This window comes from Macaca mulatta, chromosome 3, assembly GCF_049350105.2.
Source record: "Macaca mulatta isolate MMU2019108-1 chromosome 3, T2T-MMU8v2.0, whole genome shotgun sequence".
Lineage (NCBI taxonomy): Eukaryota > Metazoa > Chordata > Mammalia > Primates > Cercopithecidae > Macaca > Macaca mulatta.
The window spans coordinates 72,896,085-73,040,263 of NC_133408.1; the positions used below are offsets into that span (position 1 = coordinate 72,896,085).

At 46.1% G+C, this 144,179-nt stretch overlaps 1 protein-coding gene across 2 annotated transcripts; it reads left to right on the top strand.

The window, feature by feature from the left end:
* The first annotated feature begins 4,080 nt into the window (after nt 1-4,080).
* Nucleotides 4,081-108,343, top strand: VOPP1 (VOPP1 WW domain binding protein). Of its 2 annotated transcripts, XM_015133438.3 has the most exons (5): nt 4,081-4,424; nt 54,901-54,959; nt 83,343-83,420; nt 88,740-88,876; nt 105,895-108,343. In XM_015133438.3, the coding sequence occupies exons 1-5, from the start codon at nt 4,371-4,373 to the stop codon at nt 106,083-106,085; spliced, it is 519 nt and encodes a 172-aa protein (XP_014988924.1). In that variant the 5' UTR covers nt 4,081-4,370; the 3' UTR covers nt 106,086-108,343. The 2 variants fall into 2 exon arrangements, with proteins under 2 accessions (XP_014988924.1, XP_077852844.1); XM_077996718.1 differs by lacking the exons at nt 4,081-4,424; nt 88,740-88,876 and adding an exon at nt 51,041-51,682.
* The last annotated feature ends 35,836 nt before the right edge of the window (nt 108,344-144,179 follow it).

The following is a 144,179-nucleotide window of genomic DNA, read 5'->3' on the forward strand; positions in this document are numbered from 1 at the left end:
ATTTATAGGGAACTTAGTAAGAGTGGAAAGCTTTCCCAGCTTACTGCTCTCAAGGGAACTTTTCTATCTGTGTAAGAAGGATGGATGGGCTTTGGAGCTTCATTTCCTGCTAGTTAACAGGTTTGGGAAGGTTACTTCTTGCTCTGAATAGTAGTGACAAATGTGTGAAAAAGTCATAATAGTGCTGAATGATTCTATTATATTCAAAGGGTTCTTATAGTATGTGACCTAGTACTGAAAATTCCCTCCCTTGCCACTAGTATTTAATAAATTATGTTTTTTTAATAAAAAATAACATTAAAAGCATAAGTAGACCTGTGATTTGTTTAAATTTAGTGGAAGAAAAAATTTAAGACTCTTGTTTTTTAATTGGCTTGGCTAGACTTGCAATGCCCATCTATGGAGTGTTAAAGCTACCACCACTGTTTCGATTATTCATATCTTAGAAGCATCATTAACTAAATCATTATCTCAAAACCTCCCCATGCCTCACTCAATCTTTCTAGTTTTTCATTCATCAATTCTTACACCTGATTGATCAGGAAAGAAAATCTTTTTCTCTATCCTTTTAGGTTCATTCTGTGGGGGACTGTAGATTAAAATGACAAAAGACAAATTAATGTAAGAATTCAGCTCTCTAATTGTTTAAAGTTTGAGGCTTATACAGTATACCTAACTTAGTAGAGGAAAGGGAGGGGGAAGAAATTTGTCCTAAGAGAGGAGCAAATAGGTTTCTTTTTTTTTTTTTTTTGATACGGAGTCTTGCTCTGTCACCCAGGCTGAAGTGCAGTGGCGTGATCTTGGCCCACTGTAACCTTCACCTCTTGGGTTCAAGCGATTCTCCTGCCTCAGCCTCCAAAGTACCTGGGATTACAGGCACGTGCCACCACGCCCGGCTAATTTTTGTATTTTTTAGTGGAGAAGGGATTTCACCATGTTGCCCAGGCTAGCCTTGAACTTCTGACCTCAAATGATCTGCCTGTGTCAGCCTCCCAAATTGCTGGGATTATAGGTGTGAGCCACCGGACCTGACTGCAAATAGATTTCTTTAGGGAAGAAGAATAAGTGGATTTTTAGGAGAATAAAAAGAAGATACAAAATTTCATAATAATATATGTCGATGCAAGTGCAGTGTTCTTTCCCTCTTCTTCATGGCCATGAAACTATACCAGAGAGGGGATTTATAACAGGTGTATTCTTTCTTTTCTTTCTGGGAGTAGACCTGCCAAAAGAGAATTTATGGCAGCCTCATTTCTCAGCAGTTGCTGCTTTTAATCACATAAGGGAAGCTCTGAGGCTTCTTTCTGCATCTCTTGAAATTGGAAATAATGCTTGGCTGGTTCCTTCCACTGCCCCATCCTCCCGCCCCAGCCTCCATACACACACACAAACATACACACACACACACTTTAAAAAAGTTATTTCAGATGATCCTCACAAATCCTGTCCAGACAGGCATTACTTATTAAACAATTTTTTTTAGGCCAGGCGCTGTGGCTCACGCCTTTAATCCCAGCAGTTTGGAGGCTGAGGCAGGCGGATTGCCCCAGGTCAAGAGTTTGACACCAGCCTGGCCAACATGGTGAAACCCATCTCTACTAAAAATACAAAAAAATTAGCCGGGCGTGGCGGTGGGCACCTGTAATCCCAGCTACTCAGGAGGCTGAGGCAGGAGAATTGCTTGAACCCAGGAGGCAGAGGTTACAGTGAGCAGAAATTGTGCTGCTGCACTCTAGCCTGGGTGACTGAGTGAAACTCTCTTTCAGAAAAATACATACATATATATATATATTTAAAGTAGAGATGGGCCAAGCCCAGTCTCTCTCTTATTTGTTTCATTTGGCAACACACATGCCCCAGGCTCTGGGTCCTTACTCCTCAGGGGCAGCTGAGCAGACCAGGACATGTCCAGTCCTGCCCCAAACAACTCATCAAGAACCTTCTTCTAACCCTAAGTCACACTCTAACAGTTGTTATAGTGAATGTAGCTTTATCTTGTAACTTTTTCAGTGATATCTGATGCCCTTTTTTTTTTGAGACAGAGTCTGGCTCTGTCCCCCAGGCTGGAGTGCAGTGGCCGGATCTCAGCTCACTGCAAGCTCCGCCTCCCGGGTTTTCGCCATTCTCCTGCCTCAGCCTCCCAAGTAGCTGGGACTACAGGCGTCCGCCAGCTCACCCGGCTAGTTTTTTGTATTTTTTAGTAGAGATGGGGTTTCACCGTGTTAGCCAGGATGGTCTCGATCTCCTGACTTCTTGATCCGCCCGTCTCGGCCTCCCAAAGTGCTGGGATTACAGGCTTGAGCCACCGCGCCCGGCCCTGATGCCCTTATAATTTGTGCTTAAGGAAACAGCCTGGCTGGTTAGCCTACGCCCCATCCTCCAACCACGCCAAGCAACCACCACATCATTCAGGACCAGAGAGCACACAGGAGAGGTATCAGACTGAGGGGAAAGCAGAGTCACAGTTCTAATTTTATACTTGGAAAAAAATTTGCACAAATTACAGGAAGTCGAGCTCAGCAAAACAATCTTCTAGGCAGAGATAGAGATGCAGGAGGGAGGTTATGTCAGACACTAGTAGGTTGCTCACAATGCAACAGAACCACAATTTTCACACGAATACATCGTGGACACATGTCAAAGTTCCATTTTAACCCATTAATGAGGGAAAACAGTGGGATGACAAAGGTGCTTCAAAGGAGAACGCAGGCAACTGACCTACACACGCAGTCAAAAGCGGGGAGAAAAGAGAAAGGAAACGCTGGGAATGAAGTGGCTAAATCAGATAGGAAGCTGGTTATGATTCTTACCCCAAGCCGGGGTGATTTGCCTTACACACACACACACACCACACGCATTTTAATGGAGATAGGGTCTTGCTATGTTGCCCAGGCTGGTGTTGGCGGACTCCCGAGCAATTCTCACACCTCAGCTTCCCAGACTGCTGGGATGATAGGCAAGAGCTACTCTGCCCGGTCCATTTGCATTTTTACAGGACTAAATCACTTCTATCGCCACTGGAAAAACATTTGTCTTGCTAACACACAAGCTTTCAGCTTAGTTTTCTACAAGTTAACTTTTCCATTAAAAAGAGTTGTAAAATGTTCTCATTGTAAACAGTAAATCAAAACTACTAGAGTTCAATGGCCTTTGGCAGGCTTGTCAGACAGGTGCCTTAGCATGACTGAAGGCCATCATAGGCATCGTTTCTGGCTCTGACAGGTATAGTCAGGTGGTGCATGCTCTATATTAATCAAATGAGGCTTTGAAAGCTGGGAAAGAGTTGGGGACTTGCCTCGGGTGACATCTGTTTGTGTGACCCCCTCCTTCCACCTCCTGTGCTGCGCAGTTCATATCCTTTATGCCCCTCTATGATGCACCCACCTCCTGGTCTCCGCACTCAGCATTCTGCATCAGGTGGTTTAAGCGACTCTCCCTCCCTCTAAGCTACGGGAGCAGTTTTCTTGTTCTCCTGTCAAACTGCAGCTCAGGATCTGGTACATCTCACAAGTTCAATAGTGTTCCTTGAATAACCTCATGAATGAGGTGGGATCTGAGCTGTGTTGTGAAAATAGTGTCTGCGAGGACATGGAGGTGGGGTCAGCAGAGGCGAGGACAGCGCGAGCTCGGCACAGTTCTCTGCTGCGGGAGGGTGGCCTGCAAGGCGGGGCCGGTTGCAGTCAAGTTCATGTAGGGTCAGCACAGGACACTGGCATAAAAAATAGCCACATCCAAGGGAGCAGTGAGGTGTGGGGACCATCTATTTAGGTGGTCCTTCCCACCCCCAGGCCGGCCTTCCCATCACGCGTGGGTGTGGGGGCACTGCCCCCGCGGCGCGCAGGAACAGCGGGAGAGCCAGGAGCGCAGCGGCTTCGGGATGCCAGACTGAGCAGTGGGTTCGTCTGCGGCCACCTTTCAGGGAACAAGCTTCCACTCGCGGAGACTCTGCTTCTTTTAAAAGCCTTCCTGGGTGTAGTCAAGGGCGACAGGACGACCTCCCTCGAGGAGGGAGAGCCTGGCAGTCCCCCTCCCATTCGCCGGGCGGTGCAGCGCCTCCTCCCTCCCCGGGCGCGCGCACTTCAGCGCCGCGGGCCTCGCGCCCCGCAGCCGCGCCCCAGGCCCGGCCTCGGGTTCCGGGAGCCCGCGGGCGCGCGCCCGGTCGGGCGTGTCGGGAGCGCGCGGCGGCCGGGGGCGGAGCGCGGCGAGGGCTGCGCGGCGTTCCCCGGCTCCCGCCTGCTCCCCGCCGGGCCCCCCAGCGCTCGCCGGCTCCCGGCTCGAGTCCGCCCGCCCGCGCGCCCCGCGCGGGGGCCAAGTCGCGAACCGCGCCTGCGACCCGGCGTCCGGGCGCGCCGGAGAGGACGCGAGGAGCCATGAGGCGCCAGCCTGCGAAGGTGGCGGCGCTGCTGCTCGGGCTGCTCTTGGAGGTAGGGGCTGGGGACTGGGCGCTGCCGGAGGCGCGGCTCCCACCATGCTGGCGGCTGGGGGCGCGCAGTTCCGAGGCGCCCGGGAGGACCTTGCCGGAGAGCGCAGACGGTGGAGCCACGGGGAGCCGCAGCCCTGCGCGCCTCCCGGAGCTGGGAGGTGCGGGACCCTGATGGCAGGGAGGCTCCCGGCTCCGGTCCGCGCCTTCGTCGTTCCTAAGGTTTTCGCACCCCGCCCCCACCCTGCGGGTGAGCGCGTTTCCCGCGCCGGCGGTATCCGTTAGCTCGGGGTGACCTTTGTGCACCGTCCGCCCCCTTTCCCAGCCTCGAAGGGCCGAGGGTCGGATGGACCCCGGGTAGCGGGGTGGGGGTGGTCCTCGGGCGCGGCGCAGGCGCCGAGAGTCCGGGGCCCGGGCAGTTCGGGGTTAGGAAAGGATGGGTGCCGAGCCGGGGTAAGGGGAGCGGGCGGAGGGGACTGTGGGGAAGTGTCGCTGGAGCTGTGGAGGTGAGCAGCGGGAGGAGGCGTTCCCGCGTGTGAAAAGGAAGCGCAGCCTTCAGGTGCGGGGAGGAAATTCCGCGGAGAGCCTGGCTGGGTGGGGGTGCGGAGCCGAAGCCGGCGGGGAACTTGTTGAGCGGCTCCCGGTTGCGAGCGTCCGTGACCGCAGCCTTGGCTGGGACGGCGGCTGCTCCTGGCTGTGAAATTGCATCCTCGGATGGGGCCACCCACTTGTCACTAAAGCAGGTTCCTTAAAATGCGAACTAGAGGAATTCTGGGGTGTCCAGTCTGACACCCCAGACTGGGGTGTTCAACTTTCACCTCAGCTTTGCTATTCTGAAGGAAATTTGCATTAAATTAATGAAGTCAAAGTAAATAGGTAATGAGTCCGAGTCCCATGCCTCTGTTTTCGGAAGTTGTGAAGCTGTCTTCCTTAATCGTTGGAGATTGGTGCTGGAAATTGCTAGTTTGTCTTCGCCCTTTATTTAAAAGTAATTATTACAAAATGTTGGAGGAAAAGTGTTTTCCTGAAAGGAAGGCTGGTGGACAAATTTCTCCTTGCTCCAGGCTCCGCCATAGCCGAGACTTCCTGTTTCTGTTCGGAAATATTTCCCTAGCTTGGTATTTAATGTTTTCGCGGAGTGCTCTGCTTGCATTCTTTCCATTTGTTCAGAATTTTACAACCTTAGGAATCACATTCTCTGAGTGACTCACCATAGAGAACAAAGAAGTGCATCAGAGACCACTAATCACATGACAGCAGATGTGTATGTACCTTAATGTGTGTACCTACACTTGCAATCTTTATTTTTTATTTTATTTTTATTTATTTATTTATTTAAATATTTATTTTTGGGACGGAGTCTCCTCCTGTGGCCCAGGCTGGCGTGCTATTGCGTGATCTTGGCTCACTGCAGCCTCCGCCTCCTGGGTTCAAGCTATTCTCCTGCTTCAGCGTCCCCGGTCGCGGGGACTACAGGCGCCCACCACCATGCCGGGCTAATTTTTGTATTTTTAGTAGAGATGGGATTTCGTCATGTTGGTCAGGCTGGTCTCAAACTCCTGACCTCAGGTGATCCACCCGCCTCGGCCTCCCAAAGTGCTGGGATTACAGGGTGAGCCACTGCGCCCGGCCCTGCAATCTTTTTTAATCAGCACTTGATTAAATTATTTAGCATTTCTTTCATTCTAGTTTGTGCCACCCATGTCTCCCAAACCTTCTGTCTCAGTGGTTCTGTGCCCTATGTGTAGCCTAGACTGCCTCAGTGACTCCATTCTTTCTAAAATAGCTGTTTCGTTGCATAGGAATGTATCATCTTAATAGGAGTTCAGATCATGTCTGCAAAGTTGAAACGACCTTAAAGGCAGAAGTGTAATGTAAAACTGAAACCTAAATGCTTAAGATGATACTTTCACAGTCAAATATTATTTGATTGGCCAGTTTTGTTTCAGAGGGGACAGTGTGATGTCACCCACTTTGACATGATTATCCTAAGTACCACCACTTTGTGCTGGAGAGGCGTCTCTCTGAGGAGTTAAGGAGATTTCTTCATCATTCATCACATGAAGTTTCATGTATGAGATTTATATTTGAGATTTTTTCATCTCCGATGGGGTGCTCTGATGAGTACCTGTGATGCTTCTGAAGTTCTGAATCACATACGTGGATGTGCAGTCGCAGGTGTGGAGCATGTGCCATGGCAAATGGCTGTCTTCAGGTTGAGTGCATAAAAGCAACCCAGGGAGCTCTTTGGTGGCTTCTGGCTTCTGACTGCTGGCTGCAACCTGGGACATTTGTCTTTGTTTCTTTGTTCTGCCTGAGCTGGTTTCAGTGTATAAATTTGCCATGTGGTTGATCATAAACTACTTGAAATTAAGGGGTGGACTTGTGGCAGTGGTGACTCTGTTCCCACCCCCAGCACCCTGTCCCTAGCTAGCACCATCCAGAATCTCACATGCACCGGGGTTTGTGTTAGTGAGGGGTGCTTGAGTAGGAAGGGCAATCCAAAGACTGTTTTGATAAGGGCTTTCCTTGCCTGCCTCACCATCCGTTTATAGAAATTTACTTACCTGTTAGGCATAGAACTGCATATTTATTTTTGCTTAGCAAACATTCATAAGAGTGCTCCAGGGTAACTGCCAGGCACTGTTCTATAAATGTTACACATGTTATCTCATTAATTCTCCTAGCAATTACTTTTATCTTCATTTTTGTTTCAAATGGGAAGTGAACACTTAACACTGCTGTTAAGTGTGAGAGCTTAAGATGCTAACCCGGGCAGTGTGGTTCCAGTGTGTACCCTGCTGCGATGCTCTGCTTCCTCTGCCATCTGCGCATACAGGAACATGTTAGGAATTTGCATGCTCTACATCCCGAGGGCAGTGGTGGCCCTGGAAAGTGTATTCCCCTTAGAAACTCAGTCACCCTTCCTTAGAAAGACAATGTGATTCAGCCTACGAACGGTGACACTTTGAAGAGTGAAATCAGATGTTGTTAAGAACTGTGCCTGGACAGTGGCCATCACCAGGACTCTCCTGAGAAACTCTGGTTGTGTTCCCCTCCTGAAGCCCAGGCAGGGCTTCAGGGAGGAACCGGCAGCAGCTGACAGCACCATTCCTCCCCTAGGGAGGCTTCTTGGAAGCTCATTACTGGACTGACCTTTCTTTTCTATTAACTCAGAGTTTCCTATGAATTATATGTACAGCCAGTAAGGGCCCTGATTTTATCTCCCTTCTCCCCTGTTGCTCTGTGCCAGCTGGTTATAATCCAGGGACCCAGGCCACGAATGTGGCAGATTGTCAAGGGTGACTAAGATTAGGGAACCTCAGAGGCCTTTTTGGTTCATAAAATGCTAAGGTTCTATGCTTCTGTTTTGCCAGCTGGCTGAAGTGAGGTCCTGCAAATGGTCCTTATAAGAAGAGTGAAAGTACTAAGCTGTCTCCTAGTAGCCCTGCTGAAGTAATTCCTAGTGGCCTTAGGCAGTAACTCCTTAGAAACTAAAAGGAAAAAAAAAGGTTTTAAAACTGACTACACTTCAGTTGAATCCTGGGAGTAATGAGGCCCTGAGCATGTGCACCTCCCCAGGGCTTTTTGTTATGTGCTTTGTTTTCTAGATATTGTCACTGCATTCTCTTTCTAGAGGTTTGGTTGTTGACACTTTTGAAATCTACTTAGTATTTGTTTGAAGGGCTCTGTTCTTATTGAAGTAAGCCCAGAAATGTGTAGTATACTACTTAGTGTAAAATTCACCAATACCAGTGCCCCAGTGCCTCTGCTTCCAAGGAGATAGACTCATTTTAGTGAAGGGACTGATCTCATTATCTTTCTGATCTTTCCCAGGAACCAAGAACTGGAAACGCTTAAGCCAGGTTGCCTTGTGCTTCAATACTGTTAGGCAAAAGAACAGTTCTTGGACTAGAAAAAGGAACAGTTGTCAGGCCGGGCACGGTGGCTCAGGCCTGTAATCCCAGCACTTTGGGAGGCTGAGGTGGGCAGATCATGAGGTCAGGAGATCGAGACCATCCTGGCTAACATGGTGAAACCCCGTCTCGACTAAAAATACAAAAAATTAGCTAGGCATGGTGGTGGGCACCAGTAGTCCCAGCTGCTCAGGAGGCTGAGGCAGGAGAATGGCGAGAACCTGGGAGGTGGAGCTTGCAGTGAGCTGAGATGGCGCCACTGCACTCCAGCCTGAGTGACAGAGCGAGACTCTGTCTCAAAAAAAAAAAAAAAGGAACATTTGTTTCTTAGAAAGGGTTGCAAAGTGGACATTATCTTTGAACTAGGGAAAAATAATAAGATTACTGAGTATTTTTCTGAAGTTCTGTGTATTTTGATGCCTGGGAGTCTGGAAATTAGAACCGAGTTATGTTTAAGAGTATTTTTTGTCTCTTGCCAAATGTCTTTTGTGCCCTGGAATTCCAACAAATGTGGCAGTCCCTGGCTGCCAATTTCCTGAAATAAACCTTTCAGCCCACCCACTCTTAGAGTTTTTAGAAACCGAGCAACATGCAATTTGAATGGAAAAGAATCCTGCAGGGAGTTTACTGTCTCTGGAAGCTCCACTGGAGGCCAGGTGGTCATGGGTGAGAAGTGGCAGCAATAAATGAACTGGCTGGCAAGAGCTCTGCTCGGAAGTGGGGAAAGCCTGGGTCCAGGTGTCTGAGGAGAGCTGTGGGCATGGGGCCCAGACCTGGGCTTTCCTTGGTCTTTGCTTTCTTTTACTTTGGGCACAGCTATAAAGGCTAACTGGGGGGTAAATGACTTAGAAATATATGGCAAGGATAGGATTAGGCTAGTGCTCACTTGATTAGCTCCGCAGGGCAAGGACATTTCCTAGAACTCACTCTATCATGTCCTCTTGATGAAGCTTCTCAGATGTCAGCTTCTCAGTGAGGTCTGTCTTGACCACCCTATTGAATATTTCTTCTCAGTTCTCTTCCTAGTCTACCTTACTCTGACCAGTATCCTCCTTTTCCCACAACTATCTTTAAAATATGACAGAATTTACTTTCTACCATGTAAGCAACTTAGGGGCAAAGGTTTTGCTCTGAATTATTGTTTGACGATATATCCTTAGCTCCTGGAACCATTCCTGGCACAGAGCAGGGACTCGATGGAGACTTGAATGAGTAAAGCGGTCAGTGGTCAGGGCGCTGTGGGCAGGAGCGGAGTAGATGGGCAGTGGGAAAAGAGGAGGCAGTTGATTAGGGGCTGGAGGGCAGCAGAGCACCTCTAGTGATGGATACTCACTGTGTCTTAAGACAAAGTATCAACTTTTGGGGGCAACTTAAGTTGTTCAAGTTTTCTGTAATATTGAGGGGAAATGACAGTATTTTCAGCCTGGTCCTAGGTCTGCACTCATGGGCTTTTCAGAAATATCACAATGACAGGCCCTTAGTCTTCTAACATAGCTGTGTGGTCCCCTTTTGTGTGTGTGTTCTTCTCCAGGCCTCACCTTCTGTTGTTTCAAAACGTGTTTTTGAATAATCTCATCATCCTCGTAGCTGCAGTTTGAAAATTTTGGACTAGATGGTTATGAGGATGTCCTCAATATCTGAAAATGATTGGTCCTAGAAAAAGGCCACTTAGCCATTAATCCATGTGAATCAGGGATCAACATTTCCTAGTGAAAGTGGAAAAAAAGTTTGGTTGGGATTTTATTTTGAAAAAAAAAAAGATCAAATTATAAACATAAAAGTTAATTTCATCCTGAGTCTTTATTTTATTTTATTTCAAATCTATTTATTTATTTAGAGACATGGTCTCCCTCTGTCGCCCAGGCTGGCGTGCAGTGGCGCAATCTCGGCTCACTGCAACCTCTGCCTTCTGGGTTCAAGCGATTCTCCTGCCTCAACCTCCTGAGTAGCTGGAATTACAGGTGCACAGTATCACAGCCCAGCTAATTTTTGTATTTTTTTTTTCTCTTTGGTAGAGATGGGGTTTCACTGTATTGGTCAGGTGCTGAGTACTCATTTTAGAATGATGAGTCCATTTTGGGGGGATGGTGTAATTTTCCTGACAAAATTCTTTGATGCACGTAGGACAGTCTTCACTTGATGTTGGACTTCAGTGGCATAATCATAGCGAAAAATTTTTTCCCCAGAATTAGTTGCGCTAGTCTGGAAACTCCCACCACCCCCATCTCCAGCTTCTCTTTGTCCTTTTTATTCATATCATTCTCCTTTGGGCACCTTTTGGTTCATATTAAATGGCTTGACTGCCAGATCTTTTGTCACTTTCACTGGCTTCATGAGCTGCTGCACCTTTGTGAGGTCTACAGGGCCTGTTTGCTGTCTGTGTCTGCTATTTGGGTTGCACTCTCCTGTGATCTTGGGATCGGAGATTGGTTATGCTGCCACTGTTAAGTGGGCTGGGGTGAATCCAGTGTTGCTTGTGGTTTGTCCTGAAACCTTTGGTTTCCCTCCAGTTCCTCCCTGTTGGCACTTACTTGAACAATAGGAAGTTCTGTTCTGTGGGTGTGGTCTGACTGGCAGCATCAGAACCTTTGGCCCTTGACATTAAGCAGATAAAATGATACTAGTGCGTCCTCCCACCTCCACCCCTGCAGCCAAGAGATTCACCCTGAGTTTGCAGTGAGACCAAAATCTTTTTAACATGTGCTGCTTGCTAACCCACCACATCTCATAATGGTTGTAGAGCTGTTTATTATTTTTTTAAAACCTAAATTGAGGACTTTACATTGGTTCCAATTTCACATTACTTCATTCATCTCATCTACTTAAGTTTGTCAACATCTGTCTGAACACTATTTTTTAAAATCCAGTGTTCTGTATTGTTTTGTGCCATGGACTGATTTGATTATTGTACTCCTGTTGGTTTTATCCAACTGATACAAACATGTTGAACAAAGCAGAGTCAAGTACAGAAATCTTTTCTGAGTGGAGAAGGATGACTGAGATTTTGACTTGGAGAGGAATGATATCCTTACTTTTAAAAAGTCAGAGTTTAATTTTAAATGCTGATTTTGAAGTGCTTGATGATCTGTCCTTGGTGAAAAGAGATCCAACAAATGAGAGTCTAGAATGTGGGAGCAGGGTGTCTAAATGCAAAGGTGATCTGCACTCAGATACTGTGGAGCAGTAGAGAAGAGACCTTGCAGAAGGCCATCAGATTCGATAATTGGCAAACAGTGACTTTCCCTTGTCAGGGTTCAAGAATCAAATGGTCAGTGAAGACAGGGAGGCAGTGACTAATACATATATATATACAATTTCAGGAAGTGTAGCTATATCCTTCAAAACTGTCAACAAGAGAACAATGTCCTCAGACCAGAACAAAGAGATATTATCCTGTAAATCAGGTTTGAAATCGATCAGTTGCTTGCCTCAAGTATAGGGCATATCTGGTGGTTATTAAGAGTCACGGTTGGATAGTGCCATGACTGTGTATTACAGAATCTCAACTCCTTCTGAGTTGCCTGGGAGTCTTTGAAAAACTAACCTCCCACTGATGTTCACCTGTAAAGAGAAATCCCTCAGTGTTGCTGGAGGCCTTTTGGACGATTCCCTACTTGGTCTGGAACTCGTGGCCCAGAGTGGATTAACAGAATACTTAGGTTGTCAGTCATTCCCACGCAAGTTTCCTGTGCCCAGGTGGCTGCACACCTGCGGACAGGAGGGAGGGTTTCCTTATCCTGTCGATTAAAAAGTGTGTTTGCTTGTTAGTATCTGTGACTAGATTAAGAAGAAACTTTGTCATAAGCGTCTACAACAAGGGAAAGCGAGATTGTGATTATGATCATAGTTGGCTCTTAATTTCTGCCCTAAGTAAGATTAAAAAAAAAAAAGGGGGGTCCATAACCATCTCTTCTCCTAGGATGGTTGAGCAGCTACTCAGGTGACAGCTTGACTTTTTTTTTTTTTTTTTTTTTTTATGGGACGGAGTCTCGCTAGCTTGACTTTTAATACTGGGAGGAAAGATGAGTGAAACTCTTTAGCTCTTTAGTTGGCCTCATTCTCTTGTTTTGTGAGCTGAATGTCATCAAGGGCCAAAACGTGGTATTCTGGAGCGGGTGGGGACAGATCCTAAACCCTTATGGGGAGCAGGGAGAAGAGGAGAGCGAGAGTGAGAGAGAGAGAGAGAGGAAGAGAGAGAGAGAGAGAGAGTTGATGAGATTATTATTGAAGAATGTACTAGTTCCTAGTTCCTCCTGCTTCCCTTTAGTTGAAGAGAAAAGAAGCCAGGCCTGCGGAAGCTGTGAAGCCAGGTCCCTATGGCCTAAGGGCAGCTGTGTAAAACAACATTGGGTTCCCTTAGATTAAATCTCTGCAATCTCTGTTCTCTGCTGCTCTCAGAATAACTTCCAAACACTGTTTTTCCACCTTAGAATTTCTTCAGGAATTCTCCTTTCTTTCCTCTCAAATTGAGCAGCTTTCTCTAGCTCAAAAGTTGTCAAAATTTTGGCTCTTATACTCTCTTATGCAATTTTCAAAAACTATATACCTTCTCATACAATTTTAAGTGGAACATACAGGTTAAGCAACCCTAATCTGAAGTTCCAAAATCCTAAGTGTTGCAAAATCTGAAACTTTTTGAGCGCCAATGTGACGCTACAGGTGGGAAATTTCACACCTGACCTTATGTGACAGATCACACCCAAAACATTGTTTCATGCACACAGTTATTAAAAATATTGTATAGAATTATCTTCAGGCTATATGTGTAAGGTATATATGAACATAAATGAATTTCATCTTTAGACTTGGGTCCCGTCCCCAAGGTATTTCTCTGTGTATTTGCAAATGTTCCAAAATCCAAAGAAATGCAAAATCCAAAACACTTCTGGTCCCAGACATCTCAGGTAAGGGATACTCAACCTGTGTGATCTTGTTTATCGTAGATTTTAAATGGTTACAATAGATTTGATTTCTCATGTATTGTAAACATTGTTAAAAATTAAACTATAACATCACTTTTTTAATGTGTTCAGTGGAATCTAAATACCATTAGCAATTTGATGCTGATTATCATTCTTTTAAAAATATGCAAATAATCTTCTCTAATGGTCGCAAATATAGCATTCCTTTTTTGATTTTCTATTTTCCCTATAGAATTTTCTTCTAATGAAATATATTTATGCTTGAAAGTCTATTTTTGTAACAAAATGTGTATCCAAATTAATTTTCAAAATATTTCCTCAGATATACCTCCAAAAAATTTAAAAATGACTAATTGATTTATCATTTTTATTGCACATTTGATTGACACTGTTCATGTATTACCAATTGAATATTATTAAACATAAACAGTAAAATTTACTGGAAATAAATTTCCGAGTGAGATGGACGAGGATATTTCAAGTTAGGGCATGTATAACTGATGGAAATGGAAAAAGTTTCATGTTGAACTTCCGAGTGATGTGCCCAAAGCGCATAGTAATCTACAATTAGGTCATCTTTCAATTTAGTTGAAAGCAAAGAATTTGAAACCAGTTGAGATGCAAGGCATGCGTTGACAAAAATTCTCCCCTTGACCAGGCTTTGGTTAGGATCCTCTGAGCCCTCTTCTCACTAGGTCTCCACCTTGCCCTCTGTGTCTGTCCTCAGTGGAGCTCAGTTTCAGCAAGAGTCCTGCCAAGTCATCCCGTCACCCTTAATATGTCATCACCTTAGGCTGTCTTCAGCAAGAATTCCTCCTTACTTCTACCCATCATGCCTCTCCTCTCGGCAATTTTGTATCCATTGACCCCTCACTCTGCTCCTTGGCTGTGAATTCACACTCATTTTGGTTGTATTTGGAGTTGAGCTCAGTTTCGCTTCTGTGTTGTGATAGGTTAACCCCTATTGCAATAGTCTTGAATAAAGCCTTACCATTTTGATAAGTGTCAGAACAATTTCTCTTTAATAATGTCACTGCCGGTATTTTCAGTGGCCTTAGATTGGTACCTTAGAGAGTTTTTAGTTCTGGACCAGCACATCCCAGTAAGACGAGAAATGGGAGGGAGGTGTGCCTTTCTTTGTAAAAGGGGAGAAGGGTGACTGTAAATAGGGAATTAGCGCTGTCACTTGACCAGCATCTGGACCAGGGCCTGTGTCTCAGGCAGTCAGCTTTAGGAAAGCAGACCCGTGGAGGTTGAAGGTTTGGAATTCGAATCCTTTAGCAGTATGGAGGAGTGCCCTTGGAAAGCTTTCAGTGTCTACAGAGACTTCCTTGCCATTCCCAGCTTTGGCTGTACATTAGAATGAGGTAGGGAGTTTTGAACAATTACCTGCACCTGGAGCCTAGGCATCTTTATTTTTTAACAGATGAACATTGCTTCTGATGCATAGATGAGGATCAGAAATCTTCATCCAGCCCAGCAGACTGAACTGACGGCTGTGGGTCCTGAAGGCACCATACTTTCACTTCCTGTTTTCCCATCCCTTTGGCCTTGCCGTTTCAACCCCCACCATAATTGAAGACCCTCAGGTGGTATCATGGAAGGCTATTCTGATTGTGCACTCAGGTATGAGTTAAGTGCCTGACTTGGGCAAGCTGTTCCCTGGGCAAGCACTCCCACGTGCTCTGAGCTCAGACACTGTAATTGCCTGTCTTTTTTTTTTTTTTGGGCGGTGGGGTGGGGGCCGGTCTGTGAATTCTTTTTTTTTTTTTTTTTTTTGAGACAGTTTTGCTCTGTCACCCAGGCTGGAGTGCAGTGGCGCGATCTTGGCTCACTGCAACCTCCGCCTCCCGGGTTCAAGTGATTCTCCTGCCTCAGCCTCCCGAGTAGCTGGAACTACAGGTGCCCACCACCACACCCGGTTAATTTTTGTATTTTTAGTAGAGACGGGGTTTCACTATATTGGCCAGACTGGTCTTGAACTCCTGACCTTGTGATCCGCTTGCCTCGGCCTCCCAAAGTGCTGGGATTACAGACGTGAGCCACCATGCCCGTCCTGGTCTGTGAATTCTTTAGACCTTAAGCTCCTAGAGGACCTGTCTGTTCCAGAAGGGTTTGACACAGTGAGGGGGATGGGATTGGGAGCTTGGGTGTAGAGGTTAGCCTTAGGAAGGGGAGTGGGCGTGTGAGGAAGGAGGTAAGGAGGTCATCAAGAGGGAAGGTGCATATAGACTTGAAGTTCAGTGGGGAAAGGTTGGTGACCCAGGTGCGATGTCAGGAACTTTGCATTGAAGTAAGCCACAGAGGTAAGCTGGGAAGGACCTGGGCCTCCAGGTCATAGTGAAGGTCGCACAGCGATTGTGGTGAGGGCCCTGGGAAGCAGCGATTCTGCATCTTCTAATTTCTCTCATGCTTCTGTCTCTCTCTGTCACTGTGAAGACTCTTGAGATTACATTGGGCCCACCTGAATTACCCAGCATAATCTCCTCATTGTAAGATCCTTAACTTAATCACGTCTGCAAAGCCCCTTTTGCCACCTAAGGTGACGTTCCCAGGTTTGGTGGATTAGGATGATGACATCTTTGTGGGCAGGAGGGGGCATTAGTTTGCTTGCCACGAGGTTGGAAAAAATATTACTTAAAATGGATATTATAGTGAAATCACTTGTAAAGGTTTTTTTGTTTTCGTTTGAGACAGAGTCTCACTCTTTTGCCCAGGCCGGAGTGCAGTGGCATGATCTCGGCTCACTACAACCTCTGCCTCCCAGGTTCAAGCGATTCTCCCACCTCAGCCTTCCAAGTAGCGGGGACTACAGGCATGTGCCATTATCCCCAACTAATTTTTGTATTTTTAGTGGAGACAGAGTTTCACCATGTTGGTCAGGCTGGTCTGGAACTCCTGACCTCAGGTGATCCGCCCGCTGTGCCCTCGTGCAATGTTGGGATTACAGGCGTAAACCACTGTGCCTGGCCAGTAAAGGTTTTTATACTCCATTGCCACATTCTGAGGTTCTTCTGTGGGGCTGATATGGGTGTTGGAATGAGTGAGAACTTGCCGGTTCCACTGCATGTGCCCTGGGTTGGGATGGAGTCATTAACATAGGTTGCAGGTCTGTTTTATGCTTTGAGTTCTTGATAGAATGACACAGGAAAAATATGTGTTGGTTTTATTAATAGCTGGGCACCCCAGTGGAAGCTGAGATTCACCTCTGACTTTCTGAATTGCACGAGAAGATAAATTGCAGATAGGGAGAAGGCTTTCTCTCATAATGAGAGCCTTGGACAGATTGAGATCACAGGTTACTTGATACAATTGATGCTTTTATCACTTCCTGGCAGAAAAGGAGCAGGACTTCAAAATCACGACATCTGGGCCCTGGTGAGCTGAGCCAGGCATTAGACGGTCAGTGGTGGTGGCCTGTTGGTCGGCCCAATGGCAAACGGTCAGCTCTGGGGCAGCGGCTGCTCTCAGGGGCTCGCTAATGGGCAGTGCTCACGTTCCTCCATAAGATGGGAAGGGTAGGCATCCTAATTAGGAGTCTCTGGTCCCTTTCTGAGTGTCAGCATGACCGAGTGATGTATTCAGAGAAGCTGCCAAGAGTGGAAGTAGATTTATTTAGTGATGATTGTCACCACTAGAATCAGTACCGTTTTTAACTCCCACCCTGTTTATCAGAATTTAGTTGTGTGTATGGTTGTTCTTTTGATGGATGGCTCAGGATCCCATTGAAGCCATCAGTCCAGAGGATGAGGGACCAGACTAAAACGCCCTGGACACTTAGTGACTTACATATAGCTAAGTTCTTTGCAAAGCTTTGGGCACAAATAAAATTAGTACAATTATGTCTTCAGAAGGAAATGCAGGATGGTATTAAACTTCTCAGTGAGGCTATCTTGTCACTAACCTTGAACACTGACCTTTCCTTTGCTTTCTTCTTTGGTTTTTAGCAACTATGCATTATTATTGCTGAAAAGGTCTCAGAACACTAAACTAGCTCTTTGTCAGTCAGCTTTACTAATGATGCCAGGGTTTGGTGTTCACTCTGTAGCCATGCTGTGTTTGAGGCTGTATGTGGTCTGAAGTTTTTACTATGTCTTTTGGGTCTTTGTCTGCAAGGAGCCTGGGGTGGGACATGGATGGATGGGTGGGTGGATCTGGGAGGTGAAGAGACTTCACAGTACCTGACACAGCACGGTAGCCTCTGGACAGGGATGCCTGGGCTCTCTGGAGGCTGAGCAGAGATGGTTGGAATGCATTAGCAGGGTGTTTCTGGGGTGGCAGGTCCTCTCCCTGATTAAATCATCATCTGTCACCCTTGCAGGTGTGCACACCCGAACACGTAAGCAGGTGAGAAACACATTATTTGTATGAGTTTTCATTTAGTTGTCTGAGGGAAGTTTAAAGAACATATTAAAAATATGAAGGATATTCTTTTTCTTAAAATTCAGCATTCTTTTGTATTTAATTTTTTTGACATACAACAAGCTGCACATAATTAATGTATACAACTTGATGAGTTTGGAGATAAGTATGTACCCATGAAACCACCTCCACAAGTTATGCATAAGCCTCTAAAAGTTTCTGCCTGCCCTCTGGTTATTATTATTATTGTGTGTGATAAGGTCTACCCCTTAGCAGATTTCTAAGTACACAGTAGAGTAGTGTTAACTGCAGGACCTTTGTGGCACAGCAGCCCTCTAGGACTCACTGATTTGCATAACTGAAACTTTGTACTTTTTTGACAAACACCTCATTTCCCCTCCTCCCAACCCCACGCAACCCATTCCACTCTCTATTGAAGGATTTTCTTGTCTGTCTCTACTTACAGCGCCCCACAGAGCACTTATTAAACTGCATATTGATTAGAACGTCTTTGACCCTCAGTGATAGGAAACCTGATTCAAATAGTGCACACTTGGAGGAAGTTTATTGTTTGGCATGGTTAGGAGTCCTCCTGTTGGAGTCCCCGGACCTGGGTTGTTCAGAGGCTCTGCACACCCTCGCATTTGCACCTTCCATTCTGCCATTCTCTGGGGTTGGTCCTGCCCTTGTGGTCACATGTGGGTTGCAGCAGCTCCTCATAAAATGCAAATCAGTCAGCATTCCGCATGTCTTTCTTATGTATGTGTTTTATTCTCTCGTGGCTGGTCAGTGCTACTTGGCCCCTTCCTTTTCCCATCCCCACAATATTCCAATATTTTCTAATGGGGCACTCATTTTGGGTGGGGTTGGTGTTAGATGGGTCCTGAAGAATCGGTATTTTCAGGTTATGAAGCCAGTGATTGAAATATGAACAGACATAGGAGCCTTCTTGCTAGCATATGGGTTTTTTTAAGTCCTTTTTTTTTTTAAACATCTTATGTTTGACTATTTTTTTAAACTTTCCAACCTTATTTTATTTCTCTAGATGATGGTGGCAGTGTGATAAGCAGCACTTAGCAGGTGCTTGCCGTATGACAGCATTGTTTTAAGCACATGGCGTTTAATCTGTGAAGCCGTCCCACCCCTGCCCCAGGCTCCGTGCTGCCCTCCTGTCCATTTTGCAGATGAGTGGACTGTGGCTCAGGAGACTGGGGCTTTCTCAAGATTTTCTGTAGTGGGACCTAGCATTCAAACCTCAGCAGATTGACTTGCCAACCTACAATAATGAAAGGGGTCAGAATCTGATTTGAAGAGCATTTAAATAAGTGCAAAGTGTGAGGTAGGCCACTCAGAAACACCAACTCCAAAGAAATGGAGTCAGTTTTCTGAAGTAGGAAGTGAAGGCTTCATTTATGTGGGCGGAGACGGGAGTTTTTAGCAGGATTACATTATTCATACAAGGTTGGTATGTAGGTTATAGCAATTTAATTGACTATAGGTGGTGTTTCTTTTTGGGGAGGGGATGTTTAACATTTTCTTAACAGAAGGTGTAATAGTCCTGGGTTTTTTTTCATCTGGTCTAAGTGAAGCAGGGCAATGGAGGGGGAGTTAATCTATAGCAGGGGTCATTAATTCAGAGGGCAGGAGGCTTTTGACCCTGACATGGTTTAATTCTCTTTAGCCAATGTACAGAACAAGAAAAAGAAGAAAATGAGTTAATCTATAATCTGAGAAACATAAATTGTAACCGTATGGGACTCAGATCACAGTCGCATTTCTCTCAAAGCTTGAAGTGTTTTGGGGGGGTTCCAACAGCTTTTAGATTTGTTTGTTTTCACAGACTTCAGAGTGTGTTCTTAAGGGCCCCAATGTGTAAAGTTTATATAATCATAGCATTTTCCTCTTTGAGGTTGCATCATGGCCTGTGCCGGAGGGAGTTCCTGTTGCTGTTCATGTTATGCATTTTGGTTATTAAGAGACTGAGAAACTCAATCATGTTATCCTAAGTAATGTGTCTTTATTACAAATAGGATGTGGAAATTTGGAAGATGAGAATTTTGGCTCATGGAATCCAGAAGCGGATGAACAGGTCTATGAACTGGAGGGTGGCTTAGGAAGGAACTGGCAAGGCTCACTTTGTGGCCTTGAGACCTGGTGGAGTGAGTCAGGGTCATTGTCCTGCTGGGCTGAGCTCCTGCCTCTCCCACCTCCTCCTCCCTTGCTAGGTAGCCTGCACTCGCCCAGCCCTTTGTGGCAGGCTGGACTCAGGAGGTCTCAGAGGAAGCTCAGCAGGTGGCTGGGAGAGAGCAGAGGCTGCCATTAGGGGCAGTAGGTGAGTGCAGCAGCTTTCTGCTTCATACACTGAGTGCTTGGGGCCCCACATAGGTAAGCAGCAGAGGGGCTTCCAGCACACACCCATGTTCTTATTATCATATACAGGTTATTAGAGAGGGGAAATCTACGGGGAAGCAACACATGGAAAAGAAAACAAGTGAGTTTTGCTGATGGCTATTGGGGTTATTCATTAGTTTATATTTATTTGCTCTGTGCTGCGTTCAGCAGAGCTCACTGAAGGGAGTCCAGCATAAGCAGTCTCTGTGATACTGCAGTCCCCGAAAGGCTTTTGTAAGCAGGAACTATGTAAGCAAAATTTAGTTTATTGTTTCAAAATTCTTGTAAAGAATTATGTTCCCAGCAGAGCCTCCTGCTGTGTGGTAATTGATGACTACTACCATATTTAATAATAATGAGGTGTACACTAGTGAAATGAAGAGAAGCCTATGCCTGAGGAGCTCTGATACTTAGGAAAAGGAGAAGAGCTGCTTAGAACAATACCGTGGACCCAAATGGCACGACTACTAAGAGCTGGATCTTACCTGGCACCTAAAATGTGCCGTGTGCAGTGTCCTAGGGGTTACCCCCACTGTGTCCCTCACAGTAGCCCTGGAAGCTACGTGTTGCCGCTCATTTTACAGATGCGCAAAGTGAGGTTGAGAAGTTAAGGGATTTAACAAAGGTCATCTGTGCAGTGAAAACAGGCAGTAGTTGTTCTTTCCAGCTTTCACATGTGAGGAAACAGTAGTGCTAAAAGTGAGCATTTGTCATGCAGTCTGCTTCCCTGGGGCCAACGATTGAGCTGGGGGTGGTCGGGAGGCACAGGAGGGCAAGCTGTCCATGCAGAGCACCCTCCCTCCCCTGTCCCTTCCCCCTTCACGCTTGGGTCCCGGTCCTGTGCTTTGCTTCCGTCTCTCCTTTTCCCTCCACTACTTCTCCAAGTTCTACAGGTGGATTGGAAATTTTTTTTAAGACTGGTTCCTTTTTAAAAGTATATTTCTGTATGTAACTTAAGTTTCTGATGGATTTTTCTTTTGGCCTAGAGGCATGATTCAGTGTAGTGGTTTAATTTGTAAACAGCATCTTTCACCTGATTTTCTCCTTCTTGAGATGCAGCAAAAAGCAGCCACCTCCGTAGCTTTCCTTCTCTGTTCCCAGACCCTCATCTCAGCCTCAGATGCTGATGTCTCCTGGGCTTGGGTGAGGTCTTCCTTCTCTCCTTATTCTGTGAAAAATCCTGGGGAATCTCATCTACATCTAAATCTTCAGTGACAGTTGTTTATATGAATGTCTCCAAAATCTATGTTTCTGGCCCAAGAATTCCCTGCTGAGCTCCAGCCCCTGTCGACCCAGTTGTCTAACAGAGACCTCCTCCAGGGTGGCCTGGAGGCCTCAGACACTGAAGCAGAGCTCACCTTTTCCCCAAAGCTCTGCCCGTTGGTTCTATGTCAGTCTGTGGCTCCACCACCCATCCAGGACAGTGCTCCAGAAACCCCACCATGCCTGCATCCTCTGCAACCCAAGTTCTGTGATTTTATTTTACTCCTTAAAGTTTCTAGAATGTGCCTCTCCCAGGCCCCGTTTTCTGTATTCCTGACTCAGTTCAGGCCATTTTCCTCATGGATAGTCCTTGAGATGTTTCTCCTCCATTCTGCCCATGTGAGCTTTCGAAACCTTTGTCTGATCTGTTACTTTTCTTCTTGAAATCCACTAATGGTGCCCTATTGGCCTATGGAAAAATTCCAGTCACCGTCAAGTTAGTTCCCCGTGCTCTTTAGTGCCTTGTGAGATCCTGAAGGGAACGAGATAGAGCTGCCCTCTCCCGACCTTGGCAACTCCACAGCCCTTGCCCTGAACCAGGTGCTATATTAGAAAAGGAGGCAGCAGGCATCACACATGTGTAACCTTGTTTCATTTTAGGATTGACCAGCCACTTGAAAAGTGTTAGAGCCTATCTCTCAACAAGAGATAAAACTCTTATTGGCATACCTCTCTGTCTCTCTTCTTTACCAGTAATCACAATTTTGGATAAGCTTTTGCATTTTTGCAACCATGAAGGATGGTAAGGAAAGAGGTCTAATATGGTGAGTCTTGAGCAGGGCAGGTAACAGCTGCAGTTGCCAAGATGGATCCCTCCAGGACGTGCCTTCCTCAGCGTGGTCTTTGTCGATGTGTCCCCTGAGTTGTGCAGTGCAAGCCTGTGCGGCTGAACAGGAGATACTTGGGAGCAGCCCTGCTGTGCGGCTGCAGTCTGAAAGGAAATGATGCCTGGTTGCTAAGCCTAGGAAGAGGGTGAGTGTGTGTGTGTGTGTGTGTGTGTGTGTGTGTGTGTGTGTATAGAGTGGAGGGGAAGGGAGCACAGAGATATCAGGGGAACTAGGGCTTGAAGATGGAGCTCTTTTTCTGAGATGTGATGGAAGGAAGCAGTCGTGGTGTGTGTGTGGTGGGGGTGGGGTGGGGTTGCAGGGATTGAGGCCAGGGAGTGGCGGCTTCTGGAAGGGTTGAGAAAAGTATTTACTTTTGACCCCCAATTTGTATCATTGGTTTCGTTAAGGGATATAGTTAAACCAAAACCAGAACTGTTAGGCCTAGATCTATAATCTAAATACTATTTATTTTATGGTAAATGGGTTGGAGTTTACAGTCAAGCCTAGTGACCTTTGGGTCTTATAGGAAAACAGCCCGTTGCTCCCCAGACTAGTCTTTTTATTTTCCTCACTGTGGGAAGCAGGCCCCTTAAAGAGGTTTTTACTGGTGACTCCTCCCAAGTGCTGCAAAAGTGGAAATGAAACTGTATCCCCAATAAAATCCTGTTAGGTGTTGAAACTGTTAGGAGCTACATTAAAAACTGTCTCCCACAAATTCCCTTTTTGAAAAACCAAATTCATGAATCTAAATATAAAAATAGCCTGTATAACAGATGAACTGCAGCTCCTTTCCAACAATGCCTCCTGCTAGGGCAACACATATATTAGAAATGAGATTATGAGATATAATTAACTCATCTGCCTATGCTGTTGCTCTTTGAATGTTTCCAAGTTTATTTTAGGAAGATTGACAGTCATAATTATATTGTCAAGCATTTGTCATTTTTGCTGTAGCAACAACACTGAAACCCAGACAAAAAGCTCCCACCTGACTTTGATTGGAATGGTGCAGCAGACAGATTTCAGTTGCATGTCTTTTCCTAAAGTGCCTTAGCATTTGTCAGCAATTTGCAGCTAGCAGCGTGTATAATTTTTTCTTTGGGTTCAAGAGTTTAGTCTAGGAGGAAATCCTGTCATGTTGCCATAGTGCTTCGTCACCTTTCTGGGTTGAGCACAGCTGAGCGACTCAGCCCCTGGGAGGTCTCCTAGGAGAACAGGCTCCACTTGCTGCTTCCTCACTAGCTTCTGCGTGAACTCTGTGCCGGCAACCTGGCGAAGAGACTCCTGCCTTGGAGGGGCTGGGGCTTCAGGACCTGAGTGCCCCCCATTGTTGGAAGGCGGTGTCATGTGGTAGGAAAAGGGCAACTTTGGAGCCACACAGACCTGGTTCCAGCACTTTCTTTTGAGGCATCAGTCACTTGGCATTTTCCTAGACTTCATTTGTCATCCTGGGAAAATCATGCTTGTGTTGCTGGGCATGTGTAAGCATGGAGATCCTGTGTGAGTGTATAGGTCTGAAAAATAATGAGTGTCTAATAAGGGGTAGCTGGCATCCTTAGTATGTGTCATCTGCTTTCTGATAGAGGCAGCCATTTGATTTAAGACAAAAATGGGAAACTATTTCCCACCCCATTCCTATGAAGAGAACCGCATTTTATGATAGTCTGAGCTTCTTGAGAGATGAGGCATTTTGTACAGAGGTTTTAAAATCAGCTAAATTACCTTCTTTTTGTCATTGCTGTTTCTGAATCCAAAAGGTGCTTATATTTGTCCGTCTTACCCAGTCCCTCAGTGGACTGTCTTGCCCTGCAGTGCATGTTAATAACTAGCAGAGGCACAGACCTCGACCCTTGTAGGTCCACCGCTTCCTTTTCCACGGGGTCACTGGTCCCTGACCTGGCTAACCTGTCTCCGAGGGCTTTCCCTGCACCTCTACACCTTGTCAACACCTTTTTTTTTTTTTTTTTTTTTTTTGACACAGTCTCACTCTTGTTGCCCAGACTGGAGGCTCACTGCAACCTATGCCTCCCGAGTTCAAGCGATTCTCATGCCTCAGCACCCCAGGTAGCTGCGACTGTAGGCGTGCGCCACCATGCCTGGCTAATTCCTGGATAATTTTTGTATTTTTAGTAGAGACGGGGATTCACCGTGTTGGCCAGGCTGGTCTCGAACTCCTGACCTCAAGTGATTGGTCCGCCTGGGCCTCCCAAAGTGCTGGGATTACAGGCGTGAGCCACCCCACCCAGCCTTCAGCATGTATTTTGTATTTGATAATTTCCTCCTTCAGAGTTTTTCTGCTTTTCCTCCCATGGCATGTGAGATGAAAGAGAGGCCCTCTTCCTCCACCTCAGCCCTGACGGGTCACCGTGTTGAACCCTTCCCCACTTGGAGTTTCTTTTCCTTTTTCCTAAGGAAAGGGGGAAAAACAAGGTGACCTATTCCATTTCTAGAAATGGAATAACTAGACCAGAGCTTATTGACAGAGTTCCTGAGGGAAAGAAACACCAAGTGTTTGTGCATTTAATCCTTTGCATCTGATGGGAGAATTGACTTTCAAGGCATGCTTTGGGGAGCTCTCAGAACCCGATTTTGAAGGGAAAGCATTTTGTGCTGTTTCAGCCCCGTGGGACGTATTTGCCAGCACAGGTGTGTGGTGTGCACATGGAGTTCTGGTGCTCCATGTTCTAACATTCCAGGACATTACTTTGATGTCAGTGAAAACTTCCATTGACTCTAGGAGCGATGAAACAGCAGCAAGCATGGCAAATAGGTTTATTTCACGTGAAGCCTTGCTCGTCTTATTGGTAGCGACAGCCCGGAGTGCCTTGCTGTAGAGAAGTCTGGAAAAATGCAGTGGCTGATGAGGGAAGTTATGTCTGGGTGGATGGTAGGGCTCATGGTTCATTGTTTTCTCTGCATAACAGGAAGATAATTTGCCAACCCAACTGGAGTACTCAGCATCTTCATGCTGTCATGTGTCCCTTTGCCTGTCACCATGCCCTTCCGTCTTCTAGGGCTGTCCTCACTGCCTGTCTCTCAGTTCTCATTTTAGATACAGCCTTCTCCAGGAAGCCTGCCCTGATTCATTCAAGCCAATGTAGTCTCTGACTCTAAAATTTCATTATTTTATTATGAAAATAAGCCGAATGCATTCTAATTGTGGAATAATTGAAAAGTAGAAAAATATATAGACACGAAAACAGATCATGTTTTCTTTCCTTCCAGCCATTTTCTGTGCAGTTTTCATACACTGGTTGTTAACATATACCCAATCATGTATCCTGCTGTCATGAGCACTTCCATTCCATTAAAAATTACCCATCAGCCCGTTAGCGGCTGAAACTTCACGATAGGGCTAATGATGGACTCGCGAGTGCTCCTGACATTGAATATTTAACTTGTTCCCATTTTTGTATGTTGTAAGAATGCTGAAATGAACGTCTTTGTACATTTTGGACTTTTTTAAAGGATGGATTTCTAGAAATGGAATGACTAGACCAGAGCTTACTGACAGATTTAAAGACACCTGATATATCTTTCCAGACAGTAAACTTTCAGAAAGCTTTTTTTCAAACCAAATTTATATTCCCTCCAGTAGTGTACGAGACCATGGGGTTAAACATTCTATCATTGCTTCTTAGGGCAAAAATAAGTGTTCCCTGTGTTACCAGGTTTGGATCTTCGCCCTTATTTATGTGCACTTAGGTACATTTGTTTACAATCTGTGTTGGCAGATTTTCTCTCCAGAGGGTGGCACCTGCCAGACTGCAGCATCTAGTGGCTGCTGTTGGGCTGGTGTCGCACCCTTGGCTTTTACGGCAGCCTTATTGCTATGCCAGGAAGTGGATTCTGCCAGGAGTCCTTGGACTGATGCAGTGAAGAAAATGCTGTTCCCTCTCCCAGGCGCTGGCATTGCCAGGGCGCTCTCTTGTTCTGGGGAGTAGCACCTGTGCACAGCTCTGCAGTTCCCTTGGCCTGGCCCGTGGTGGCACTCAGGCTATCATGCTGAGGAGAGGCCTGGCTCATGATGTGGATGACCAGGGACTGTTGGTTTTCCTGGTCACTGTAGGCAGTCTCTGCAGTGACCATGATGGGGGTGGGGGTGGGGGTGGGAAAAAGTCTTTTTCCAAGCAAGATCTGAGAGCACCGCTCATGGAGGAGGGGAGCAATGGCATTTTAATATGTGGGATTTTTGTAAAGGGGGATATCTTGCAGAATGTGTGCATACTTTCTTGTCTGGAAAGAAGGAGGTATTCTTTGTGTAAGTGGATGTGTGCCTGGAGTGTACTGTTTGGGGAAAGGAAGTAGATGAGCTTCTGCTCATTGCAGGTGCTTCTTCCGCTTGTTTCTATTCCCAGGGTAACTGCCCAGGTCCCAAGGTACACGACTGGTCGCACTGCAGAGTGTCTGCCAGTGTGTCCCGCCCCTGCCGACCACCTGCAGCAGACGGCTGGATGTGGAGCAGAGCCTTTTTTTGAGAGTGGAGAAAGGGAAAAGGTCTCTGTAGAAGACTGAGGTCTGGTTTAGTCCCATTTGCAGAAGCAATGTTTTAGGGTCACTTGGTTCTTCAGCTTTTGTCCAGACTCCAGACTGGCTACGGATTTGGGGATCTTAAGAGAAATTAAGCCATGGGCCTGTGCATGTGCCATCAGTCTGCCTGGTCCAAGGGAGTCTGTATGCCTGATTGTGAGGGCCACTTGCCCTGAGTGAAGGGCAGATTATTAGGTGGCTTAGACCCCTTGTTCATCTTTTTGCCCATGACTGTCTATGTAAATGGCCCTTGGATTTGGGAGCTTCGATGCTTTCAGTGTTTTGAAGTGGTTTGTGATAAACTGGTCCTATCTCCCCTGTCAAACCTTTAGGTAATTTAGGGTGCATTTGGAGTACCTGGTCTCTAGCTGCCTGGACTGCCCATTGTCTGTTGGCAAACCTCTTGGAAGTGGTGTTTTCACTTCTAGGCACGCTCCTACCCCTGTGTTTAAATCTCCCAACTTCCATGCCTCATAGGTAGGTCTGCCCTCAGGCCCCATGCCTCCAGATGACCAGTCTCACTGTGGTCACCCTGGGCTCTTCCTAGATACAAATGATGATAAAACAACATCTCCCCAGGGTTGTGGATTTTGTTGGGTTTGGGAAATGCTGGGATCTCACGATCCTGCAGTGCCTATTATAGAACCCAGTTGCTTGCCAGTTTTCTTTCATCTTTCATCTACTTATAATCTACAGAGCAAGAATGCTGGTGATTATGGACTATATTTGCCAGATTTCTGAATGTAGTATTAGGCCAAAAGGAATGTGGTAAACCCAAGCACAAGGCTAATAAAAGTAAAGATGGTTAGAGTCCGTTAGAAAGTGTGCATGAAAGAGAGCTTTGTACTCCCCAGTAGCAGACCTGTTCACCCACACCCATGCATCTTGCTGGGGATGGCCTGCACAGAGCAGACAGCATGTTTGGGAGTGTGGGACTCATCTGAATGCTAAGTAAGTAGTAGGTTTGGAACGAATGCAGGTCCCTGTAAGTGAGGACAGATACACGTCCCAGCTGTAATGTGAGAAGATAAACAGGGAGGCAAGCCAAGGATCCCCCAAGGTGTCCCCAAGTCCTGAAGGGCAGAGGGCGGAGCCTCTGAGGACCAGGCAGTCGGCCGCTGCTCTTCTCAAATTAGTCATTGCAGTGTGCTGGGAGGAGGGGAAGACACAGGCAGCATAAACCTGGCAGATCTTCCTGGAGCCTCCATTTTACTTGAAATGTTTTGGGGTGGGGGGTTAAAGGCAACCTTTTGATTGATCAATAATTGAAAACATTATGTATGAAATTTAATGCAAATATATAATGGTGTAGAATACAACATGTGTAAATGAAATGGAATGCAAGGACGTGAACTTCTAAGGTAAAGCTTTGGGTGCCAAAGAAATTTTTCATCCCACTGAATGTCATTTAAGACCACATCTCCGTTGACCTGGCTCGCATTCCCAGAATCTGCAGTCACGCTCTTAGGTGACTGTCGGGTATTTTGGAGGACATTTTTAGAAAGCCGTTGGAGGGGAATCAGACAGGTAACTGAGACTGCTGGTGTGCTTTTAAGAGAAGTTGGAAGAAGAGACATCGTTTGTGCAGAGGGTGGTAAATGCATATGCCTGCAGGCTCAGGGCACAGCCTACCCAGCCACATCTAGTAGGGAGTGATGGGAAGTGTGGTAAGATGGAAAAGATCTTGCCATGTGAAAGGTATGATGGGGAAGAAGGAACCAGGCACCACTCAGGTCTAGCTGATTGTTAATGAGTGTTTGGATTTTTCAGGAAAAATTGAATATCTAGATTTTGTGTAAAGTTTCTTTATCTTAAAGCTATCATGGGCCAAGCAAAACACGTCTATTGGTAGCTAGTAGGAGACGATCATTCCCAACTCGACTGATTTGTCAGTCAAGTAAAGGGTTGCATGATGAGCATGCTTAGTTCTGTGCTCCAGAGCTCTCTGTAAATGTGTATTCCTGTTGTTAAGTTTACATGAGATTCTGTAACTCCCAAAAAGTTGGCAAGGTTTATTGGTACGCAGAGGCTTATGTTTAAAGATTCCTGTACTTACATGTCAGAGAAGACTAGGGTTTCACTGTACATTAGCCCAGATTTCACTCCCAGCCTCGGTGTGTGTGTGGCATCAACCTTAGAAAGCCTTGGAGTTCACCTTGCCTGCCACTGCTTCTATTCATTTTGCCCCAGGGGGAAGGTAGCCTCAGTCCTGTTGGGGTCCTGTTATCTGTGGAACCCCTGGAGCCTCTTTGTCCCCCATCCCCAGCCTTAGAGGGAGGACAGGGTTGGATCTGGGTGTTAGCTGACATTAGGTGAGAACTGTGGAATCAATACCCAACCCACCACTCCCTCCTACAGCTCTGTCGGCTTCTCCCAAGTCTTAACAGCTGACTTGGGGCTGCTAAAATCCAGGTCAGAGGGATTACAATTTGCATGGCCTTCTGCCAGTCTGGGCGGTTGGCAGAATGTGGGTCGAGAGAGCTGCGTTGCTGAGTCATCTCTGCTCTAGCTTGCTCATGAGTGAAATGAAGGCTGTCCTTCTCCATGTTCAGGGGCACTGGGGACAAGGCCTGCAGCTCCCATTTGTGGAGGTGCTTCCCGTTGGTTTTAGGATGCAGGCCTGATCCCATGGCGTAGCCTCCCAGGGTCTGCGTGGCCTGAGTTCTCAGCCTGCTGGCCTCCGCTCCATCACCCCTCCCTTTGGGCTCTGTGCTTCAAAACTGGGGCCTTATTTCAGGGGTGGTGGTGGTGGTGCTGGTATCACTTATTTCTTAGCAGGGGAGCACAATATATTTGTATATTTTTAAAATCAACTTTTAATTTTGGAATAATTTTAGATTTACAGAAAATTTGCAAAGGACATTTGCAAAGCAAATACAGAGTTGCTGTATAACTCAGTTTCCACTAATTTAACAACTTACATTGCCATGCTGCATTTGCCTAAAAAGGAAACCAACATTGGTATATTGCTATTAATTAAAATTGCTTTATTTGGATCTCTCCAATTTTTCCATTAATGTCCCTTTTTCTGTTGCAGGATTCAGTCCAGCATGGCATATTGATTTAGGCTTTTTTCGGTTTTGCCAAAACTTCTTGCATCCTACCACCTCATGGTCCATAGAGCATATAATTCTGCCTTTCCCTTAAGTGTTCTCTTTTTACAACTCTTCTCAACTTAGTGAACTACCTGGGAATTATACCTTCATTCATGGGCCAGATCCTGTCTACATCTCCCTTGACTGTCTTGTAACTCAGGAGATGGCATCACCTCTGCCCTGCTCATGACTGAGTCCTTGGCTTCTAGCACAGGCCAGAGCTGTGGAGTCTGAGTGAGTATCTGTGAGCTGATTGAACAGCTGGGCTCAATAAATCCTTCCTTTTTTTCACTTTTTCTTTTCTTTATTATTATTATTTTTAATTTAGACAGGGTCTCATTCTGTCACCTAGACTGGAGGGCAGTGGTGCAATCACAGCTCACTGCAGCCTTAACCTCTCAGGCTCAGGTGATCCTCCTACCTCAGCCTCCTGAATAGCTGGTATTACAGGCATGTGCCACCACGCCTGGCTCATTTTTGTGTTTTATTTATTTATTTTTTTTGTAGAGTTGGGGTTTGCTGTGTTGCCCAGGCTGGTCTCAAACTCCTGGGCTCAAGGGATCCGCCCACCTCAGCCTCCCAAAGTGCTGGTGTGAGCCACTGCACCCAGCCAAATCATTCGTTTTTAAACACAAGAGCTGCAACTCTCCACAAATGATAGATCTGTGAGCTTCCGTGGGGCTTGCCAGACAGGGAGCCTTAGGCACAGAGCACGAGCAGGTGGTGTTCAGCTCAGTGGATCCCTCTTGAGTCCCGGTGGATGTGTAACCAGTGTGGCCCACAAGCTGTGATTCCAACTGCAGTCACGCCTGTGTTATTTTTCTAGTCACACTGGAGTGTAGTCATACCTGTTTTTATCCTAAGTAAATTCAGCCATACATACTGGGCCAGAAAGAGGGAGGGGGAGAGCAAGCTTCTTCCCTCCTGACTCTGCCTCTGAGTGCCTGCCTCCTGCCACGGGTCAGGTGTGTGCTGCTTTGTCTGGGGTTGGTGGGATCCTGACATCAAGACAGGCCTCCGAGGGGAGAGCACCACGTTCTTGGACCTCACAGAACTGGGGGCTTCAGTGACCCAGTGGGATGCCCCTCCTGTTGAAAGAGTTTTCTTCTCCTAGTGTGGTCTTACCTGTGCCCCTTTGAAGAAATAGTGATCACAGGCAACATTGACCGTAAGTGACTTTTCCTGTATTCAAAAAGTTTATTTCATTTTTAAATAAACTAATATATGCATATAAATGGAAAGTTTAATAATGTCAGAGCTTAACACAGTCTTCCCCATGCCCCACCGTTGTGGTCTGCTTCTCAGAAGAACTACTTTCAACTCTTACTTAGCTGGTTCTTTTACTATTTGCCTCCGAATTTTAAAATAATACGCATACCTTCTAGCTCTTGATTTAACAGTGCTAGACATTATTTAATCTCTCTTCCTCTATCGTCTCAGTATATCTGTTAATATCAGTACCAGAAAAATGTATATAAAATATCTGGTTAAATTCACATTTAGTATTGTCATTATTGTGACTCCGTTTTGCTGACTGTTGAGCTGTGTAGAACACTAAAATTGCGCTTTTATTGGACAACTTTTTTATTTTCCTTGAGTTCAAAATGGCCTCATGGTTTCATTAGCTTAGTTTATTTCAAATGTTGGCTTGAGTTCTGTGGTCTCCACCAACTCTGCGGAAGCCTTCCACAACGCTTTCCAGAGTTAAATGTCAGATTACATTCGTCAGTTTCAGTTTCCCCTCTGGTGAGGTCTTCCCTGAAACCCCCACTCTTCCACGCCAGTTGGAGCTGCGTTCTTTTTGGGAAGACCCAGAAAGAAGTTTTCAGCACATTCCAGTATCAGAAAGACTGTTTTCTTAAGAAAGACTATCTCTTCTCACAAGTTTTTTCATCTGGTGCACACTGTGATGTTGTGACTAACAGCGTTCCCCATTCTGCCTTGGCCCAGAGCCTAGAGCTTAGTGTGGGGCCATCTCCTTCCCCCACCAGCCCTACTGCCCCAAACCATGAAAACCATGCCATTGTGTGCATTTATTTTGTTCCAATTTCATCATATTTTCTTCTTCTTGTGTCGCTTTTGGTCAGCTAAAATCTTTGAAAGAATATGTTTTACAAATTAACACAGAAGAATGCTGGGTCACACATTTACAGCCAGTTGATTTTTGACAAAGGGGCTGAGAACATCCACTAGGGAAAGGACATTGTCTCTTCAATAAATGGTGCTGGGGAAACTGTATATCCATATGCAGAAGAATGAAAATAGACTTCTATTTCTCGCCATATACAAAAATCAACTGAAAATCAAACAAAGACTTAAATGTAAGATCTGCAGCTATGAAAGTAGTATACTAAAATAAAACTTTGGGGAGATGCTTCAGGACATTGTTTTGGGCAAAGATTTCTTGGGTAAGGCCTCAAAAGCACAGGCAACCAAAACAAAAATTGACAAATACGATTACATCAAGCTGAAAAGTTTCTGCACAGCAACGAAAACAATCAGCAGTGAAAAGACAACTCACAGAATGAGAGAATATATTTGTAGGCTATTCATCTGACATGGGATTAATAACCAGAATATATAAAGAGCTCAAACAACTCAATAGCAAAAAACCAAATAATCTGATTTAAAAATGGACAAATTATTTGAATAGACATTTCTCCAAAAAAAAAAAAAAAAAAAAACCTTACAAATGGCCAACAGGTATATGAAAAAATACTCAACACTACTAATCATTAGGGAAATGCAAGTCAAAACCGTGCAATATCACCTCATCTCAGTTAAAATGGCGATTATCAAAAAGACTGAAAATAAATGTTGGTGAGGATATGGAGAAACGGGACCTCTTGAACACTGGTGGTGGGAATGTAAGTTAGTACTATGGAGGCTCTTCAGAAAACTAAGAATATGGAACTACCTTATGATCTAGCAATCCCATTGCCAGGTATTTTAAATGGGCAAAGGATTTGGACACACATTTGTCCAAGGAAGGACATGAGCATATTGAAGCGATATTTGTACTCCCATGTTTGTTACAGCACTGTTAATAGCCAAGAAAAGGAATCCACCTAAATGCCATCAATAGATGAATTGATAAGGAAAACGTGGTTTTATATACACAATGAAATATTATAAAGCCATAATAAAGAATGAAATCCTGATAGTTGCAGTAATGTGGATCAACATGGAGAACATTAAGTGATTTGCCAGGCACAGAAAAACAAATATTGCCTGTTCCTTTTTTTTTTTTTTTTTTTTGAGATGGAGTCTTGCTCTGTCTCCCAGGCTGGAGTGCAATGGCATGATCTCAGCTCACTGCAACCTCTGCCTTTGGGGTTCAAGTGATTCTCCTGCCTCAGCTTCCCAAGTAGCTGGGATTGTAGGCATGCACCACCACAACTGGCTAACTTTGTATTTTTAGTAGAGATGGGCTTTCACCATGTTGGCCAGGCTGGTCGTGGACTCCTGACCTCAAGTAATCTGCCCGCCTCGGCCCCCCAAAGTGCTGGGGTCACAGGCATGAGCCACCATGCCAGCCTGTCTGTTCTTAATCATATGTGGGAGCTAAAATATTAGATCTCATGAAGGTAATGAAAAGAATAGTGGTTACCAGAGGCTGGGAAGGGTAGTGGGGAGAGGGGGATGGAGAGGGGTTACTTGATGGGCATGAAAATACAGTTAGAAGGAATAAGATGTGGTGTTCGGTAGCACACTAGAGCAACTATAGTTAACAAAAATTATATATTTCAAAATAGCTGGAAGAGAAAATTTGGAATGTTCCCAACACAGGAAGTGATAAATATTTGAGGTGGTAGATATTTCTGTTACTCTGATTCGGTCATTACACATTGTATGCTTGGATCAAAATATCATGTGTAATCCATGAATATGTACCGCTATTAGGAATCCATGCAAATTTGTTAAAAAAATACATGCTGGATTTTTCTTATTTTTTTAAACAGCTTTATTGAGATGTCGTTCCCATGCCATTGTCTCACCCATCTACATTGTATGATTCAGTTTTTGATACAGTTGCAGGGTTTTTCATCCATCATCACAATCCAATTTTGGAATATTTTGCTCCTAGAAGAAAACTTGTACCATTAGCAGTCACTCCTCATTCTGCCCCACCCTACCCCAGCCCTGAGGAACCGTTAATCTACTCTCTGTCTCTGTAAATTTACTCTTTCTGGGCATGTCATATAAATGGAATCATATAACATGTGGTCCCTTAGGATGGGCTTCTCTTGTGTTATAGCATGAATCAGTACTTCATTTTCATTGCTAAATAACCAGATACACCACATTTGTTTATCCATTCAGCAGTTGATGGACATTTGGATTGTCTCCACTTTTTGGCTATTGTGAATAATGCTGCTGTGAACATTTGTGTAGAGGTCTTTGTGGACATATGTTTTCATTTCTCTTGGATAAATATCTACAAGTGGAATTGCTAGGTTATGTGATGACTGTTTAGCCTTTTGAGGAACTGCTAGACTGATTTTCAAAGCTGCTGCACCATTCTGTTCCCAACGGCAATGTATGAGGGGTCAAATTGTTCCACATTTCACCAATACTTGTTATTGTCTGTCTTTTTTTTTTATCTTTTATTTTATTTATTATTATTATACTTTAAGTTCTAGGGTACATGTGCATAACATGCAGGTTTGTTACATATGTATACTTGTGCCATGTTGGTGTGCTGCACCCATCAACTCATCAGCACCCATCAACTCGTCATTTACACCAGGTATAACTCCCAATGCCATCCCTCCCCCCTCCCCCTTCCCCATGATAGGCCCCGGTGTGTGATGTTCCCCAGTGGGTGTGAAGTGGTATTTCACAGTGATTTTTTACTTGTAATTCCCTAATGACTAACGTTATTGAGCTTCTTTTCATTTATTTATTGGCTATTTGCATTATCTTCCTTGGAGAAATGTGTGTCCAAATCCTTTGCCCTTTTAAAAAATGTTTATTAAGATAGAATTTAAATATCATATAATTTATCCACTTTAAGTGTACAATTCTGAGATTTTTCATATATTTACAAAGTTATGCAAGTGTTACCACAATCAAGAATATTTTCATCACCAACAAAGAAACCCTGTACCCACCAGCAGTCACTCCTTTGCCCATGTTTAATGGCTTCTGTTTTTTATATTGAGCGGTAAGACTTTAAACACATTCCTTATCAGCTAGATAATGGGCAAATTTTTTTTTTTCCCCCATTTCTGTGGGTTGTCTTTTTACTTTCTTTATGGTATTGTTTGCAGCCCAAGAGTTTTAAATTTCATTGTAGTCCACTTTATGTATTTTTTTCTCATTACTTTTGCTTTTGGTATTGCCTTTTTCCTTGTATTTTAAAATGGTATTTATTTCTGTAAGCCTTCTCAGACCCTTTTTGAGATCTAAGCCAAACATAAAAATAAACAATGCTGTAAAATGGTGGCATCGACTCTGTCTCAGTGTCGTCTTGGCAGCGAATTCAGTAGTAAATTCCCTAAATTGAGGCCGCAGTGGAGGTGAAGACCTGACACTTAGGAGAAGCAGCCTGCAGGTGAATGGCTCTGTGAGGGCAGTGCCCGTGGTGTCTGGAGAAGCCCTGAGTTCATATACATGGAACTTCTGCTCCTTGTGTGTACTGGGCTGGGCACCAGGTGGAGGTCATCCCTTGAAGCTGCTGAGCATAGAAGCACAGCAGTGTTGGTGAAGTTCAGGGGTCTAACCAGGAGGCCTCCCTGAGGGCACGCGGGGTCTCCTCGGCAGACAGTCTGGGCCAATCAAACACAAGGACGGAATGGGAGTTCATTTATTTTTATTTATTTATTTATTTTTGAGACGGAGTCTTGCTCTGTTGCCAGGCTAGAGTGCAGTGGCGAGATCTCGACTCATTGCAACCTCCGCCTCCAGGGTTAAAGTGATTCTTCTGCCTCAGTCTCCCAAGTAGCTGGGATTACAGGCACACACCGCCACACCCAGCTAATTTTTGTATTTTTAGTAGAGTCGGGGTTTCACCATGTTGGCCAGGATGGTCTCGATCTCTTGACCTCGTGATCCGCCCTCCTCGGCCTCCCAAAGTGCTGAGATTATAGGCACGAGCCACCGCGCTTGACTGGGAGTTCATTTATTTTATGAGCTAAACAGACATAAGTTAGCTAGCCAGGAAAGTTCGCCAACATTTATACCATCATTTCTGCGAGAAAATGAGCCCTAAATTTTAAACCATCCCTAGGTTGGGGATTGTCTGTCTTAATTCATGAGTGTTCTTCTTGCTGTTTCCTTATTTGGGAGGCTGTGTGTGTGTGTGCACTTTTATGTTGTGTGCAAATATGCGTGTATGTGTGTATACATAACATGTTTATCCATTGAGCCCTGGTTCCTGTCCATATAGTTGGTTCAGCAGCCACTTACTGAGCCTGCCTGTGGCCACCTCTGTCCCAGGTCCACACAGGAAGGCAGTCTCCCTTCAGCACACCACCTCCAGAGGGACTCAGCTCCATCGTGTCAGGGGCTGTTGAGCTCACAGCGGGGCTGATGATCCCGTTGTGAATTATTCACATCATTTATTTGCTTCCCTTTCAGTCTCACATGTGTCCCTTTAACAGCTCATTAGTTTTGTTTTAAGGACAGGCAGGGAGAGAGGAATGGGGAGAAGCTGAATTCAGTTTGGTTGAATCTTTGTGATAAAGGGGTGAATACCAACTGGAATGGAATTCTTAAATCATCTGGGGATTTCATGTGTTGATCTTGTTCCTGATTCTCATAGATAATTGATTTGGTGGTTTTAAGTTTTTAAATACAATGAGTGCACGTACATTTTTTTGGAGGGGGATGGAGTTTCGCTCTTGTTGCCCAGGCTGGAGTGCAGTGGCACGATCTTGGCTTACTGCAACCTCCGCCTCCCGGGTTCAAGCGATTCTCCTGCCTCAGCCTCCTGTGTAGCTGGGATTACAGGGGTGTGCCACCATGCCCGGCTAATTTTTATATTTTTAGTAGAGGCGGGGGTTTCACCATGTTGGCCAGGCTGGTCTTGAACTCCTGACCTCAGGTATCTGCCTGCCTTGGCCTCACAACGTGCTGGGATTACAGGTGTGAGCCACCGTGCCCACCCCTCCCCCCTTTTTAAAGGAATGAAACAAAAAGGAATGAAACCTTTCCCTCCGCAATACCTTCTCAACCCTAGACCCTCAGCAGAGAAAGAGGCTTACCTCTCTGATAAGTTTCTTGTGTAACTCTTACTTTATTTTTTGTTTGTATACCCAAATAGTGGGTTAAAAATACACAGATGGGATCATATTATACACAGTGTTCTGCATCTTGTTTCTCCTTTTTTCTTAAGAAATGTTGCTTGGAGATGTTTCCTCAGCGGCAGCTCAAACCCACAGCATTCCCCTTGGAGTTACAAAGTGTTCCTTTATAGGAATGGCCATGACTCATTTTAATCCACCCTCTCTTGATGAACAGCTAAGTAGTTTGTAGCTGTTTCTGCCGTTACACACAATGCTCGGTAAAACTCTTGGGTGTCTGTCTTCTGTGCTCTTGCAAGTTTGTATAGATGGACTATTATGTTTGTCATTAAACCATGTAAAGCAGTTTACAGTGATCCTCAGCTGGACTGTGGAATCCTCAGTCTTCGGACCATAGGGTTGTTCTTTTGTGTGGTTTGTGTAGCCTGGCAGGAAGGGCTTGTGTTTAGATTTTGAGAGGACATTTGAGCATCAAGTTAGCAAAGAATGTAAACATTGTTCATTTCAGGAATAAGTCTGAGTAAGATGTTGGATTTATTCTTTGCAGCTTCATAATGCTTTGCATACTGGAAGGACTATGGCTGCATCTTCACCTGGGCCTAGAGAAGGACCAGAGAGTGTAGCTCAGTTGCAGAAGAGAGTTCCCAAGTGCGGACTGATCAGGGATAGCGTTTGCAAATTGCTTCTCAGGGTGGTTTGTAGCAAAATAGACTGACTTTCAACACTTCATATTCCAGAAACACTTCTGCAATGAGAGCAGTCTCTAGAGGGGATTAGCAGGAGAAGTTCTCCACTACTTCAGCTGGTGAAAGAGGTGTCTTGAAGCCATAAGGTGGGAGAGGCAGAGGGCAGCTTAGTGTGGTCGGGCCAGGCTGGACAGGCAGTGTTTGGGTCTGGGCCTGTGAGCCTAGTGGGGGCTCCCGGGGCCTCCTCGCCAGCTGGTGGAGAGGAATGGCAGGTGGGCAGGAAAAGGCCCAGATTCACACTGGCCTCTGTCTCTGCCTGGCAGGGCCACTTGGCACTTAGTAAGTGGTTTGGGGGAGAATGAACTTCTGTGGGCAGTTCCCCCTTTCATGGGTTTGGAGTAGTGGAAGTTGGAGGGGAAGTGGGGCCTGTGGGAAGTGCATGCTCCTTGGTGGCCTGGGCCTGGAGGCCAGACCCGCTTTTCACACTGTCACAAATGCTGGCTTCTTGAATCCTTGTAGTGTCCTCCATGGTAGATGTTCTCACCACTCAACAGAGGAGGATACTGTGGGCTCTGCGGGCACCAGAGTTTATTTATGTGTGCTCCGTATTGGAGGGCTGCGTGTGACCCAGCAGTGACAGGACTGTGGGCTACTGGCTGGAGAGGAGGTGCGCTGCCTGCATCCTTCTGCCTAGCGGAGCACGAAGGACAGGCTCACACGCTCAGGTGCTTGCTTGGTTGGTGGTTCAGTTTGCTGTGAAGCCTGGCCCTGAGTTTGGGCTTCAGTTCTGGGAAAGAAGAGCATGGGGGGCAGTCATGTGTTACCTCCAGAAGGCTGGAGCACAAAGTTAGTTGTCTGACTTGTCAGCCTCTACTTGCTCCAGAGCCAGAGGTTGGGGCAGAGTGCCAGCTGAGGTGTGTGAGAGATGCCAGTGAGATGCCTGCTTGGCTTCCCAGATGTTGCTGCACGCCCTGGGTGTTTGGGGTACAAAATAGGTGTGTTCAGCTGAAGAAAGTGGACACAGGCCTGGCTGGGACAGGACAGGGTCAGTGCTGGCGGGACGAAGGGCAGAGCCTTCCACTCAGGCACAGCCCAGGGTCAGGGAATTAGATGAGTCAGGTCGAGAGATCCTGGAGTCGCCATCTGCATTGCGTTCTCATCAGAAAATGTCTGGCCCCTTCCCAAAGCCCCTTCCTTAATCCTCTCAACCTCTCAGACATGACATGAAGTCTCAGGTTTTGTGGTGAGGCAGGCCCCACCTTCCCCTGGTGGTGCCTCAAGAGCTCTGCATTTCATGCCGTCTGGCTGCCGTTCTGTTCACTGTCTCTTGCATTCCTGGGCACTTACATTGAATGCCCTACTGAGTGAGGCTGGGTGCCTGCCTCAACCAGACTGGGTACAGTACGCCCTTCCGTGCGGCAGATGCGCTGTCTGAGCCAATATCAGCATGCTGCCCCTGTGGTCACACTCCGTGCCTGGGCCGTGCTCCTTGGTGTGAACACGAGTTGTTTTTATATCAGTGTCATTTTTCATTCCCGCCGCGTGCCATGTGCTCTGCCCTCATTCTATCCCATCTTCCTCCGGGAAAATGTTTTGAGAGACACAATGAAGTTCTCTTTGTCTCCCTCAGCATGTTGTGCTCCTAAGTTCTCTATCCTCCAGGTGGTAAATCTGAGGTTTTTTGTTTTGTTTTGTTTTGTTTTGAGATGGAGTCTCACTCTCACCCAGGCTGCAGTGCAGTGGCGCAATCTTGGCTCACTGCAACCTCTGCCTCCAGGGTTTAAGCAATTCCCCTGCCTCAGCCTCCTGCGTAGCTGGGATTACAGGGTGCATGCCACCACGCCCGGCTCCTTTTTGTATTTTTAGTAGAGACGGAGTTTCACGATGTTGGCCAGGTTGGTCTGGAACTCCTGACCTCAGGTGATCTGCCCGCCTCGGCCTCACAAAGTGCTGGGATTACAGGCATGAGCCATCACGCCCAGCCTTGCCTGAGTTTTAATCAGCCTATGTAAGGCAGTCAGGGCCAGTCTCCACACTTCAGGGTGTGTAGTCAAATTCAAGTACAACTCTTTTTTTTTTTTTTTTTTTTTTTGAGACGGAGTCTCGCTCTGTCGCCCAGGCTGGAGTGCAGTGGCCGGATCTCAGCTCACTGCAAACTCCGCCTCCCAGGTTTACGCCATTCTCCTGCCTCAGCCTCCCGAGCCTCTGGGACTACAGGTGCCCGCCACCTCACCCGGCTAGTTTTTTGTATTTTTTAGTAGAGATGAGGTTTCACCGTGTTAGCCAGAATGGTCTCAATCTCCTGACCTCGTGATCCGCCCGTCTCAGCCTCCCAAAGTGCTGGGATTACAGGCTTGAGCCTCAAGTACAACTCTTGAACAGGCAGAGCAGGAAATGGATATATGAGCATTTCCACCAGAGGTTTCCTGAACACTTGGCCTGGGTTAGACACTGGGGCCAACAGGGTGGCCGAGGCAGGGCCCTTACTCCTCAGGAGCTCCTGAAGACCCAGCCCTGCAGGAGGAGGCAGGGCCCTGAGTGCATGATCCTAGCTTGGCACAGAGTGTGGGGCAGGTGTGGGAAAGAGTCGGTCGTCATCAGGGAAAGAACATGGCCTTTGGAAATAGCCTCAGACCTGCCGTGGGTTGGTGTCTGCCTGCCCATTCTCTGCACAGAGGGACAGTGCCCCTGACCACATGCTGGGATGGCAGACACAGGGCTAAGCATGTCTGCTGGCTGAGGGCAGCCCGCTCCCTCCCATGGTCTCATTAGAACCAAATAAGTTCATGGAAGGGAAGATTCCTTGTAAGCTGAGGTGCTGAGAGTTAAATTTAATCAGAGCCCCAAGGGGAAAACTAACAACTCACCTTCTGGAAGTCTCAAAAATTTTCATCCAAGGGACACTGAGGCTGAGGCTTCATTAGTGGAAACCGTGAAGAAGTGTATTCCAGATGGAAGCGAATAGACTAGGCTTTTCTGGAGGCGCACGGATGGAAATGGCTGTGGGGTGAGGGACTGGGAGGAGCGGCAGAGACAGGAAGAGCTGATGGCATGGGGGGCGGCCAAGCCAGAAGGACACTCCCTGGGGTCTGTATTTCACCCTCGGTGAGGCGGCAGGGTTTCCAGGGGGAGCCTGCCCCAGTGCCCTCGAGCTCTCTGAGCTTTGCCCTGCTCAATCAGCCCCACTCTTTTCCTTGTTTGTGTAATGAAGCCCACTGAAGATAAAATTGCATTCAGAAGAAAGGAACTTGTGACGTCAAGGGGAAGCAAAGAGAAACCCACAGTGAATGGGGAGCCCCTGGAGATTTTCTAGCAGGAATTGGTGTGCTGTGTGCCCTCCTTTCCTATTCTCTTTGACAGGGCACTGCATAGCCACCTGAGCTTTGTCAGGTCTGCTGAGAAGTTTAGGGGCAGGTACAGTGTCAGGAGCCCCCCAGCCAGGCCCTGGCACTAGAGGCCATGCGGCCAGGCTTGGATGTGGCAGTGGTCTTGGGACAGGTGCTGCACGCTCTACCACTCTTCAACTGTGTCTTCCTGTTCTCCTCTTCTCCCATCAGCAAGCTCACCCCCTGGCTTTTGATGCCAGCAAAGCTGGCCTTCTTGATGGCGTGGCAGGAATGTCCTGGGGAGAGACAAGGCTTGATGACCAGGTGGAGGGAGTGGGAAGACAGGAGGCACTGGGGACAGCATGTGGCTGGGGTGAGCTAATGGGTGGTGGTACTTTCCCCAAAGTCCAGAGCACTGGGTGGGAGCAGCGCTCAGCTCTAGAGATGTCTGGTGTGAGGTTCTTCTGGGCATCTGGCAGAGATCCCAGGTGGCAGCTGGCAGAGGGCCCCCAGCTCAGGGTGGACCCTGCATGGCGTTGTATGCTGGTGGTCTTTTGTGGGCAGAACACCTGCAAGAGGGCTACAGCTGGAGAAATGGGTGAGGAAGAGTGGCTGTTGACAGCTCCCTGGGCCCAGACAGAATTGAGTCAGAATTAGGCAAATTGCAGAGCGAGCTCAAAAGCAGAAACCCAGTTGGGGGAAAGTACTGAGCCCAGGGCTTTAAATGACTAATGCAGAAATGATGTTAAGTTTACCTCCAATCAGAGTGAAACTTTGGGCGGCCCCGCTCCCTCCACTCAGCTGCCCTCCAGGGGAAGTGAGAATTGGCCCGAGCCACAGGTGACCATGACAGGACCTTGCACTAGCTGAGAGACCCCAGGGTTTAGGAAATACGAGAATTGAAGCAAGAGATGGATTATCTTTTGACAGCCAGTTCCCCCAATGAAATTTAGATATTTTAACTAAGCCTAAGGAATGTCTGTCTATTAAGTGTTTGTAGAAATTTCTGTCATCTGCTTGCACTTGCTGTTTTACTCTGCTACATTCTTTTGTCTCTCCATCTCCTTAAAAAAAAAAAAAAGCTGCATGAAATGATTTCTTTCACGGATTTTAACAAGCCAGGACACAGTGACAGCTATTAGAAATTATAGCTGACAGGGCTGGGAGACAGCTATACAGTTTGCTGGTAACCTTGCACAAATGAGTTGTTTTGGGTGGAAAAACTGTTGCTTATTTACAACACTGAGGCAGAGTTGTTACTTTTGGACCTGAGTTTTGTCATCCTCCTTCCTGTGGGTGTTTTCACTCATCTACCTCCCTAACCACCCACCACACCCTGGGTACGAGAAAAGGTAAGAAGAAAAGACTGGGAGCATCAGAGGATATGAAAGGACTGAAGATTTTCTAATACACAGATGCTGCTGTGGGGCATCACGTGGAACTGACTCTCTTTCTCCTCAGATTTGCTGTAACAGCTTAGTCCCTTAACATTTATAATAAATCAGTTCATGACAAGAAATAGAAAGTCAGCCCCCCTTGCTGGTCTCCCTGATGGGGACTTTCCTTTGGTGGGTAGCATGGGGGGTTATTTGAGTTAGCAGAGGCCCTCCCATCTGAAGAAACTGAGACTCAGGGGAGTTTCCAGGCAGTGAGACCCTAGGTCCGGAAGGTACCCTGATGTGGTATCCCACATAGCTGCTTCCTCTTCCGTGGTTAAAAGCAGATGGCAGACAGCACAGTCAACCACGGTCATCTCTGAGGCTGACTCACAGCAGGCAGATTTTTGTTTGTTTGTTTGTTTTCTTGGCACCGGGAAATCTGAATGAGAGAAGAAATACATTATGAGTGATGGCTCTGGAAGCTGCTTGTGGGTGGACAGTGGTGCCCTTCCTGAGTGGGGAAGGCAGGGGCATCTCTGCTGCTGTCCTTGGGCACTGCCTTTCAAGAGCACCACACTGCCCCTTGGATGCACCCACAGACAACACTGAGTGACCGACCTCCATCCTCACTGGTCTGACCTGGAGGCAGCTGACTGAACCAGCTTTTAGGAGGCACTCATGTGAGTTTGTGTTAAACAGAAATGATTGAGTTGATTGGGTTCAGGAGAGAGACAGAACTGGCATCGAAATCACCTTCCTGGCACATATGTTCTCAGTCCTCCTGGTTTTAGCTTAGGCCTCCACACCACCAGAGACTCCCTGAAGATTTTCTAATACACAGATGCTGCTGTGGGGCATCACGTGGAACTGACTCTCTTTCTCCCTAAATTTGCTGTAACAGCTTAGTTCCTTAACATTTATAATAAATCAATTCATGACAAGAAATAGAAAGTCTTCTAAGCACAAGAAATTGCTTTTTGACTCCAGGTTAGATATTACCAGATTTAATGAAAATGCGCATTACGAGAATTGAGGGGGTGTGAAATTTGGTAGTAGTGAAAAGGAATGACAGAAGTACACGTGGCAGTGCTTCCTAGTACCTTCCTGGGAAGAGAATGCTGACAGGGTGTGCCATAAGGCATGAAAAGTTCCATGGAAAGGGGAGGAAGCTCCCTCAGATTGCTTTGAGCTGTATTTTTCCACACCAGAGTATCATTTCCAAGCTGGTGGTTGTAACTAGTGTAGTTTCTAAACTTCTGGGGTATTTTTTTTTTTCCTGATTCATTTTGGATCACAGGTTCCATATTCTCACTCTTCATAGAGACATAAAAGTGGGTTGTAGAGAATGTTAACTGCATCTTTAGGTTGAGCTTTACTTGACCATGATTCTCAAGAATAAACCCACACAGCACACAATGTAACGACTTAGCAGGGGCCTCCTAGAATAGTGGGCATGTGCCAGGTGGTTCGCATGTGCTGTTTCATGTAAACCTCAAGGCAAGACAGAAATACCTCTCTGCATTCTGTAGACAAAGAACCAAAGCTTAGAGACCTTTGGTGACCTGACCATGGTTAGATCACTGTTCAGGCCCGGAAGCAGGCATGCAGCAGGTGCTGTGTGTGTTTATTTTAGTAAGTCACATTGTCTTTAAATGTGGGTAATACCATCATTTATTCAGCCTTTAGTCAGATTTTAGTCACATCTCAGCTTTTCAATTTCTTGTGCTCTTTACAGTTAGAATCTAGACTTACAGAAATATATGTCATCAGAGAATCCAACACATTTTTGTTCTGAAAAAGAAGTCAAATAGGTAGGGTAGTACACAACCTGAGTGCGAAAATCCTTATGCATTTTTTGGCATTTTGCTTTTGAAGCTGCTCCACTTATTAATCTTTCTGGGCATTTCTGTCAGCAAAAGGTAAGAAGTTGATATTTTCTCTTAAGTGTGGTGGTTGAGTTTTGGATCTGCTGGCCAAGATTTAGGCCCAACTGGAGGAGAGTAGTCTTTTGGTACTTATCTCAGCTATTTCATTTTGGGGGCACAGTAGTTGGAAACAATAAGCCTGTTACTCTTCTCAGTCATGTATGAGATTGTCAAAGCCGGGTGCCCAAATCATAGATTAGGAGGTAGCAGAGCTGATCTGTTGACTTTTTTTTCATAATGTTATTCTTGCACTCTGCAATTACATCAAAAAAAGACAGCTTTTTCTGGGTGCAGTGACTCATGCCTGTAATCATAGCACTTTGGGAAGCTGAGGCGGGCGGATCCCCTGAGGTCAGGAGTTCAAGACCAGCCTGGCCAACAGGGCACAACCCCGTCTCTACTAAAAATACAAAAAAATTAGTCAGGTGTGGTGGCGCGTGCCTGTAATCCCAGCTACTCAGGAGACTGGGGCAAGAGAATCACTTGAACCCAGGAGGCAGAGGTTGCTGTGAGCCAAGATTGCACCACTGCCCTCTAGCGTGGGTGACAGAGCGAGACTCCCTCTCAAGATAAGATAAAATAAAACAAATAAAATACCTTTCTGGATTAGGCCTTTAAGGAGAGCATTCAAAGGTTTGGTCCTGTTCATAGATTTTGTTGGAATTGAGCCCATAACAAAGGATGATCATATTCATTTATTGCCAGCAGATAACAGTAGCACTGATATTTCCATCTGTTATCGCTGCTTTCAAGCCATTCTAATGAAGTCTCCCAGTCATCAGTTTTTTGAATGAATGATGTTTTTTGGCATTTGGAAAATTTGTCACGTGAACCCTTTTGGCTGCAGGCCTTACATTCATTTTATATAGTTCTGTGCCTAAAATGGCACCTGTAAGTATTTTTGGCAGCTAAAAAGTCATTTCTGAGAGTGAAAGGATGCTTCATGGTTTGCACCCTGGTGGGCTTTGGGCTCCTTGATTTTGCTCCTTTCCTTTCTCTTGTGGTTTGTTCGTGGTGGGCTGGCCATGCTGATTGCAGAGACAGTCTCCTTAGCAAAGCTGCTGGGCACACTTGTGTTTGATTTCTGCTCCTGGAGATGTCGTAATTGACAGTGTTGAGAGTTGAGGAACGCTGAAAGATAGAATTCCTAACAACTCATAAAAGGTTATTTTGGGGGCATGGAGATAGGGTCTTTCATGTGGATTCAGTCATTTTAGTTTTCTTCTATACAGCAAAATAATGCCTACAATAAATCTTATTCCAGTTCCATGCGCATGATGTGACAGACATTCCAAAGGGTGGATCGTGGATTATGATGACACAGAAAACTGCAGCTTCTAGACATTACCACAGAAAGCACACAGACTTTGGAAACCAACAGACCTGAAGTCAAATACCGACTTTCAGCTTGCTCCTGTGTCACCTTTGCAAGTCAGTTCACCTCTCTGAGACCTTAGTTTCCTCATTTGTAAACCACCTAATTCTCAGGGTAGTTACGATGTTACGTGAGATTTCACATGAAAAACACCTGTTGGATCACAGGCATTCCATGTATGGCAGCTACTGGTTTTTGCCTTCTCATTGAGCTGGAATAAAAAGAGTCTCTACATCATTGGTCATTAGGGAAATACCAATTAAAATCACGATGAGATACCAGTACAGTACCAGATGGCTAATACCAAAAAACAGATAATAAGTGTTAGTGACGATGTGGAGAGACTGGAGCCCTCTTAGATTGTTGATGGGAATGTAAAGTAGTGCAGCTGCTTTCAAAATAGTTTGACGATCTCTCAACAAGTTATGTAAGGAGTTACCGTGTGACCTGACAGTTCCACTCCAGGTCTTGGAGTGGAATGTATGTACCCATTCCACTTTTCTTGGTGTGTACCCAAGAAATTAAGACATCTGTCCATGCAAGGACCTGTATACAAGTGGATATAGCAGCATTATTGATAGCAGCCAAAATGCAGTATCAACCCAGATATCCATGAGCTGGTGAATGGATAAACAAAATGTGGTGCCTTCATAGAATGGAATATTGTTCAACACTAGAAAGGAATGAATTGCTGGTATATGCAGCAACATGCAATCCAGACATAAGAGACTGTAAGTTGTATGATTTTCTTTAATTGAACCGTATAGCAAAGGCAAGACTATGGATAAAGATAGAAAGCAGATCAGTATTGCCTGGGGGCTGGGATAGGAGTTGGAATTGACTACAGAACAACATGAGGGAACTCTCTGAAGTGAAGGAAAGGTTCTGAAGCTGGATTGGGGTGGTGGAGGCACAGCTGTATACCTTTCCTAAAACTCATCAAACTGTATCTTGAAAATGAGTGATTTTATAGTGTATAAACTAAAGCTAAGTAAATTGAGCTAGAACTTGGATCACCTGATCCAAGCATCATAAAATGTGATTTATATTGATAATTATGTTTTAAAAGATAGCATAGTTTTCAGAATGCTTGTGTTCAGTGGACATGAGTGGGAGCTCCTGGGTGCACATGTGTGTTGGGTCTTGCAGTGAATCCAGTCCTTTGCACTCATTGAGGACTTTTTTTTTTTTTTTTTTTTTTTTTTTGAGATGGAATGTCTCTCTGTCACCCAGGCCAGAGTACAGTGGCCCCATCTCAGCTCACTGCAACCTCTGCCTCCCAGGTTCAAGCGATTCTCCTGCCTCAGCCTCCCAAGTAGCTGAGACTACAGGCAAGCAACACCACGCCCGGCTAATTTTTTGTATTTCTAGTAGAGAATGGGGTTTCACTGTGTTAGCCAAGATGGTCTCGATCTCCTGACCTTGTGATCTGCCAGCCTTGGCCTCCCAAAGTGTTGGGATTATAGGCATAAGCCACTGCGTCCGGCCCATTGAGGACTCTTATGTGTCCCTTGTCTCTTGCCACAACAGCCTCTATCATCAGAATTGAAGGCTTCTTTAAAAGAAATCGCACCATCCAAATATAACACTGTGAATTTAGGCTTATGCTGTTACATTCTTTCTTCTATGAATATGTTTATTTTTACATTGTTGAAATTAAATATATATAATGTGTTTAAATTAACTATATGAAATGAACATTTTCCATGATAAACTTTCTATGAATACAGCTTTAATTGCTGACTCTGTATTTGAGTACACCCTTTCTAGCCTTGTATATTATTTCACAAACTTTATCTGTTAATTTTTATTTCATTCCTAGCTGGAGAATGTTCTTTCTTGTTAACAGTTATATTTTCTTATTTTAAATATTTTTCTTTTCTTTTTTTTTTTTTTTTTTTTTTTTTTTTTGAGACAGAGCTTGCTCTATTGCCTGGGCCGGAGTGCAGTGGTGCGAGCTCAGCTCACTGCAACCTCCGCTTCCCGGGTTCAAGTGATTTTTCCTGCCTCAGCCTCCCGAGCAGCTGGGATTACAGGCATGCGCCACCATGCCCAGCTAATTTTTGTATTTTTAGTACAGATGGGGTTTTACCATGTTGGCCAGGCTGGTTTAAATGTCTTTTCATATCCAGTTTTCACTTCTTTTTTGGGTACTAAGTAGTCTGCATTTTAAAGTAAAATTTAATAGAGATTTAAAAATAAAATGTACAAGTTCTGTACAGAAAACTTGGAGACTAACAGAATGTATAGTGGAAAACAATCATCTCTAGTACCAAGTAAAACATAATTAGTTGTCAGTATTTCGGTACATGGCTTTCCATATTATTTTCTGTTTCCCAAAAAATCATCTCTAGTACCAAGTAAAACATAATTAGTTGTCAGTATTTTGGTACATGGCTTTCCATATTATTTTCTGTTTCCTATAATGTATAACAAAAAATAGAATTCTAGATGTACTACTTTATTGATCTTTTTATCTTAGCAAAATATTCCTAATTATGTTTGTCTACATTCTGATAGTAAATACCTACAAATACATCTTTTGGATGTCTTATAATTTTGTTAGGAAAACCCATTTTGAAAATGTTGGTTATTTCTAGTTTTTTAAATAACATTTGTTCTCAGTTGTTTAAACTTGCTGAAATTACGTACATTTTAAAGATTTTTTATATATATTGAAAAACTGTCTTCTTGAGACATTTTATTTTCCCAACAGAATTATGTGATTTTTTTTTTCCCCTCATGCCCTTGTCTACAAAGGGTACTATGGGATTTTTTTTATTACCAATTTGATGGGTTAAAAACCATACTATGGTGATTTATATTTGGTTATTAATGAATATTGTCTGTTAAAATAGGTTTATTGGCCTTTTGTGTTTCTTTGAAAAATTCCCATATCACTTTTATTTTTTTTCCTGTTGGAATTTTTCTTTTTCTCATTGAATCATGTGAAGTCTTTATTGTTTAAAGATATCAGCCCTATTATATTTAGATAGTTTCCTTTGCCTCTACCTTTTAAGTTTGATTACTGATTAATTTTCACCTGCTGAGGATGAGGCTTTTTACCTACAGGAATGAGGGGCCGTGAGGAGGTCTCCTCCCCTGTCCTTCTGTTGAACACAAAAGCAGGTAAAGCAGACCAGCTGTTCAGAGTCTAGGATAGTTGACAGAATTTCCCCCGGGATCTGTGGTTGGGATTCATTTAAGGTTTACAGCCTGCATCCCCGGAATCTCCACGATAATGCCTCATCTCTGATTGTTATTTGCTGGCCGTGTATGAATTTCAGGTGTGGTTTCTTCTATAGGACAGGGGATCTTTTATTTCTGTTATTTTCTTAAGAGTTTATCTGCTTTCTTCCCTCTAAGAAATGGTGCTTGTGAGAAACCTCATACTCTCATCTCTAAAAAATCAAGTTTTCTTGGAGATAAGACATTCCTGAGAAACAGAATGTCCATAAACCTGGGGATTAAGTAATTAGCATTAAGGGAACTGATTGAAATTCCAGTACAGGAATTTAAAGCATGGTCGGTCCTATTTATTAATTGAAATTCAGAGACCTTGAGATAATTGCCTGTCATTGCCTGCATAGATTTTTCTCTGTGCATTGAGCAGGCTACCCCCTGCCCTCTGCTTCTGTCCCTGGTCCTGAGCATCAAGCCTGCCAGCACCCGCGAGGCTCCCTTTGTTCTCAGCCTGTGCAGAGTGTAACGAGCCCACTCTAATTGGGCTTGAGCTGAAAGCAGCTGGGATCTCATTGCCTGTGTGTCAAGTTCAGCTTTTGATGAATGCAAAAGCAGTGCGAGGCACAGCAGGGGGCCCCTCCCTTTTGAAAAAGACGGAATCCTTGGGCTGATCTTCCTTGGGGCCATCCCACCATCCTGAAGCAAACCCTGGACTTCTGGCCCGGGACAGACTGTTGACCAAAGCTGTTGCCGCGATAAGTAACGTAAGGATCCTTACTTTCCAGAGGTCAGTGAGACGAGTCCTGTCAGTGAGCTGCTGGTTTGCAAGTTTGTCTGCTATTTATCTAAGGATCTCACCTTATCCCCTGAACTTAACAAAAGCAGAACAGGTGGAATTTAGGTAAAATCCATGTTGTTTTGGATCCTTGACCCTGCTCTCCACTCCCTCATGTCCCAGAGTCATAAGCTTCAGTTCCTACCAAGTCAGCTGTACCTGCCTACGGTGTGGCTCTGTTTTAGCCTGGGATAGAAAAGGGAGAAGCACTCATCATCAGTGGTGTCCTGCGTCCTTCCTCACTCGGTGCACAGGGAGGAGTAATTTATGTTACTATGAGGATTACTAGTGGAGATCAGCAAGGGTTTATTCTCTGGGGCTTATTTAGATCCTGCCTAAATAGGGATAACTATATTTGGGATGGCTGAACTACATCTATAGATACCCTAGTCCTTGAACCACAGGCGTCCAGAGTCCATCCTGAGCAGAGACGTCTTTTAGGCCTCTCCAGTGTGAAACGTAGATGCCGTCAAGGGAGTTGCTGCTGAAGGTTTCCTCGTGAGCCCACACCTTCTGCTGTGTTCATAGTTTGTAAGTTGTATGTTACTGTTTTCATGAGCTCTTCAAGAAGCATGCGGCTCTATGTATTGTCTCTGCTGTGCATATGGAGGGAGTATCCCACAGGCACTCAGGCAGGGCTGCTGTTTTCCCAGAGCCCAGGACAGCTTCCTGAACACTGAGGATGCCTGCTAGGTAACAGAAAGCAGTCGACCTCTCCTCACACACACAATTTCTGTTTCCAGAGATGGTTGATCCTTAAGAAATCATGGTGAAGTATCTTCGCAAAATGGGTAGACTGACTTTTCCAGAGTGGGCATAAAACCTGGAAATTCACTTTTTCCCCCGTTAGTTTCCATACATTTTTAAGGTTTTTTTTTTTTTTTTTTTTAGAGAGGTTTGTTCCTTTTAGGGAGATTTTGGAAAACTAAATACTGTACACATGTAAGGCATTACATATTTAGAATCTTTGTTCTCAAGAGGTTTGGAAGCATTGCTTCTGCTTAGATGATAGAAGACCACGTAAGATGAGCCTTGGAAGTTGTTTGTTCCAGAGAAGACACAGTTAGGGACAGAGGTGCTAGCTGGTGTGGGATGAGGAAACGATGCCCTAGTCTGGCCAGGCATTTCAATGCATTCAATCTCAGTTTCTTCATAAAGCAGAGAAGAGAGTCCATACTCTTACAAATGAGGAGACTGAGACCCAGACTGGCTGGTGGCGTGACTGGCAGGTTGCAGTCAGGTTCAGAACCCAGAGCTCTGGTTCTTTAGCTCCTCCTTTCCCTGTGGCTTCCCCTTTGCCCGATGACTCTGGTGCTTCCGTGTGACCCAACACGGGGCCTTCTTTCTGCCTCCTCCCACTTGCTTGTGAGGCCACATCTGCGTGCCTGCTGGTGGTTCGGAGTACTCTGAAGATACCTCTTACTTGTCCCTGGCAAACTCCCCTTTGACCACAGTTCCAGCTGTCTGGCTTTGTCCTGAGTCCTGGTGCTGATGCTGGATTTGGAGTTTGGACTTGGTAGGCGGAGACTGCCTTTCTCATCAGACTTCGACTTGGCAGCACCCGTCTCAACCGTGGGCTCCTCGGGCAGGCGTGTGCCTCTCCACCTCCTGGTCTCCATTCCCATCACAAGGCTGCGTCCTCCTGGATTGGACAGGCTGACTCTGACACCTGGTGTTCAGTTAGCAAGCATTTGTTGAAGGAAAGGCTCAACTACAACTTATCAGGACTTCTGAGTCCTCATTTTGGCATTTTTCAGTTGAATAATGAGACCAGTGACTTTGCGTTCTTCATATTATCTGACCATCAAATGGAATCATGCCCTGCATTAACTGTAGTGAGATAGTGTATGTCTGTATTTTTACAATGTTGGTATTCCTCAGGAGAAAGCTACTACAAAAGTCCAGCTACCAAAAACAGTGAAGCAGTTTCCAGGATATTAGCAAATTTCAAACACAATAATTTCAACAGCAACAAAATGGAACTACAGCTTAATGCAAGGTAACTCTGTTTAAAGGTACTTTATGTTTCAAGATTTGTAGCCTTAATATTTTCTTAAGAACAGTTTTTGTAAAGGAACAAACTGGGGTTAAATTTTTCAAAATGTTTTTTTTGTGTAGCTTAATGAGAGACGATAAAAGGTTATTAGCAAGTAACTGAGCAAGAGTAGCCAACAAGTAGGCAGCTGTGAAGTTAGGGAATATCCCAGAAAAACGTGGGAAGAAGAGTAGGATGGAAATGGTGCCCTTCACCCAGAAGGGCCCCCAGAAGAGTGCGTGTCTGTGCGAGTCTCCTGTGAACACTGACCTCACAGGCTCTACCCTGCTTAGTTGTCCCTGTTGTCCCTGCCCTAAAGGGAACATGTGTGATCATGTCACGATAGTCTTTTATAAATCTTTTCAGCTGAGAAGTGATTTTAAAAAATACTTTCTACTTTATTATGTGAATATGAAGAAACAATTTCAAAAGTCAAACTATGTAAAAAGATATACTCAGATGAATTTGGCTCTTGTCCCTGTCTTTTCCACTCCACTCCGCCCACCCCCCACAGGTAAGCATTTTCATTAGTTTTTACAGAGACAGATCTCTAAATTTAAAACATTTTGTTTAAGAAGTGAGCATTGCAGTCTGGGCCATATATTGCGTGGTCTTCAGTATGTCTGAAGAACAAAGAGAAGTTTAGAAGTTTTAGAAAAAGGAGAAATGTAAGGGATTTTTTGAAAGAGAGTTGTTCATTGGCACTAAGTAAAGTTTTGGGGAGCTGACAAGCCCTCTCTGGTGTGTGATGGGGCTGGGTAAGCTAGTCTGAGAGTCAGGGCAGGCAGTTTCAGCAGCCAAGCTTGCCGAGAATGACTTTTTGGAGCAGTGCTATGTGCCCTGAGTGCTTTGCCCCTCTGGCCTTGACTCTGTTAGTTGGGTATGACAAGAATGACCCAGTTGTTGTGATCAATTTTGACACTATCCTTCCTGTGATTTTTTTGAAAAAAAATTTATTGGTATATAATAATTGTACATATTTATGGGATACATGTGATGTTTTGATGTGTGCAAACTATGATTCTTTTTGTATAAAGCAGGCCAAATGTACACGTTTCCTTTTGCATCAAGGATGGCATACTGGACGTATGTTTTTGTTTTTGCGTATGCTTTTTCACTAACACCATATCTTGGGGATCATCTCACACCAGTTCTCAGAGGCCTTTGTTCTTGCTGGAGGTGGGCAGAGTGGGTTCCTCAGGGGAGCTCTCTTGAGTGCAGAAGACACTGTGCTGGGGGCTATTTTGCTACCACAAAGAAGCTGTGTGACCCAGAAGAAGACACCCACCAAGGGCTCTGGTGCCTTAATTTGTAAAGTGGTATTCCTCATATTGCTGTATCCCAGAGACAGTGTGCATTCAGATGTGTGGCATTATTTTGTCTGGTTGGAAGAAAAAGTCCTTTCTGAAATGCAATGCATTAGTGATGGAGGTGTGCTGCCAGAGTATCAAGTGACTGCTTCGGATCTGGAAACGCTGTAGACCAAGAGGAATTGCAGAAAAGGCCACTGCAGAGGCCAGAGCCTGTCCTTGTTTCCAGTGCCAGCTGTGTGCCCGGCTCTCGCTGCGTGGCTGTGGCCTGTCTCTGAGGAGAAGCCGTGGAGCAGCCAGGCCCCAGGCAGGGAGGGCTCTTCAGGCTTGCGTTCTGATGTTCCCTGGCCTCACTTCTTGGTTGTGTGAAACTTAAGTGTCAGGTTCCAGAAATGTTTGACTGTCGGTGGCGGTGATGGAGAATAAGGGAGACCCGTTTAAAGTGACACATGGAAGGCAGGCCTGGTTTCTCCGTTTATCACAGAAGACTCTAGTGAAATGAATTGTAATTTGGGGCAGAGACCTGAAATTGCTCTTCCTTGCCAAAATAAATTGATTTCGTCAGCTGTCTGAGCTTCATTTCTTAAACTGGACAGGACCTAACCTAGTCTAAATAAAACTCATTTTCCGTTAATAAAACTAGGTCACTCCAGGCTGCCAGAGTATGCTTCTGAGTGTCTTAAAGCACATACTCCAAAATTCAGGGGTTCACGTCATTTTCATAACCCATCAAATGTCGCCAGCGTGACAATGGCACTCACCTCTCCCATGGCATGCCACTGTAGGTGTGGGGCCTGTCTCTAACTCCATTCCAGCTGCAGGGCAATTGTGGCAGGAGGGGATTGCTGTCCACCTGCTGGGGCTGCGGATGGGCTAAGAGGGAGCTGATCCAGCCACCCTCCTATCGGAGGAGGGGCTTTGGGCAGGACAGCCCAGCCTTGCCCAAAGAAAGCTTTGTTTGCCGTGCCTTTGCCAGTGTTCCTGCTGCTGGGAGCTTTGCACCATAATGTTTTGAAGGTTTTATTTACACATGGGGGCCCATAAACTAGATCATGGAGGTAGGAAGTTGTGAATTTAAAACAAAAATGACAGCACGAATGGAATAATTTTAGAAAAGCCTTGTTCAGATAGGAAGAGCATCTCTGCATAGAGAGCTCCCTGAGCAGTGGGGATGCTGGCCTGCCTCACTTGCTGGAGGTTTGTGAGAGCCTCCAGGTGGCATCTGGCCCCTGCTCCGATGCCTGTGCACACTCACCTGCCCTGCCCTGCCCTGTGGGGCTGGGCCCTGCCTCTGGGATGTTAGGAGCTGGACTTAACCTGGAAGGCCCAGGAGAGGCTCCCATTGTCTTTCCTTGTTCCTCCCTTCTCTTCCTGCACTCTCGTGAGAGGGCCAGGAGTGAACCGTAACTGATAGCATCTGGCAGACATAGGTCGGAGTGCGGCTTTAGCATATTCTGAAATATACAGCTCTGGAAATGCTAAATCTATTGGAGATGTCTTTCTAAAACAGAAATTGGGGGGCAGTGGCAATCTTTGCACTGCTTTATATCTAGCATTCTTGTGTAATCTGAAGTATCATACCAAGTACATTTTAAACAGTGGATTGTCTTTACCTTTTTAATAAAATGCTGACACTCAGTGTATATAGAGATATGAAAGCCTACGAAAAAATAGAAAAACAGATGTTTTAAAGAAATAGAAAGTCATGAGAAAGGGGGCGGCTCTCCCTGTAATGCATTGTCTGCCCCGATATCCCAGCTTTTCATGGGTTAAGCTGTATCCTCTCATCCTTCTTTGCTGCCTTTGTGAGAACTACTCAGCAACATGCAGATTCCTGAGTGCTGATAAACTTTTTCTTGCTTCTATTTGCAGTGCACGGAAGCCAAAAAGCATTGCTGGTATTTTGAAGGACTCTATCCAACCTATTATATGTAAGTATTTGCACCTTTCTGTGGTTTCATTCTATGGCCGTACCTTTCTCTGGGAATTGTCTTGCTAAAGGTCTGGGTGTGGGATGGGGAAAGCCTGACGTGGCCCAGCCTCTGCTGCGGTGCCAGGCCTGCCTCGCTGGGGGATCAGCAGGTGACCTCACCGTGGTGTACGGCCCACTCAGACCAGTTGCACTGAGGACAGCCTGAAATCCTGTGCCCTGTTCTGTGATGCAGGTGAGCTCACTTGTGAGTGTTTAAAGGGGGTGAGATGTCTGTGGAAGGCAAATATTATATTGGTGTGTACACATTTTCTTAGGCAAAGAGAGCAAGAATCATAGGAGCAGACTTACGACCTTGAGCAGGACAGGAAACAGTCCTCAGCGGAGCCACTGTGACAGTGTGTGTGTGTCTGTGCATGTGTGTAGGAAATCACAATAATCGCCTGTCTCTGAGGCCTCCTCCCCAGAGAGCTGTCATCACAGCCTCTTGTGGCTCTTGGCTCAGAGGGGGTTATAATCCTTCTGGTGCCCCCTCGGTGTCTGCCAGTCTTTCTGTAATGAGGACATTGCTGCATTTTCTTCGTGCGGCTTTTGTATGTTTGTAATATCTGCTGTGGTAACCACCAGCCCTGTGGAGCCACCTGCCTTGGTGACCATATTAACTCTCCAGGTTATCAGTCACTGTTTTTGATTCTGTTTTGAAGTTCCTTAGGTATTGAGTGGAATGCCCTAACCAAAATTTCCCAAAAGCTCTATTATTTTTAGTATTGAATTTTGTAAAACCTGAGATTCTTCAGGCATATATATTGTAGTCTAGCAGAAGTACTATATATTCTAGCATATAGGGTAATTGGATAGGAGATATATAATAGGAAAAAGGGTTATTTTTTAATCTGCCAAAACATACATTTTTCTTACCTATCATTATTATTATTATTTGAGTTGGAGTCCTACTCTGTCACCAGGCTGGAGTGCAGTGGCACAATCTCAGCTCACTGCAGCCCCTGCCTCTTTGAGTTCAAGCGATTCTCGTGCCTCAACCTCCCTAGTAGCTTAGATTACAGGCGTGTGCCATCACGCCCAGCTAATTTTTCTTTTTTTTAGTAGAGACGGGGTTTCACCCTGTTGGCCAGGCTGGTCTCGAACTCCTGTCCTCAAGCAGTCTGCACGCCTTGGCCTCCCAAAGTGCTGGGATTAGAGGCGTGAGCCACCTCGCTCAGGCTCTTACCTGTCATTCTTGAGGAGCCCAGTGTATGAGGGAAGGGCTGTGTATCTGTGAGTGGGGGGTGAAGCACAAGGAAGCTGGCCATGTTCCTCATCTTGGTTTCATACTGACAGGCAGGAGTCAATGTGCCCTATGGTGTGGGGGCCCTGGAAGGAAGCCTCTGCAGCTGCAGAAAGACAGACCCCACTTGGAAAATAAAGCAGCAGCGTAAGGACTTGGGCTCTAATTACAGAGTTGTCAGGTTGAAGAGAAGTGGTTGTGGGATAACAGGAAGAGAAAATATTTTGGTTCTTCTCAGCGTAATGAATTTTCATCAGTATGGTTTATTTCCTCGTTCAGCTTCTTGCGCAAATGTGGACCTTTCGCCTCCTCCTGTGTGCTCTTCCTTAAAAACCTGTTTCTCCAATTGTTTTATAGGTCAGCTTTGTCAGAGCTTGGGCATCAGAGGTCATTGCTGTTCTTGTATTGACTTGTTCATTTGTTCTTTATTCATTCACTTGTTCCCTGCATATTTTGAAAGTGTTTTGCATTGCATTGAACTGGAGACAGGGAATACAAAGACAAGCCCTGCTTTTGTCACTCAGGCCTGTGGCCCAGTTTCCTTTCGTGCTTTTCTCTTCCAATGGTGGGGAGAAGGATCCAGAGCTCCCTAGGTGCACTGTCCAGAAAAATGGAAAAGTGAAGTCACCATGAGAACATGAAGCTCAGTGTGAGAATAACAGCAGGTAACAGTTATTAAGTACTTACTCCAGGCCCCGGCATTGTCCTGTGCCCTGTACATGAATTAAGGTCTTCTGATCTCATGATGCCAGGAAACCCCAGCCCCACCCACTAGTCTTCTCTGTTCTGCCTCTAGTCTTTCTGTTTCTCCCCTCTCTTCCCAGTGTCCTCACCCAAATCCAGATCTGCGAATGTCCCTCAACCATTGCTGAAACTTTCTAACTAGTCTCCTTTCAACCTCTTCTCCCATCCAGTTCTCACGTGTTTCTAAATTTCCATGTCACTTTTTTGCTTAAACCATCAGGAACAATGTCCTTTTAACAGTAGACTTTCAAGAGAGTGTCTGGCTTTATCTTCCTTCTTTCTTGTGAGTCTCATGAGGGCAACAAGTTATAAATACTTGGCTTCCCAACAAGGCGTAGGATAGTGCCCGGCACACAGCGGCCATCCTCGATGTTGAGCGGATACATTTCCTTGCAGTTCCCACCATGCAGTCAGCAGCGCTGACCCACGTAGGGGACCTTTGATCATTCCCCAGTTCTCTGAGCCTCTTCTGACTCAGTTCCCTGTCCCCATAAGAGTTTGTTCCTCCCCTGCTGTTTTGGCTGTGAGAGAGTGCTGATAACACCAGCAAACTGCACCACGCGGCGAGTGCTTCAGGATGGGGCCATGGCCTGTGCATTCTGTAACCCTGCTGCCTGGCCCAGTGCGTGGCACCTGATGTTTGTCATCATGTTCGTGCATATTTGCTCTGTTACTTTTTTATATAATTGAGGTGAAATTCAAAGAACAGAATTAACCATTTTAAGGTGACACGTGCAGTAGCATGGAGCACTTTCCCCACGTGATGCGGTCCCCACCTCTGTCTAGTACCAGCCTTCCCATCCCGCCACTCTGTTGTTTACCAGCTCTGTGACCTTATCAGCTGCTTCCTCTATGAGATGTGACTGCAAATTCTGACCTGCCAGGTTTGAGGCACAGGGCTTGCACATGACCAGTGCAGAAGTCCTATAAGAACATAACCTACCCAAGGCCAGCTCACCTCTGTGTTACATATGCTCATGAGATGAGTGCTACAGACTCAGTGTGCCATTTCCCTGCACATGCGAGGGACCACAGTGTCTTGACACAGAGGTGAACCCAGTGTGGTGTCAAGGAGAAAGTTGTTTTTTGGGGGCCAGCCAGCACACATGGGGTGGCTTGTCCAATATCCTAACCAGTCCGGATATTTAATACTCAAAAACTGTCTTCTCCAAAGCTGTCTTCTCTGCTGTCCATCAAGTTGGGGTCATGAAGCATTTTTCTTAAAGGGGAATGAATAGAAATTGCTTAGCTGTATTCTACTCATTCCAAGCTTGTCTCGCTCAAGGAGAGATCTGCTACAGGCAAGAGACGGTAGCTACACCCCCACTGGAAGTGCTTGACCTGCAGGAGGCACAGCTGCCCTAGAGTTAACCTTGAGGGCTACGTTATTGTTGATCTCTGAAGCCCACTGTGGTCTCTGCTGCCTTGGTGCAGAAGGCAGTACAGGTACAGGAGACTCACATCTAGCCCAGGCTCGCCCTGCTGCCGGGTGCCTCGGCCAAGGGGGATGCAGGGAGGGAGGCGGGCTGCCATTGCACACTGCTGCCAGCCTGGCCTCTGAACACATGGCCGGCGTGCAGGGTGCTGTCCTGGGGATGGTGACGGCTTCCCTTTCATCCACAGGTGTCTGTGGAGGGCCCACGACGTGTCAGTTGTGTTGCGTTGTGGTGTGCAGGACAGGGAAGGTACCTGTGCCTCAGGCAGCAGTGGTATAGTCACGTGAGAGTGACTAGTCATTTTTGAAGCATCTTCAACAGTACATTAAAAAAAACTTAAATTAGGCCAGGCACGGTGTCTCATGCCTGTAATCCCAGCACTCTGGGAGGCCGAGTGGGGCTGATCTCCTGAGCTCAGGAGTTCAAGACCACCCTGGGCAACATGGTGAAACCCTGTCTCTACTAAAATCCCCCCCAAAAAAATATTAACTGGGCATGGTAGCACAAGCCTGTAGTCCCAGCTACTTGGGAGGCTGAGGCGTGAGAATCGCTTGAGCCCCAGAGGCAGAGGTTGCAGTGAGCCACACCACTGTACTCCAGCTTGGGCTACAGAGTGAGACTCCATCTCAAAACAAAACGAAACAAACTAACAAACAAAACCTTAAATTATAACAGATCTCATCTAAAAAGTACATTTCCAGTATATTCTATGTTTCATTTCATCTGGGTAAAGTGCTAAGATTCTCCGAAATAGATATTCCTTACAAATATGTTTACTCGAAGTGACATCCTGTTTTGTTAGAGGTTGTTTTTTTTCCTTCCCCTGCAGAAAATATATATTTCAAACAACACCTCTGTTTTGTGAGTGTAACTCACCATGCAGAATGCATTGAGGAGGGAACATCTAGGTTGCAAACTTGTTTTAGGGATTTTATTCCTATATTTGATAATCTGATTTCATTTTGTCTCACCGGAAATGCCAGGTGGCAGCCGCCTTCTCCCTACTCTGCCTGTCCCTGCATTTCATTCCAGTGTGCTAGTTAGTAAGCTAACAGAGACTGATCTCTTTTAATGAAATGTAGGTTTGCTACTGTAGCTACCTAGACATAAAAAATTACTCTCACCTGTTCTGATTTCTTTGTGCTAAATGATCTCTCTCTTTCTACCCTATCCCTGCGTGAAGGTTTGTTTCATTTCCTTAATTTGATATTTTTCCATTGTTGGTCTGGGAGACTGTGTATTACATGTATAAACAAGATATACTTATTGTTGAAGAAAAAGACCCTTCGGGATCTGAACAGAAAAGCAACACATTCCTGTTCCCTCCAATAATGTTTCCCCCTTTACTTCCCTTCACTACCTGCCTTTCCTGTTGCAAGCTGCCCTTCCAAGAGCTCTGAATTAAAATGTGCCTTTCTGTGCTTTGGTTCAGGGCTTACTAGGTGTCTCCTCTTAGTAACGTGGTTTAAAAACAGCAAGTGGCTGTGTGGCCTCAGCAGCTTCCACCCCTTGGCTTGCATTCTATCCTCGAGTCAAGCTTCTCCTCAGGCCTCGCTCCCTCAGCTCCTTTGCCAGCACGGCCTGAAACAGGGGCCACTGTGTGAGCTTCCTGGAGCCCAGAGATGAGAAGATAAAGGTGGGAACTGACCGAGGAGCATGTCCTGCAGGATCCAAAGCAGCAAACAGCACACTTCCCTCTCAGTCCAGAAAAGTGCTGCCGACTAAGGTGGCATTTGTCAGAGAAGAGCCTAGACGCAAGTCCACGTCCGGGAGCTCAGTCTGATGTCCAGGTGTCTGTGGGCAGCACTGAATCCTCCTCATCAGGTGACAGGGAGCTCCTGCCTGTCACAGAGTCTGTGCCTGCTGCTTCTGTGGCGCAGAGGGGAAGTGGAGTGGTTTGGGAGGAGGTAGCTCCAGGTGCTATTCAGCCTATGGCTTCAGTTCTCTTTAAAAAGGCGGGGTTGTGGTGCCTGCTGCACTGGGTTGCTGTGCAGTATGAATACTGCTGTGCATGTGAGATACAGAGTAAGGACTCAGTCACTATTTGGGATGCCTGTATTCTCTGTGATATTTGCAGTTTCGTTTGGCAGATTTTAACACTGAGCTTGGAGAAAATTGGGAGTTCTGTGTCCAGAGGTGGCTGATGGGTCCCCTGATTTTACCTGGGGACCTCTGCCCCAGGGCACAAACTCACCTCGTTGCCGGGCATGCTGTTCCTGACGCTCTGGGAGGCAGCCTGTCCCAGCCCGTCTTCGATATCTGCCAGTGGTTACCTGGGCCTTCCTCGGTGCCTGAGTTGACACCACCACCCCTTTGTGGGTAGTGGGAGGCCTCTTGGGTCAGGAGCAGTGACTATAAGAAACGTCACCCTCTCCACTAAGATTTCCAGCCCAGGTGCTCCTCAGCCCCCCAGAGGCCACCTGGCTCACAGCCGCCACCCCTAAGAGGACTTGGTGCACTGAAGAGCAGAGAGAGGGCGGTGGCTTGGGAGGCAGCAGCAGGCTGGAGGTGACAGGGCGTGCCTGTATACCAGGGTGTGGACAGGGACCTCGGGAGGCTCTTCCACAGCTGACAGGTGCAAGTATGTCACACAGGGTCCAGGGCTTATCCCACAGGAGGCAGAGCCCATTCCAGTAGCACTGCACAGCCGCAGCTCACCACAAGGACAGCTGAGACCTGCCCACTTCTTTGCATCTGCCTTTGCAGCAGGACAGAGCAGAGGACGGCCCCGAGTTGTCCCAGACTAGCTGAGACACAGAGTCTGCCAGATACACAGCCTGGGAATGCAATGGCTGACATTTGTGGAGTGCTTGCCTAAGCACGCTACGGTGTCATCTCCAGAGAGCTGGGGATGAGGGTCCCTCTCTGCAACCCATACCCCTCTTTGGTGCATGGGTACCATACTCCTTCACGGCACTGCTGTTGCTGAAATAAAACATCTGTGTGTCTCCTCCCTAGACTGGGAGCCTGTCTTGCTGATTTTTATACCTTCTGTGCTAACACAGGTCCTGGCCCATAGAAGGCCCTCAGTATACCTTTAGTAACAGAGACAAATGGTGGCCTAAGGAGGGTTGGAGACAGAAGGAGTGATTCTGAAAACTGTCTTTGGGGATGGAAAATATTTAAGGGACTGGAATTCAAGAGATCATCTGTAGACCAGCTGTGCCATCAGGTTGCTGTGGGATCTTGGGCAAATGTCCAACCTCTCTGGGCCCCAGTTTCCTGTGCTAGATCACCTTCAAGGTCTCATCCCGCTTATTCCACAGCACTCTGGCTGGCTGCTCGGAATAATTTATAGCTTAGAAAATAAAAGATGAATGGCTGAGCAGGCATGTGTGTTGTAGCAGAGACAAGTGACAAATGGGAGATGGATTTTAGCTCATGAAGGGCCCAGCCTGCCTGCCAAGTACAAAGCGACCACCTCATGTCTCCTTCCAAGCCAGTGAGTCTTCTTTCTCCTGCAGGTCTTGGTACTGACATGATGTTGTGAGAAAGGGCGCTGCTTCCAGTCAGGCACTGGGGTGGATCTGGGAGCCTGGCCTCACTGGACCAGATCTCGTGGCTCCTTAGACATATCAGGTGCTTTCTGACAGTTACCCGGACTTCAGACGATGACTTTTTCATGTGACTTTAATAAGCCAGAGAGAGCTGACGATTTAGATGTGCAAATTTCTTGTTACTGTATATTGAAATGAATCTCTGTCCCCCAGAAAATTGAGGATGGGTTCGAAATGATTGAGTATTCTTGACTGGACACCAATGATTTAAAAGTGAAAATAGCCCTGTGGCCCTTTGAAGAGCTGGGAGGAGGAAAAGATTTGGCTCTGAAGTTTTACTTTACTTACCTCCGTTCTTGTAGAATACCAGGAAACCCTAAGACCATCCTCTTCTAGTTTTACCGACATGGCAGCTGACACCAGGAGATGCGGTCTCCCTGGGCCTGCAGCATCTTTAGAGGTCTTTTGCATGACTGGGTCACATCTCTGGCTGCCACATGGATGGGGCAGAGCTTCAGGGTATTTGGGTTCGGGGTGTTCTGTCTGCTCACTTATTTTAGTTTTTCGTTCAGATCTAAGTACCATTGAAGGAAAGAATGTGGGGAAGCTTCTCAGAAGTCAACTCCACTAAGACGATAGGGAATTCACACACCGCCAAGCTCAAAGGAGAGCATGGAAGGGAAAAAATGGACGGTTGCATGTTGTCAAACCGCTGGATAAAGGGAAGATAGGATCCATGAAACAGAATTAAGGAATATTATCGTCAGTGTCATGCCTTACTGAGTACCTGTAATTTCCAGAGTGCTACTAAAGTGGGAGGGAGCTGGTGTGTAGGGATGATGGGAAGTTAGGGATGAGGGAGGCAGGGCCTGTGCTGGAGGAGCCCAGGGTCCAGGGCTTGTCCAGCAGGAGGCAGAGCCCATTCCTGCCAACGCTATCGATTTTGACCAGGCTGCTTTCAGGCCCTATTCCCAAGTCTCCTATTGGAGTGTGAAGCTTCTTTTAAAGTGCTTACATTACCCTGTGTTGTTGGCTGCTTCTGGGTTCATTTCTCTGCTGTGAATAATTAATGCTGTGAGTGGATGAAGTGCTGTTCACAGGTGTCAAATCGAGATCCAGAGACAAGGTTGGCAGAGCCAGCACCGCTGGGCTGCTTTACCTTCCTGCTAGGAGCGCAGGTGCCAGAGTCAGTCCCAGGCTCCCTGGACACAGGGTCACCTCTGGCCAGCAGGCACCCTTTATGGCTCTGCAAGCAGACTCTGAGCCTGATGGGGAGATCCGTCTGTGCAGAAGTCAGCTGGACTCCTTTGCTGAGCTCTCCTCCCACAGCACTGGGGCCTTCCAGGATGCATGGAAGATGGCAGTGGGGGTGGGGGCGCTTCCCTGGCTGAGTGCTCCATATGCCTGCTGCAGACCCTCACTGTTCTGCCATCAGGAGATGGAGCACAGTTTTCGGGTTGCAACCTGGAGGGGGCAGATATTCAAGAGCAGAATTTCTTTTCTCTCAGTTCTTAGATTTATCAATGAAGATTCCTGGTGTAAGTTGAAGACACCTTCTCTATAACAGGGAGAAATTTTCACTGATGATCTTCTGCTTAAGCGCTTTAGACCCCTAAAATGTGACCTTGATTTCTCTCTCTCTTTTTTTTTTTTTTTGGAAATGGAGTCTCACTCTTGCCCAGGCTGGAGTACAGTGGCACGATCTCGGCTCACTGCAACCTCCGCCTTCCAGGTTCAAGTGATTCTCCTGCCTCAGCCTCCTGGGTAGCTGGGATTACAGGCACGTGCCACGACGCCTGGCTAATTTTTGTATTTTTAGTAGAGACAGGGCTTCACCGTGTTGGCCAGGCTGGTCTCGAACTCCTGACCTCAAGTGATCCGCCTGCCTTGGCCTCCCAAAGTGCTGCGATTACAGGTGTGAGCCACTGCGCCCAGCTGAACTTGATTCCTTTTAACTATACATTGTGAGTATGCTTCTAAATCAGTATACAGAGCCCCTCATTCTTTTTGATAGTAGCAGAATATTTCCTGGGGATGCCTCATCATTCATTTATACAGGTAGTGCCTATATTTTGGAGTTTTTGTTTTGTTTAACTGTTGGAAGGTTCTCAGTTCCTTGTCTGTAATTCTTGTAAACCCAGAAAATCTGAGACAGGTCTCAGTTAATTTAGAAAGTTTATTTTACTAAGGTTGAAGACGTGCACCCATGTCACAGCCCCAGGAAGTCCTGACAACACGTGCCCAAGGCAGTCAGGGCACAGCCTGGTTTTATATATTTTAGGGAGACATGAAGTATCATCAATATATGTAAGAAGTACATTGGTTTATCCAGAAAGGCAGGGACAAAGATATTTTTCTTTCACATTCTAAAATTTTAAGCTGTGCTCATAAACAAATTTTTAATAATTCACTTGGTAGCAAGAACATATTTGAACAGACAGGCTATTTATAGTCTTTAAAAATTCCATTTGGTACGATGTTTCATATATTTTAATGCTGGCCATATTATATGGGGTAAATTTGCAGAAATTGAATTGCTGAATCAAAGCTTATGCTTATTTTATATTCTACTAAATACTGTCCAGCTGCTCTGCCTGAGGGTCATCGTGATAATAGGCTGTCATTGCCTGGGAGCACCTGTTTCAAACTGTCGCCACCGGCACTATGTTAACATTTTAATCAATATCCTTTGTATGCTTTGAGTTCCTACTAATTAATGTATTGTTCCCAGCTTTGCTGAGTTGCCTTTCTGCTGCAACATCTCTTCTGTTTAAGTCAAAACCTTTACAAGGTTCCGAAACCAAGGTGGATACCTGGGCTCTGCATAGAGGAATGAGATGGGGTTGCTCTCAAGCTCGCGTCTGGTGTAGAAGATAGAGGCCTCTAACAGTTAACCACAATATTGCACATGGTGAGAACTGTAGAAATGGGGGTCCTGCCAAGGGAGGAGCAGGACAGATCGGGGAGAGCAGGGGATGGTGTTGGGAGAGACCTCACAGGGCTGATCTTTGAAGCAGCACGGAGCAGTCAGAGAATTTGGGAAGAGTGCAGGCATGGGAGCATGAAGGTGCAGGGTACAGTGGGGACCACGGGGCTGGAGTCCAGGGTGCCTGGTAGATGGCAGGAGATGAGATGGGAAAAGGAGGGAGAAGCCTAGCGAGAAGAGTCTCAAATGCCGTCTGAGGGGCTGAGACTCCCTCCTGCGTGCAGCATTGTGGCAGGCCAGGTCTCACCAACACAGGCCTCCATAACAAGTGTTTCAGTACGGACTGAGTGGTTAAGTTAAATATTAAAAGCTAAAAAAAGCCAGTGCCCTTATATAAAGGCTGGGATGTAACAAAAGCCCACCGGGAGTTTTGCCTAGGCCTTTCCTGGGCCTTAAAGCATGACAAAATAACGAAGGAATTCTTAACATGACCCATTTAGGATTAAATAATTTTTTTTTTTTGGTGTCTGAAGAAAGTCTCCAGGCCTCCACAAATAAGTTTTTTGGGGGTCTGAAGGAACTCCCCAAACCTCTGTGATTTAGCAGGAGACAAGATAAGGATAATCACCCCAGCACCTGGACCCATTTAGATTATGTGAATTTACTGAGGCTCCAGTTATAGTTGTAGTTTAAAAGAAGTTAACCACTTATGTCTCTAGATGAATGCACACTTACAGGTAGACATATAGCTTAGAAAGTATGTAAGCTCTGGAAAACTTTGTAATTTTGAGTTGGTCTGGCCATAATTTCCAGGCCTTCTACCAGTAATTGGTTGCAGAAATAAAAATTCTCTTCCTCCCCAGTTCATCTGCATCTCATTATTGGGCCACAAGAAATAGCAGCCTGACCCTCAGTTTGGTCTAGGAACAGTATGACGACACAGTCCTCTGGTCTAAAGGGGAGGAGCTTGTGGTTGTAGTAAAGGCAAGACAGTCTGAATCCTGTAGAAACAGGGCTGAGGAACAGGCGGTGGTCATGAAAAGCGTCTCACAGGAGAGTCGATATAGAGGTAAATAAAGGGAGTCAAATAAATCACAGGTTTCTGGTTGGGAAGACAGTGAGAGGGAGACCATGGAAAGAATAGGTTCCGGGAAAGATTCAGTAGAAGACTGAGTAGAGAATGTCACGTATACATGTGGAGTTTGGAGTTCTTGGAGAATACCCAGGAAATTGAGCCAGTGAGGAATTCACTTTTGCAGCAGAGGTGGAAGAGGGCAGGATGTAGTCCAGAGCTGGAATGCAGACTTAAGAGTTCTGAGCATTTGCATATAACAGCTAACCAGCTGCTATAGTCTGAATATGTGTGTCCTTACAAAATTCATCTGTTGGAACCTAACACCCAGTGTATGAGTAGTAAGAGGTGGGGCCTTTGGGGGAAGTGACCAAGTCATGAGGGCTCTGTCCTCATGAATGGGATTACAACAGAGGTTGCAGGGAGCTCCCCTGCTCTCTTTTGCCCTGTGAGAACACAGCAGCAAGACATCATTTATGAAGCAAGGAGCCCTGACTGGATATCGAATCTGCTGGGCCTTGATCCTGGGCGTCCCAGCCTCCAGAACTATGAGCAATCAATTTCTGTTGTTTATAAATTACCCAAGCTCTGGTATTTTGTTATAACAGCCTGAATGGACTAAGACCAACTCAAGTAAAAATAGAGCTGAGAAAGTAAGCCAGGTGTGAACCTCAGTGTAAGTTTCCAGAGTTTTTAGGTACTAGAATCTATCTCCCTTCCTGATCTCATTGCCAAACTCAGCTAATTCCGTTAGTATTTATCATGCCTGTGTGATTTCAATGATAGGAAATTTATTATGAAATTAAAATGGATAATAAATTTGGGGCAGGGTCTTGCTCTATCACCCAGGCTGGAACACAGTGGTGCAGTACTAGCTCACTGCAGCCTCAAACCCCTTGGCTCAAGTGATCCTCTCACCTCAGGCTCTGAGTCACTAGGACTGTAGGTATGTGCTACTACGTCTGGCTAATTTTAAAGATTTTTTATAGCGACAAGATCTCACTGTGAGCTCATAGGCAGACTTCTGTTTTTCACTTTTGTATGGAAAATGAAAAACACCTTCCAGAGAAGGTGGTTTCTGGTAATAACTGTGTCTCTGAAAGAGACATATGGCCAGGATTTATTTTTTTAACCTTATATTTAGTCAGCCAGAAACTAGGAGGATTGTTTTTCTGGATAGGATTGAATAGAACTAATTTTAAATGATCAGCAGTTTACTGGAAGGAGAAAGAGGGAAAACCTCTACCGCAGAAACACAGGGTGGAGTTTCAAAAACTCTGGGCCAGGTGCAGTGGTTCACATCTGTAATCCCAACACTTTTGGGCCAAGGCAAGTAGATCACTGTGGCCAGGAGTTGGAGACCAGCCTGGGCAACATAGTGAAACCTCATCTCTACAAAAAATTTTTTAAATTAGCTGGGCATGGTGGTGTGCACCTGTAGTTTTAGCTACTTGGGAGGCTGGTGTGAAGGGATCACTTAAGCCAAGGAATTTGAGGCTGCAGTGAGCTATGATTGCACCACTGCACTCCAGCCTGGGTGACACAGTGAGACCTTGGGTCAAAACAAACAAACAAAACAAAGAACTCCATAGTTACCAAAGTTCAGCAGTAATTTAAGAGCTTCTTGGCCCATCTTACCTCCTCACTTTAACTCTGGGTGCATCTGGGCTCCAAGGCAGCAGCTACTGAAGGGTTAAAATGACCAGGAAATGAGCACTCTCTGCCCCATTTTGTCTGCTAATATTAGTGATTTTGGTAAGCATTTGTAATGCTTTCTCCCGTGGTAGAAATACAAGTAAAATTGCCCTAGGTAAATCCTGAATGCAAGTAGTTTGGGTTTATACAAGTCAGAGAAGGTGTTTTCTGGTGATAACTCTGTCTCTGAAGGAATGATTGACAGGGCAGCCGTCTTCCCACCCTCAACTCGGGCTCAGGCCTCATCAAAGCAGCGATGGCCCCCTCCTTACAACCCAGAGATGTTTGACTTTGCCGTGGGATGTGTTGGCCAAATCAAAGTTGAAACATCATCAAAATGGGACCATACGTCTCAACACACAGGCACCTCCCTGCCTGTCAGGGAAACCGTGTCAGGCCGGGAGGACGATACTGACATCACATGGATTACCAACTGAGGTTGACAGGAAATAAAGAACCATGAGTTCATAGTCAGGTCTGTGAAGTTTTTGACTTGAAAGCAAGACAGATAAAGTGGTCTAAAATCTTGTGTTTGGAAAGATGAAAGTTCTATTAAAAATGCTGGTTTCTTACAGACATACAATATTACAAGTAATCAGATTATGCCTAGACTTTCGTTGCGGTGATATCTTGGGTGTTTGCATAGGACCAAACTCATCAGATTGTACACAGCTCTTTGTATATCAAGGATACATCAATAAAGCTGTTAAAACAAAAAACACCTGCCCAGAAAAGCCAGAACAACACCCCCCCCCGCCCCCCCCCCCCCCCCCCCCCGCCCCCTGCCCGGCTCACCTACCACGTGCTCCTTCCCAGCGCTAAGAAAAGAGTCACAGGCAAGAGGGCTCCAGATTTAGGTCCTTGGTTCTCAGCCCTGCCGTGTACGGAAATCTCCAGAGGAGTGCATCCCAGCCAGCAGGCACAGGTGTTTTTAAAGCTGCTGGACAGTTTTGACGTGAGCCGGTGCTGACAGCCATTGCTTTCCACAGCACTCCTCACAGGTGTGTCTTGAGGCTGCTGGAATTCTGCCTGAACCACCTCCTCCTGGTTTGAGTTTTGTCCACATGTATGGGCCAGGACTTCTGCTGCCTCATTCAAATGAGAGAGCTTTCCTGGTGGAGGATGGACTCCTAAAGGCAAAGCCAGGATATGACCCAGAAGGTTATGCCATATTAAGGCTGGAAATGCACAAGTGTATTAAGTAATGTTATAAAGAAGCTTTATAAAGAACATTGGGGCTGGGCGCAGTGGCTCAAAGTGCCTGTAATCCCAGCACTTTGAGAGGCTGAGGCGGGCGGATCACCTGAGTTTGGGAGTTTGAGACCAGCCTGACCAACATGGGTAAAACCCCGTCTCTACTGAAAATATAAAAATTAGCCAGGCATGGTGGCGCATACCTGTAATCCCAGCTACTTGGGAGGCCAAGGCAGGAGAATTGCTCGAACCTGGGAGGGGGAGGTTGCTGTGAACCCAGATCGCACCATTGAACTTCAGCCTGGGCAATAAGAGTGAAGCTCTATCTCAAAAAAAAAAAAAAAAAAAAAAAAAAAAAAAAAAAAAAAAGCTTGTGGCTGGGTGCAGTGGCTCATGCCTGTAATCCCAGCACTTTGGGAGGCTGAGACAGGCAGATCACCTGAGGTCAGGAGTTTGAGACCAGCCTGGCCAACATGGCGAAACCCCATCTCTACCAAAAATATAAAAAATTAGCCGGGCGTGGGAATGCACACCTGTAATCCCAGCTACTCGGGAGGCTGAGGCAGGAGAATCACTTGAACCTAGGAGGTGGAGGTTGCAGTGAGGTGAGATCGTGCCACTGCACTCCAGTCTGGGCCACAAGAGCAAAACTCCGTCTCAAAAAATGGTGATGAGTAATACATTTTCTCGTAATAGACTTATAGTTGGGAGAGATGAGTGTGAGGCAGTGATGTCATCTGAAAGGGAAGCGAGCTTGCAAGAGTTAGTGGACAGTGTCCTGATGATCACAGATGACTTGTCTAGGAGGGAAGAGGCAGGAATGCCCAGGGCACCAGTGTGCCCAAAGACAGCCCACCAGGCTGAGATTTTAGAAGGACATGGGCGAGAGATGGGAGGTGGGCTCATCAGGGCAGTCGCCAGAGCAGTGGGGACCTCTTGAAGGCATCAGGAAATTATTAAAAGGGTGTTTTGTGCTCGATTAAAATTAATTTGGGTTTGCCTTTGTAAGGTCATATTGGGTTGGTCTTTTATGGGACCGTGAGACCAGGACATCAGTGATCTGACACTGCTGAGGAGATCAGTAATAAATAGACCAGTTAGGTGGATTTGTAACTGGTATAATAGCTGTATTTATAAAATTATGATTAGTAAAATCTCAACATAGAAGGAACGTCTGTAATGGAATTCACCATTGACTTCAATATTTTAGCATTGACTTGAATGAAAATAGGGAAGGCATGCCATGTTGATCATATGTACAAGTTGTAGGTAGAGGAGGCCTTCCTTCCTTCCTTCCTTCCTTCCTTCCTTCCTTCCTTCCTTCCTTCCTTCCTTCCTTCCTTCCTTCCTTTCTTCCCTCCCTCCCTCCCTCCCTCCCTCCCCCCTCTCTCTTTCTAAATTAAGGTATAATTCACATACTATAAAATTCACGTGCCCATTTTTTAAATCCTGATGCTGAAACTGATCTCCATCTGAGTAGAGAGCATCTGGCTGTGAGTTGGGCTGAGCTCATGCATGGGCTGTCACCTTTCCATATTCCCACCTCACGCTCCCTTTCTGCACACTCCTGGACTCCTTGCAGCTAAGCCAGGACTCACTTCGTGGTACAGCCTTCTTTCTCTCCCTTTGGTTTTCTTTCTGCAGGCAGCCTGCTGGACTTTGGTAAGATCTCAGGTTTTGAATTTCAGTTTCAGGGCATGGAAAGATTCCTCTTCATTTTCAGGCCCCAGTCTCATCTCTTCCTGACCCAACTGTGGATTTTTGGATGTGGGCATTCTAAGTCATGTTTGTGATCATTGCAGAGAGGAGGAGCAGAGTTGGTCGGGTGGCCTGAAATTCAGCAGTCCTGGGTCCCAGGAAAACTTGACTCATATCCTTCATGTCAGTGACAGAAAACTGGAAGAAATAGTGAATGCCTTGGGTGACAGAATGAGGATCCAAAGGCTCTTGACAGGATAAAAGTAAAGGGCCAGATTGCATAAGTTTACCCTTTTTATGGATAAGCATGAAGTCCTATATTTGGGTCCCAGACTGTACTGCACCTGTACAGCATGGAAAGACAGAACCTACTGAGAAGAACTTGGAAGTTTAGATGGAAGGTTTATTAGGATTTGACTGTGTCACAGTTGTTAAAAAGGTTAATCCTGCCTGAAGCTCCAGTAAGTGTGGAAATGAGAGTAAACTGGGATTCTTCCCAATAAAGAGAAACCATAGTTTTGCCCAAGATAGATACTGTTTCCTGGAGAAGACAAGGCTTGGGAGAATATGTGAGTCCCTTTGGACACTGGAAAGAAAGACTGTGTGAATCATGAATCAACCTAGCGGGGCCTGCCTTGGATTCTGCACAAGGAACAGTGCCCATGGTCATGGGAGGCACGTGCCCTGGGGCCTTGCTGCAGGGAGTGGCAGCCTCTGCCTGGGCAGGTTGGAGGGGAAGGTCAGTCACTAAACGGTCAGGTGGATTCCTTGATCCAGGTGAGGCACAGAGCTCTGCAGTCCTTACAAGGAGATTTGCCGGGGCACTGGGTGGCTAAGGACGGAGCTCTCCTCTGCTCCCCTAGAGGCTCACATGTCCTTTGGAGTTTTCTACTGAAACTTGTATAGGCCTCTGTGTTTAGATTACTGGAGAGCCCAGTTTCTCATAGGTAGCTAATCAAAGGCCACTGATAAGCCTGGATGTACTTCCTGCTTCTAACTCGGGAAGCCTCCTTCAAGTATGTGCTGCGGGCTCGGCTCTGTGGAGAATGCAGATGATAATGAGTAGTGTGAAAAGCAGGGTTAGCTTTTAGGGGCAGTGTGATTGAGGAGAACAGACCAGCTGTCAAACTGAGAGACTGGGACTGGATGGGAGAAAGGAGGTGTTGTGCCAGCAAGTGCTTAGTGAAGAGAAATGTTTGCTGAGGGTTAATCCTGCAGGCAGGAGAAAGGATTGGATTCTCGAACTCCCCCAAAAAAGTTACAGTCCCCACCAACTCTGTCTCCAGACCAGCACCCTGAATATTTTACTCAGACTTTAGCTGCTCCACCAGATGCAGAGACGATTTTCTGTAAATCCTTTTAACTGTGATTACCGCTAAAGTGGTGCTTAAGTTCAGGCTGACGTAACAGCAATACCAGAGGCTGTGGGGCTTAAACAGTGTGTGTTTATTTCTCACAGCGCTGGAGGCTGGAAGTCCCAGACCAAGGTGCCGTCAGCTCTGGTGTCTGATGAGGCTCTGTCCGTGGTTCGTAGGCGCCATCTTGTTCTATCCTCACATGGTGAGGAGCGGAGCAAGCAGCAAGCCCTCTTCATGACTCTTCTTACAGAGACCCCAACCCTGTCACAAGGGCTTCAGCTTGGTGACCAGATCACCTTCCGAAAGCCCCACCTTTTAACACCATCCCATTGCAGGGTAGCCTTTCAGCAACCATCTGGGGGAGACACTTTCCATCCATAGCAACAACACATGGAAAAGTTTACAAACTGACATTTGGCTTTTTTCTTTTTTACGTAGAAAGATTCTGTGACTTCACTAACACTGAACATTCCTTGACCTAGTATGTTATCCTTTCCTACTTTTGAGGTTTATGTAACCCAAAGGCTAAGAATTAAATGTGTCCAGTGGCCATACCCTCTTTCCTCCTGTACAGGACTAAGCATAACACATGCTTCCGTCTTAGGCTCCAAAAACTCCCACAGTGGCCACCTGTTGTTTGCATTTGTTTGTTGCTCTGACACATGTCTAAATCGTGGCCCATAGACTCTCAGACATACATTTCCTTTTACATGAGGAATCCCAGGGACTGCAGGTCCTATCATTGACTAGGGGAGAAAAGCCAGACACCCTGATTTTATCTGTATAATATACCTAGTTACCTGTCAGCAGCTGCTCAGAGTGGACTACCCATTCTCTGACCTCAGCAGAAATCTACCTTTGTATCCAGGGGTACAGTAAGGAATACTTGGCTAACAGCAGTAAGTCAAGTCCAGGGGCCCATGTCTGCTGCTATACGTGATCTTTTCATTCTTTTGAAGTATCGTGTATTTCAGAGTCTCAGGACTATAATTAGATATGCTGTGGAGCGAATGTAGTTAAGAGTAATGTTTCTTCTTTTCCATGGCAAGTCTGAGAATTTATACATCTGGCACACAGAGAAGAATGAGATGAAAAAGCCCTTGCTATTTTCTCCATTCTGATCTGTTCTGCAAAGGTGTAGTCTTGTGACGTCCTTGGGAGCAGCGTTGCCATTCTGAGGCTGAGGGCACTAGGAGTATTTGACTTGATGCATCCATGATGGGTGTCTGCAGTGTGCTCGACTGCCTGGTAATGTTTACTACTTTAATTAAGCTCAGTGTTGCAGTGAATACCTCTTTGTAATTGCAGCTTTTTGGAACATCAGCAGGTGTGTGTGCTTAGGGCCCCAATTTACCAGCAGCTTCAAAAGGAAGAAAGCAGCAGAGAGAAAAGGGGTAACAGTGTCAGCACCTAGGTAATTGTGTGCTCCTTTGAGTAGCTGGGGCCTGCCAGCATCCACACTGGGAGCCGGGCCAGGGCCGCAGATGAGCCGCAAGAATGTGGAGAGTGAATGGGTCTTCAGCTCATGGAAGGAGCATAAAGCGTCCCTGTGTTTTGAGAGAAGAAAGTGATAATCAGTTGACAGCGTGTATTTGCTGCTGGTGTTCCAAATTTGGATTCTGAAAAGTGAGCTAGAGCACATAGATGTTGTATCTTGCCAACAAAGAGGAACTTGTAATCCGTTATACTCCAGATATTCTAGGACAGATATGTTCTCAGGCTGAGGGGTGTATGTGTGTTAATTCTGGACGAGGGCTCTACATATGTCTGAAAGCTGGTAGTCTGCTCTCTCCAGCATGGGAGATAGAATGCCATAGGGCTTAGGTTTCCAGGCAGCAAATGCTTCCTTGTAAGTGTAAAGCTGAAAGGGAAGCATTTTAGCAAATTTAGCTCACGAAAAACAATTCAGTCCCTAAATTTATTAGTATGTACCTGTTTTCCTCTTTCATATCAAGTGCATGGCTGTCAGTATTGGAGGGACCCAGGTATTAATACCTCGTAAGCTTTGGCTGTGCTTGGAGCTGGAGCAGCTGCCGTTATAGTTGGGGTAAAACCTCAGAAGGAGAGACACAGGAGCATCATGGTGGCAGAGGGTGGTGGATCTATGGGAGGCAACTAGCAGGAGCTCAGAGGATCACGGCCAGTTCCCCCTAAGCTGCGGGTGTCTGTCGTCTCTGTTCTGCATCTCCCTCTCCCCGCTCCCTCACCGTCAGCACCTGCAGAGGATGCTGTTCATGGCTAGGCAGTGAGCTGGGGTGTCTGATTTGAGAGGGTCTTCATGAGAGTTGTATCTCCTAGAATTTGATCACTTGAGGACAAAATATAGTAGAATTAGGAGTAAAAATGGCAATAGCCATTTGACTAAAGCCGGTTTCACCTAGACAGAAGACAAGGACTGAAAGACCTTAGCCCAGCACTGTTAACGGCAGAAAGTGACCTCACAGGGCGACCTGAGCCTGAAGGCCACCCAGAATCTCCCAAGAGGTTGAATGGGGCCAGTCCTGGACACACCAGAAACTTGAGCCTGTCCACTTTTAACTTGGGGCTTCCCTGGCAGCAGCTGTGAAGAGATGTGCCTTATGTCACAGCCTGGCACACATAGATTTTTGTGCATGTGTCTGGATGTCTGCTGAAAACAGCTAATGTTGCGGGAGCATCCACCATTCACTACAAATCGACACCATCCTTTCACCTAATATCGCATCTTACTTTATTATTTGTCTCTATGATTAATTGTATATGCTAATTGTAGAGCATTACTGACATCAAATGATACAGGCTTTTCTGGGAATCTTTCTGGTCAATATGCAGTTCCAAACTGAACAAAGAACCGTGCAAGCACTATTTTTTTTTAAATTATACTTTAAGTTCTAGGGTACATGTGCATAACGTGCAGGTTTGTTACATATGTATACTTGTGCCATGTTGCTGTGCTGCACCCATCAACTCGTCAGCACCCATCAACTCGTCATTTACATCAGGTATAACTCCCAATGCCATCCCTCCCCCCTCCCCCCTCCCCATAATAGGCCCCGGTGTGTGATGTTCCCCTTCCCGAGTCCAAGTGATCTCATTGTTCAGTTCCCACCTATGAGTGAGAACATGCAGTGTTTGGTTTTCTGTTCTTGCGATAGTTTGCTGAGAATGATGGTTTCCAGCTGCATCCACGTCCCTACAAAGGACACAAACTCATCCTTTTTTATGGCTGCATAGTATTCCATGGTGTATATGTGCCACATTTTCTTAATCCAGTCTGTCACTGATGGACATTTGGGTTGATTCCAAGTCTTTGCTATTGTGAATAGTGCCACAATAAACATACGTGTGCATGTGTCTTTATAGCAGCATGATTTATAATCCTTTGGGTATATACCCAGTAATGGGATGGCTGGGTCATATGGTACTTCAAGTTCTAGATCCTTGAGGAATCGCCATACTGTTTTCCATAATGGTTGAACTAGTTTACAATCCCACCAACAGTGTAAAAGTGTTCTTATTTCTCCACATCCTCTCCAGCACCTGTTGTTTCCTGACTTTTTAATGATTGCCATTCTAACTGGTGTGAGATGGTATCTCATTGTGGTTTTGATTTGCATTTCTCTGATGGCCAGTGATGATGAGCATTTTTTCATGTGTCTGTTGGCTGTATGAATGTCCTCTTTTGAGAAATGTCCATTCATATCCTTTGCCCACTTTTTGATGGGGTTGTTTGTTTTTTCTTATAAATTTGTTTGAGTTCTTTGTAGGTTCTGGATATTAGCCCTTTGTCTGATGAGTAGATTGCAGAAATTTTCTCCCATTCTGTAGGTTGCCTGTTCACTCAGATGGTAGTTTCTTTTGCTGTGCAGAAGCTCTTTAGTTTAATTAGGTCCCATTTGTCTATTTTGGCTTTTGTTGCCATTGCTTGTGGTGTTTTAGACATGAAGTCCTTGCCCATGCCTATGTGCTGAATGATATTACCTAGGTTTTCTTCTAGGGTTTTTATGGTATTAGGTCTAACATTTAAGTCTCTAATCCATCTTGAATTAATTTTCGTATAAGGAATAAGGAAAGGATCCAGTTTCAGCTTTCTACTTATGGCTAGCCAATTATCCCAGCACCATTTATTAAATAGGGAATCCTTTCCCCATTTCTTGTTTCTCAGGTTTATCAAAGGTCAGATGGCTGTAGATGTGTGGTATTATTTCGGAGGACTCTGTTCTATTCCATTGGTCTATATCTCTGTTTTGGTACCAGTACCATGCTGTTTTGGTTACTGTAGCCTTGTAGTATAGTTTGAAGACAGGTAGCGTAATGCCTCCAGCTTTGTTCTTTTGACTTAGGATTGTCTTGGAGATGCGGGCTCTTTTTTGGTTCCATATGAACTTTAAGCAGTTTTTTCCAATTCAGTGAAGAAACTCATTGGTAGCTTAATGGGGATGGCATTGAATCTATAAATTACCTTGGACAGTATGGTCATTTTCACCATATTGATTCTTCCTATCCATGAGCATGGTGTGTTCTTCCATTTGTTTATGTCCTCTTTTATTTCACTGAGCAGTGGTTTGTAGTTCTCCTTGAAGAGGTCCTTTACATCCCTTGTAAGTTGGATTCCTAGGTATTTCATTCTCTTTGAAGCAATTGTGAATGGAAGTTCATTCATGATTTGGCTCTCTGTTTGTCTGTTACTGGTGTATAAGAATGCTTGTGATTTTTGCACATTAATTTTGTATCCTGAGACTTTGCTGAAGTTGCTTATCAGCTTAAGGAGATTTTGGGCTGAGACAATGGGGTTTTCTAAATATACGGTCATGTCATCTGCAAACAGGGACAATTTGACTTCTTCTTTTCCTAACTGAATATGCTTTATTTCTTTCTCTTGCCTGATTGCCCTAGCCAGAACTTCCAACACTATGTTGAATAGGAGTGGTGAGAGAGGGCATCCCTGTCTTGTGCCAGTTTTCAAAGGGAATTTTTCCAGTTTTCGCCCATTCAGTATGATATTGGCTGTGGGTGTGTCATAAATAGCTCTTAATATTTTGAGATACGTTCCATCAATACCGAATTTATTGAGACTTTTTAGCATGAAGGGCTGTTGAATTTTGTCAAAGGCCTTTTCTGCATCTATTGAGATACTCATGTGGTTCTTGTCTTTGGTTCTGTTTATAGGCTGGATTATGTTTATTGATTTGCGTATGTTGAACCAGCCTTACATCCCAGGGATGAAGCCCACTTGATCATGGTGGATAAGCTTTTTGATGTGCTGCTGGATCCAGTTTGCCAGTATTTTATTGAGGATTTTTGCATTGATGTTCATCAGGGATATTGGTCTAAAATTCTCTTTTTTTGTTGTGTCTCTGCCAGGCTTTGGTATCAGGATGATGTTGGCCTCATAAAATGAGTTAGGGAGGATTCTCTCTTTTTCTATTGACTGGAATAGTTTCAGAAGGAATGGTACCAGCTCCTCCTTGTACCTCTGGTAGAATTCAGCTGTGAATCCTATCTGGTCCTGGACTTTTTTTGGTTGGTAGGCTATTAATTATTGCCTCAATTTCAGAGCCTGCTATTGGTCTATTCAGGGATTCAGCTTCTTCCTGGTTCAGTCTTGGGAGAGTGTAAGTGTCCAGGAAATTATCCATTTCTTCTAGATTTTCTAGTTTATTTGCATAGAGGTGTTTATAGTATTCTCTGATGGTAGTTTGTATTTCTGTGGGGTCGGTGGTGATATCACCTGTGTCATTTTTTATTGTGTCTATTTGATTCTTCTCTCTTTTCCTCTTTATTAGTCTTGCTAGCGGTCTATCAATTTTGTTGATCTTTTCAAAAAACCAACTCCTGGATTCATTGATTTTTTTGGAGGGTTTCTTGTGTCTCTATCTCCTTTAGTTCTGCTCTGATCTTAGTTATTTCTTGCCTTCTGCTAGCTTTTGAATGTGTTTGCTCTTGCTTCTCTAGTTCTTTTAATTGTGATGTTAGAGTGTCAATATTAGATCTTTCCAGCTTTCTCTTGTGGGCATTTAGTGCTATAAATTTCCCTCTACACACTGCTTTAAATGTGTCCTAGAGATTCTGGTATGTTGTATCTTTGTTCTCATTGGTTTCAAAGAACATCTTTATTTCTGCCTTCATTTCGTTGTGTACCCAGTAGTCATTCAGGAGCAGGTTATTCAGTTTCCATGTAGTTGAGCGGTTTTGATTGAGTTTCTTAGTCCTGAGTTCTAGTTTGATTGCACTGTGGTCTGAGAGACAGTTTGTTATAATTTCTGTTCTTTTACAATTGCTGAGGAGTGCTTTACTTCCAAGTATGTGGTCAATTTTGGAATAAGTGTGATGTGGTGCTGAGAAGAATGTATATTCTGTTGATTTGGGGTGGAGAGTTCTGTAGATGTCTATTAGGTCTGCTTGCTGCAGAGATGAGTTCAATTCCTGGATATCCTTGTTAACTTTCTGTCTCGTTGATCTGTCTAATGTTGACAGTGGAGTGTTGAAGTCTCCCATTATTATTGTATGGGAGTCTAAGTCTCTTTGTAAGTCTCTAAGGACTTGCTTTATGAATCTTGGTGCTCCTGTATTGGGTGCATATATATTTAGGATAGTTAGCTCTTCCTGTTGAATTGATCCCTTTACCATTATGTAATGGCCTTCTTTGTCTCTTTTGATCTTTGTTGGTTTAAAGTCTGTTTTATCAGAGACTAGTATCGCAACCCCTGCTTTTTTTTGTTCTCCATTTGCTTGGTAGATCTTCCTCCATCCCTTTATTTTGAGCCTATGTATGTCTCTGCATGTGAGATGGGTCTCCTGAATACAGCAGACTGATGGGTCTTGACTCTTTATCCATTTTGCCAGTCCGTGTCTTTTAATTGGAGCATTTAGTCCATTTACATTTAAGGTTAATATTGTTATGTGTGAACTTGATCCTGCTATTATGATATTAACTGGTTATTTTGCTCGTTAGTTGATGCAGTTTCTTCCTAGCCTCGATGGTCTTTACATTTTGGCATGTTTTTGCAATGGCTGGTACCGGTTGTTCCTTTCCATGTTTAGTGCTTCCTTCAGGGTCTCTTGTAAGGCAGGCCTGGTGGTGACAGAATCTCTAAGCATTTGCTTATCTGTAAAGGATTTTGTTTCTCCTTCACTTATGAAACTTAGTTTGGCTGGATATGAAATTCTGGGTTTAAAATTCTTTTCTTCAAGAATGTTGAATATTGGCCCCCACTCTCTTCTGGCTTGTAGAGTTTCTGCCGAGAGATCTGCTGTTAGTCTGTTGGGCTTCCCTTTGTGGGTAACCCGACCTTTCTCTCTGGCTGCCCTTAAGATTTTTTCCTTCATTTCAGCTTTGGTGAATCTGGCAATTATGTGTCTTGGAGTTGCTCTTCTCGAGGAGTATCTTTGTGGCGTTCTCTGTATTTCCTGGATTTGAATGTTGGCCTGCCCTACTAGGTTGGGGAAGTTCTCCTGGATGATATCCTGAAGAGTGTTTTCCAACTTGGTTCCATTTTCCCCCTCACTTTCAGGCACCCCAGTCAGACGTAGATTTGGTCTTTTTACATAATCCCATACTTCTTGCAGGCTTTGTTCATTTTTCTTCTTTTTTCTTTAGATTTCTCTTCTCCCTTCATTTCATTCATTTGATCCTCAATCGCTGATACTCTTTCTTCCAGTTGATCAAGTCGGTTACTGAAGCTTGTGCATTTGTCACGTATTTCTCGTGTCATGGTTTTCATCTCTGTCCGTTCGTTTATGGCCTTCTCTGGCGTGGGACCCTCCCGGCCAGGTGTGGGATATAATCTCCTGGTGTGCCCGTTTGCTTAAAGCGCAGTATTGGGGTGGGAGTTACCCAATTTTCCAGGTGTTGTGTGTCTCAGTTCCCCTGGCTAGGAAAAGGGATTCCCTTCCCCCTTGCGCTTCCCAGGTGAGGCGATGCCTTGCCCTGCTTCAGCTCTCGCTGGTCGGGCTGCAACAGCTGACCAGCACTGATTGTCCGCCACTCCCCAGTGAGATGAACCCAGTACCTCAGTTGATAATGCAGAAATCACCTGTCTTCTGTGTCGCTCGCGCTGGGAGCTGGAGACTGGAGCTGTTCCTATTCGGCCATCTTGCTCTGCCTGTGCAAACACTATTAAAGAGTGGTTGCTGAGTTCCTGTCTCTAGGTCCTGTGTCAGGGACCTCCTGACATTTGCCCAAGGGTCTGTTTTTTTCACATTGTCTCTGTTACCATGGTCTTTGAAATTTCTTTGGCAGGGCCAAAGAAGAATAGGAAAATCAAGTGGGGATAGAGAAGGTGACCCTTTGGTCATGAAAGGCTCCATGTTACCAGAGAGGCAGCATCTGTGCAAAATGCTTTCCTGAAGTGCTAGCCAAGTCCACTCTTGGCTTCTGCAGACAGTGGCCTGGGCTGGAGGTGCAACATCCCTAATGTCTTGCTTCTAAGCTAATTTCATACATGGCACTAGTAATACTTTACCTCGTATGTGGATGTTTTGAAAATTAACGAAACGTTTGTGAAGCACTTAACCTGGTGTAAGGTAAGAAGTGCTCGTAACCTGTAAGCTGTGTTCTCCTTGACTCTGTGGCTGTGTAGTAAATCACTATAAACGTAGCAGACTGAAACAGCATACCCTTATTACTGCACAGCTCTGTAGATCTCAAGTCTGGGAAAGCTCATTTGGGTTCTGGGATCAGGGTCACTTCATGAGGCTGAGATTAAGCAGTGGGCTGGACTGTGTTCTCACCTGGAGCTTGGAGTCCTCCTCCAAATTGATTTGGGTTGTTGGCAGAATTCGGTTTCTTGTGGTTGTAGGACTGAGGTCCTGCTGGGATTGCTCTTTGTGCCTGCAGACCACGCTCAGTGCTGGTCACATGGTCCTCTCATGTGGCTGCTATTAATACTATTTCAAAGCCAGCAGGAGAATCTCCAGTCTGCAAGGGCAGAGCCTTAGATAACACACCATCTTGATGAATGTTCTGTGATCGTGGGAGGGGTCATCCGATATTCACAGGGTCCTGCCCACTGGAGAGGAGGGGATTATGCAGGGTGTGTTTTCTGAGGGGTGCAATTCTCAGGGCCATGGTTGCGTTCTGCCTTCCACACTCCCAAACTCACCATGAACCTCACCAGAGTGCTGAGGACGCCTGTCTTTGCACACTCATGAGAGGAAACAGTCCCACCTCTTCTAGTTTACTGTTAATTGTCTGAACTCCATCCACCCTAAAAACAAGAAGTCCTTCATCTCCCTCGACTGCTCCCTTCTCTTCCACACACATAGGCACACACACATTGATCAACCGAGACCAGTGAGATTGTAGGGGAAGGCCTGGGGGAACTGCAGAAGGTACCGTCTGTGCAGGGCTCTGGCTTGCAGAGCTCCCATACTCATCTCCAGCATGCAGCTGTGGACCAGGGGCACTAGGATGGAGTGGCCAGCATTCCCCCGTCCCGAGTGCTGAGACCCTGTGCCAGCTTCCTTCATTGGCAGACTGGATTCCTGCGTGCTCTCTGTTCAGACATCATGTCCTCCCTGAGCATCCTGCTGCCTTGTGCTCTCAACCTGCCAGTGCCGGCTCCATTTTTCACCACAGAAGAACTTATTACCATCTAACACAGTTTATGTTTTCTTGTTTACTATTTTCTCTCCCTTCTAGAGAGAAAGCTCCTCCCCAGAAGGATTTTCCTCTGGGTTTTCCCTGCTCCATCCTCAGGAAAGCACAGAACAGGCTCCTAGTAGCCCTTGGTGGCTGCTTGTTGGATGCATGAAGTGTCAGGAGTGCAAGTGGCATGATCGTGGCTCACTGCAACCTCTGCCTCCCAGGTTCAAGCAGTTCTCCTGCCTCAGCTCCCCGAGCAGCTGGGACTACAGGTGCACACACTATGTCCAGCTAATTTTTGTATTTTTAGTCGAGGCAGGGTTTCACCATGTTGGCCAGGCTGGTCTCAAACTCCTGACCTCAGGTGATCCACCCGCCTTGGCCTCCCAAAGTGCTGAGATGACAGGTGTGAGCCACTGCACCCGGCCAGGACCAGCAGCATTCTTGAGCACTCATTTAGGTAACTCTCAGTGGGAGCCACTGGGAGCATCTTGTGGAAATCACAACACTTTGGGTACCGGGTAGCAATTCACGTTCATGGGCCAGGGGAAGACTGGACATGAATGCTGCCATGTTGTCTGTGGAATGGCGTGGGGGTGGAGTGGGGAGGGAGTGTCTCTCAGACCAGTTTGTCCTTGAAACGATAGAGGATTTAGCGCCGTTGGGTGCAGGGTGTTTACAGAGAGGCAGCACTACATCCAGGAGCCTTGGGCCTACTGCGTGCACAACCAGGGAAGAGCAGCTTAGGAGCTTGGTTCTGCTGAGTTCCAGGCTGTCGTTATCTCACTTCGCATCTTAACTAGTTTTCTACACATACTTCTCCACATAAAACAAACCTATTTGTACTGCAGTAATCTACACATTCAGTGCCCAAGACCTTGGACTGAATTGTGTATCTCTCCCAGCTACTTTTTGTTTAAAGGAAAAAAAAACTGGCAGGAACCTAGATCACAATTAGGTAAAGGTTTAATATTATAGGGAAGTGGTCCTCACCACATCCCTGCCAATCCATTGCCGCTGGGCTCGAAACGCTCCAGTGAAAACGTCTCTGTAAAACGGAAGGTTTGCACTTTCATGGCATCTTCTCTCTTCAAGGAGGACTTGGGGTTGGGGAAGGGCAGGGAAGTCGAGGGCACGGAGTGCCTCACCCAAGATCTGCGCAAGGGTCCATGCTCAGGCAGCAATCTGGGAACAGCTTCTGAGAACAGCCCCGAGAGCTATGCCCTGCCAGGGGCCCGGAAACCTCAGACACATTGGGGGATGAGGGGAGGGAGGCAGCATGAGCAGTAATAGAACCATCAGCACTTTATGTGGTGATAAAGGCCTTAAAACTTAAATCAGTGCTGTGCAGGGCCCCTACGGTTCCATCTGCTTTGCTGATGGAGAAACTGAGGCTCGCCAGAAGTCCCACAGCTAGTAAGTGGCAGGACCAGGACCACACCTGCAATTTATCTAACTCCACAACCTCTGCTTTTAGCCTCAGTGGGTGTGGTGGGATATTTCCATCTTTTCCCCATAGTCAGGGACTGAAGACAGCAGAGATGAGCACCACATGGGTGCTGGGCTCCTGCGGAGCCTCCCCTCCCAGCAGCATTCCTGGTAGGCTTAATGCCCGTCTTTGGTTGTGCCACCACCCAGAAGGAATCCATTGGGATTTGGCACACAGGATGCTTGGTAAATGCAGGGCTTTACATCACACTGACTGTGCCCACCTCAGCACCTTGCTTTGGGCCACGGGCTGATGTCAGTCTGTTCTGCTGGTTGTGTGAAATGCAGTGGAGGCAGTTCTGTCCTTTTTGCTCTTAATGATTTGTTCCTTCAAGAATGATTACATTGAAGCCCAGCCTGGGCCACACGGCTGGTCCGGTGGCTGCTTCCAACTCAGTGCTGACTAGCCTGTGCCTCTCTCCACAGATGCCGCTCCTACGAGGACTGCTGTGGCTCCAGGTGCTGTGTGCGGGCCCTCTCCATACAGAGGCTATGGTACTTCTGGTAGGTCACAACTCCTCCTTGCTCCCTCTTTGCTCCCCACCCCGAGGGCTCTGCCTGCCTGTCAGTATTGTCACAGCCTTGGGTGCGACACCTTCGCTTGGGTGGTGGCCTCAAGGACACCCTTGGTCAGGAAAATGGGTATGTTTGGGTTGGCTTCATAACCGGCAATTGCACACACGGAGTTTGTGGGAAGTCTGTTTTCGTTTCCAAGGATTTGGGGGTGGGAAGAAGAGCTCTGCTCCTGGGAAGGTGGCTGGACAACAGCCTCATCCTTCAGCAGTTCCTTGGCCAGTTTCTGAAATGGAGCCAAGGCTGGTTGTCTTGAAGGATCAGAGAATCGCCCAACTGAGACTGGCGGGCAATCAAGTTTTCGTTGCCCTGACGCTTCCCCATCCATCTTGTGTTGGCTGACTCTTCACTTTCAAGATAGGCAGCGTGCATCCGTGTGCCTCCTCCAGCTCCTCTGGGGCGCATAGGGAGCAGTCCAAAGTCTGCTCCTTCAGCAGGAACTGAAGCGATGCCTGCAGCATCCTGGAAGGGTGGGAACGCACTCCATCGGGGGAGCCTCCTGTGGGCGGGAACCTCGGGATGCCTGCTGGAGTGCCCTAAGCATCTGTTGGACTCGAGATGACAGGTATTGCTTCAGATGCCAGGGTGGCAGAGCACATGTGGGAAAGGATTTATTAACCAAAGCAGCATTTCTTGCACCCACCTGCTCCTCTTCTCCCATGCAGTGGTGATGCCCTTCAGTAAACTTCGAAAAGGGTTAGAGTTTGTTCGCTGCATGACGCCAGCCTTTTTATGATGTTAAGATTTTGACTGTACTGACCTTTTGAGGCTTTAAGACCCTTACTGAGCGTGTGACAGCAGCCATCTGAATTTTTGTGCGGTTTTGTCTTTCTCCCTTAACACCTGTGCCCATGGTTTGATTAGGGAAGCCTGTAGGGAGTGGGGACTCCACCTGTTATGTGACCAGGATGTTCTTTAATAGTGATGCCTTCTTTCATGATCACGTCACCACCTCCTTGGCCTCACCTGACCTTACAGCCGCTGGCCAGGCCTCCCTTAGGAACAGCCCGGTAAGCCCCACCTAGGTGTACCCCCATTAACAAGGGAGCTGGTATCAGGTCCCCACACTGCAGAGGTGCAAATACCTAAAACTGTAACAGAAGAAGAATTGTTGTAGCCTAAGACTGTCCAAAGGTTGATGGCTCTGTGTGGATCTCCAGATGGAGGGGGCCAGTACCAGAGATGGGGAGGGCCCAGTGTCGGGGGCTAAGGCCCAGCTTCAGGGCAGGCCTTCCCTCCAGATCCTCCTCCCGGGAGCTTGGGGTGGAAGAAAGCGAACCGTCTGGAGCGTGAAACCCTGAACTGTGAACGGGCTTATGAGGATGTTGGCTTGGTCTAAAGCACCAGATGCATGATGATGAGGGCATGAGAATGCTTGTGAAGCTTGTCAGTGTTCAGGCATTGTATGATCAAAAAGAAGAGAAATTTGAGAAAGTCCAGCTGAATTGTTAGGGCCTGGCAGCTTCTGTCGGGCTGCCTAGAAGCTGTACCTGCACTGGCAGCCAGGTGCTTCCTAGCTGCTGGCCAGGGTCACCTGTCAGAGGCAGGGCACCTTGGCGAGGCAGCACACGACGACTTAGTGGGCCCCATTTGGAGAAACTCCCACAAGTCGCATCGCACATGGTCAGGCTGTTGCAAGGTCTGAGTGCCAGATGCCAGAAGATGGGGCTGAGTCATTAACGTTGAGATTGACACAGGGTTCCAAGCTGGCGATGTAGCCAGGGAGCACCTGGGGGTGTGAGCGTGCAGTGCCTCACCCGAAATACAAAGGGCACCTGGGTTCCACCCCATGAATTTTCTGTCTCAATTAACGTCGGGCCTGATAAGCACCAGGCATTGTGCTGGGGTTTTATGGAGAGGGCCTTAGGCAGGCAGACTCCTGAAGAAGATGATATCTAAGCAGATAATGAGGTGTGGATACTTTAAAGCCAGAACGCAGAACTTCTGAAGCTAGAAAAGTTGGAGAAAGCTACAAAGCTTTTGACTGGGTCTTCGGAGAGGGCATTTGGGGCAGAGGGACAGCACCTTGCAGGGCCAGAGCGTAAGGAGAGTGAATGTGTGAAAGGTGATGGGAAGCTTCTGTGGTGAGGATGGGCATTTGGTGGAGAGGAGGAAGGGGCAGGATGGGAGGGAGGGGCTGTTCTGCCGCCTGGGCCCCACGACATTTGAAGGTGTCTCCTGACCATAAAAAAAAAGGTTTTGAAGGAGAATGCCTTCAGGGTTCCTGCCAACTCTGAGATCTTGAGGATCTTTTCACCAAGGAGGTCTGGATGGAATCATCAAGAATAGAGAAGGTGGACTGATGGCACCGTTGAGTGGACTCAGGAAGCACAGTGGGCCTGAGTGAGAACTGGCCTAGGTGGCACTGTGGGTGAGTCCACAGCAGGGTCCTGTGCGGAGTCCTGAGTGGGTCTGGGCAGGAATTGCACAGTAGCTGCACCAGTCCTTGGGACTGCAGAATTGAGAACTGCTACACTTGGGTCTGGGGGGTCGGGGGAAGGAATCAAAAAACAAATTGAATTAAAGTAACCAGGTAACTTCTAATGTTTAAAAAAAAGGCACAAACTTCCTCTCTTAATCCCTTTGAAAGCTTCCAAAACCTGTTGAGCAACCAAAGAGGACATCTAGGGAACAGCCAGCCTGCACCCCCAGCACTGCAAGAACTGCCTTTCTTACTCCTGCTCCTCTCCCCCAGCCAACACCTGCCGCGTCTTTTTCCTTGTTTTTAGAAACACTTTCTCCTGCCCCTTTGTTAGTTTCTCTCTTTTAAAATAAGTTCTTGGCCTTGTGCAATGGTGCACTTTGGGTGTACCGCCAGCACTTTGGGAGACCAAGGTGGGGGGATCACTGAAGCCAGGAATTTGAGATCACTGGGCAACATAGTGAGACCTCATCTCTACCAGAAATTATTTTAAATAAATTTTTAACATAAACATAAATGAACAGAAAAAGTTATCAGACTATGATTTCAGTAAGGGGTGAGGTGGATCCCGTGTGACTCTGTCCCGGCCTTGCCTTATGCCTGCTCTCCAGCAGACTGTGATTTCTGTAAGGGGTGAGGTGGATCCCGTGTAACTCCATTCCAGCCTCGCCTCATGCTTGTTCTCCATCAGTCTAAGGTGGGAGCTGCAATGTCATTTTCTTTTGTCTAGAAAAACAAAATGTTCCTACTACTGTTGGCAGTGGAACCGACATTTTAGCTTATCTTTTAGACAAGACCAAGATCTCAGGTACCTTCTGCATTTTTCAATCCAGGGAGCCCGGTCTCTTGGAAGTGGCCAGTGGCGCTGAGAAAGTAAACTTGTACACATCCAGCCTCTCTGTGCTTTGTATATTTCTACCCAGATACTAACAGCAGGACTCAGTGCTGAGTGTAAGATTGTCACTGAGTCCACCTGAGGGAAATCAGTTTTAGGAGAGGAAGCGGTTCCCTTTGGGAACTTAGTGAGTTTTCTTGATGCCAAGCACATTAAGCCTTACGTTGCCACACTCCTGAATGGTTTGGATCTCCTGGCTCCCCATGGCTGCTCTCTCCACCCATGATGGGGATTGAGCCTCCAGGCCCTCCTGCTCCAGGCTTCTCCGGCCCCAGCACCTGCACTGTGTTCTTTCCACCCAGAATGCCCCTTCCTCCCCTTCAGCTTATCTCTTCTCATTCTTCAGAGCCCAGCCCAGCTGTCACTAAAAGAAATGCGTGTTCCCAGTCTTGCTCACCACCACAGATACCCTTGTTCAAACCTCTCAGTGCACTGAATTATACACTTAAAAATGATTAAAACAGTAAATTATATTTATGTGTATTTTACCCATACACACACAAAATTCTTCTTGCATCTCTCGTTTTTCCTTTTTAGCACTTACCAGGTTATAGATAAATAATTGTATAGGTTGGTATCTGTCTCCTTCCTCTGTAAGCTCAGTGTCGGCAGGGGGCGTGGGGGGCCCTCACCTGCCTACTCTCTGCCATGATCAATGTGGTGATAGGGCATAGCAGGCATCTGAAGATGACTTGCTGAATGAATAATGAATTAGACAGCAGATGACAAGGCCACAGTTTCAGTCTTTCCTGAGTCATTCCTGTCTCGTGCCTCTGGCGTTTCTCCCTGCTCAGCCTTCCAAGGTTATCCGGTAAATACTTTTGGACTGGCTGAAGACCTTGCACTTAATATCACGTTAATATTCTCAAAGGCTTTATTGTACACTCTTAAGGTTCTTTTATATGTGGACTGGTGCCACTGACTGCGACCCACTCTGCTGCGTGCCCATCCTCACAGGGCAGCAGGTGCCCTCATCGTGTGGGTGTCTGCATGGTTTCTGGATGGTTCCAGGGGTCCCTTCATAATTTCAGTTCAGAGATGGGCAAGAGTTTGCCAGTTTGCCAGCTTTGTCTATTACTAGTTCTTCTCAAAGTGACTCTTCTCTTTTTCTAGAAACAAAAAGTATAGTGCAAATGAGGAATGGAAGGAAGCCATTCATTGGTTCATTCTGCCGTCATTTACTGAATGCTGATGAAGTGATAGTCAGTGAGAATTCAGATGGGTTGGACAGAGGTGCTACCCTTAAAGCGCTCAGCTCTGCTTCTGTTATTGATTGTATTTTATTTCTATTGATTGTATTTCTATTGATTCTATTTTTATTGATTGTATTTCTGTTCCCATAGTTTCTCTATAATTAAGGTGTGCTCCAGGAAGGGTACTTCTGTTTCCTTGTGGGTGTTCATGTGATCATGGAGACATGGTTTGGAAGGGTAAATGTGCTCTGCCTTGCTGTTTTGACAGTGAAGAATGGAAAACAGGGAGACAGACAGCGAGGCCACGGCTGGATAGGCCATGGCGTTCAGACAGGATTTAGATGGCATCTCCTGTTCTAACTAAAATGTTGAGCTGAGGTCAGAGCCGTGGACAGGAAAGTGACTGCATGAGCTTTTTGAAACTGGCTGGCCATTTGAGCTGAGACAGAGCTCACTTACGGTGCTTCTGTGTGGGTGGCCTCACGGGGGGCTGTCCCAGAGGCCGCAGGTCAAGCGTCTACTTGGTGCCTTCCACTAGAGGAATGTCCCTGGGTAAAATGGGCCCAAGAGGACCAAGTCTGAGGTGCGAGCCTTGTGGCTATGCCTCTGCCCTCTGATCTGTGCATTTGGGAGTCATCGGTCCTAGACCCCCGAGAAGTGCGTGAGGCCTTTGAGCTGCAGGGCCGAGTCCTCAGGGCCCCCACCTGCCAGCACCACCCTCACGTCTGTCCTCTCCTCAGGTTCCTCCTGATGATGGGCGTGCTCTTCTGCTGCGGAGCCGGCTTCTTCATCCGGAGGCGCATGTACCCCCCGCCGCTGATTGAGGAGCCAGCCTTCAATGTGTCCTACACCAGGCAGCCCCCAAATCTCGGCCCAGGTCAGCCAGCCCTGTCCTTGTCTCTCCTCCCCGCAGTGTGTGTCCTCTGCCAACATTTATAAAGTGTACTGCTGCAGAATGTGCCAGAAGAGAGAGCTCAGGTGTGTTATTCATTTTTTTAGTTCTGATGACCAGCTCCATTGTGCATTTGTGCAGATAACAAACGTAAGGTATATCGCACACCCGTCGCCTCATATTCTTACAGTTATCAGTGTGCCACATATGCACGTGATATGATGCAGTTTGTATAAGCATATTATTTGCTCTCTGCCTTTTTCCTTAAACATTATTTCACATATAAATTTCTGTGTAGGAGCGGTAATACCCCTGCCATTCTTAATGCTTGTGGACTAGACATTATGTTATAAACGGTAATTTGCTTATTTTATTATTGCTGATAATTTGTTTTGTTTTCTCATGTTTTGCCTTTTATTCATGCATTCAACAAGTATTCATTGTGCGGTTACTAGTATTCCAGATACTTACAAAGACTGTAGCAATAGATGTTTTTGTATAGGTCACATTTTAGTCTGTTTAGTGCATATCACCCAAAGTGACATCCCAGGGTCAAAATGAATTAGCTGTTTCTTAATTCTTGTAAAACATTGCCTTAGCCATCTAAAACTCCTACATACTGTGGTGGGTGGTGTGGACTCCCTCAGGACACAGGCCAGGGAGCTCTCTGATGACAGCGGGGAGCCAAGGGTCCTGGAGGGCTGGGCTGGCTCCACTCATCAGAGCACTGGTCTTCTGGCCAGGTGTAGATTGAGGCTGGGCAGAGGGGCGTTGCTGGTGTCTGTGCCACCCTGCTCCCAGCCACAGTTTCCACCTGGGAGCCTGGGGATGGGACTCTCTATTGATTGCACACTGTGGATAGGTGGTCAGTTCTAGGAGCAGTGGTTGCCTTCGCGTTTACAAAGTTTCAATTAAGAAAAATAAGTCCTAGAGATCTGTTGTACAGTGTAGGACCTACAATTAATACAACTATAATGTATAATTAAAATTTTGCTAAGAGGGTAGGTCTTATGCTAAATGTTCTTATCACACAAAAATAACAAGAAGAGCAGAGAAAGCTTTTGTAGGTGATAGAATGTTTATGGAATAAAGTGCGGTGATGGTTTTCTGGATGTGCCCCTGTCTTTAAACTCATCAGGTTGTAGTCTTAAACATGCACAACTTTTTGTCTGTCAGTCAGACATCAATAAAGTGGTTTTTAAATGGGAGAGAAGTAGACGGATTGAATATAAAAGGAGAAAATTATCTTCTCTCTTGTTTTCCTGAGAGAACAGGCTGTTAATCAAGATGCAAAGTCATTTGCGTATTTGTTCTTTTACAGCTTTCTTCCACCAGACACTCCACGGGGTTTTCCTTTCAGAAAGAATTTTCTTTATTTTAAAAAATGTTGCTCAGAAAAATAGAAAATGTATTTTCCACAACAGTTCACTGGGAGCTGTGCCTTAAACTTTCAGCCAGGTTCGTACCATTTTGAATCCATAAGTGGATTTTAGTCTTTGATATTTGGAAATATTTGAATCGTTTCAGATTTGTGCTGTATCAGAGGGCAAAGTGCAAATTTCTGTTAAAATGAGAGACGTAAGCCGTCACTCACTGGGTCTCATCTGGATCAGTCAGAGAGGTTTTAGTGCAGGGAGGAGCAGCCCCTGCCCCACTTGGCATAGGAGGCCCCATAGCCCCCAGTGCAGAAGGCTACATGTCCCTGGTCTGTGGTCCTCAGAGTCTACCGCTCATGTGAACTGGGGCTCTTGTGAGTAGGTGAGGTGCTGAGACTGTGCCTGCAGCTGCATAATTCTTTTGAACCCTGGCATGCCAGGGTTTCGAGAGGAGAATGCATCCCTATGTGCACTCCTTTCTGGCCCCATCCTTCTGTTCTGCAGAACCCTGCACCCCGTCTACCCCCACCCCATCTGTCTGGGAGAATCTCCAACAACCAGGCCATTAGATCTGCCACATCCCTTATCTCACCCTGGTGCAGTGCCTGCTGGCCACTGGTCTCCGCCAGCTCCTCTGTCTTCCACTTGGCTATCAGAAGGGTCTTAAAAAACAAAAAACAGAAGCACATCGGCCGTGCTGTTTTTCTGCGGCAGGGTCTCTGCCAGCTCACCTGGCTCACAGTGTTAAGTCCAGAGTCCCTAGCTGAGGACCGAGGACGCGTTCACAGCTTCCTCAGACCCATCCCCGCTACTCTGTGTCCAGTTTGAGTGACCTCCTCTCTCTAGTCCTGCATCGCACTGAGGCCTGCACACACCCTCTATCTGCCTGGAAAATGCCTTCCTCCAAGGTGCACCTTCCTCCAAGGTGCCGCTGTGTGTTGCGCCCATAGTGAAGTTGTCTCTGGCTGCTTCACATCCTCCACTTTCTCCCTGGGTGCCCTGCCAGGGGCTTTACCAGCTTTAATCCTCCACGTTTACACTGGGCTCCCCACAGGGCTGTGTACAGGACTCATGGTCTCAGGCACCAAGTAGATGCCTGTCCGGCCCTCGTCCTCAGGCCGGGTGAACTGCAGGAGCTCCCAGGTTTGCAGCCTGATAAACCAGGGTCGCGATGCATCACAACCACAGTCACAGCCTGGAGCACAGACCTGCCTGAATTGCTGTCTTGGTCCATATTTACTGCACACCTGCTGAGGCGCCTGCAGGAGCTCAGAACACCGCACAGCCTGGACGCCCACCCTCAGTCACCGCTGCACGCATAGCTCCAGCACCCGTGTGAGCTTTGGCACAAACAGCTCTATAGTGAGTGACCATCATGAGTGCAAGGGAGAGAAAGTCGAGAATGCTAGGAAACCGTGTAGGTAGGAGACTCCATCTGGTGCACAACTCCAGGAAGGCTTCCCACAGAAGAGCCATTTGGATTAAGAATAATTAAGCCCCCAGCTCCCTAGAGTGAGCGGCTGCTGGTCCCAGCGCATCTTCTCTGACCAAAATGTAGACTTGGTTTGCCATCGCTTTTTCATTTTATACTTCTTGCAGGCCTGCAGTGGTGTGGCTGATCCCAGGATATCCAGACTGTCATATGAAAGTAGGCTCCCAGGGCTCCCGGGAGTGTACAGTTTCCGTCATTTCCCTGCCAGGTCCAGGGCCGGATCATTTGTTAACAGTGCTGAGCTTGGGAAGAATTCAGCTGCTTCCTAGACAGAGTAATAGTGAACACAAGAATGGGGTCAGCAGGGTCCTGCCTGCTGTTGGTCTGGACACCCACCTCCCCTGAGGGTGGCTTCTGCTGCAGCTGTCTGCTCAGATCCCATACTATCTGTGGCGTGGGCCCTGGGAGCGTGGGGACTGAGGAGGGCCACACAGAGGTTGGCAGTCCAGGGAGAGAGAGGAGCCAAGGGATCCCAATGTCCCATGTGGTCCACAGGGTAAATGTCATGCCCGAGGCTGCCCGGGCAGTGCCAAGGTGTGCAGGCATCTGCACAAAGCAGGGTGGGTGTTAGTGAATTTTCGGCAGAGCCTCATTTCTCCTCTGCTGGTCTGAGAGGGGAAGTGGGTTTAGGCGTGGGATGCCTGTTAACGAAGATGAAAAAGCAGAGGGATTTAGAGGACCCAGACTCATCCACTGTGTTAGGGGAGGGCAGTGGCTCACACTCTGGGGTGCAGGGGGGCTCGCATGGCACTCCTGCTGGGACAAGCATCACTGATGAGCATGGGAAAGCAGAGAATCTGTGCGTTGCAGAGGCTCCTGGTCGGGGAGGGGAGGAAATTGGCAGCATCGTGGTCCTGGGGGTTGGTGTGGGTTGGGGCAGGACTCTGAACGTGGTGGAAAGGGGCTGGCAAAGTCAGCATGAGGCTGAGGTTCAGAGGTGGGGCTCCGAGGCCAGCCCAGGAACCAGGACCCAAAGGCTGCAGCTGCTGGCCGCAGGGCTCAGGGCCTGGCCGGATTGTGCAGAGGCTGATAAGTGGGAGGAGTGTGGAGTAGCTGTGTTTTGAGGAAGAGGCCCTGGTCAGGGAGTTAAGAGGCCTGAGGTCTGTGAGACCCAGTGTAGGCCACGGTCCCTTCTAAACCTCAGCACCTTAACCAAAATGAAATGGATTGCAGAAAAGCACTTCTCATTCTATGTAATCTATGCATATAGTATCAGCCAAGATGCAGCAGCAGCAGAAAGTCAGAGCTCCTTAAATGCCCAACCCCAAATCCTTCCCCATCAGGATGCTGGCAGGGTCCCACCTACATGTTCTCCTAGGTAGAGAGGAAAAATTGTCTTCATTCGTTTATTCACTTCATTCGTTCATTCACTCTGAAAACGTGAGCTAATTAGCTCCAGCCACTGTGTTCACACAGGTGGAGGGTGTGGGTGAGAATCCTCCCTGCTCTTTAGGAACTGTAGGGTGGAGAAAATGGAAAAGCCTAGGCTGAGGCAGCACTGTAGGCCTGGGGGAAGGAGGGGCTGGCTGGCAGGAGGTGGCCTCAGCTGAGTGTGGTGCCCCTGTGATTGAATGTGGCAAGTGGATAGTTAAGGGAGCTCCAAAGGAAACAATGATTGAATTATGGTCCATCTTCTTTGTGGAATATTATGTGGCCACTAAAGATCATAGTCAAGATGACAGTTTGCTGGTACGGCAAGACCATCAAGGTGCAGTTAGGGAAGAGAGCATTGGATAATGTTTTTTGTGAAATAGTCATGAGGCTAGCCAGGCCCAGTGACAAACACCTGTAGTCCCAGCCACTCAGGTGAGGTGAGAGGATGGGCTGAGGCCAAGAGCTCAAGACTGTAGTGATTATGCCTGTGAGTAGCCACTGTCCTCCAGCCTGGGCAACATAGCTTGACTCTGCCTCTAAAAAATGGTCCTGAGTTCCACTAGAGAATCCCACAGATGCATAGAGATTGCAGAGGACAGTCAACAATGAAATCTGTGGTGGTAATGTGATTTAAGTTTTCTTTTAAAATGATTTCCTTAATGTGACTGAAGTAGATGCAGTTTTCCCATCGACAGATAGTTTTCTTCCTTTCCAGCAGCCATTTGTGGTGAGTTCATTTATGGGTTTCTGACTATTCGTTTTCATGTCTCAATCCTGTAATAAGTCTGTCAGCCTGCAGTGACTAAATGACACCAACTGAGAGAAAATGGAAATAGTAGGGAGGGTGTTTTGACAGTTTAATTACCCTCGAGTCATAGCCCAAGCACAAATAGGGCTGCTTCGGTTGTGAGGACATCTGGCTTCAGAACTAGTGGAATGCGTGTCATTCTTTTCCAGTGCGACGGTGCTTCTGAGGGTGCTTCTGAGGTGCGGGGATGATGATGGGACAGCCCTGCAGGCCACCTCTCCCTGTTCTTCAGCCCCTGGGGCTCCGACATTTTCGTTCTGGGTTTTTTCCTGAAGAAACAGGAGGGCAGAGAGAGGGATCCAGGGTGTGTGGCCGTGGGGGTTTTTTAAGGGTCTGTTGCGTTGTGGGGTCTCACACTCATTGCCTGCCTTGTGCTGCCCTGGGCAGCAGCCTTCAGGATAGAGATTTTTGAGTTTATGGTTTTGCTGAAAGAAATAACTGGGAATACTTTTCTGTTTACAAATCACAAATGCCAGTCTGTTCATACATTCTCATAGCTACCAGAATATTCGTTACCCGTTCATCCCTGATCGCAGAAGGAAACTGGCTGTTCAGGGTCAGGATGAGGGGGTGTGGGTGTGGGAACTGTCTTCCTTGGTGAGGGCCTCCCAATATGGCGGGCCTCCTCACCAGCGGGAATGTGTTTCCACAAAGTCCTCCAGCTCTGTCCATCTGACATTCCATCTCTGTCTCCGTTATTCTTACTCAGCACTTCTCTTTCCAGCCCCCGTGCTGCCCCTCCCCTCCCTGTGACCTCTGCCTTGCTGTTACGGTTTGCACAGCCCAGTTTGTGTAAAGTGGATACATCTAGAATGTTCTGCCATACAAAAGTGGCAGCTGTTTTTTTTTTCCATGTGAAAGCATTTAATGTCCTTAGCCACTATAAATAATGATAGATAACGCACTTTGCACAGACTGTATTTCAAAAAGAATTTTTTACAGCCTGCCCTGTTGGTAGGCAATTTCTGTTGTTACATTACTCAAAACAAAGCTTGCACATCTGTGATCTTTGATCAGTGGGAGCAGAAACTTACAGCAAATTTAAGTCCCTTGCCCGCTGTCCTCTGCTTCGCCAGTGGTGAGGCTGAGGTGGAGCCCGAGCTCCTGGCCCATCCTCGTCCACTTATGGGTGCCTGCATCTGGAGGGGCGCACTGCACGCACCAGGGGTCTCCCTCATGTTTGCTCACATGGGCCTCTGCCTCCGACAGGCCCCCCCAGCCTTGCTGGCTTCGTTCCTCTGGGAAGCAGAGCCTCCTTCAGAGCCTCCTTCAGATCCCTCAGCTCCCAAGTCTACCATTGCACTTTTCTCCCTAAATGTATTAATATTTGAAATGGCTGCTTCCGGCCCTTCCGAGGGGCAGATGAGGGAAAATGTGGGCCAAACAAGACCAGAGGCTCCTTGTTGCGACGAGGCCTGCAGCCCCACGTGAAGTCCCTGTGCCTACACATCCAACCTGCCGTCTGTCACTAAGTGCTCTGTGAGCATACCGTGTGCATGTCCCGTGTGCGGGCGCCCTGTGTGGGGGCACGGTGCAGCCACAGGACAGCCGGGGTGATGAGGCAGCTGTCCCTGGGATGAGGACAGGATGACAGTGACTTCTGACCTCCTCTCATAGAAAAACGTGGATGCCGCACCACCCAAAGTGAAAGGCTAAAGTTGGAAGTCCCTTTTATCATACACGTTCAAATTGCCTGTGGAAATTCAGCAAAAATATGACATGCATTTCCATTCTATCTGCCTTTTACCCTCTCAACCTTAAATCCACTTTTAGTTCTCTGAAGACTTCTAATGACTTGGGAAAATACTTTTAAAGGATGTGAAGTGGTGTTTTTCTGTCTGCTGTTTGTTGAGTATCAGTATTTTAAGCCTTGGTTCCCTGTGGAGGAGAAGTTGGCGGGTGGGGAGGTGGGCTGGCTGCTTAGATGAGGCCTGCACACGTGATGATGATTACTGAAAACAAAGCGCGGCGCTTAACTGGGCATGTGGCCACGGGGATTTGTTATTAATTACCTTTGATCTAACTTAGGCGAAAGGGAGAACAAAATTATAGGGTCACAGAATCCCAGGTCTAGTCGTAAACAAACAAACAAACAAAAATAAGCCCTGCACAGTTTTAAAATGTTTCCACTAATTATGCTTCTGGGAGCAGTGCTGGTTTTCTTGTGCTGAGACTGCCTCGCGTGCTATGGGCTGACGTGGGCTTGTGCTGTTGACAGCGGGAGAAGGTGCATACTGGATTCATGTCCCGGGGCTGTCCTCACAAAGTGCTACACAGACTGATGGCTTAAAGCAGCAGGAATGTGTCTTCCCCCAGTTCTAGAGGCCAGAAGTCGGCGTGTCAGTGGGGGTAGGTTGCTTCCGGAGACTCTGAGGGAGAATGAACGCATACTTGTTTACAGTATTCTAAACATCTTTTACAGTAACCGTTGTCTTTGTAGTTTTTTCCCTCTCTTCATTCTGTTTCTGGGGTGCCTCTTCTCCTTTTTCTTAATTAGTTTTGCTACATGTTCATTGTATTATTTCAGGGAAAAAATGTCAAAAGAATCTCAAGGCTGGATGGAATTTTCAAGGGCACCCATCCTAAGCTCACTCCATGCCAATAATCTCCTTACTCCACACCCGGCTGGCCGGCACAGAGACCATCCCACTGAGGTCGTGGTGCTATCCTCAGCAGCTCTAGCCTGCACTTCTACCCACCCCCAGCGCCTGTGCTTCTCCAGGTTCAGTGAAGAAAGACTGGTGAGGGGTTGGAAGGAGGCTCACGAGGCTGAATCTCCACAAAGTCATGTCTGATGTGTTTGACAGCCCCTGGGATGTCTCTACAGTAGCTCCTCTTGAAATCTAAAGCAACGTGTCCACATTCTAAACCACTGTCAAAGATAGTAACGAAAGTTAAAAAGTGGGGAGAGGGCAGGGAAACAGACTAGATAAGAAACAGCAAGGAAACAAAAAACGTGACAGAGGAAGATCATCCACAGTCTATGGCAGTGAAGAGGAATGTGTTAGCACTCCTCTGTAAGAAGAAAAAGACGGCCGGGCGTGGTGGCTCACGCCTGTAATCCCAGCACTTTGGGGAGGCTGAGGCAGGGGAATCACCTGAGGTCAGGAGTTTGAGACCAGCCTGACCAATATGATGAAACCCCATCTCTACTAAAAATACAAAAATTAGCCGAGCATGGTGGCAGGCACCTCTAATCCCAGCTACTCAGGAGGCTGAGACAGGAGAATTGCTTGAACCCAGGAGGCGGAGGTTGCAATGATCTGATTGCGCCATTGCACTCCAACCTAGGCAACAAGAGCGAAATTCCATCTCAAAAAAAAGAAAAAAGAAAAGAAAAAAGGATATGTTGTGTTAAAATCAAAATTCAAGTATGTTCTGCTTTAACGAGAGAGGCTAAAGAGCATGCATGACACGGGGAACTAGCAGGAATTCACCAGGAAGGATTAGCAAAGAAGGGGCGAGATCAAAGGTGACTTGAGAGCCACACAGGAGAACTTTCGGAGAGAATCATAAACCTAAGCAAAGGAACCTGAGAGAGAGCTGTAAGAGGCACTGTCCTACTTGACCAGGGTGGGGCATTGGGGAGGTGAGGACAGAGCACGTATGGGGTCCTTCCTGGGCCCAGAGCTCATGGAACTTACTGAAGGGTTGAGTGAAGGGAGGCACCTATCCTTCATGACTCAGATTCCCCCTCTGTAAGGAAGGATGGTAATCATAACATGTTACGAGGATCCATAGACACTTATCAAGGGCCTCGCACATGCTACTCAAATTACAGCCTGAAGACATGCGTGCTCCCTGGAGCCTGTTAGAAATGCAGGCTCTCCCTCACCCCAGCCCCACTCAGAGCCACTGAGTCAAGGTCTGTATTTCAGCAAGGTCCCCAGGTGATGCAGGATGCCCCCTGCACTGAGAAGTGCTACAGGTTTGATGAAGACACGAACATTGAAGGATGGACTGTGCTGGCCACAGTCCTGTAAGTTCAGCATTAAGAATAGTGTGAGCACCTGTGAACTCTGCAAGGCCGGAGTGAAAGTTAGTGTTCATCTCTTGGAATAACATGACTGCTTTTGCTCTAATTTTTGGCAGATGCTCGAGGATCTGCTCTGTGGGATGCACTGGAATTCTCTTTATTAACACAGTTATTTTTGCTTTTGTTTAAAAAAAAGCAGCAGCAAGCAAAACTATTGTCTTCACTCAACTTCTGGTTTATACAGCTAGGAAAGAAAAAGTGAAAACTTTTAGTGTGGGGGTTTCATTTTCTACTTAATCTTGCTCACCAAATTTGTGCCTTTTCTTGTGGGACATCAGGGCCCCGATGCCCTAAAGCAATGTTAACATGCATCTCAGCTGTGTTTCAAGTGTGTGGTCTCTGTAAACCCTAACAGGTCGGCCTGAAGGCTGGGTACCTAATACCCACGTCTTTTAACTCCCTTCCTCCTCTCTTCCCCAGAAGGCAGTAGCAGGAGGTTCTTTTTTGTAATGGATAATGTATGTACCTCAAGAGGAAATGTACAGTGTATACAGTGGAAGAAGAAATATGCAGTCTGTAGTCCAGTTCCCTTCTTCCCACTTACCAGTTTTTTGTGTGTATTTGAGAAATACTCCATAGATTTAGTAATATATGCATATGAAAAGGAAGTCCTTTTAATATGGATAAAAATCACCTTTTATAAAAGGTGAAGATTTAATAGTCATGTCTTAAATTAATTTTCAAAGTATATAAAACAAAAATGTAAAAATAAGAGGACACAGTGATGGAAGCTGTAGGAGTGTCAGTGCATTGCTATTAAAGTGATCAAAATATAAAAATAAATGGAACATTTGAAAGAAGCTCTTAGATTTCGCACTGCAAAGGTGTCTGAATACGTTTATAGAAGTAGAAGCTGCATACCTCCGGATACTAGGGGCTTTGTTTTAAACTGCGTGCCTCTCTGGCGATTTTGGGAAAGTTGCTCAGTTCTCTGAGCCTCACGCCCCTGAAGCTGGGACCCTAAGAGTACTTCCTTCATGTCCCCTGCTGAGCATAGGCCCGAGAGTCAGCACTCAGTGAGGGGCAGCAGTTACCACTCCCAGTAGGATACCTGAAGTTTGTAGATGTCTGTAAATGAACAGATGTGTGCTCTGCACCCACTTGGAAATGAAAGACTACTCCCATAAATTATGTATTGAGTCAAAAAAGTGGGAGTGGAGGACCCTGCAGGGCTGATTCTTTCCTCCACCCTCTTTCTAGGCTCCACCTCTGTTCTTCCAGGGCTCCGGCCAGGAGCCTCGGGGCCAGTTGGCGTTTTCTCTCGACACCACCCTGGCTGCCACCACCCTGGCTGCCACCACCCTTTGTTGAGAGCCTCCCTGCTGGTTCTCTTGCTGCCCCTTATTTCCAGCAAGGCAGCCAGTGTCACAACAGGAGCCAGGGCTTGTGCTCCCAGCACTCCCATGGACCCACTGTGCCCACAGAAGCACTTTGAGAGGCCAAGGAGGCCCTCTCTTCTCTCAGCACCCCTCCTGGCTGCCCAGTGGGCTCTGACCTCTTCTGCGGCCACTCCTGGCTCACTCCCCTCCTGCCACTCACTGGCCTGTGGCTTGTCCTTTGACCCTCCAGACAGCCATTCAACCATCAGGAAGGAGAAGCAAAACTATTACTATTTGTAAACAGTTTATCAGTACTTACCTAAAAATCCTGGAGAATGAGCTCAGAAATATTTTTAAGGGTTGAGACAGTTTAGCAAAATGAACAGATACAACCTCAAACCAAACCAAACTAGAAAGCTCAGAGGACACAGAAATGCCAGTACTGAGCTGGCAACATGTCTGTTGTTTGTGAAAATGTTCTCTGGAAGAGGTAGTTCAAGGCTTTTGGCTACAAGTAACCACATACCCCAATTCAGCCAGCTTCAAAAATAAGAAAGAATTATCTCTTAGGATAGAAAGTCACATAGAGGAAGGGCCGTGGTTTAACTGCATGGCTCAGCAACATCCTGGGGCCCGGGCTCCTTCCATGGGCCCCTGCTGCGCCCCTCAGCTCCTCGCCCTCCAGCTCCTCCCCCTCCACCTCCTCCCCCTCCACCTCCTCCCCCTCCAGCTCTCCTTCCTGGCAGAGAGGTCTGCCTGGGTCCTCACAGATGCAACAGTGAACACTGGAAGGAGAGTCCCTTGGGCACATTGTATAATTTATTTGGGTTTCTGCTTTTGAATCTATAAAATGGAAATTGTGTGTATCTCATAGCATTCCTCTGTGGCTAGAATGACAGGCTGTATGTGAGATACTTGGATCTGTGGGGAAAATGCACTTAGCATGTCACAGGACCCTGAGGTCCTAGTTCTCTTCCATGCTTCCTGCACTGAGAGGTACTTGGTCAGAGGCAGGCAATCTGAATGCTCTCCCCAACATCCAGTCAGTTCTCATTTATCTTGGTCTTTCATTTTCCCTCACCCATTTTTTTTTTCTTTCCCTTTCAGTTTGCAAACCATTCTCCTTGGGAGAGAATACCATTTAAGGTAGTTTATTTTGCTAGTTGTTTTATTTCTTAATCTTCTTTATTCTCTGTGCACATGCAAAGCCCCTTTTTTTGGCTAGAGTCATTGCTTCAAGCTGCAGCTCCCTTGGCCTTTGTTTTCCTGACTTCATTCTGTATTTGTTCCTGGTATTAACCTCATTTTGTCATTTTGCTTGTTAGTCACAGGGCTTCATTTGGAACACTCACATTTTTGTTCTCACCATGCCTATTTGTGATTGTGGAGTTGAGGTTTTGACTTTAAGGTGCTTTCGATTCCAGAGCCATGTGCCATAGAATCATCTGTGCGTTTGTGGGAACGTCTTTGCCGTGATCGCTCTGAAGTCTGTGGGCACATTCCAGGCCCTGCTGGCCTTCTGTCCGCGGGCTTCATGCAGGGAATGAAGTGTCCTTGCTTTCTCTTTCCTGAATAAGTCTCTGCCTCTGTGAGAACTGGGTCTACCTTCTCTCGGTTGCTTTTCTCTGTGAGAGCCTGAATGGTAAGCATGGCCAGCGTCCTGCGAGGACGCTGTGCCCCATGTGCCCTGGGTTGGGAGGGGCTGACTAAAATGATGCCAAATGAGCAGAAGCTGAGCAGCTGTCTGGGTCAGCGCGGCCTCCACCTGGCCAGGGTCCCTCAGCTGCTCACATGAGGCTTCGGCCTCCGGCCCTGCTGCCCTTTAACCTCAACTGCAGCCTCTCCAATGTGGTCACCAGTTTTTTCACCTGAGGGTTCATGTTCTTGACAAGTACACAGTTTATTCACCTCCTATCCATTGTCTTTTATATTCCAAATACCTCTCCATCTCCATGTTCAAATATTTCAATCCCATCCCACCAGTTGCTGGCAGGATCCATCACTGCAGCTATGAACATGAATATACCCACTGGATTGGATGCAGGTGCTGGCGTTTCTGGTTCTGCAGCGTAAGTGGCCACATTGCAAACATAGCCTGGCCGCCTCTCTGCTACAAAGACCACACTCCCGCCCCTCCCTCACCTGCAGCAGGGGGTTGGGCTCCTCCCCTCAACAGGAGCCACGGGCTTGGCACAGGCTTGCTGAGTGGGGCAGCCAGTCACTCCTGTCATGTCAGAAACAGGTGTGTCTCAGGAAACCCATGCACACCCAGCACAATCTGGCAGCGCCAAAACCCAGATCCAAGTCGTCACTCGTCCCATCAGTCACTCCTCCCATGTATTTATGGAATGTCTGCCACATGCAAGGTGCCATTCTGGGCTCTCAGGGCACCAGGATGAGTGATGCTCTGTCCTCGTGTTGAGAAGGCTCAGGAAATCATACCATACTGGGCAATTGCTTCATGCTCACAGGCGTGCCTTGTTCTGGGTGCCAGAGGACAGGGGTGCCTGCTCAGCTGGGAAGGCAGTGACAGGCAGCAAGAGGGGGCTGCCTGGTGATTCTGAGCTGAGACTAACAGATACATGGGAATTAGCCAGATCAGAGGCTGGGAGGAGCCTGGCATGAGGTGGTCACAGGCATTCCAGGAGACATGGTCTGCGTGGTGAAAGCCCGGGATATGTTATCTAGTGAGGGCCTAGGGAGGGCAGACTGGATCCAGGCGGTGTGATTACTGCTGGAGAAGGAGAATAGGGCAGGAGCCCCTCATAGCAGGCCCTGTCCCTCTGGAGAGCTCACCCTCCCATGAGTGATGGGTGGCGAGGAGTGTAGGGCTAAGCCTGCCACAGGTTGGGTGGCAGGAACGAGTTCTGCCCCTGCTGCCCTGTGTTGAGGCCCCTGCCCATGGCTGGAGGGGCAGCTGGGCCAGAGGGGACAGAGCAGGGAAGCCAGGGCGTGGCTGGAGAGGAGGAGAGGTGAGACCAGAGACCCGTGTGCCCTGGGTTGGGAGGGGCTGACTAAAATGATGCGGGGATCCTGGCGGAACTGGAGCGCTGTCAGGAGTCAGGCCCCTGGGCCCCTGGGCCCGTGGCCTCTGTCCCTCCTGGGCCACACGCTGTGTCAGCCGCCTCTCCCTCTCCCTACGTTTCTACCCTTCCCTCTGCGGCCTGCTGGACTTTCCTGCATCCGCAGGGAAGATTGGCCCAGCCCCCCTGACACGCTACTGGCCCGTCAGCTGGGCTGGAGAGGTGGCAGGTCCTGCTAAGAATACAGGCTGCCTGGCCAGCCCCCTGGCACCCGCGGGGCTGGGCCAGCTTACTGAGAAGGGATGGTTGTCAGTTAACATCACAGCATATCCTCCCAGTCTTTGCTGAGCCTAGAGCTCCCTTTCAAACCATGCCAAGACTCCCAGTGAGGAAGAGATGATGGCGTTCAGAGTAAAACGATTCCAGCATTGTCTGGAGACAGATGACATGCCGAGGGTACTAGTGCAGCCCGGCTGGGAGGCTGGCTGTGGCGGCCCTTAATTCTTAGACAGTGCTCCACACAGGGGCCCGTGATGCTCCCAGTCTCCTGTGGCTCTCCCATCCCACCCTTGCCTGAACTTCTTTCTCCACTTCACCATCCTGTTTCGAGAGACGCCTGTCATCGTAGGAAGAGTCTGACTGTCTAGCTCACTACTGGGTTCAAGTCCTGGTGCTGCTGTAGCAGTAGTGTGGCCTTGGTGAGACACTCACTCTTGCGGAGCCTCTGTTCTCCCACCCAATCCCCATCCTGTGCCATTCCCCACCGTGCGCACACGGCACAGGCTGGCCTGATGGACACTGGCGACGTGAGGGGCATCCATGGTGTTTTACTCACCCCTTCTTACCCTTTCTACCCCATCTTCTGGAGAAAGTCTTCCTGCAACCCCAGCCTCTTCCTAGAATGTTTTGTGTATTTTCTTTAACCAAACCATCAACCACAAACCAGAACTGAAGGGCTCCTCCCAGGGCACACCCCGTGTAGGGAAGGGAGGTGTGGTGGAGTCTCCTTGCTCCTGGCTGACACCTCTGTGCAGATTGTCCCCACCACATCAAATCCTGCACCAGTGGGCCTGTCGCTCCTTGTCACTATTTTGGCTCCCATCTGTGACCATCACACATTGCTCCCTTTGTCCTTGAGGCTTTTAGAATCTCCCTGGTTAGTTCTCCTGTTGCCCTTTCCCACATGCCTGTCAGCAAATGAATCACCTGGACCTGCTTTCCCTGGTAGTGGAGGCTGCCGGCCATGTTCACCCACCCCTCTGCCAAACCCGTGGTGGCCAAGTCCCTTGCTGTGCTTTTCAGGGTAGCACCACACATGGCTCAGCCCACTGTCTCGGGTGCCTTCCTATGTACCAGCTCCCAGCTAGTGGGCTCCAAGTGCTTCACCAGAGGCCCCTGCCCTCGCCGAGCTGTGTTCTCCCCAAAAGTCCTCTCTGTCCTGTGTGTCTCTCCCCACCCCTGCCCATATATGCAAGCGTTTCCATCCTTACAAAGGCACCTTCCCTTGCCCTGCGTGACTTCCAACTGCTACCTGTCCCCTCCTACAGTCTTCACCCCCACCCTGGACTGTTTTCTCCCTACTGCGGCAGGGACCTGTGTCTACCATGGTGTGAAACTGCAGAGAAAGAGCACGGTAACCCCAGGGCCACAGCCACTGGAAATGTGCCATGCTTATTTTGATCTCTCTTCAGCTGGGGAGAGGACATCACTTTTTCCTGAAAATTCTCCCACCCCTTGCTGCCCTGGCTCCTGGCGAGCCACCTCCTGCCACGTCTTCCCATTGCCTACGTGTCCTTCTCATCAGCCTTAGATGCTTCATACTCCTCTCCTGGCCTCAGTGCTGCTCCTTCCTGCAGCCTTCTCCTGGGCACGCCCACGTTTCCATCACCACCTTCCCACAGGAGGCTCCAGAGCTGCTTCTGCCCTCTCCAGCCCAGCACGGACTTTTTCATCTGCCCGCCCTTGTCCTGGTGCTGCTGTAGCAGTAGTGTGACCTTGGTAAGGCACTCACTCTTGCAGAGCCCCTGTACTCTGGTATTGCCCTGCCTGTTGGGGGCCTTTATTGAGACCAGAACCTAGGGCCTTTTGTTCTCAGCCCTTGTCTCCCTCCCCATGTGCTCCCCATCGAGTCAATCCCAGGCCAGTCATTGCTGACAGCCTCAGCGCCTCATTCTCTCCTCTCCATTTTTTCTCTAATATTCAGAAGCCTTCATCATATCTTGCCTAGACTATTGCAATGCCCTCTTTTTAAAAATCCTCGGCTTTTTAATCGTATAACATATAGCAGGATCCAATCTAAATAAAACATAATCTCTGCCCTTGGGAAACTCATGGTAATGGCAGTAGATCGACTTGTAAATAGAACCACCCAAGGCGGTGGGCGAGATGCATCAGAGCAGCGCAGGTGGCATCTGTGGGACCACACGGCATCTCACTCAGGTGGTGTCTGGGGGACGGCACAGGTGCAGGGCGAGGCGGCGGCTCACACAGGTGGTGTCTGTGCCGAGCGCCCTCCTGGCAGGAGAGAGTGCTCGGTGAGAGACAGCGCAGGCCTGGCCTGTGCTTCTGTTCTACATGCTCTCCTTCCGCACATGCGCAGATTCCCATGGTCTGACTTATGTGGGCTTTGGAGGTTTGGGACATCTTGTGTACCTTGATGGGCATGTTTCTAGAGTCAGAACTGTATCACACTGTGTCAGGGGGAGAACTGCAAAAAAAAAAAAAAAAAACAACCCTACACAATATTCACACGGGGGCAGCTTCTTTGACACTTGAGTGTCTCCCTGAGCTAAATGAAGCCTCACTTCAAATATACCTGAGTCCCGTCACAAAATCAGCTTTACCCAGGGAACACCCAGCACTTCCACGGTTTCTCCTGATACTTTATTTACATATGCAGAATTCTATAGTGTTAATCTGCATGCTCACAGTAACTTGACCGAAAACAGCACCTCAGAGTGAGGGCTAGATTTGGGGTCGGGTGTCCAGCCTGTGCCCTCCTGTCACCTTCCATGGTGCCCCCATGCCCTGCTCCTCAGCTTGTCACTAGGGAGTCAGCCTGCGGCTCCACTGCTGACCTGTGGAGCGTCCATCAGCTGCAGCCCGGCTATGTGTGCCCAGGTGCACGGCCTCCCTGCCTATGAGTAACTCCCGCCCTGAGGACACACTAGCCCAGCAGGGGAGAATGGAGACCTTACTTTAGAAATGGTCACCAGGCAACGGCGTGCCCAGAGGCATTGTGGAGCTGCTGTGATCATGCCAGGCTGAGTTGCAAAGCCTCGGTGGTCTTTGCAGCTCTTCCCATAGTTCACCGCAGACGGCCTTACCTTACTGTGGCCCAGTTCCCTCCACCCTAATGTGTGAACTGGTAGCGTGGAGTGTAGTCCACTAGAATCAAAGCCGTGAGAGGGCTTGTCACCACACCCCAGGTGCCCCCTTACCAGGCATGTTGGGTCCTTCATACACTGTCACTGAGTGAACGACGGGGCGTGGTCTGCTGGCCCTGCAGCCTGCACATATTCGGGGTGTGATGGGGCTTTCCCTTCTGTGCTCACCTATGTTCGTCTGTCTTTCAGGAGCCCAGCAGCCGGGGCCGCCCTATTACACTGACCCAGGAGGACCGGGGATGAACCCTGTCGGCAATTCCATGGCAATGGCTTTCCAGATCCCACCCAACTCACCCCAGGGGAGTGTGGCCTGCCCACCCCCTCCAGCCTACTGCAACACGCCTCCGCCCCCGTACGAACAGGTAGTGAAGGCCAAGTAGCGGGGCGCCCACGTGCAAGAGGAGAGGCAGGAGAGGGCCTTTCCCTGGCCTTTCTGTCCCCGTCGATGTTCACTTCCAGGAATGGTCTCATGGGCTGCTAAGGGCAGTTCCTCTGATATCCTCACGGCAAGCACAGCTCTCTTTCAGGTTTTCCATGGAGGACAATATATGAACTCACACCGTGTCTCCTCTGTTGCTTCTGTTTCTGACGCAGTCTGTGCTCTCAGGTGGTAGTGTGGTGATAGTCCCTGAGGGCTGATGTCCTTATGATGGCGTGACCAGATCTTCAGGAGAGAGACTGAGAGGAAGAAGGCAGTGCTGGAGGTGCAGGTGGCATGTGGAGGGGCCAGACCAAGCATCCCAGGCAAGCATCCTTCTGCCGGGTATTAATAGGAAGCCCCACGCCGGGCAGCTCAGCCAACGAAGCAGCAGCCGGCTGAGCTGAACCCAGCAGGTCGTCTGCTCCCGCCTGTCCTCTCGTCAGCCTTCCTCTTCCAGAAGCTGTTGGAGAGACATTCAGGAGAGAGCAAGCCCCTTGTCATGTTTCTGTCTCTGTTCATATCCTAAAGATAGACTTCTCCTGCACCGCCAGGGAAGGGTAGCGCGTGCGGCTCTCACCGCACGATGGGGCCTAGAATCAGGCTCGCCTTGGAGGCCTGACAGTGATCTGACGTCCACTAAGCAAAGTTATTTAAATTCATGGGAAATCACTTCCTGCCCTAAACGAAGACATTGCATTTTGTGAGCTCTTGGTCTGATTTGAAGAAAGGACTGTTACCCTTTCTTTCGGTGTGTTTATGGAAGTGTATGTAGAGCGTCCTGCCCTTTGAGATCAGACTGGGTGTGTGTTTTCCAGTCTGATCTGATTCCAGTGGACATCACCGCCTCTCCAGGGCATTCTCAGGCCCAGGAGTCTCCTTCCCTCAGGCAGCTCCAGTGGTGGGTTCTGAAGGGCGCTTTCAAAGCAGGGGGCACATCTGGCTGGGAAGTCACTTGGACCCTTCCAGGGAGAGAGACCTGCTGAGGCGTCTCTCTGTGAGGTTGTATTGGGTCTAAGCGGGTATGTGCTGGGCTCCAAGGAGGAGGAGCTTGCTGGGAAAAGACATGACTGCTCTGACCATGTTGTTACAATTAGAATGAAGAAGATGTGGTTGGAAATGCACATTCCTGGATAGGAATCATAGCTCACCCCAGGATCTCACAGATAGTCTCCTGAGTAGTTGATGGCTAGCAGGGAGCTAGCTCTGTTCTGCCGCGTATAGTGTTGATGTGTGAACCCTGACCTGTCCTGTGTGCTAAGAGCTATGCAGCTTAGCCAAGGCGCCTAGATTACTAGATGTGCTGTATCACGGGGAATGAGGTGGGGGTGCTTATTTTTTAATGAACTAATCAGAGCCTCTTGAGAAATTGTTACTCATTGAACTGGAGCATCAAGACATCTCACGGAAGTGGATACGGAGTGGTTTGGTGTCCGTGCTTTTCACTCTGAGGACATTGAATTGGAGAACCTCCTGGGGAATTTTGTGGGAAACACCTGGGAACAAAACAGACACCCTGGGAATGCAGTTGCAAGCACAGATGCTGCCACCAGTGTCTCTGACCACCCTGGTGTGACTGCTGACTGCCAGGGTGGTACCTCCCATGCTGCAGGCCTGCATCTAAATGAGACAACAAAGCACAATGTTCACTGTTTACAATCAAGACAACTACGTGGGTCCAAACACTCCTCTTTCTCCAGGTCATTTGTTTTGCATTTTTAATGTCAGTTTCTCCCTTTATTTTTTGTAATGAAAAAGCACACTAAGAGCTGCCCCTGGAATTGGGTACAGCCGAATAGGCACACAAAGGTCCGTGACTAAATTTCATTTATCTTTTTGATAGCAAATGATGTTAAGAGACAGTGATGGTTAGGGCTCAACAATTTTGTATTCCCATGTTTGTGTGAGACAGATTTTGTTTTCCCTTGAACTTGATTAGAATTGTGCTACTGTGAACACCGATCCTGCATATGGAAGTCCCACTTCGGTGACATTTCCTGGCCATTCTTGTTTCCATTGTGTAGATGGTGGGTTGTGCCCACCTCCTGGAGTGAGACAGCTCCTGGTGTGTGGAATTCCTGGAGCGTCCGTGGTTCAGAGTAAACTTGAAGCAGATCTGTGCATGCTTTTTCTCTGCGACATTTGGCTCATTTCTCTTTTTTGTTCTCTTTTGATAGGATCCTGTTTCCTATGTGTGCAAAATAAAAATAAATTTGGGCATGTGCTTTGATTGTTTTGTAGGGGAGTGAAAGGAGGGTGGAGATGAAGTTTCTAATGAGGAAGGGCATACAGCAGATCCTTGATTCAGTGGGGTGGGGTGGGGTGGGTGGAGGATGTACCTGGTCTCAGGGGAGCCAGAAACTAGATGTTATTTGAGAATGTAAGATACAAGCTATGGAGACAGTTGTCCCCGGTGGGTAGGAAGACAGAAGCATCGCTAAAGTAATGTTCTGTTGATATTGTTAGTTAACCTTGAGCTAGGACTCTTTTTCACAGGTTGGAGGAGCCTTCATTTTAAAACACAGCTCTGCTTGGTCAGAAATAACACTTCTCTCACAGATGCTACTGAAGAGTGTAGCTGCTACAGTTAAACTGAATTTTAATAATTTATTTTTCATGTTTTGTTTTAGAGATGGGGTCTCACTATGTTGCCCAGGCTGGCCTCAAACTACTGGCCTCAAGTGATTCTCCTACCCCAGCCTCTCAAGCTGTATTTTAGATATATCACTAATTGACATAATGTTTGCAAAGAAGCATTTTCCATTTTGCTTCTTTTTTTTGTTTGTTTTTTAGAGACGGTCTTGTTCTGTCACCCAGCCTGGCATGCAGTGGTTCAATCATAGCTCACTGCAGCCTCAAACCTCTAGGCTCAAGCAATCCTCCCTCTTCCCAAAGCTGTGGGATTACAGGCATGAGCCACAGTGCTTGGTTGACTTTTGCCTTCTTAAAGCATGAGTCCTAGAGTGTGGTCCCTCCCCTAAAAGTCTTCTGTAGAACTTTTGGGGACCACAATTGTGTCCATCCCTGGGAGACTGGCAGTGCACACCAGTGTATTGAACAGTCTGAGAAGCGTCTTCATGCTGTTTAATCGAGCACTCCCCCGCATTAGTAGGCCATACAGTTCTTTTCCTTGTAGCAGGCAGTGCTGGCAGTAAGCACACCACTTCTACCCACCCCATATTTGAGGACGGCTGCCCTGAAAGGCAGAACAAAGAAAGGGCAGCAATGCGTCCAGCTCTGGTATTCTGCACCCTTGCAGCTGGGCCTTTATTAAAGTGCTGTTCTCAGGCAGGGTGCCGACAAATCCACTGACTACTTGGCACTGTGTGTGGTTTTTGAAAGTCTGATTTTTTTTAGAATATATTTTGCATCTGTTTTCACCTTTAAAAGGCAACTGCAAATGACCCATTTTTATGATAAAACTAACTCAGAGTACAGATGCAGCCCCACTGATGGAAACCGCTTTTGAGGCTTTGAGGTTTTAGATGACAGTCATCTAAAAACACCAGCTTCTCAAACACATCATCTCCAGGCCTGGGCTGAGCCTGAGGAGCCCCTAGGAAGTTAGAGATTTTCCAGCTCAGAGGGCTCAGAAGAGGCCCAGTGGTTTTCATGCTGCATTAACCCGAAGGCTTCCCAACAATCGTCCAGGGGTTCCTCAAATGCTCGACTACAAAATAAAATGTTATTTGACCACTTCTAGGTATTTTGTCCTGAAAAATTTAAAGCATACAAAAAAGCTGAAAAAAAATTACCGTGAACACTCATAAACCCACTACCTAGATTCCACAACTATTTATATACTATAAAAACTAGTATGCTTTAAAAGAAAAAACTAATGTACCTTTTCTAACACTTTATATACTGTATTTTAAAGCATTGATAGTCACTTTGATCCTAGAATAAGGTAAAAATTAATTTATCCTCAAATACTGTGACCTTCCCCTCCCTCTTCGTTGATCCTAAGCACAATTCTAGTCAAATCCTTCAGACACTGAGGTCTGACCCGCCCATCTTAGCAGGAAAACCTTGTCTTCCCTCCTGTCCCATGACACCCTGGGGGTTCACTCCGCCCTTAGGCCACAGACCTGTCTCCACATTGATGTCATTGACAGCCACTCCTCTGGGGTCCCCTGCATGCTTACCTGCAGCTGCAGCTGACCCGGCCCCACCCAGGCACTTCCAGAGGGGTTCCATCCTGGGTCACCTGCTGGGCCTATCCTCCAGCCCATCCCATAGTTGCAATACAGTTGCTCATCCAAACACTTTCACGTCCCTCCGAGCTGCGTCTGCCACCAGAAACATGACCGTTGATCCATCTGATGAGTTTCCAGACCATTGCACCTCCGCTGGAAAGGGCCAGGCCTCAGCCTTTCCTTGGAAGCTCCTTGGTGCCTCTGCAATTTGCCCACTTCCTCTTGGGGCAGCCAGCACTGCCACCATGGGCCACTTAGAGGGGAAGAGGGGAGCTGTGAGCTCCAAAGACCCCATCACACTCTCTCCTCTCCTCAGGACCACCTTTTTTTTTTTTTTAGACGGAGTCTTGCTGTTGCCAGGCTGGAGTACAGTGATGCAATCTCGGCTCACTGCAACCTCCACCTCCCGGGTTCAAGGGATTCTCCTGCCTCAGCCTCCTGAGTAGTTGGGACTGCAGGCACACACCACCACACTCAGCTAATTTTTGTATTTTTAGTAGAGATGGGGTTTCACCATGTTGGTCAGGATGGTCTTGGTCTCTTGACCTCGTGATCCGCCCATCTCGGCCTCCCAAAGTGCTGGGATTACAGGCGTGAGCCACTGCCCCTGGCCAGGGCCTTTTTCTCTGATTAAAAAATGTTTTAGTTACTCTTCAGCACTTAAGTATGTATTCTGAAAAAGAAAATACCAGTTTAGCTTGTTTTATATACTGGAATCCTGCTGTCAGTTTTACCTGATAGAAGGGGTATATTACAGGAACAAGTTTGATGGATACTAATCTCATCCAGGACCTCATCATGTGGACAGGAATTAAGTCAGAAGAGACTGAGCAGCTCACCTGATGTCACAGCCACCTATAGGGAAGAAGACTCCACCTGGCCAGCTTCCTCCGGTGAAATGGAAGCAGAGGTCGTTGACAAGGCAAATGTCATGACTTGAGATGCAAACTGAATGCTCACTTTTATCTGTCCTTCCCAGATATCACTGAACTTCAAAAAATCTATAACAGGCCAAAAACAAAAAGTGTTGAATAATTTTTGAAATAGGAGAGGTGGCTTGACTGTTGGGGAAACAGATCTAAGGAGATAGAAGTTGAACTGTACACAGAAGGTGGCTGGGGAGGGAGGAGCTGTTTCTCAGAGAGGCTCCACATTGAGGCCAGCAGGTGCAGAGAGCAGAGGGGCCGTGGCAGGGACCGGGGAGATCGACCAGTGGCCATTGTGAGAATAGCTGTACCGGGGACCAGAGGTCTCCTTCCTGACTCCCTCCTGCCCCTCACCCCATGTGCACAGAGCAGCCGGCTGCAGGAATTAATGGCCCAGAGCTTGTCTTCTCACAAAGGGATGCCTTACATCCGGGGTTCCCAACCCTCAGGCTGCAGACTGGTACTGATCTGTGGCCTGTTAGGAACTGGGTCGTACAGCAGGAGGTGAGTGGCAAGCGAGCATTACCACCTGAGCTCTGCCTCCTGTCTGATCAGCAGTGGTATTAGATTCCCATAGGAATGTGAGCCCTGTTGTGAACTGTGCAGGAGAGAGGTCTAGGTTGCATGGTCCTTATGAGAATCTAATGCCTGATGATCTGAGGTGGAAGTTTCATTCTGAAATCATCCCCACCACCCCCTGGTCCATGGAAAAATAGCCTTCTACAAAACCAGTCCCTGATGCCAAAAAAGCTTGGGACCATGCTTTACATGGTAAGGCTCCTGGCATGGGTGAGGCAGGCTGTTGGCATCACTACCTAATTTTAAGTGTTTTGAACATTTTTTAATTTATCAATTAAAATGTTCATAGTTGGGCCAGGCACAGTGGCTCACACTTGTAATCCCAGCACTTTGGGAGGCTAAGACAAGAGGATAACTTGAATCCAAGAGTTTGAGACCAGCCTGGGCAACATAGTGACATCTCATCTCTTTTTTAAAAAATAAAAGAGTAAAATGTCTCTGATAAAACAGACTTTAAACCATCAGAGATCAAAAGAGACAAGGTCATTACATAATGGTAAAGGGATCAATTCATCAGAAAGAGCTAACTATCCTAAATATATATGCACCCAATACAGTAGCACCCAGATTCATAAAGCAAGTCCTTAGAGACTTACAAAGAGACTTAGACTCCCATACAATAAAAATAGGATACTTTAACACCCCACTGTCAACATTAGACAGATCAACGAGACAAAGTTAATAAGGATATCCAGGAATTGAACTCAACTCTGCAACAAGCGGACCTAATAGACATCTACAGAACTCTCCACCCCGAATCAACAGAATATACATTCTTCTCAGCATGACATCACACTCCAAAATTGACCACTTAGTTGGAAGTAAAGCATTCTTCAGCAAATGTAAAAGAACAGAAATTATAACGAACCGTCTCTGAGACCACAGTGCAGTTAAACTAGAACTCAGGACTAAGAAACTCAATCAAAACCGCTCAACTACATGGAAACTGAACAACCTGCTCCTGAATGACTAATGGGTACATAATGAAATGAAGGCAGAAATAAAGATGTTCTTTGAAACCAATGAGAACAAATATACAACATACCAGAATCTCTGGGACACATTTAAAGCAGTGTGTAGTGGGAAACTTATAGCACTAAATGCCCACAAGCAAAAGCAAGAAAGATCTAAAATTGACACCCTAACATCACAATTAAAAGAACTAGAGAAGCAAGAGCAAACACATTCAAAAGCTAGCAGAAGGTGAGAAATAACTAAGAGCAGAACTGAAGGAGATAGACACACAGAAAACCCTCCAAAAAATCAATGAATCCAGGAGCTGGTTTTTTGAAAAGATCAACAGCTGGGCGCGGTGGCTCAAGCCCAGCAGTTTGGGAGGCCGAGACAGGCGGATCATGAGGTCAGGAGATTGAGACCATCCTGGCTAACATGGTGAAACCCTGTCTCTACTAAAAAATACAAAAAACTAGCCAGGCGAGGTGGCAGGCCCCTGTAGTCCCAGCTACTTGGGAGGTTGAGGCAGGAGAATGGCGTAAACCTGGGAGGCGGAGCTTGCAGTGAGCTGAGATCTGGCCACTGCACTCCAGCCTGGGCAACAGAGCAAGACTCCATCTCAAAAAAAAAAAAAAATCAAAATTGATAGACTGCTAGCAACACTAATAAAGAAGAAAAGAGAGAAGAATCAAATAGATGCAATAAAAAAAATGATAAAGGGGATATCACCACCGACCCCAAAGAAATACAAACTACCATCAGAGAATAAACACCTCTATGCAAATAAACTAGAAAATCTAGAAGAAATGGATAAACTCCTGGACCACATACACTCTTCCAAGACTGAACGAGGAAGAAGTTGAATCCCTGAATAGAACAATAGCAGGCTCTGAAATCAAGGCAATAATTAATAGCCTACCAACCAGAAAAAGTCCAGGACCAGACAGATTCACAGCCAAAGTCTACCAGAGGTACAAGGAGGAGCTGGTACCATTCCTTCTGAAACTATTCCAGTCAATAGAAAAAGAGGGAATCCTCCCTAACTCATTTTACGAGGCCAACATCATCCTGATACCAAAGCCTGACAGAGGTACAACAAAAAAAGAGAATTTTAGACCAATATCCCTGACGAACATCGATGCAAAAATCCTCAATAAAATACTGGCAAACCGAATCCAGTAGCACATCAAAAAGCTTATCCACCCATAATCAAGTGGGCTTCATCCCTGGGATGCAAGGCTGATTCAACATTCGCAAATCAGTAAATGTAATCCAGCATATAAACAGAACCAAAGACAAAAACCACGTGATTATCTCAATAGATGCAGAAAAGACCTTTGACAAAATTCAACAGCCCTTCTTGGTAAAAACTCTCAATAAATTCGGTATTGATGGAACGTATCTCAAAATAATAAGAGCTATTTATGACAAACCCACAGCCAATATCATACTGAATGGGCAAAAACTGGAAGCATTCCCTTTGAAAGCTGACACAAGACAGGGATGCCCTCTCTCACCACTCCTGTTCAACATAGTGTTGGAAGTTATGGCTAGGGCAATCAGGCAAGAGAAAGAAATCAACGGTATTCAGTTAGGAAAAGAAGAAGTTAAATTGTCCCTGTTTGCAGATGACATGATTGTATATTTAGAAAACCCCATTGTCTCAGCCCAAAATTTCCTTAAGCTGATAAGCAACTTCAGCAAAGTCTCAGGATACAAAATCAATGTGCAAGAATCACAAGCATTTTTATATACCAGTAACAGACAGAGAGCCAAATCATGAATGAACTCCCATTCACAATAGCTTTTATCCAAAACGAATAAAATACTTAGGAATCCAACTTACAAGGGATGTAAAGGACCTCTTCAAGGAGAACTACAAACCACTGCTCAGTGAAATAAAAGAGGACAGAAACAAATGGAAGAACATACCATGCTCATGGATAGGAAGAATCAATATTGTGAAAATGGCCATACTGCCCAAGGTAATTTATAGATTCAATGCCATCCCCATTAAGCTACCAATGACTTTCTTCACAGAATTGGAAAAAAAACTGCTTAAAGTTCATATGGAACCAAAAAAGAGCCCGCATTGCCAAGACAATCCTAAGCCAAAAGGACAAAGCTGGAGGTATCACGCTACCTGACTTCAAACTATACTACAAGGCTACAGTAACCAAAACAGCATGGTACTGGTACCAAAACAGAGATATAGACCAATGGAACAGAACAGAGCCCTCAGAAATAATGCCACACATTACAGCCATCTGATCTTTGACAAACCTGACAAAAACAAGAAATGGGGGAAGGATTCCCTATTTAATAAATGGTGCTGGGAAAATTGGCTAGCCATAAGTAGAAAGCTGAAACTGGATCCTTTCCTTACTCCTTATACGAAAATTAATTCAAGATGGATTAGAGACTTAAATCTTAGACCTAAAACCATTAAAATCCTAAAAAGGAAACCTAGGTAATACCATTCAGGACATAGGCATGGGCAAGGACTTCATGTCTAAAACACCACAAGCAATGGCAACAAAAGCCAAAATTGACAAATGGGATCTAATTAAAGAACTTCTGCACAGCAAAAGAAACTACCATCAGAGTGAACAGGCAACCTACAGAATGGGAGAAAATATTTGCAATCTACTCATCTGACAAAGGGCTAATATCCAGAACCTATAAAGAACTCAATCAAATTTAGAAGAAAAAAACCCCATCAAAAAGTGGGCAAAGGATATGAACAGACACTTCTCAAAAGAAGACATTCATACAGCCAACAGACACATGAAAAAATGCTCATCATCACTCGCCATCAGAGAAATGCAAATCAAAACCACAATGAGATACCATCTCACACCAGTTAGAATGGCAATCATTAAAAAATCAGGAAACAACAGATGCTGGAGAGGATGTGGAGAAATAGGAACACTTTTACACTGTTGGTGGCACTGTAAACTAGTTCAACCATTGTGGAAAACAGTGTGGCAATTCCTCAAGGATCTAGAACTAGAAATACCATTTGACCCAGCCATCCCATTACTGGGGATATACCCAAGGATTGTAAGTCATGCTGCTATAAAGACACATGCACACATAGGTTTATTGTGGCACTATTCACAATAGCAAAGCCTTGGAATCAACCCAGATGTCCATCAGTGACAGACTGGATTAAGAAAATGTGGCACATGGAATACTATGCAGCCATAAAAAAGGATGAGTTCGTGTCCTTTGCAGGGACATGGATGCAGCTGGAAACCATCATTCTCAGCAAACTATCGCAAGAACAGAAAACCAAATACTGCTTGTTCTCACTCATAAGTGGGAATTGAACAATGAGATCACTTGGACACGGGGAGGGGAACATCACACACTGGGTCCTATTTTTTTTGGGGGGGAGGAGGGATAGCATTAGGAGATATACGTAATGTAAATGACGAGTTAATGGGTGCAGCACACCAACATGGCACATGTATACATATGTAACAAACCTGCACATTGTGCATATGTACCCTAGAACTTAAAGTAGAATAAAAAATAAATAAAAATAAAATGTTCATTATCAGGAGTTCCTGTGGCTTTCCCACAGCCCCTGGATCTTGATCCAAGGTCATTCACCACAATCCCAATCCCACCTTGGAGAATTTCTCTGGCACTAGAGGAAAGAAACTCAGCTTCTGGTTTCCCCCTCAGTCCCCGGGCCTCTGCCCACATTTGGCTCTGTGTCCTTTTCCAGATGATCTGCGTGCTGTTTAAAATGCTTTGTCCTAAAGCAGAACTCTTCTCTCCTTTCTGTCACTCTGTAGGAGGGGAGAGGAGTGCCTCCATTTTAACTAAGTTTTCTGACTTGCACTACACCAGCCTTTCTACCCAATCTACGCCCAAGCATTTCTCAGCTAAAGTGATCCTTAGTAGTTTGAATTCTTGTCACAATCTGTTCAGGCTGCTATAACGAAATGCCATAGGCTGGGTGGTTTATAAACAAAGGAAATTTATTTCTTAGAGTTCTGGAGGCCCAAGGTCAGGAAGGCAGTAGGTGCGGTGTCTGGTGAGTGTCGGCTTCGTGGTTCGTAGATGACTGTCTTCTTGCTACACAGTCACTTGGCAGAAGGGGTGAGGGAGTCTCTCTGGGGCAACTAATCCCATTCATGAGGGCTCCCTCCCCCTCATGACTTCATTTCCGAAAGGGCCCACCTTCAAACACCATCGGATTGGGGATTCAGTTTCAACATATGACATTTGGGGGGACACAGACATTCAGTCCACAGCGGTTCTCAGTGCCTAACATTCTTTGAATGCCAAGAATGAGAGCACAGAGTAGATGTGAGAGAGTCCCTGTGGACCTAACTGTCCACTGCTGGTGTCATGGAAAGACCATGGGCTCTGAAGATGGACAGTCTTGCTCAAGTCCTGAGTCTACTAATTACTGGGTTTGTGTCTTACAGCAAGTGATTTAACCTCCAGTCTCAGTTTCCTCAACTCTAAAATGGAGATTATACTACCTATTGTTTATACCAAGCTTGCACGTAGTGGATAATCAGCAAATATTAAAAATCCTCTGCTCTCTCTCATTCCACAATTCCTTGAGAAGTTGAAACACAGTGGGAGAAGAAATGAGCTCCCACCCAAGCTTTTGCTCAACTGTGAAGAGTCTAGGTCTGTGATATAGTCAGAGAAGTGTGAAAGGAGGGATTTTCTTGAGACATTCTCCATGTAGTCTCTATCTTTCAGACTGATCATGTGAAGGAAGCCAAGGGTTTTCACATACACCATCACCACTTCACACATCCCCTACCATTCTCCTTGTCTTGAAAGGTTGATGTGTGTTGCCCAGTGGATGTTGAGCCAATCAGAGCTAGAAGGAGAAACCTTGGGCAGCCACCTCTTTTTTCCCCTCACTACTTATATGGGATGAGATCTGTGAGCCTCCCAGAACAAGCCACGAAGTGTAAACAATATTTTGTCCATCCAGAGAGAAGGGCTTCAAGATAGCTGACTAGAGACACCTGGCACTTCTGCACAAAGAAGGACCAAAACTGAACAATCACATATCAAATGGAGCTTCTAAGAGAACAATGGAATTCACTAGAGAAGTGATGGGGAACATCTGAGGCTTGGAAGGAGAGGGAAGCAAAGCAGCTGGCCCAGCTGCGATCAGCTCTGAGCCAGGAGAAACCCCCCAATGCGGAGAGAAGAAAAGCAAGAGATCTTCAGCAGTCTAGATTGCTACTGCTGACTCCTACAATCCTAGCCACAGGAGAGCCCCTCAGCCCTTGTGGGCCCTGAGACTAGTCTAAGGAGCATCCTCAAGTCCTCCAATGCCATTAGTTCAGAGAAGAACTTCACTCTGGGTCCCCCACACACCCCTAGACCAAGGCAGCTGCAGCATGGCACTATTTTGAGAGTCCAGCCTCCACCAGACTACATACTTCCCTGGGACTCAACAGCCCCTGTATCTCCACATCCCTCTGACATCCCCCTGACTGACATCCATCCAGAAGGCAGCATCACAACACTGGCTGGACCCAGCAGTATAGCCAGATCCCAGGACTCTAACTCATACAGCATTCTATGCCGCAGGGAATCAGTGATACTCTGCACTGGGGAGGCAGTCACCAGAACAAAGGGAACTGGAATTCATGCTCCCCAAAGCCTGAGAGCTGCATGGGTTGGGCCACTGCCATTGACAGCAACCCCATCCTCCAACCTCCAGCAGTAGAGCCACTGTGCACCTGCACTATACCTTCAGGGGACCTGGGGACTGGTTTGCCAGGCACCATCCTGGAAACTGAAAACAGGTCTGCTGCACCTATCACCACCACTGGCACCGAAGTATGCCATAAAGGGGACCTGAGGATCAACCCGCCCTGCCCACCACAGTTGGCAAGTGCATACATCATCAGGTAGGCCACCTGCCCACCATCTCTGCCCACACTAATGCATGTTGTCAAGGTGACCGTGGGATCAGCCCATCCCACCTGCCACTTCTAGTGTCTGCATGTGCCATCGTGGGTTCTCATGACAGGCCTGCCCCCTACTCTGCCACCACTGCTGGTACCCAAACATACCATCCGAGGGCCTGGGGATCAACCTGTTCAACCCACCACAGCCTGTGCCTGTGTGTACCCTTGAGAGAGCTGAGGATAGCTCTATACTGCCCAGTGTCATCCCTGCCAGTTGCCATGTACATTGTCTGGGGACTGGTGATCAATCCGCTCCACCTGCTGCCATTAGCATCTGCACATGCCTCTGCTGGTCTGAGAAGAGACCTGCCCAGTCTGCCAGAGTCTGCACATGTTGTCCAGGCATCTGGGGATTGACCAGCCCTGCCTGCTGGAGCCTGCATCTATGTGCACTATTGTGGGGCCTAAGGGCAGGTCTGCCCTGACTGACACAGCCCCTATCAGTGACCACATGCAATGTCCAGGGTCCTGGGGATCAACTTGCCCCACCCACTGAGCAGGTCATGCACACTGCTGGGGGGCGGGAGTAGGGGAGGAAGATCAGCAGGCTTGACCCACAACTGCCACCACTGGGGCCCAAAGACTGCCCCACCTGGCATCCCCGTCCCCAGCAAAGACGCCACAGCCTCCACAAACAACCACAGCCCAGTCCACTGAGGAACTCACAGATAACACTGACACTGATTATAGCTGAAGAAATTACATGGAAAGTAAACTACTGCACCCACCCAAAATGGCAAAGCATCCTACCCAACCAATACTATAGATACATCTATCAGGAAAAGTCTTTTCCTATGAAAGCCAGTCCATCAAATTGAAAGAAGAGACAGACCAGACGCACAAGTATGAGTGTAAGGATACAAGAAACATGAAAAAGCAAGGAAACAGAATGCCTCTGTAGGAACACAATAATTCTCTAGGAACAGGTTTGAATGACAAATAAATACATTAAATGCGCAAAAAAGAATTTTAAATAATATTATTAAATAAGTTCGGTGAGATAAAAGAGAACACAGAACAAAAACTGCAGAATACGTTCTTCTCATCAGCACATGGAATTCTCCAGGATAGGCCATATGTTTGGCCACAAAATAAATCTTAACAAATTTTAAAATTAAGATAATATCAAGTACCTTTTCCGACTACAGTGGAATAAAACTAGAAATAAATAATACAGATAAATTAGAAAAACAATTTATCATCTGATTAAGAAATTCAGCAGAGATAGATATCGTAAAAAAGAACCAAACAGAAATCCTGGGACTGAAGGGTTCAATGAATGAAGTTAAAAATATAATCAAGAGTTTCAACAATAGACTAGACCAAGCAGAAGAAAGAATTTCTGAATTTGAAGACAGGTCTTTTGAAATAACCCAAAAAATGAAGAAGAAAAGAACAACAAAGAACAAAAGGGAAAGAGAACCTATGAGACACCATAAATGAAATTTGAATATTGGGTATTCCAGAAGAAAAAGAGATGGGCAAAGGCATAGAGAACCTATTTAATGAAATAATAGCTGAAAACTTCCTACATCTTGGAAGAGATCTAGACATCCAGATACAGGAAACTTAAAGATAACCAAATAGATTGAACCCGAAAAAGTCTTCCCCAAGGTATATTATCGCTTGATGAACATTACAGCTTATAACTGTCAAAAGCCAGACCAAAAAAAATTCTAAAAACAGCAAGAGAAAAGTCAAATCACATATAAGGGAACTCCCATCAGAGTGATAGTTTCCTCAGCAGAAACCTTACAGGCAAGGAGAGAATGTGATAATACATTAAAAGTGCTAAAGGCATAGCATTAGGAGATATACCTAATGTAAATGACGAGTTAATGGGTGCAGCACACCAACAAGGCACATGTATACATATGTAACAAACATGCACATTGTGCACATGTACCCTAGAACTTAAAGTATAATTAAAAAAAAGAAACCAGACACAGAAGAGTACATACTATGTGAGTCCATTCATCTGAAGTTGAAAAAGGGCAATATTAATCTGTAATGGTAGAACTCAGAATTGTGGTTGCCTTTGGCAGAGGAGATTAACTACAAGGAGACTCCGGAGGGCCTTTCGAAGAACTGGAAATGTCCTATATTGTGAGCTGGTATTTTTTGCATGAGTATATAAATATGTAAGCATTCATCGATCTGTACTTTCAAGATTTGTATATTTTACAGTATTCTGATATACTGCAATAAAAATATTGTAAGAGTTGTAACCAAAAGAAAAAAAAAAGTGCTAAAGGAAAAAGAAAACTGTCACCCAAGAACACTATACTTGGGAAAGTTGTCCTTCAAAAATGAAAGAGTAATAAAGTCTTTCCCAGTCAAGCAAAAACTGAGGGAATTCATCACCACTATACCAACCCTACAAGAAATGCTTAACATGTTCTACATCTGAAAGCAAAGGAATGATACTTCCATCATGAAAACATGAAACTCACTGGTGGAGCAGATACAAATGAGAAAAAGAAAGGAATCAAATGTTACCACTAGAGAAAACCACCAAAGCACAATGAAAACCAGTAAGATAGGAAGAAATGAATAAAGGATGCACAAAACAACTAGAAAACAATTAACAAAATGGCAAGAGTAAGTCCTCACCTATCATTAATAACCTTGAATGGGAACTGATTACGTTTCCCACTTAAAAGATATAGGCTAGCTGGGCCGGGGGCAGTGGCTCACGTGTAATCCCAGCACTTTGAGAGGCTGAGGTGGGTGGATCACAATGTCAGGAGTTCAAGACCAGCCTGGCTAACATGGTGAAACCTTTTCTCTACTAAAAATACAAAAATTAGCTGGGCATGGTGGCGCATGCCTGTAATCCCAGCTACTTGGGAGGCTAAGGCAGGAGAATTGCTTGAACCAGGACCCAGGAGGTGGAGGTGGCAGTGAGCCAAGATCATGCCACTGCATTCCAGCCTGGGCTACGGAGTGAGACTCCCTCTGTCTCAAAAAAAAAAAAAAAAAAAAAAAAAATAGACTAGCTGAATCCTTTTTTTTTTTTTTTTTTTAAATTTCCATAGGTTATTGGTGAAAGATGATGTTTGGTTACATTACTAAGTTCTTTACTGGTGATTTGTGAGATTTTGATGCACCCATAACCCAAGCAGAATATACTGCACCCTATTTGTAGTCTTTTATCCCTCACCCACTTCCCACCCTTTCCCCCTAAGTCCCCAAAGTCCATTGTGTCATTCTTATGCCTTTGCATCCTCATAGCTTAGCTCCCACTTATGAGTGAGAACATATGATGTTTGGTTTTCCATTCCTGAGTTACTTCACTTAGAATAATAGTCTCTAGTCTCATCCAGGTCACTGCAAATGCCATTAATTCATGGCTTTTTATGGCTGAGTAGTATTCCATCATAAAACACACATATATTATATATATATATATAGAGAGAGAACACAGTTTCTTTATCCACTCGTTGATTGATGGGAATTGGGTTGGTGCCACTGAATGCATTTTTAAAAATAACCCAACTATATGCTGCCAACAAGAAACTCACTTCACTTGTAAAGACACATACAGACCGAAAGTGAAGGATGGAAAGAGATATTCCACACATTCCACACAAATGGAAAACAAAAGTGATCCGGAATAGCTACAGTTATACCTGATAAAACAGACTTTAAGTCAGAAACTATAAAAAGATGAAAAGGTCATTATACATGATAAATGGATCAATTCAGCAAGGGAATATATTAGATTGGTGCCAAAGTAATTGTAGTTTTTGACATTAAAAGCAAGAACTGCAATAACTTTCACACCAACCTATAACAATGCTCAGTACACATGTACCCCACACTGAAGCACCCAGATATATAAGGTAAATATTACATCTATAGGGAGAGATAGACTCCAATACAGTAATAGTTGGGGACTTCAACAATCTACTCTCAGCATTTAACAGATACCTAGACAGAAGAATCAATGAAGAAACATTGGATTTGTACTGGATTTTAGTAAGAACAGAAAATAAATAAACTGGACTTTAGATCAAATTTGACTTAACACTTACAAAACATTTTATTTTATCCAAAAGCTGCAGAATACACATTCTTCTCATCAGCACATGGAACATTCTCCAGGATAGGCCATATGTTAGACCACAGAATAAATCTCAGCACATTTTAAAATTAAGATCATATCAAGCATCTTTTTAAACTACAATGGAATAAAACTAGAAATAAATAACAAGAGGAGCTTTGGAAACTGTACAAATACATGGAAATTAAACAGTATGCTCCTGAATGACCACTGGGTTGATGAAGAAATTGAGAGGAAATTTTTAAAAATATATTTAAGCAAATGAAAATGGGAATGCAACATACCCAAACCTATGGGATACAGAAAAGCAGTGCTAAAAGGAAAGTCTATAGCGCTAAATGCCTACATCACAAAAGCAGAAATATTTTAAATAAACAGCCTAGTAATACACCTCAAGGAACTAGAAAAGCAATGACAAACCAAACCCAAAATTAGTAGAAGGAAAAGTATAGTAAATATCAGAACAAAACAAAATAGAGACTAATAAACAATACAAAGGATCAATGAGACAAAAAGTGCATTTTTTAAAAAAAGATACACAAAATTGATAAACCTCCTAGCTAGACTAACCATGAAAAAAGGAAGAAGATTCAAATAAAATTAGAAATGAAAAAGAAGACATTATAACTAATACCACAGAAACACAAGGGATCATCAGAGATTACTATGAACAACTATATGCCAACAAAATGGAAAACCTAGAGGAAATGGCTCAATTCCTGGACACATACAACCTTCCAAGATTGAACCTGGAAGAAATAGAAAACCTGAAGAGACCAATAACTGGTAATGAGAGTGAATCAGTAATAAGTCTCCCAACAAAGAAAAGCCCAGTAGTGCATGACTTTATTGCTGAACCCTACCAAACTTACAGAGAAAAACGAACACCAATTCTTCACAAACTGTTTCAAAAACAATTGAAGAGGAGGGAATTTTTCCTGACTCATTCTACAAGGCCAGTATAACCCTGACACCAAAACCAGAGAAGGATACGACAAAAAAGAAAGCTACAGGCCAATATCCCTGATGAACACAGGCATAAAAATCATCAACAAAATGCTAGCAAGCTGAATTCAACAATACAACAAAAAGATAATATGCTATGATCAAGTGTGATTTACCCAAAGATTCAAGGATGGTTCAACACATGCAAATCAATAAATGTGATAGATCACATCAATAGAATGAAGGAAAAAACTATGTGATTATCTCAATAGATGCAGAAAATTGTCTGATAAATTCAGTATCCCTTCATGTTAAACTCAACAAATTAGACATACAAGGAACATACCTCAACATAATAAAGACCATATGTGACAAATTCACAGCTGACATCATACGAAATGGGGAAAAGCTGAAAGACCTTCTTCTAAAAACTGGAACCAGAACAGGATGCCCACTTTCACCACTCTTATTCAACATAGAACTGGAAGTTCTAGCCAGAGCAATCAGGCAAGAGAAATAAATAAAAGGCATCTAAATTGGAAAAGAAAATTGGAAAAGGCAACTAAATTTGTCGCTTTCTGTAGATGGCATGATCTTATATATAGAACAACCTAAAGACTCTACCAAGGAAAACCCTTACAACTGATAACTTCAGCAAATTTTCAAAATATAATATTAGTAGTGTTTTGATGCACCAATGATGAAAAAGCTGAAAAATAAATCAAGAAGACAATCCCATTTACAATAATTAAAAGATAAAATACCTAGGATCTAACCAAAAAGGTGAAAGGTCTCTACAAGGGAAACTATAAAACACTAATGAAAGAAATAAACAAATGGAAAGACACTCCATGTTCATGAATCAGAAGAATTAATATCATTAAAATGACCATACTACCCAAAGTAAACTATTTTTCAAGGCAATGTCTATCAAAATACTATTGTCATTTGTCACAAAAATTGAAAAAAAAAAATACCAAAGTTCATATGAAATCACAAAAGGATCAGAATAGCCAAAGCAACCCTGAGCAAAAAAGAAAAAGCTGGAAGCATCACACTACTTGACTTCAAAACATTACAGGGCTATGGTAACCCAATTGGTATAAACAGACACACAGACCAATGGAACAGAATAGAAAACCCAGAAATAAATCCGTATGTTTACCACCAACTGATTTTCACCAACGGTGCCAAGAATATACATCAGGGAAAGGATACCCTCTTAAATAAATGGTACTGAGAAAACTGAATATTCATCTGCAGAATAATGAAACTAGATCCCTAATGTCTCACCATATACAAAAATTAAAATGATTAAAGACATAAATATAAGACCTGAAATTATGAAACTACTGGAAGAAACCACAGGGGAAATGTTTCAGGACATTGGTCAAGGCAAAAATTTTGTGGCTAAGATCTCAAAAACAAAAGTAGACAAATGGGACTATATTAAGCTAAAAAGATACTGCAAAACAAAAGAAACAGTCCACAGAGTGAAGAGACAATCTGTAGAGCGGAGGAAAATATGTGCAAACTATTCATCCATCAAGGGACTAATATTCAGGGACTAATATTCAGAATATACAAGGAACTCAACACCAAAAAAAAAAAAAATCCCTTTTAAAAAGTAGGCAAAGACATGAAGAGACATTTCTCAAAAGAAGACATACAAATGGCCGAGTATATGAAAAAATGTTTAACATCACTAGCCATCAGGGAAATGCAAATCAAAACCACAATGAGATATCATCTGACCCCAGTTAGAAGTTAGAATGACTAGAGACCGAAAAAAAAAATGCTGGCAAGAATATGGAGAAAAGAGAACTCTTACACACTGTTGGTGGGTATACAAATCACTACAGTCATTATGAAAAACAGTATAGAGGTTTCTCAAAAAACTGAAAGTAGAACTACCGTATGATCCAGCCATCCCCACTACTGGACATTTACCCAAAAGACAGGAAATTGGTATATCACAGGGACACTTGACCTCCATGTTTACTGAAGCACTATTCACAATAGCCAACATATGGAATCACCTAAGTGTCTATCAATGAATGAATGAAAAAAGAAAATGAGACATAACTTATACCATGGAATACTGTTTCACCATTTAAAAAAATGAAATTCCATCATTTGCAGCAACATTTTAAAAAATGAAGTTCCGTCATTTGCAGCAACATGGATTGGAACTCAAGGTCATTATATTAAGTGAAATAAGCCAGGAAAGCCAGTATCACATGTTCTCAGCAATATATGGGAGCCAAAAAAGGTGATCTCATGCAAGTAGAAGGAAGATTGATAACTACCAGAGGCTGGAAGTTGCAGGGGATGGGGAGACAGGGTGTCATGAAGAGAGGTTGGTTAATGTGTACAAAGTTACAGCTCGAAAGAAGGAATAATTTATATTGTTCAACAGCACAGTAGGTTAATAATATATTTTGTAATAGCTAGAAGAGAAAATTTATTATTTTTTATTATACTTTAAGTTCGGGGTACATGTGCAGAACATGCAGGTTTGTTACATAGGTATACAAGTGCCATGGTGGTTTGCTGCACCCATCAACCCATCATCTACATTAGGTATTTCTCCTAATGCCATCCCTCCCCTAGCCCCCCACCCCATAACAGGCCCCGGTGTGTGATGTTCCCCTCCATGTGTCCATGTGTTCTCATTGTTCAACTCTCACTTATGAGTGAGAACATGCAGTGTTTGATTTTCTGTTCTTGTGTTAGTTTGCTGAGAATGATGGTTTCCAGCTTCATCCAAGTGCCTGCAAAGGACATGAAGTCATCCTTTTTTATGGTTGCATAGTATTCCATGGTGTATATTTGCCACTTTTTCTTTATCCAGTCTATCATTGATGGACATTTGGGTTGATTCCAAGACTTTGCCATTGTGAACGGTGCTGCAATAAACATAGGTGTGCGTGAGTCTTTACAGTAGAATGATTTATAATCCTTTGGGTATATACCCAGTAATGGGATTGCTGGGTCAAATGGTATTTCTACTTCTAGATCCTTGAGGAATCACCACTGTCTTCCACAATGGTTGAACTAATTTACACTTCCACCAACAATGTAAAAGCATTCCTGTTTCTCCACATCCTCTCCAGCATCTGTTGTTTCCTGACACTTTAATGATCACCATTCTAACTGGCATGAGATGGTTTCTCAATGTGGTTTTGATTTGCATTTCTCTAATGACCAGTGATGATGAGCTTTTTTTCATATGTTTGTTGGCTGCATAAATGTCTTCTTTTGAGGAGTGTCTGTTCATATCCTTTGCCCACTTTTCGATGGGGCTGTTTTTTTCTTGTTTAAGTTCTTTGTAGATTCTGGATATTAGCCCTTTGTCAGATGGATAGATTGTAAAAATTTTCTCCCATTCTGTAGGTTGCCTGTTCACTTTGTTGATAGTTTCTTTTGCTGTGCAGAAGCTCTTTAGTTTAATTAGATCCCATTTGTCAATTTTGACTTTTGTTGCCATTGCTTTTGGAATTTGAGTCATGAAGTCTTTGCCCATGTGTATGTCCTGAATGGTATTACCTAGGCTTTCTTCTAGGGTTTTTATGGTTTTAGGTCTTACGTTGAAGTCTTTAATCCATCTTGAGTTAACTTTTGTATAAGGTGTAAGGAAAGGACCCAGTTTCAGCTTTCTGCATTGAATGTATAAATTACTTTGGGCAGTATGGCCATTTTCACAATATTTATTCTTTCCATCCATGAGCGTGGAATGTTTTTCCGTTTGTTTGTGTCCTCTCTTATTTCCTTGAGCGATTGATGGTTTGTAGTTCTCCTTGAAGAGGTCCTTCACTTCCCTTGTAAGTTGTATTCCTAGGTATTTTATTCTCTTTGTAGCAATTGTGAATGGGAGTTCACTCATGATATGGCTCTCTGTTTGCCTGTTATTGGTGTGTAGGAATGCTTATAATTTTCGCATGTCGATTTTGTGTCCTGAGACTTTGCTGAAGTTGCTTATCAGCTTAAGGAGATTTAGGGCTGAGACAATGGGGTTTTCTAAATATACAGTTATGTCATCTGCAAACAGAGACAATTTGACTTCCTCTTTTCCTAATTGAATACCCTTTATTTGTTTCTCTTGTCTGATTGCCCTGGCCAGAACTTCCAATACTATGTTGAATAGGAGTGGTGAGAGAGGGCATCCTTGTCTTGTGCCGGTTTTCAAGGGGAATGCTTCCAGCTTTTGCCCATGCAGTATGATATTGGCTGTGGGTTTGTCATAAATAGCTCTTATCATTTTGAGATGTGTTCCATCAATACCTAGTTTATTGAGAGTTTTTAGCCTGAAGAGCTATTGAATTTTGTCAAAGACCTTTTCTGTATCTATTGAGATAATCATGTGGTTTTTGTCATTGGTTCTCTTTATGTGATGGATTACGTTTATTGATTTGTGTATGTTGAACCAACCTTGCATCCCAGGGAGGAAGCCGACTTGATCATGGTGGATAAGCTTTTTGATGTGCTGCTGGATTCAGTTTTCCAGTATTTTATTGAGGATTTTCACATTGATGTTCATCAGGGATGTTGGCCTGAAATTTTCTTTTTTTGTTGTGTCTCTGTCAGCCTTTGGTATCAGGATAATGCTGGCTTCATAAAATGAGTTAGGGAGGATTCCCTCTTTCTCTATTGATTGGAATAGTTTCAGAAGGAATGTTACCAGCTCTTCTTTGTACCTCTGGTAGAATTCGGCTGTGAATCTGTCTGGTCCTGGACTTTTTTTGGTTGATGGGCTATTAATTGCTGCCTCAATTTTAGAACTTGTTATAGGTCTATTCAGGGATTGGTCTTGTATAGGTCTATTCTTTCTGGTTTAGTCTTGGGAGGGTGTATGTGTCCAGAAATTTATCCATTTAGAAGAGAAAATTTTAAATGTTCCTAGCATAAGAGAAAGATAAATGACTGAGGTGAGAGATATCCTAAATACCCTGGTTTGATCATTACACCTTGCATGCTTGTCTCAAAATATGACATATGCCCCATACATGCATACAACTGTTATGTGTCTATTAACAAAATTTTAAAAGTAAGGACTGGTTGTGGGTGATGAATAAATGAGGATTTGGTATACTATTTTCTCTACTTTTTATGTTCAAAATATTTTATAATAAAAAGTTAAAATGAATAATAACCAAAAAAGATCTCAAAAACCACTATATTTTGCACATTCATATTACAGGCACACTTTATTTTCTTTTTTTTTTTTTCTTTTTTTTTTTTTTTTGAGGCGGAGTCTCGCTCTGTCGCCCAGGCTGGAGTGCAGTGGCGCAATCTCGGCTCACTGCAAGCTCTGCCTCCCGGGTTCCCTCCATTCTCCTGCCTCAGCCTCCCGAGTAGCTGGGACTACAGGCGCCGCCACCACGCCCGGCTAATTTTTTTTTTTGTATTTTTAGTGGAGACGGGGTTTCATTGTGTTAGCCAGGATGGTCTCGATCTCCTGACCTCGTGATCCGCCCGTCTCGGCCTCCCAAAGTGCTGGGATTACAGGCTTGAGCCACCACGCCCGGCCACTTTATTTTCTTGTACTTCACTTTGTTGCTCTTTTTCGGTATTGAGTTTTTTACAGATTGAAGGTTTGTGACAACCCTGTATCAAGGAAGTCTATCAGTGCCATTTTTTTTTTTCCAACAGCATGTGCTCACTTTTTATCTCTATGTCACATTTGGTAATTCACACAATATTTCAAACTTTTTCATTAATAAATAATTGTTGGCCAGGCACGGTGGCTCACGCCTATAATTCCAGCACTTTGGGAGGCCGAGGCAGGTGGATCACGAGGTCAGGAGATCGAGACCATCCTGGCTAACATAGTGAAACCCCGTCTCTACTAAAAATACAAAAAAAGTCTTAGCTGGGCATGGTGGTGGGCGCCTGTAGTCCCAGCTACTCGGGAGGCTGAGGCAGACTGGCGTGAACCCAGGAGGCAGAGCTTGTAGTGAGCCGAGATGGCGCCACTGCACTCCAGCCTGGGCGACAGAGCGAGACTACATCTCAAAAATAAATAAAATAAAATAAAATAAAATAAAATAAAATAAAATAAAAAACTGTTACAGTGATCTGTGATCAGTGATCTTTGATGTTACTGTTGTACTATAGGGTGCCAATAACCATGCCTATATAAGATGGTGTACTTAATCAATAAATGTGTATTCTGACTGCCTTACCCTCCATTCTCTCATCTCTTTCCCACTCTATTCCCTGACACACAACAAACAATAATGAAATTAGGCCAGTTAGTAACCCTACAATGGCCTATAAGTGTTCAAGTTAAAGGAAGAGTTATATATCACTCATTTTAACTCAAAAGCTAAGTTTAGTGAGGAAGGCATGTCAAGAGCTGAAACAGGCTGAAAGCTAGGCCTCTTGCACCAGGTAGCCAACTTGTGAATGCAAAGGAAAAGTTCCTGAAGGAAATTAGAAGTTCTATTCCAGTGGACACACAATGCTGATATAGTCTTCAATTCTATGAAGGCTGAAAGAGGTGAGGAAACTGCAGAAAAAATGTTTGAAGCTAGCAGAGGTTGGTTTATGTGATTTAAGAAAAGAAGTCATCTCCGTAGCTTGGAAGCACAGGGTGCAGCAGAAAGTGCTGATGTAGAAACTGCAGCAAGTAATCCAGAAGATCTAGCTAAGACCACTGAGGAGGGTGGCTACACTTGACAACAAAGTTTGCATGTAGACAAAATAGCCTTCTACTGGAAAAAGATGCTATCTAGGACTTTATAGCTTGAGAGGAAAAGTCAGTGGTTGGCTTTAAAGCTTCAAAGGACAGACTAACCCTCTAGTTAGGGGCTAATATAGTTGGTGAGCTAAGTTGAAGCCAGTGCTCATTTATCATTCTAAAAATCCTAGGGCCCTTCAGAATTATGCTAAATCTACTCTGCCTTTGTCCTTTAAATGGAACAACAAAGCTTGGATGACAACACATCTTTTTACAGCATGGTTGACTGAGTATTTTAAGCACACTGCTTCTCAGCAAAAAAGATTCCTTTGAAAATATTATTGCTTATTGACAAAAGACTGAATCACCCAAGAGCTCTGATGGAGACATAGAAGAAGATTATTGTTTTCATTCCTGCTAACACACATTCATTCTGCAGCCCATGAATCAAGGAGTCATTTTGACTTTCAAGTCTTATTGTTTATGACATATATTTTGTAAGGCTATAGCTGTCATAGATAGTGATTCCTCTCATGGATCTGGGCAAAGTAAATTAAAAACCTTCTGGAAAGGATTTACCATTCTAGATGCCATTAAGAACATTTGTGATTCATGGGAGGCAGTCAAAACACCAACATTAACAGGAGCTTGGAAGAAGTTGATTCCAACCTTTATGGATGACTTGAACCCCTTCATGGAGGGGTTCAAGACATCAGTGGAGGAAATAACTGTGGATGTGGTGGAAATAGCAAGAGAAATATAATTTGAAGTGGAGCTTGAAGTTGTGACTGAATTGCTACAATCTCATGGTAAAACTTTAATGGATGAGGAATTGCTTCCTATGGATGAGTGAAGAAAGCGGTTTCTTGAGATGGAATCTACTCCTACTAAAGATGCTGTGAATATTGTTGAAATTACAACACAGAATTTAGAATATATCATAAACTTAGTTGGTAAAGTAATGGCAGAGTTTGAGAGGTTTAACTCCAATTTTGAAAGAAGTCCTACTATTGGTAAAATTCTATCAAACAGCATCACATGCTACAGAGAAATCTTTCCTGAAAGAAAGTCAATCAATGCAGCAGACTTCATTGTTGTCTTATTTTAAGAAATTGCCACAGCCAGTCCAACCTTTAGCAACTACCACCCTGATCAGTTAGCAGCAGTCAACACTGGGACAACACCCTCTACCAGCAAAAAGATTATGACCCACTGAAAGCCCAGATAACCATTAGCATTTTTAGCAATAAAGTTTTTTTTTTTGTTTGTTTGTTTGTTTTTAGACGGAGTCTCGATCTGTCGCCCAGGCTGGAGTGCAGTGGCGCGATCTCGGCTCACTGCAACCTCTGCCTCCTGGGTTCAAGCGATTCTCCCTCCTCAGTCTCCTGAATAGCTGGGACTACAGGCGCCTGCCACCACGCTCTGCTATTTTTGTATTTTTAGTAGAGATGGAGTTTCACCATATTGGCCAAGCTGATCTCAAACTCCTGACCTTGTGATCCGCCCGCCTCAGCCTCCCAAAGTGCTGGGATTACAGTCGTGAGCCACCATGCCCAGCCACAATAAAGCATTTTTTAATGAAGCTATGTACATTGTGGTTTTCAGACATAATGCTGTTGTGCACTTCATAGACTACAGTATAATGTAAACAACTTCTATATGTAGTGGGCGACCAAAAATTTATATGACTCACTTTATTGCAATATTCACTTAATTGTGGTGGTTTGGAACTGAACCTGCAACATTTCCCAGGTATGCCTGTACTTCAGGCGTTTCTTTTGCCCCCACCCCGTAACTTTTGTATTGTAATGCTCCTGTCTCAGATGGGCTGTGCTGAAGTGTCCAGAAAGGATCCCATTCCACTCCTGTGCCTGTGTAGAAGGGGCCCAGTGCCCTCCTGCAAATGGTGTGGTGGGTGTAAGGATGATTATCAAGACACCTCCCACCCCCAAGAAGAAGGTGAAGGGAATTAAATTTGGGTCCTGTTGAATCTCCTCACTAGGAGATCTCCCTCTGATGCCAGCCCTGAAGATCCGGTCTTCACTTTTACAAAAAAAAGACGTATGTTCTTGTAAGGGTCTTAAGAGTATAATGAAGGAGGAGCAATGTGACTTGGTCTGTTTTCAACAGTGACAGGAATGCTGGAGAGCGCTTTTTCTTTCTCCCTGGACTCCAGAAATCACAAATGGTGCTGATATCATTTGCCACAAACCTAGAATTCAGTGCACATGGAACAGAAGATTGATAACAAGCGTGTACCTGTGAAAATTGCCTGGGTGCAGCCCTTATGACAATCTTTCATGTTTTTGTAGAAGAAAGAATTTTGCATCTTACTTTAAAGGTTACATGGAGAAAAGCTTTTAGATGTATATTCTTTACCAGCGCTGTCCACTAGAGGTATAATGTGAACCAGTGCATTGTTTTAATTTTCATTACGAACATTACTAAATCAAAAAATTTTTATTTTAGTGATATTCAGTCTAATATATCAAAGTATTATCATTTCAACATGTAATTATATAAAAATATATGAATGAGAAATGTTACTTTGTCTCCATATTGTCTTCAAAATCCAGTTTGTATAACACATACTCAGTGCCCACTTCCACTTGGAGCAGCCACATTTCAAGGGCTAAAGAGCTGGTAGTACTGGTGAGTGATTTACTGGACAGTGCAGAACCAGAGTGCATAGGGAAATACTCAGCTCCTGGGTTCTGGGTGGTTACACAACAATATCCAGTGCTGGGTGGTCCTCCCTGAAATGGCATCCAGGTGCTGCTGGGGACACCCAAGGGAAGAGGCGGAGGACTGGTGGGACCTCAAGAGCACCTCCAGGTCGGGGAGATAACACTAGAACCAGCCTGAGGTCTCCGGCCCCAAATGTGCCCCCAACCACAAGTCTGTCACACCACCTTCTCCAAGGGGAAGCTCAGGGGTCCCTGGAAGCAGTGAGATGCTCTCAGCAAATGGAAGTAGGTGATAATGCAGTCCTTCCTCCTCTTTTTCTTTATTACCATTCTCGTCAGTGTGGGTGCACAGAAATGTAAGATGCGGACAGAGGGCAGAAATCCTGGCTTCTCATCGAACTGCATTTCCAAAAGTCTGCTGACCACCGGGGTGTTACGCCAAGTTTCTCCCCTCAAGGATGGCAGGTTTGTACTCAAAGGTCTCTGGGACCTCTGGCACCCCTGACATCCCTCATACCCAGAAGTAGGCGTGTTGAGGGGGCTGCAGGAGCTGCAGGGGCCGCAGGAGGGTGGCAGAACCTACCGAGGCAGGGGCGATAGAGGGCACAGTCCGTTGGCGTAGAGGGCTCCCCGTCTCCTCAGGAGGCCAGGCTGCTCGCTGCTCTCCTCTGCCGGGATAGGTTCCGTGGCCAGAACCCCTCTGCAGGAACCTGGTGGGAGCTCAGCTGGCTCCTTTCAGGTGACCCCAGCCAGTCACCAGGAGGGGCGGCTTTTCATCCAATCTTCAGCTGTCTTTAGGGTGCCCCTGCACCTGGGAAGGGAAGGCCTGGGGCGTCATCTCCCCCTCCTCTGTCCTGCGCCCGCTCGCCACGCTCTCCTCCGAGACCGGCCCCCCAGCCGGCGTAGTGCAGGCCTGGGCCGGGTGCTGCAGCTGAGCGAGGATGGGGCACCGGCAGGCCCCGAGGCGATGGCAGACGCAAGTGGACGGGTGTCCCTGACCTGCGCGTCCCTAGGGAGGAGGGGTTCAGACGAGGCAGGGCCGCAGTGGCGTGGCGGGAGGCTGGGATGGGAGACCCGGGCCGGGAAGGCCAGCGTCTCCGTTCACCCGGGAGGAGCACGGGCCCTCCCCGGCCGTCCCTTGTGCCTCGGGATCCGGACTGCCTGAGGCAGGGGCACCGACAGCAGCAGGGGACCCAAGGCGGCTCCGGGAGCGGACATCTGCCAAGCACTTCAAGGTCTTTATTTAATACCGATAGGTGACAAAGTGCTAGCAGCCCTCACTCTCGGCACCTCCTCGGCCTCAGCATCCACTCTGGCGGCGCTTGAGGGGCCCTTCAGCCTGCCCCGGCACCGTGGGAGCCCCTCTCTGGGCTGGCCGAGGCTGGGGCCCCCTCCCTCTGCTTGCCAAGAGGTGTGGAGGGAGAGGCGCCGGCGGGAATCGGGGCTGCGGGCTGCGCTCGCAGGCCAGTGTGAGTTCCGGTAGGCGCGAGATCGGCGGGCCGGCACACCGAGCGGCCAGCCGGCACTGCCGGCCCAGGGCAGTGAGGGGCTTAGCACCCGGGCCAGCAGCTGCGGCAGTTGTGCCGGGTCCTCCAGTGGGGCAGGGCTCGGGACCTGCAGCCCGCGGCGTCTGAGCTCCTCCCCCTGCGGTGGGCTCCCTCGAGGCCTGAGCCTCCCCGACGGGTGCCGCCCCCTGCTCCGTGGCTCCCGGTCCCATGGACAGCCCAAGGGCTGAAGAGCACAGGCTCGGGACTGGCCGGCAGCTCGGCCTGCAGCCCTGGTGCAGGATCCACTGGGTGAAACCAGCTGGGCTCCTGAACTGGATGGGGACTTGGAGGACTTTTATATCTAGCCGGAGGATCCTATATACACCAATCAGCACTCTGTGTCTAGCTCAGGGTTTGTGAATACACCAATTGGTACTCTGTATCTAGCTAACCTAGTGGAGACTTGGAGGACTAGCACTCTGTGACTCTGTTTCTAGCTCAAGGATTGTAAAGGCACCAGTCAGCACTTTGTGTCTAGCTCAAGGTTTGTAAATACACCAATCAGTACTCTGTCTAGCTCAAGGTTTGTAAACGCACCAACTGGTACTCTGTATCTAGCTAACTCTCTGTCTAGCTGACTAGCACTCTGTGACTCTGTGTCTAGCTCAAGGATTGTAAACGTACCAATCAGCACTCTGTCAAATCGGACCAATCAGCTCTCTGTAAAATGGACCAATCAGCACTCTGTAAAATGGACCAATCAGCAGGATGTGGGTCGGGCCAGATAAGGGAATAAAAGCAGGCTACTGGAACCAACAGTGGCAATCGGCTCTGGTCTCTTTCCGCGCCGTGGAAGCTTTGTTTTTTAACTTTGCAGTAAGTGTTGCTGCTGCTCACTCTAGAGGTTCAGGCTGCCTTTATGGGCTGTAACACTCACTTCTGGTAAGGTCTGCAGCTTCATTTCTGAAGCCCGCCAGACCACGGGGAAGAAGGAACAACTCCAGAGGCGCTGCCTTTAAGAGCTGTAACACTGACCACGAAGGTCTGCAGCTTCACTCCTGACAGTGAGACCACGAACCCACCAGAGGGAAGAAGTTCCAGACACATCTGAACATCTGAAGGAACAAACTGTGGACACCCCATCTTTAAGAACTGTAACACTCACTGTGAGGGTCCGTGACTTCATTCTTGAAGTCAGTGAGACCAAGAACCCATCAATTCCGGACACAATACCAAAACCCATGCCTTTATTTTTTATCTAACTATGAAAATAATTCGTGCTCATAGCAGAGACAGGTGCAGAAAGAGGAAATGCACACGGCTTGCCACCCTGGTGAACAGCCCAGGACCCCACACGGGAGTCTGTTTTTTTCCAACATGGTATTTCAACGGTCCCCTCTTCACTGCTAAGGATTACATTGTATACCAGTCCGATTAAACTGCTGCAGTTTATTTAACCCTCTCTTTCCATTTTGTTTTTTACTTTTAAATAAAATATACCATTGAAAAGGATGGGGGTGTCCTGCGCGTGACTGCGGCGGCAATGCTGCTCCTCGCCAGGGGCTCACCTGCCTCCTCCTCTGGGCCCACCATTCCCAGCGCCCTGGCAGCGAGCTGGGGCCGCACTGGGCACTGGAACAGGATGCGGGAGACCTGAGTCCTTCCAGGCCTGGCCCTGCGGTGCTGCCAGGCCCCAAGGGCTCTCCCTTCCCTTTCTAGATTTTAGGCTGTGTAAGATGACGGAGCCTGGGTGGGTCCCTGGCTGGCTGCGTGGAGCTGAGATCTCCTGCCAACTTCCAGGACCGGGGCTCGACCGAAAAATCAACCTTTATTGTGGTGCCCCACAGTTTGTTGGCATAATTGTGAATGATGCAGACCAAATACAGTAACATGAACACACTGTACGCCCATCCCACTTCAGAAATAGAAATGAGGTCCCTATGAATCTCATTGCAGAAAACACAAAAACACATTTTGTGTTTATAATTTCTTTGCTTTTATAATTTTACCACGTTTTGTTTCATTTTGAATTTTGTGATATCGATACATTTCTCCAATTTGTTTTCTTGCTTGCTTTGTTGCTAATTTTTCTCTATTATAAATAATACTTTGCTGAGCGTACTCGTCACTATGTTTTATGTGCATCTACATTTATTTCCTCAGAATAAAATATTGGATTTAAGTTGCTGGGTCCAAGTATATGTACATATTTTAGGGCTTTTGACACATATTACCTCCAGAAGAACTATTATGAATCCTGGAGCCTTTGCCAACACTGTGTGTTATTGGGAATTATATGTATATATATAATGATTATAATGCTTTTGAGTAAATGATAATGAATAATGGTTTTTGAATAAATGACAATGATTTGCCGTAATTACCATGCGTTGTAATTATAATGATTTAGTTCATATATAATTGCCAATTTGAAGGGAGAAAAAGCAGCCCCATTTTCTGTTCTTTACTACATGAGTTCTTCACCACTTACACGAACCACCTTCTTGAAACGGTCCATGGTTGGCAAAACCAGGGCTGGCGGGATTAAGCTCTCACAGAGAAGAGAGGGTTAGGGAGAAAATATGAAACACAGCATCAAATCTGTATTTACAAAATTTATATGAAATATTGCACTAGAGATACATATGTATATGCACACATGTATTTATAGCATACATACTGCATTAAATGCATATGTATAAGAAACATGGCATTAAACATATATTGAATGGAGAAAATAGTAGTTCTCTTAGGTATTCATTCCCAACACACCATTCAGACAGCCCTCCTCTTGAATTGCCTTCAGTTCATTATTTAGGTGGCAGCATCACTCTGGGGTCAGTCTCTCCCCTGTCCTTTGAGGACATACAGACCTCACCTATTCTTTAAGTGTTTGAACCAGCCCCAAACCCAAACAACACCAGAGTCCTCCTTACAGTTCTTCAGTGAGCAAATCTTACCATGAACTTGGGAGTCAAACCAGCTGTGCCCCTCACTAGCTAGGTAAACACAGGGAGGTATTCTGCCACGGTGAGCAGTTCCCCAATCCAAATCAGGATAAAACAATTCCACTGTTGCTTGGTTTACCTAACTGCTGTTCCTAATCTGATGCCTTGCCTGATTCTTCTACAGTACCTGGAAAAGCCATCTATCATTTTCATTTGTCCAGTCTCCCTTGCAGCATGGGCATCACGTGACACAGTTTTGGCTGACGAATTGCACACAGAACTCTACACTGGGGGCCCTGGGAAAGATTTCACTTTTCTCCTAAATGGGACTAGAGTTGCTGGCATTGCCACAAACCTGTTCACCCTGCTTTGATCACTGATGTGATATCTGGAGCTGCACTAACTATCCTGTGACCAAGAGGGAAAGGCCAACATAATCACAGAGACATCAGCTTTTGTTGTTGAACTTCTGAAGCAGTGAGCCAATTCTAGGTTTATTATCTGAAAGAATAAATTCCTGTTCATCAGACATTCTGTTACTAACCTCCTTATGAGATGGCTGTGAGAATCTTGTGAAGTCATGTTTGTAATGGCTAGATACAGTGCCTGGCATTGTTAAATACTCATAATTTTATGATTGTTAGTAGTACCAACTGATGTCAGTTGCCACAAGTTCCTTCAACTCTGATGTATGAGTCTGACCAGGGATAAGAAGGTGTTTGTTGAAGATCATCCTTGGCTGCCAATTAGCTATCAGTGACCTTGGCCAAGTCTTGAACGTCTATGGACATGGTTTCCTCTGCTGTTTATAAAATAATACCAAAGTTCCCTTGCAGTTCTAAAATTATTTTTATTTTCCCTAGAAATTTTTTTCCATCACAGGATGTAGCATCCAGGCTGACAGGACCAGAGAAGAATGTCTACAGCAGGGAAGAGTGTGGTATCTCTAAGTTACATGCGCACAGTTTACAGTAGTCCCTCAGGGCACACAGGACTTCCCAGCCAGCACTTCTCATGCGATGTAATATGAAGTGCCAATATCACTGAAGTAGTACTCATATCAAAAATGTTTCACCTGGATACCTCCACAGCAGTGTTAGCCAATAGAACTTTCTATGAGTATGGAAATGTTCTACAAGGGCACTGCCCAATACATAGCCACTAGCTACATGTGAACACTGGGCACTCAAAATGAAGCTAGTGAGACTGATGAACTTAATTTTTAAATTTAAGTTAATCCTCATCAAATTAAATTCATTAATAAATACCCATATGTGGCTAGTGGCTACCATATTGGACAGCACAGCTCTGAAGGGTAAACCTAACTTCCCATTTATGTGAAGTAGGAGATCACAGAACAAGTTAAATGACACCAGAGGGAAAGAAGCAGACAAACCCATAAGGGAGAAGCCCTATACAACAGTCCTGGAGTCCCAAGAAAGCGCCATTAGAAACAAAACAAAAACACAGCTTGAGGGGGTTGTCCTAGGTTGACAGAGATGGAAGAAACATAAAATATGTATTTAGACTGGATCCTGATTGAAAAACAATACAGACCTCAAAGTCAATTGGAGGAACACTGAGTATGGCTTGGATGCAACATAATATCAAAATCATTGTTAGTTTTCTCAGGTGCAATACTGGTATTATGACTATGTGGCAGGTTATTATTTTGAGAAGAGGCATATGAAATGTGTAGGAGTAAGGGGTCCCAGTGTCTACAGCTTATTTTCAAATGATGCAGCAGGTGTGTGTGTGTGTGTGTGTGTGTGTGTGTGTGTGTGTAGAGAGAGAGAAAGTGAGAAAGAGAGCAAAAGAAAGAGCACATGTGCTAAAGCAGATATGACAAAATGGTTTTCCCCCACTTCTGTTCTGTTATGCAAGATACATCTTCCAAGAGAGAAAATAGAAAATGTACCTAATAAACCCAGTGACTTATCAGGAAATTTCCAGGCAGAAGGTCAAAGATATTGTCTGGCTCCTCCTCTTTTTATATAAAGAGAAAGGAGAAATGTCAGAGAAAGAAGCCAAAGACAGGGCGATTAAACATAAAGGAGTCAGGCTGGCTTCAAAATTCTCAGACCTTCCAGACGGCAAATAATGCCAAATTTAAGAAATGGCTTCCAGGCAAAACCAAAACCCAGGGTCCTGTCAGAAAAATATGGTATAAAGAGAAAATCAAGGGTATAGCTTGTAAAATCTCTTGTTAAGAGTTTTGTTAAGAGAAAATTCTGGGGTCATGCCTCAGACAGCTGTTTAGATTAACAAAAAAGAGCTTCTACAAAGCTGGCAGGCATTGTGCCCCAGCAACTGAGCAGAGCTGACGCCACAATGGGATGGACACATGGGGGTTGGGGAGGGCAGAGTGTATTTTTCAGGTGGAGGGATGTGAGTCCTGTATCCAGTTTCCAGAGTGGCCCTCAATCCTCTCTGCCTCCTGATATTTGTGCCCTTGTGCAGTCAATTCTACACGGAATACAATGCAGTGGAGGTGATGGTGTGTGACTTCTGATAAAGCAAGTTGCAATTTCTGCCTTGGACTCTCTTGGATCCTTGCCATGTCACAGGGACTCAAGCAGCCGTGTGAACAGACACACATGAAGAATGTACTGGGTTGGGCAGTGTCTCCTCAAAATTCATGTCCTTCCTGGACTCTTAGAATGTGACCTTATTTGGAAATAGGTCATTGCAGATGTAACTAGTCAAGGTGAGGTCATACTGGAATAAGGTGGGCCCATAATCCAACATGACTCTTGTCTGATGATCTCTAACTTAAGCTGATGACATGGGACAAGCCTCCAAACCATCATCAAAGCTCTAGACTACAGTAGATAAATTATAAAATAAAGAAGTTACGGCTGTGGGGTGATTTATCACACAGCAATAGATAAAGGGCCAGTCTTGTTTGTGGATCTACACTCCTTCTGGCCCTTCCCTGCATTATGTTGAAGCAAATCCCGAACATTTCATCTATAAATATTTCAGCAGGCACATATCAATCTGAATTTAAAATGACAATAGGCCAGGCACAGTGACTCACACATGTAATCCCAGCACTTTGGGAGGTCGAGGTGGGCGATCACCTGAGGTCAGGAGTTTGAGACCAGCCTGGCCAACATGGTGAAACCCTGTCTCTGTGAAAAATACAAAACTTAGCTGAGTGTGGTGATGTGCGCCTATAATCCCAGCTACTCGGGGGGCTGAGGCAGGAGAATCGCTTGAACCTGGGAGGCGGAGGTTGCAGTGAGCCAAGATTGTGTCACTGCACTCCAGCTTGGGTGATAAGAGCAAAACTCCACCTAAAAAAAAAAAAAGTGACAATAATTCCTTCATGTCTTTACAGATCCAACCAGAATTTACATTTATGTTTTTAAAAAATTGCTTGTATCTGATCTAAATAAGGTTCACAGCATGAAATTTCTATCTTTTTGAACCTAAATTCTCTGTCTTTGTCCCTTTTTACATCCATTTGCTTTTTATGTTTTAAAGAAACCAGGTCGTTTGTCTTGCGGCTTCACACACTGTCTGGGTCTAGCCTCTTACATCCGTCCTCATGGTATTTTCCAGTGAGTTCCTCTGCCCTCTGCCTTCTGCCACTGTATTTCTTATAAATTGGTAGATAGAGAAGCTTGATCAGATTTAGGGGTGTTTTATTTTTTAGGTCTACTTCAGAAGTGGTGTGTATTTCCATTAGAAGGTACGCATGTCTGCCTGTCTCCAGAGCACCACCAACGATCACTGCCTAGACTCATTAACTGATTGGGTACAAAGCAGTACCAGTTGCATTCTCTTATTCCTTCAGATCCTGGTCAGGTTGAGGCACTGACGAGCCGCTTGTTCGAACAGGCTGTAAGACACGAATGTATAGCTTGTGTACACAATTTAATGCTTTGACTTCAGCATGTCTTCTGGCGTTACTTTGCTGTCTCTGTCCACGGAGCTCTCGATGCTGTGATGTCACTCTCCAGTCCAATCTCATAGCCCGTCTTCCTCCGCCCTTCTGAGAATGTAGATTAGTTCCAGTTTTTATGCTTGACTTTGAAAGGTCTGGATGCTACTCTCATAAATTAAGGTCTGATGGAACCTCTGCCCCACAACTCACTGGCTGTGTGACCCTGGGCAATTCTACCCACCCTCAGCTGCCTCACATGTCACAAACTGTGCCTGAGAAGCCTATGTACAGGCTTATAACAGGGCCAAACAGGCTAATTGAATGCAATGATGCTTATCAAGGGCTTTGCACAGCTCAATAATGGTCAATATTATTATTATACATTAGAAATGAAATGCACTCAAGCGATTAAACCCATTAAATGTATCAGAGCTTAGAATAAAGAGAATGAAGAATCCCTGTTGCCATATCCCTTGAGTAGGCCACTGGGAACATTACTGATGACTCAAAATGTGGTAATTTTAGATTAAGTTCCACATCTCCCCAGAAGAGCCAGCCATGTGTGAGGCGTGTGTGTGCTGAAGCTGCTTCATCTGAATGGGAAGTGCAGTTCCTGAAGGGAGGGGCTGCTATTCCCAGAAGAACCAAGGAAGTGGGGCAGGTCTGGCAGAAAGAAACAATGACCTGGGGGGTGAGGGTGGGGCTGCGTTACTGCTCCCTGATGGGGCACAGCTGCAGAAGCAACTAGTTCCATGATTAACTTTTTTTCCCTAGAAAACTGTCTGATGTCCATTACTTAATCCTTAATTTAAAAGTGGCAGGTATTGAACATTTCTACCGTGCTAGGTGCATTACTCAAATTATTTAATCCTCCCAATAACCCTGTAAGGCAGTATTGAAGGTGGCAAAGCCCAGATTGGAACACAGAGAGTCTGACGCCAGAGACCACTCTTGCGAGTGAACCACACCCTCACCTGCCCAGGCACCTGAACTGTGCGCTTGTCTCTGGATGTGGAATACAGGAGTTTCAGGCATCAGCAGATGATGTCTGTGAGGCCTCACACTTTTCAAGTTGGGGGAGGTAAGTCAGGGAGAGGGGCAAGGCTTTTTGGGTTTGTAGTTGTATCACAGGCCATGGCAATTCCCACTTCCTCCCCCTTCCCTCCTCCCCGGCCACCTCCTTCTGATGCGGGCAGCCCTTGAGGGCTGTTCTTCCAGGAGGGCTGCGGAGACACAGCCATCTGCAGAGCAGGCAAGCAGCCTACAGGCCGGCGGTCTTAGAAACAGAAAATGGTCTGTGAACTTTGCCATCTGACAAGATTGAATGTAGGCTTTCCATATAGGATAGAATCACAAAATGAAGCTATTAGCAAAATAATTCCATGTGAGAAAATTTCAGAAATGCAGAGTCATCTGGGTGTGTTCCGTGCCCTTCTCTGGTCCCTGAACATGGTTTTGGCACAGGACATCCGTGTGATGACTGTGCTAGCGGCATGTACTCAGTACTGCCCAGTAAGAGTCCCAGGAAAAGTACTGAGATGCAAACCCTCATGGGCTTAAATACATCTGGCCTGTCTCTGGTCCCCAAACCCAGCAGGCTTCGGGGGCAGCGGGTCTGTGTGTGGGCCCAGGGACAGCCTGCGCTGGGCACATGCTTGGGCTCCCTCCCAGGGTCCATGAGACCAGGCAGGCCTGCCGGTGTACCCCACAGACAGCTCAGGGTGAGAGGGCAGGAGACACCCGCCCAACTGGGGAAGCCGAAAAGCAGAGGAAGCAAGTGGTGACCAACAGCTGAGCAGAGAGGTTGTGGGAGGACGGAGGAGCAGGTGAGCCCTGAGCCCAGCCGCTATCAGTCACTGGACGCGTGGCCCCAGGTCTCAGGCCTCTGGCTGGCAGTGAGGAGGCTGGCTTAAAGGCAGGCTAGACGTCAGCCAGCCCCCAGATGCCCTTTGCTTGAAAAAGTAAAACGGACGGTCTCTTGCCTAGAGTGAAGGTCAGAGTGCCACTGTGAAGGGCAGGTGGCTGGCAGCCTGCTCAGCAGGAGCTGCCAACCCCAAAAACTGATGCCAGGGCCCCTCTAAAAGGTCCAGCCAGATCATGCCTCACAGACATGAGCCACCCCGGCCAGCATTTCCACTCAGCGTTTGTCCCCACTCACGACTGTTCTGCAGCATGTCACTATGTGTATGCTCGAGGACAGCTGATGAGCCCCCATGCAGGAAAAAGCAGGTGGGATACACTAAATGGCAAGCTGAATGCCTGGCAAGGAAAGCACAAACGTGCCACCCGCTCTCCCCAGTGGTGACCACAGGAGCCCCTGAGGCTACCATGCAACCCGCCTCCAGACCAGTGTCATCTCAAAGTGTGGGGTCCCCAGCCAGCGGCATTAGTGTCATCCTGGAACTTGTTAGAAATACACGTTCTCGAGCCCCACCCAGACCTACTGAATCAGATTCCTGCCCAGCAGTCTGTGTTTGGCAGATCCACTCGGTGCTCTCTGGCAGGCTGCAGCTGGAGAACAGCTCATTCATTCTCCTCCTGGGCGCTTTCACACTTTCTCTTCTGCCTTCAATACCAGCACCTCCGCCTCCTCCATCCTCAGGCAGCAGATGCTGCTGCACTGGCGCCTACTTCACTGAGAACTGAAGCTCGGAGGCAGCGCCCACCGCTCCCACCCCGCCCCTGCGCCCACCGGTGACTGTTCACCCACAGTGGTGTGGGCGCTCCTGTC

Excerpts from the sequence above, each read along its gene's own strand:
- VOPP1 (XM_015133438.3), top strand. The coding sequence starts at position 4,371 with ATGAGGCGCCAGCCTGCGAAGGTGGCGGCGCTGCTGCTCGGGCTGCTC. Across the intron at positions 4,425-54,900 it reads TGCTCGGGCTGCTCTTGGAG|TGCACGGAAGCCAAAAAGCA; the intron begins GTAGGGGCTGGG and ends TTCTATTTGCAG. Across the intron at positions 54,960-83,342 it reads CTCTATCCAACCTATTATAT|ATGCCGCTCCTACGAGGACT; the intron begins GTAAGTATTTGC and ends CTCTCTCCACAG.